The sequence below is a fragment of the Lithobates pipiens genome, unplaced genomic scaffold (genome assembly GCF_037356315.1).
Source record: "Lithobates pipiens isolate NorthernLeopardFrog02 unplaced genomic scaffold, aLitPip1_a1.2 Scaffold_16, whole genome shotgun sequence".
NCBI classification, from domain to species: Eukaryota; Metazoa; Chordata; class Amphibia; order Anura; family Ranidae; genus Lithobates; species Lithobates pipiens.
The window spans coordinates 467,456,490-467,600,668 of NW_027507748.1; positions in this window are offsets into that span (position 1 = coordinate 467,456,490).

Sequence of the window (144,179 nt, forward strand, 5' to 3'; positions counted from 1 at the left end):
ATATCTTCTGATTAATAAATCAGAAATATAGATTTTAAAGGTTAACAGTGGCAACCACGAAGTTGAGTACAGGACTGAAAGTATTTAATATAATACCACAATTTGTTTATTAGAGATTAAGCTTATTAAGGGAATTTAAGCTGAGTCCGCTTATTCAATCTATCTAGATAAAAAGGTTATTAGGGGGAATTTAAGCTGAGTCAGCTTATCCAACCTATATAGGGAAAAATATAGGTAAATGTTTTTTTTTTATATATGTTTTTTTTATTATTAAGTGGGTATTAGATTAACTCTAAGGAGAGAATATACACCACAAGTTATTATTATTGTTTTTTTTTTTTTTTTATTATTATAATTTTTTTTTTGTTTTTCATTAATATCCCAAAATTATAATTGAAAAAGTTCTTTGGATGTACCTTTATATACCGGTCAATGTAAGGGGGAGGAAGTAACTTTGTGGGAAAAGTTTTATTATTTTTTTTTATTATTGCATTCTTTGGTGCTCACCAAGCTTCATTGCTGTCTCTAACAATTGCTTGAGAGTCCTGCATGGTGAGTACATTTATTTTATTGAAAAGACACCAATTGAGTGTGGTCTTGGTGTTGTTGAAAAGGTTCAACAAATGTTTGTTTTAATTTAAATGGTCTATCCACTAAATGCATAATATTTGAGAATAAGACAGTGAAAATAGCTACAAGAAAGTAGTTTGTTTGTCTTTACGGTGGAATTTTACAAGCAGTAATATTCTCATTGTTGTCAGTTAAAGTACAGAGCTGTGGAAGTCTTGTTGCTGAATACTGAAGCTAATCTTTGAGAAAGATTATTATTAGTGTATTAGTGTGAAATAAGGTGCACTGAGCATAGTATAGTAGACCTTCCAAAAGTTTTTGTTGTAGGTTTTTTTTGTTGTATTACTTAATTGAGTTACAAATACTAGTGTAAACACGGCTGTGTTTACCTTACTATGGTCAGCATATAGATCCTTGGGGGCTTACAGTACACATTCTCAAAGCTCTTGGTTCTATTGTCCCCTGGGTCAATTGTTGTATTGAAGGCTCAATGTTATGGTGAGTATAATTAGTGTTTCCCCACTAATATAAAAGAGTGTTTTATTGTGAGCTGAAATATTGTTTTATTTTTACTGTATTTTCTGCATTTTTATTTGAGTTTGTTTATGTTTTTTTTTTTGTTGTTTTCCTTCCCTCCTTCTATACGGTAATCTCAAAGTGACTGTATAGTACAGGGGAACAGTTAACATAATTTAGCTTAAAAATTTTGCATTGTATAGATTGGTAATGGCTGCCATGTCCTGTCTAAAAAGTTTTGTAGCAACTTATACACGTAAACAGAAGAACAATGAATTTGCCTGGGATGCCAAGTTAAAAGCATCTCCTTGGACTTATGTCCAGGAGTTATTTGAGGAACAAGCTAAGACAACCAAAAAAAATAAGCTTAAAAGTCTAGCCTTAGCAGGCATGTATGCAGCTTGCATGGCTATGAATACTAAAATGAAGAAATTAGAAGATATAGTCTATAATAAAAATATTACAATTTCTGAGAAGGAAAAAGAGAATACAGCTTTACAGAACCAGGTACAAACATTAACTACCCTTAATCAATTAGTTAATGCCTCACAGGAGGAAAATGTTAAAAGTGTAAATTTGGCCCAGAAAGAAGTGGTACAATATAAAAGCATGCTAACTAAAGTTGAGACTGAGCTGGACCACATAACTACTGCATACAAAGTAGTCCAAAATCAGTTACATGAAGCTAAGAAAAGAACATTTATAGATCACACACACTGCACGCAAACCGAGTCACAGTTGCTACAAACAATTTCTATCCTTAAAGGACAGGCGGCTGTGGCCAACAGATGCGAACAAGGTAATGCTACGGCACCTACTTGTGCCTATGAAATTGGGGACACAGAGGAATATGAAGAGTTTTGGGGAGAGGAAGATATGGGTTCCGATTCCACATTTCCTGTGGCGATGGGAGAAATCGCAGAGCCACAGGAAAATCGAGAATGCACCATTGTCATAGACCCACCAGACAATGGGGACCAGCTATCTACAAATGAGGAGCATGACAAGTTCCCCATCATGGGTAGGACCCAGATTTCCTCCTCTACTGAAGGAAATCAAACATTTTTGGGCTTTGATAGTGAAGGAAATTAGGTGATTTCCAATGTATATCCAATTCAACCTGTAAAAACCCTTATGAGTGTGGCGGATTTCATTGGCAAAATTAAAACGAATGAACACATTACTTCACATGCAACCAATGTACAACAGAGGTGTGAGCTCTTAGGTGTGAGAAATCCTAGTGACCAAGTTAAGGTGTTACAATTAACCCTTGACGCCCACACCTGGAATGCACTTCCATATTAAATTAAGGAAGGCAAAGGGAGCTACAAAGTAACCGTGGCCGAATTGCAAAAAGTCATAAACCCCTCAGCTATAGGTTTGATGGTGGCCTATCAAATCAAACAAAGTAATGAGGAAAACCCTTTAGTTTATGCCAATAGATTGTGGGCAGCATATAACACTAACAATGGTAAAACCACTAGAGAGGACATGGAATATAAGAACCTACTGATACACAATGCCCATCCCGCTATTCGAATAAAATGTGAGCATTTGATAGATCCTAGAAAACATAGCTATGAGGAGGTGATTGGATTAATACATAGATCATTCCATGCCATCCAAGCATATAAACAGCACAGGCTTAAGGAAAGAGAAGAGAAACAGCTGTTTAGGAAGGTGGCTGCAGTACAATGCAGGACTACCACCGTAGAAGGCCCCCATGCCCCAGGAGAAGCCAATCCTCCATACAACCCTAACTGGGACAAAAGTTTACAAGGGAGGGGGAGGGGATATAGGGGGAAATCAGGTTATAGAGGCAGAGGCAGAGGAAGAGAAAACTCTCATAGCCACCCATCACAGGGCAAGCATGTCAGTGACACAGAAAGAGCTCCTACTTATGCAGAGTTGCGACAACAATTACAGGCCTTTCAAGTAGGCCCTGGAAAGGAAGTACAGGTAGCTTCCCAGACAGAGGCTGATCGTCATCAATGGTGACAACTACAAGGCCCCAAAATTTTAGCACCTATTTCTCTGGATAGGTGTGGGCGCCCTGTAGTGTCAGCGTTGATTAGGGGCCGTCAATGTACCATGTTAATCGACACAGGGGCGGCGATATAAATTATGCATGACAAAGATCCCTTAAACTCAACACTATCTTCAGGAAAGCCACTGAATCTCCAGAGCTTTGCTGGACATAATGTTGAGTCTGCCTTGTCCAAGCCCCTAACAATCCAAATTGGTGAGTTAACCCTAAAACAGCCATTAGCATTAATGTGTTTGCCAAATGATACCAGCCTGCTGGGTTCAGACTTCTTAATTCCCAATGGATGTATGTTGGATCTGACCAACCTGTTACTATTGCAAGGGGTTCCAACTGATCAGAATAGCACCATTGTGATACCTGATTCTCACACAATTGCAGCCATCAAACGCAATGATTTAAAATATGACATACTGGAGATCATTACAGATCACCCAGAACATCAGCTTCTGCAGCCTGTGATTGAAAGACATCAGGGATCCTTTGCAAAACACAAACATGACTGTGGAAAGGTAAATACGGTAATACACATCAGTGGGCCAGACCCAGTTCCGCAAAAACAATACCCCTTTCCAAAGGAAGCTATCAGCTACATACAGGAAACCATAGAGTCACTGCTTGACCAAAAGGTCATCAGACCATGTGTATCAACAACAAATGCGCCAATATGGCCGATTCGCAAAAGTACTGACAATTCGTGGAGATTAACAATTGATTACCGCAAATTGAACAGTATTACAAACAATTGCGCCCCCACCGTTGCATCTGTCCCGGATGTTTTGAGCATGTTAAATCCCAAACACAAATATTTCACAGTGCTGGACATATCAAACGGTTTTTGGTCATTACCGTTGTCAGAAGAATGTCAATACAAATTTGTATTTACGTTTCTGGGAAAACAGTATACTTTCAATTCTGTCCCTCAAGGATTTCATAACTCTCCTACGTTATTTCATGCAACCATGAGAGATATTTTAATTGATTTTTCTTCTCCAAAGAATCTTTTCCAGTACGTGGACGATTTGTTGCTAGCCACATGCGACAAAGAAGAGCATTTGTGGCTATTGGAGGAACTTCTGCAGATCCTAGGAAAGGCGGGACTGAAGTGTAATCCCATTAAGGCACAATTGTTGAAGGAATCTGTGTCTTTTCTTGGGATTACAGTGACAGCAAACAGACGTAAGATAGCAACTGAAAAGGTAAAAGCCATTCTACAATTAGCGCTGCCAGTGAGCATCCCGACTCTGAGATCTTTTCTAGGATTGGTAAATTATTCACGGGCTTTCATCCCTGAATTTGCACAAAAATCTGCACCACTGTATGATTTGTTGAAAAAGGATACCCAATGGCAATGGACTGAGCAACACACCAAGGCAGTGCAGGAGCTTAAAGAAGCTTTAGCGCAAGCGCCAGCATTAGCCAACCCAGAGTACCAACTGCCCTTTCACATTGAGACTGCCATATCAGAGACAGCCATGTCAGCTGTTCTGTCACAGGAAATCCATGGGCAACAGAGACCCATTTCATATGCGTCTAAATTATTATCTCCTGTGGAAATGAAGTACTCTCTATGTGAAAAACACCTCCTAGTTACGTTTTGGGCAGTGAAATACTTCACATACATCATAGGACTTAACCCAGTCATCCTGCACACAACTCACACTCCCACTAAATTTTTACTCACAGACCGAGTGAAGGATGGCAATGTATCCAATGCCAGATTGGCCCATTGGGCTTTGTTGCTTCAAGACCGAGACATTAAAGTTCAACACACAAATAATCCGTCCACTAGAGCCCATGGCCTCCTTTACCAGGGAGTACCACATAAATGTGATATCACCCCACAATCAGCGGCACAACAATTCTTTAGACCTTTGTCAGAAAAGGAAACAGTCCCTGAAAACGCAGGCCAAATTTTCACAGATGGATCATGTTTTTACGTGGAGGGTTCTCCATGTGCAGGATTTGGCATATACTATATCAATCCACAAGCAAAGACCCAAACATCAATCTTTCGGTCATGTCAAGTCAAATCAGCACAATTTGCGGAGATGGCTGCAATCGCTCATGCCCTAGAACTGATGAAAGGGGACCAAGAAATAGTTTTATACTCAGATTCTGCGTGGGTCTGTAATGCTCTTACAGAATTTCTGCCCTTCTGGCACACCCACCAGCACATGTCCTCAGATGGGTCTCCACTTAAACATGCATCCCTGTTGAAATATATTGTATCATTGGTGCAAAAGTTGCCAGTCAAACCATGGGTGTGCAAAGTTAAAGGTCATTCAGGTACTGCCCCATACTGGGAACAAAATGAGGCGGCGGATTGCTTGGCCAAACAAGGAGCACAGGGAGGGGAGATCTGGGAAATTCCGTCGAATTTACCGGACCTAGTCTTGTGCCCCAGTGTTTGTGCCCTCACAAATCCTGCATAGTAGTTCCGGATATTTTGGACATACAATGCCAGGATGACAACATTAAGGAAATAATGCAAAAACTGCAAAATGAGACTGGGGAACTCTCTGAGGGGAATACTTTGGCAAAATATATAAAACACCTCACATTATCAGAAGATAAAAAGGTATTGTTACATCATGGAGATGAAGTAACTTGGGTGGTTCCTGAAAAATACCAAAATGAAATGATTTACTTAGTGCATGACCTGCCTACTGGGGGTCATCAAGGGTCAGAGAAAACAGGTGAGCGGCTCAAGAACATAGGTTGGTGGCCTTCCATGATGACAGATGTGAAGCAGTATTGTGACAATTGTATTGTCTGTGCACAGGTTAACCCCGCACCAAGGAAGATCAATGCCCCTTTACTAATTAGACTGAAAGAAGGGCCATGGAATGCCTTACAAATGGATTACATGGGACCCTTGCCAGTCACTTCTAGAAACAACAGATTCATCTTCGTAGTCACAGATTTATTTTCTAAATGGGCAGAGATCTTCCCAACCAAAAGTAACACTGCACAAAATACGGCTAAGATTTTAGTGGAACAGGTGTTCAGTAGATGGGGGCTCCCAGGATCAATAGAGTCAGATCAGGGGACCCATTTTACTGGAAAGGTGGTAAAAACCTGCCTACAGATGTTAGGGGAGGAGCAAAAATTTCACATTCCATATCACCCAGAATCTTCAGGTCAGGTTGAAAGAGCCAATCGGCAGATTAAGACAATGCTAAAAAAAATTGTACACATCAATGGTAAGAACTGGGATAATCTGCTGCCATTACTGGCCATGGCCATCCGAGCAACCCGCTCATATGCTACCCGGCTGACACCCTTTGAAGTGCTAACAGGTAGACAGATGAGACTCCCTGAAGATCTCTGGCTAGAGATGCATACACCTACCATAGACAGACTTTCAATGGACCAATACCTCCTTAAACTCCAAAAAGCGGTAAAAGAGATCCATGTATTTGCCGCAGCACAAATGGGTAAAAGTCAAAAGAAAGCCAAGGCGTATTTTGACAAAGGGGTTCGAGAATGCACTTGGGCCATAGGAGACCGAGTTATGTTCTTGGAACTACGTCCCCTGGATCACAGTCTAAGTCAAAAATGGAGAGGTCCATTTTCTATTATTGATAAATTAAGTCCTTCTGTATATAAATTTAGAATAGAGGCGGGCAAAAAGACACAAGATAAATGGGTTCATGCGAACCAACTGAAACAGTTCCATGGAGCCAAAGAAATCAACTAAAATGTGCTGCTTTCTTTCCTTTTAGAGCCATGAAGTCGATGTGGATCGTTATCCTGCTCCAGCTGATCACAACTACCAAGGAAGAGGAGACTGGACCACTCATCAGCGTGATCGTTGACAAGAATCCTGTCTACTGCCTAGAGGGGGAATCCATTTTATTACCTGTGGCCATTGTAGGGACTGTGGGGAAGCAAGTATATTGGTGGAGTCCCATTGATAATCATCTCGTCTGGGGTAACGGCGTCGCAGGGAATATCACTGACTACCGGGATAGAGTCATGAGTTTTCAGAATGGATCCTTGTTGATTCAAGAGACACGGTTGAGTGATGCCGGAGAGTGGAAATATTCTTTTGTTATCTCCATCCCCTTGTCCAGCAACACACAGGCATCCACTCTTCAGTACGTCCCAGGAAAAGTCACCTTGCATGTGTCCCCAAAGACTAACACCCCTGCTCCTACAACTTTGCCCAAAAATACAGCTGCAATCCCCTACTATGAACCAACATCCTTGGAATGCCCATCACTGCAAGAGGGACCACCTAGTGGCCTAACGGCAACATCAATCCCTGGAATTCTGTTCAATAACGTTAAGTTCATTCATGTACCCTTGGTACTTAATTTGTCCCAGTGGAACATGGCTGAATTCGGCTCATGTGCCCGGACAAATGTGTCTCTGTTTTACTCCTCCTTGCTGGTAGATTTGATTGCCTCCCATGCAAGCCGAACTCAGGACCCATTTGCAGAACCAAACCTCACTCCCCATAGGGGCATTTTCAGATCCAGAAAGTTAAAGGGGTTGGACAGCATACTTGGGTCCATCCCAGGACTTTTTGGATCGGGCATGTCAATTTGGAACCGAGCCGATTTGTCAGCGATTCGCAGGCATATCGGAAATTTTGAACAGAAAGAGGGTCGGCAAGTGCTGAAACCAGTTCTGCAGGGTGTTGAGGAGCTTGCAGAGGAAGAAAGGTTTACGGTGTATAACATGAAAGATATTGCCCAGTTGTTTGAAAAGACACAACAGAAAATCAATGAAATCATTAATATAAATAATCAGAAAGCTAGAGAGGATGGTATGGGGAAAGAGGTAATATGCACTGCGTATGGAAATTTTGTTTTAACCAAGGTCACTAATATCATCCGAGATATCCAAGCAGGTAAAATCCCTGATATATTAAGAGATACTGTCAGGTACTCACCAAAGCCGAAGTGCTGAGAGCGGCTTCCCTTGCAGCTGGGTGCACAGTACCCCTGAGGATGGAACAGCGGGTACAGGGCACAGAGAGGCACGGGTTGCCAGCAGGTGACTGGAATGCAGCAAGTTCACTGAAGGAAGAGATGCCCGTGCAGAAGATCTTGGAACTGGTAGAGGTAAACGCCTGCCAGGGGTTCCAATACCTGGAGTGAAGGCCGAGGGTCAAACACAGGTACAGTCCGTGAGACAAAGGATATTCCAGAAGCAGGCCGAGGGTCAAGCACAGGTATCAGTCCATGAGACAAGGGATATTCCAGAAACAGGCTGAGGGTCAAGCACAGGTATCAGTCCGTGAGATAAAGGGTATTCCAGAGGCAGGCCGAGGGTCAAGCACAGGTATCAGTCCGTGAGCCAGCAAGGCTAAGTGCAGAAAGTCCGTTTAAACAAGCCAGGGGTCAGATCAGGAGAGAAGCAGAGTGGTCTTCAAACAAGCCGGGTCACAACAGGAAGTGGTCAACAGGAACAGGAAACAGGAACACAGGAACACAGGTGAGCTGAGGAGACAAACCAGCAAAGACACAGAGCACATTGATGCCTTTTATAGGACTGTCAGGCCAATCAGGTAAGGCCCATAGCCGTGTGCATAGGCTTGCACATGCGTGTACGACATTGTGTCGTACGACGCATATGCATGCGTCGTTGTGCAGCTCTTCCCCGCAGGCGCACAGGGAAGCGCCGACGTTGAAGTTTGGTGATTCTCTGACAGTGCCCCCCCCCAAGGGGCAGTCTCCGGATGCCCAATCTGGCTGGTAGCTTGGGGTGTCTCCGGTAAAAATCCCGTATCAGGCGAGGAGCGTGGATGTTGCTGGAGGGTTCCCAAGAACTGTCTTCAGGGGGATACCCTTTCCATTTTACCAGGTATTGGGTCTGTCTTCCCCTTTTTCGACAGTCCATTATGGCTTCAACCTCGAATTCTTCCTCGCCTTCGACTTGGACGGGTGGAGGTGGTGCCACTTGTCTTCCGGTGAAGGAGCTTGGAATCACTGGTTTTAATAGGGATACATGGAACACCGGGTGAATTTTGTACGAACTAGGTAGCGCCAGTTCAAAAGCTACTGGGTTTACCACCCTTTTGATTGCAAAGGGGCCAATGAACTTGGGACCGAGCTTCCGTGACTGGTATGGCAATCTCAGGTTGGCAGAAGATAACCAAACCTTATCCCCGATCTTGAAACTTGGGCAACTTCTTCTTCCTCTATTGTAGTATACCTCATAGTCTCTTTGAGCCTTCTTCATGGCCTCCTGAATCTGTAGGAAATTGTCCTGAATTGACTTTACCCGTTCTTGGACTGCAGGAGCGGAGACTTCAGGGACGGAATCTGGCAAGAAAGAAGGGTGGTAGCCATAGTTCGCCCAAAATGGAGTTTGGTTGGTGGCGGAATGTACAGAGTTATTATACGCAAATTCCGCGCAGGGCAGGAGAGAGGACCAATTGTCTTGAGAGCAGGAGCAGAAGCAACAAAGGTATTGTTCTAGTGTCTGATTTGTTCTTTCTGTTTGCCCGTTGCTTTGCGGGTGGTATGCGGAGGATAGTGAGGACTTGATTTCTAGTGCTTTGCAGAGGTCTTTCCAGAATTTGGAGGTGAATTGGATTCCCCTATCAGACACGATGTTGGAAGGGATGCCATGTAGCCTCACGACTTCCTTGATAAAGATACTTGCTGTAGCTGAAGCAGAGGGGGTGCCATACATAGGTAAAAAATGTGCCATCTTCGAGAGACGATCTACCACTACTAGGATTGTAGTGAACTGGTCAGAAAGTGGTAAGTCAACAATAAAATCCATAGAGATCTCTCTCCAAGGGCGTTCGGGAACAGGTAAGGACCTCAAAAGTCCCCAGGCCTTAGTGTTTGCCCCCTTGTTACGCTGGCAAGTGATACAGGATTGGACATAGTTCTTGCAGTCCCTTCTCCAACCCGGCCACCAGTACGAACGATTGATTAGATCGGCAGTCTTCTGGATCCCAAAATGTCCTGCCATCTTGTGGTCATGAAAGGTTTGCAAAATCTGAGGTCTTACTGAAGGAGGAACGAATACCTTGTTGTGTGCCCATAGCAGACCGTGTTTCCTTTCCAGGGAGGATGCTGTAGTTTTGGAGAGTTGGTTAGTGGCTTGTTTGATGGCAGTTTCTAGATCGGGCTGGATAATTTGGAGAAAGTTGTGTGCGGACAGAATAGTTGTGGGTTCGGGTGGTTCTTCGGCTTCCAGAAACATTCGGGAGAGTGCGTCTGCTTTCCCATTCTTGGAACCGGGACGGAAGGTGATATGGAAATTGAACCTGGAGAAAAAGAGAGCCCAGCGCGCTTGTCGGGGTCGGAGGCGTTTAGCAGCTCTGAGGTACTCCAGGTTCCTGTGATCTGTAAAGATCATGATGGGTTGAGACGCACCCTCCAGCAGGTACCTCCATTCTTCCAGTGCAAACTTTATAGCAAGAAGTTCTCGATCTCCAACATCGTAATTCCTCTCCGGAGGACTGAGTTTCCGAGAGGCGAAGGCAACTGGATGAAGGAGAGCCTTCGGCCCACTTCTTTGGGAGAGGATAGCACCTAATGCGAATTCAGAGGCGTCCACCTCCAACACATAGGGAAGGCTTGGATCTGGATGTAGGAGGATAGGATCTGATATAAAGAGTCTCTTTAATTCATCGAAGGCTTCCTGTGCTTGTGGAGACCATCGAAATTTGACCTGCTGACGGGTTAGTTGGGTGATGGGGGAAATAATCGTGGAGAAGCCCTGGATGAACCTGCGATAGAAATTGGCAAAGCCAACGAATCGCTGTACAAACCTTTTGTCTGAAGGTGCCGGCCATTCTTGAATGGCTTTGATCTTCTTTGGATCCATTGAGATTCCTCCTGTGGAGATGATAAATCCAAGGAACTGGATGGTGTCTCTCTCAAATTCACACTTTTCTCCCTTTAGGTAGAGCCCATGTTCTCTGAGGACAAGGAGGACCTTCCTGACGTGAGTACGGTGCAGTTCTAAAGAATTGGAAAAAATCAGAATATCATCAAGATATACTATCACGAAGTTGTCTAGATACTCACGGAATATATCGTTGACCAGATGCTGGAATGTGGCTGGGGCATTGCAGAGCCCGAAGGGCATCACTAGATATTCAAAATGCCCGAATCTAGACCTGAAAGCCGTCTTCCACTCATCCCCATCACGGATTCAGACTAAGTTATATGCTCCCCGAAGATCTAGTTTAGTAAATATCTTGGCAGTTCTTAGGCGTTGAAAAAGTTCAGGGATGAGTGGAAGCGGGTACCTGTTCTTAATGGTAATTTTATTAAGTTCCCTGTAGTCCACGCAAGGCCTGAGAGAACCGTCCTTTTTTTCGACAAAAAAGATGCCTGCACCAGCTGGAGAAGAGGATGGTCGGATGAATCCCTTTTCCAGGTTTTCATCTATGTTAGAGCGTAGGGCTTCTAGTTCAGTCTCTGATAATGGAAAGATCCGACCAAACGGAATTTCGGAACCGGGTAGCAAGTCTATCGGGCAATCATAGGGCTGATGGGGTGGCAGAGTATCAGCCTTCCTCTTGTCAAAGATGTCCAAAAAATTATGATAGGCTGAAGGGACATGTTGCAGGTTATCAGGAATGGTCTGTATGGTTAGGCAGGAGGTGGACTTGTGGGAGGTCGGCAGGTGACAGTGCTGTGAACAGTAGGCAGATGAAAAGAGTACTTCTTTCTTGTTCCAGTTGATCTGTGGGTCGTGTAACCAAGGGAAACCCAGAATGATTGGGAACATAGGAGAGTGGATAACGTCAAAGCGAAGAAATTCGCAGTGACCAGAGTCTGTGGATGTCAAGATTGGTACTGTTTCCTGGGTCACAGGACCGGAGCAGGGTAGGGAGCCATCGGCCAGATGAATCTGAAGGTGTTGTTTTTTAGAGCAGAGGGGAACGTGCAGGCTCCGAGCTAGGGTTATGTCCATAAAGCAACTGCAGGCCCCGGAGTCAATGATGGCTCCCAGCCGAACCTCCTCTTCCGCCACCTGTAATGAAACCGGGAGGACAAGGTGAGACCGGGTGGAAACCGCAATCTGGGAATTCACAGCAACACGAAGTTGGCACTTACTGGGTCTCACAGGGCAGCTGCGTAGGAAATGGCCCGCTTCACCACAATATAGACAAAGGTTGGCTTGACGCCGACGGAGTCTCTCGTCAGGGGTGAGTGGAGCCCGGACCAAGCCCAGCTGCATGGGTTCGCCATCAGTAGAGGAGGTGGGAGCTGGAACAGGTGCGGGTACCGGGGGTACCCGAGGTAGCATCCAGATGGGTCTAGGTGACTGGAGGCGTTCGGAGCGACGCTCCCGTAGACGTCGATCAAGTTTGGTAGCCAACTGGACCAGATCTTCCAGGGATGTAGGGGTGTCTACTCGGGCTAGTTCATCTTTTAAGGTCTCAGACAGGCCCAGACGGAACTGATACTTAAGGGCAGCCTCATTCCAGTTAGTGTCCCCAGACCATTTCTGAAATTCCACAATGTAGTCCTCTACTGGTCTCTTTCCCTGGGTAAGGGAATGCAGGATGGCTTCAGCCGTAGCGGTGCGCTGGGGATCGTCATATAGTTGTAACATAGCTTCAAAAAAAGTCTCTACTGAGTCAAGAAGGGGGCTCTTCTGTTCTAGGAGGTTATGGGCCCAGGACTGTGGCTCATCGGATAGCAGGGAAATGATGAAACCCACCTTTACCGACTCAGAATGGAAGGTCCTGGGCTGCAAAGCCAAATACAGGAGGCATGCGTTTTTAAATGACCTAAACTTCTTCCGGCTGCCCGAAAAACGCTCAGGAGTAGGGACCCTGGGTTCCGGAAGGGTCATGGCTACCGCAGGTGTAGCATCGCCTTGGGCTTGCGAAGCAGAAGGTCTGCTGGGTGAAGAATCTGGTAGACTGGGAGCGACTGCCAAGTGCTGAAGGCGACCCTCAATCTGGAAGTAGCCATCTTGGAGTCGCTGTACGGCCTGGGTGAGGGTTGCAACCTGCTGGCAGAGAGCCTCTAAAGGTGAGCCAGCCCTGTCGGCTTCTGTCATGGCTGGTTTGTACTGTCAGGTACTCACCAAAGCTGAAGTGCTGAGAGCGGCTTCCCTTGCAGCTGGGTGCACAGTACCCCTGAGGATGGAACAGCGGGTACAGGGCACAGAGAGGCACGGGTTGCCAGCAGTTGACTGGAATGCAGCAAGTCCACTGAAGGAAGAGATGCCCGTGCAGAAGATCTTGGAACTGGTAGAGGTAAACGCCTGCCAGGGGTTCCAATACCTGGAGTGAAGGCCGAGGGTCAAACACAGGTACAGTCTGTGAGACAAAGGATATTCCAGAAGCAGGCCGAGGGTCAAGCACAGGTATCAGTCCGTGAGACAAAGGATAATCCAGAAACAGGCCGAGGGTCAAGCACAGGTATCAGTCCGTGAGATAAAGGGTATTCCAGAGGCAGGCCGAGGGTCAAGCACAGGTATCAGTCCGTGAGCCAGCAAGGCTAAGTGCAGAAAGTCCGTTTAAACAAGCCAGGGGTCAGATCAGGAGAGAAGCAGAGTGGTCTTCAAACAAGCCGGGTCACAACAGGAAGTGGTCAACAGGAACAGGAAACAGGAACACAGGAACACAGGTGAGCTGAGGAGACAAACCAGCAAAGACACAGAGCACATTGATGCCTTTTATAGGACTGTCAGGCCAATCAGGTAAGGCCCATAGCCGTGTGCATAGGCTTGCACATGCGTGTACGACATTGTGTCGTACGACGCATATGCATGCGTCGTTGTGCAGCTCTTCCCCGCAGGCGCACGGGGAAGCGCCGACGTTGAAGTTTGGTGATTCTCTGACAGATACCGACCTTACCCAATGGTATTGTACTCACACTAATAATAGTGGTGGAATGAATGTACATTCTGGAGACAAGTGCAAACCTTTGCCAGTTTCCACAATTCGAAATATAGGGATAGTAACACCACACCCAAATAGAGGGCCATTTGCTTGCAAGAAGAGCCCGTCCCTGTGCGCCTACCGGGACCTAATGTATGTTTCCTTCACCATGTCGCTGCCAGTGTTCCATCCACAAGATGACTACTTTAACACGATGGCGTCCATACACTCCCTCGGGTACCTCGAAAACGACGTGTACAAGGAAAGGTTGCACCTCCACGAAATGCTCATTCAAGTTCAAGGGCGATGGAAAGCAACACACACTGCCTGCTGCACTGTCAAAGACAATAGGTACTTATGCCGTTGTGATGTGTTTGAAATTGACACTCCAGTCTGTGGTCTAAGCAATGACCCGGATCCCACCGCCAAAGTAGTGAGGGACCCCCAACTGGAAAGTCCACGCCAACCACCTCAAGAAACCAGCACAAGTGAGATGGAAGATTACTGCCCAGTGAAGCTGTCAAAATGGAGAACACCTAGCACAAAGGTCACCTACCACATGGATGGACTGTACTGTGTCGTTACCAATCACCAGACATTTCTCTATGGGGGTCAGTCGTGTCCAATACCCTATCCAAATTTTTGCTTCATTCCACACGAGTACACTATTATTGGGGAAACTGTAGTAACCCCCATACCAGTGTTAACAGAAGACTATATCATTGAGAGTCCCCCTGATGTCCCAGATCCTATAACCTATCTACCCCATTTTGATATAAAAATTGATACTCTGTCAGTAAACCTTCACAATCTGCTCGCAAGGAAGGATACCCATATAATTAAAATTAGTAATGATATGGAGAAAACAGGGAAAAGGTTGAATGAACTTTTACATGATGGGGATTTCAGTTTGGTCACCACCAGGACCTGGGTGGAAATGGGAATAAAAGGTCTTCTCATATTGTAGTGTGGGGTACTGTTATTTATGACGGGCATGGTGATATATCTCGGCCGACTTCTAAGATGGAAGAGGGAGAAACTGAACTCACTAATGGAGATTAGACAAACAATTACTCACTTAAGTGTGGCGTCGTTTCATTGGACTCAACTTGCCACAAGGGGTCATCTGTTGCCTTATGAGGAGTTTATGAGTAATCTCCATTAGCAACTGGGAATATTTGTATTATAGATGTATATATTAGGATAAGAAATAAAGAAGGTTTATAATAGTTTTAGCTTAACATGGCCATATGGTTTGACTTACAGGAACAGACTTCTGGTCAGCGTATATAATTCAATTAAAAATACCTTTGTCTTACAGGTATGCTAAGTGTGGGTGTGAGGGAGATGTCCTGCTGTTTACCTAATGTGGTAGTCAAAACCCAGGAACAGATACCATTTGGGTGTGTAGTCGGTACGGAGCCGAATTCATTTGCTAGATAAAGGCTTGTGTATTCTTCCGTGCTAATCAACCATTTATCCATTTCAAAGGGTGGTTGATATGCTTAAAATATTTCTTTGATCTGTTCAGGAATGGACAATTTACCCCGGCTAGGACTATGCATAGTTAAGTGCCCTATTCAAGAGCAAACTTCCTCTTTAATTAAGTGGGCTTCAGACTAATTATCACTAACCAATTAAACCCAAAAGAGGAGGTGCTATTGAGGGGAAATTAAGTTATGAGAAAATGGACCAATCTTGCAAGAAATACGCCCAGGAGAGGAGAGGGCTAACCAATCAGGGTGGTCCTGTGCAAGTCAATGAGAAATGGCCCTTATTAAGGGGACCCAAACCCAGCATAATGGCAGATGAGACTGACCAGAGCTATGGACCAATATTAGGTAAATTATCAGATCATCTCCCAGCACTTAAAAGGTATACCTGCTTGTCATATGTCTTGTTTTGTATTGTAATGAATGTAATCTGTACTCTTGTTGTATTTTAACCTAATATTTTACTCCCTCACTTAGACTATAGATATTTTCTGTGTATTAGATAGACCTGTAACTTACTCTAATAAATGGTGTTATGTTAAACCTTTCTCTTCCTTGTCAATAGAAGTCTCTTTTAAACCCATATCATATCTTCTGATTAATAAATCAGAAATATAGATTTTAAAGGTTAACACCTCCATCCTCCACGGAGGGACAGCTAACTCCCTACATCCCCAAGAGCATGACTCAGGGCAGAACCGACACCCACGGAGCGCGGAAGCTGATCGATTTCTACATGAGGCTCGCCAGGACCCCTGCCCAAGATGGCGCCGACCAGGATGGAGATCCCACACTACAGGCAGCACAAGCAGCACCTGCGCTGTCAGACGATCCCATCTCCGACATGGCAGACTCTTGGGACCAGCAACAGCAGACAACTTCCTTACCAGCAGACAGAGATAAAAGATCTGCTATCTCTCCAGTGCACTCCCCCACAAAGCCACCCCCTGTGAAAAGGCAGCATGGCACTGAGACCTGCAGTGCCACAGCAGCTGATGCATCCACTGCCTCACTGGCTGCATACACTACCACAGACAAATGTGAAAAAAAGTGGCTGATACACAGCAACTAATAAACTCTGCGCCACAAAATATAATAAAAAAGATATCAAATTGACCAATAGTCAGTGGATCAAATATGTTGAATCAAACAACTAATAGCTGCTCCCTAAAAGAACAAAAAAACTTGTCATGCTGGAAATATACTGATGATAGGGGCGCTAGAGCAAATATAAGTATCAGAAAAATGTGAAAATTTGATAATCAAATGGTATCTAAAATAATACACACCATATTATAAAACTGCAATATACAGAAAATCACAACCAAAATATAGTGAAAAACAATAATGAATAAAGTCCCAGTTGGGTGATGACACCAAAAGGAAACAAAAAAAAAACTTAAATAAATATAACTCCAAAGTCCAAAAACAGTGATTTTTTCAGTGAAAGACTCCTTCTGAATCCGTAAATCAAAAGACTGCTGGAATCTTCTATAACGTAATGAAACGTCCCTTCACCCAAAACTTATGGACATAGAAACAACACCCCACTTGTGAAGATAAAGATGTCTTCTTACCAGATGCTGTTGACTACTTTAATTAAAAAGATAGTCAAATAGGCTTATGCAGGTTGATTCCCTGCTCACATGGAATAAGGTGGACCTCATATGGACAGAAGCTTCTCCTCATAGACTCAGATAGGTCATAAAAAAAGCCAAACAAAAATCCATAGCGTAACACCGTTTAATTAATAAAAATAAATTAAAAAAACATAAGGCCAAATGGCTGCTTACATATGTCGGTGCCCAACCTGGCACTGGGGCTGCTTGCTTAAAACAAACGTTTCGTAATGGATACGTAGTTCCTCGTGGTGTAGGCGTGCGTTCCACCAAAGGACAGCCGATAACCAAGGACGACCGGAACTAAACGTAAACGAACGTGACTGGATACCGCCTCGACGTACGTTTCGTTTGACACGTCATCAGGAAGCGTACCCAGTCACAAAGTCAGCGTTCTTTATAGTGTCTCGATTAATCCATAGACCAATCGAGAGGAGCTTAATTTAATACGCAGCCTCAGTCCCACTTAAGGCTAACAGCAATAATGGTACATTAAAACATAACTAGCAAATAAACGTATAAAACGTATTAGCCCAAAAACGAAGGGATGAATTGTATATGCTAGAAATTAAAGAATAAAAAATAAAATTTGAAAAATATGCATATAATAATCCAATGGAAATATCCATTGGAAAAGGAGGGATAAGTTACTTGTAATTTCCAAATTGACCACTAGATGTCAGTCTATAGTCTGGAATTTTTTTTACCACTTATAAGACAAAAAAAGAGGGATTGTTTCCTGATTAGTAATTAAATATTTCTAATAAAGAAATATATTAAATTCTTAAATATATTATTACCATTGCCAAAAACTATGTCCGGCGTTATCTCTGGCTGCTAGATGTGAGAAAAAACCAACAAAGCCCACATCATAGGCCAGAAAAAAACGCTAAATTAATTCGAAAAATGAAGAAATGGCGGAAAAAATACCTAGACACAAGAAATACGAGGGACTTTCAATCATTGGACAAAAAACAATTTAAATCGAGCTCTATGTTCATTCCTAGAGGCTGCATAGTTTGTAAATTGTATATCCACTTCGTTTCGTTTTTTGATATTTCCCTTTTCATGTGAGTTCCTCTCCAATGTTTTGAGATCTTATCGGTCCCGTAAAATTTACAGAGTGAAGGATCGCTATCGTGATGTGTTTTAAAATGCCTTGACACGCTATGGTTGGGAAATCCTTTCTTAATATTTGTAAGATGTTCATTAATTCTAATTCTTAGCTGTCTAGTAGTTCGACCTACATACTGCATGGAGCAGGGGCATTCCAGCACATATGTTACATGATCTGAGTTGCACGTAATTAGTGGTTTGATTTTATACTCCAGCTTCGTGACTTGTGATTGAGTAATCTTCCTTGATGAACCGGGTCCTCTGGTGGTCTTGCAGGCTTTACATCTCATGCAATAATGGAAGCCGGATCCATCAAGGAAGGTTACAAGTTTTTTTGGGGGGTCGGGGACATTGCGGGCTAGTTGATTTCTCAAACTCGGTGCCCTTCTATAGATAAATTTGGGATTCTGTGGAATAATAGAGGCCAAATCTTTATCTCGTTGCAAGATAGGCCAATATTTTTTGAAAATAGTTTCTACTTGTCTATACTGCCTATTGAACCCTGTCACAAAGGCTATAGCTCCTTGATGTTCTGGTTTAGCTTTTGATACCAATAAAGTTTGTCTGTCCATCTGTGACACCTGTGTTACAACTTTCTCTAGAGTTTTTTGTGAGTAGCCTTTTTCACAGAACCTACTAGTTAGAACCTTAGCTTGTGAATGGAAGTCAGACTCTTCCTCACAGTTCCGTTTTAATCGCATATATTGCCCTTTAGGGACAGCTCCTATCCACTGTGGATGATGGCAACTATGTGTGGGCACGTACCCATTTCTGTCTGTGACCTTAAAATAGGTTTTAGTAACAAACTTGTTATGCTTTTTCATAATAGTAAGGTCCAAGAAGTTCACTTCCACCTTACTGAATTCAGCTGTAAACTTCAAGCGATATTGATTAGCATTCATATTGCTCAAGAAGTCTTTAAAACTCTCTAACGTACCTCTCCAAAAAAGAATTACATCATCTATGTATCTTTTATAGAAAACAAGAGATTTGTGCATATTTTTATAGATGGTTTCTGATTCCCATTTATTAAGAACAATATTGGCTACACTGGGAGCATAACGTGCTCCCATGGCCACTCCTGATACTTGGTTGTAATAATCATTGTTGGCCCAAAAAAAGTTATTACTCATAGCAAGATCTAGGCCTCTAATCAGGTAATTTATCTGAGCCTTTTTCAGTTTGGATTCTTTTGTTAGTGCCCACTTTATTGCCGTAAGTGCATCTTTATGTTGGATGTTAGTGTAAAGTGACTCAATATCTACCGTAATCATGATGATATCTTCCGATGCCACCAAATCCTGAAAAAGTACCAGCAGATCTCTGCTGTCTTTTAAATACGAGGGACTCTTTCTCACTAATGGTTTGAAAAAATCATCCAGATATTCTCCCAACCTTGCAAACAAAGACTCCATCCCGCTTATTATAGGTCGGCCTGGTGGTCTTTCGTTATTTTTGTGTATTTTTGGTAAAATATACATAACTGGAATTTTAGGAGCGTGTGGTACAAGGTAATCAGCTTCCTTTTGATTTAAAATATCTTTGTATAGGCCCTCAGTCACCCACTCTATAAGTAATGTTTTTATTTTTGAGGTCGGATCACTATTTAATTTTTTATAAGTGTTGGTGTCATTTAGTAAACGTCCCATCTCCTGATAATAATAGTCTTGGGATAATATCACGAGACCTCCCCCTTTATCTGCCGCTCGTATCACTATCTGTTTGTTTTCCTCTATCATTTTTATACCTTCCCATATAGTTTTATTTTTAGCCTGTCTTTTGATTTCTAAATTCCTCACATCATGTTGTACCATATTTTTAAACACTTCTATGTGATGGTGCGTTCCTTTCTTAGGGTTGAACACAGAATTGTTTTTTAACCCACTATGTACATATAATGACTCAGTGGTGGAGATACTGGTTTTTATAATAGGGTTAATAAAATGTTTTTTAATATTCAGCTTCCTCACGTATTTCTCGATGTCAACAAATAATTCAAACTTGTTCACATCTTTGTTAGGTGCAAATTTTAAACCCTGGTTTAATACTTCTAATTCTTTCTCAGAAATCTCAACGCCTGCTAGGTTAAAAATACCTTCATTTACTTGTCTCTCTTTCTTTTTCTTTCTCCTACCTCCTCTCTTTCCTCGTTTTCTATAGGTTCTTGTGTGGGGTAAGGGGTAGGAGGGATACGATAAGGCCCTTTCCATCCTCTCCCTTCCCCCCCCCGGTGATGGTTTTGATGAGGCCCTGGTCTCCCTCTAAAATTACCTCTAAAGGCACCTCTAGGAGGCCTCGGTGGGAAATGATTTCTTGGTGGTTCATAATAATTGTAATCAGGATATCTATTGTCCAAAGGACCATACCTATTGTAAGTATGTATCGGACGGGGAGAGGAGTGGGGGTAAGAATTAGAGGGTGGGTAATAATGAGTTTTAGAATTACCTCCTTGTTTAATATTAATTTTTTTCGGGGTGCTGGAAACTGGTTTGGCTTTGGTCAATGAGTCTAAAGTCTCATTGCCAGAAGTGGCCAAAAGAGTTTCCTGCCATTTGTATACTTTATTTTGTTCAAAGTCTTTAATATCCCTCTGGTATTTTTTGATCTTTTTGTTTTTAATTTCACTATCATATTTAGCTAAATGACTCTGAAGAGTTTTAGCTCTTTCTGAATATTCATCAGTAGCACTGAATGGCACCATTCTTTCTTTAAGGTCTGCGATTTTGGCGTCCAAAATCGCAGATTTGGCTTTCCTTTTCCTGACCATGAGTTGCATCAATTTTTGCTCACAGGCATTGAAAAACTGGTACCATTCATCCAACATTTGGAGATCTTCAGTCCCCTCGTTGGGACTGATATCCCACCTGAGTCTCCTTGGAGTCAGGCTCTTTTCCATATACATATCAAATGAAGCTACATCCCACCACAGCCTTATTTGTTTTTCCATGTCTGTTTGTAATTGTTTAAAGCCTTTTTCTAGGTCTAAATTAAGACTGGGAGTCTGTTGAAAGACCTCCTCTAAGTTAATGTGTCTTTCTTTCATAAAATTAAACACATCCATGTCTGCGTGAGTTTTATAAAGTGACCAAGAAAAACTTGATACTCGAATAAATGTGAAAAAAAAGTGGCTGATACACAGCAACTAATAAACTCTGCGCCACAAAAAATAATAAAAAAGATATCAAATTGACCAATAGTCAGTGGATCAAATATGTTGAATCAAACAACTAATAGCTGCTCCCTAAAAGAACAAAAAAACTTGTCATGCTGGAAATATACTGATGATAGGGGTGCTAGAGCAAATATAAGTATCAGAAAAATGTGAAAATTTGATAATCAAATGGTATCTAAAATAATACACACCATATTATAAAACTGCAATATACAGAAAATTACAACCAAAATATAGTGAAAAACAATAATGAATAAAGTCCCAGTTGGGTGATGACACCAAAAGGAAACAAAAAAAAAAACTTAAATAAATATAACTCCAAAGTCCAAAAACAGTGATTTTTTCAGTGAAAGACTCCTTCTGAATCCGTAAATCAAAAGACTGCTGGAATCTTCTATAACGTAATGAAACGTCCCTTCACCCAAAACTTATGGACATAGAAACAACACCCCACTTGTGAAGATAAAGATGTCTTCTTACCAGATGCTGTTGACTACTTTAATTAAAAAGATAGTCAAATAGGCTTATGCAGGTTTATTCCCTGCTCACATGGAATAAGGTGGACCTCATATGGACAGAAGCTTCTCCTCATAGACTCAGATAGGTCATAAAAAAAGCCAAACAAAAATCCATAGCATAACACTGTTTAATTAATAAAAATAAATTTAAAAAACATAAGGCCAAATGGCTGCTTACATATGTCGGTGCCCAACCTGGCACTGGGGCTGCTTGCTTAAAACAAACGTTTTGTAATGGATACGTAGTTCCTCGTGGTGTAGGCGTGCATTCCACCAAAGGACAGCCGATAACCAAGGACGACCGGAACTAAACGTAAACGAACGTGACTGGATACCGCCTCGACGTACGTTTCGTTTGACACGTCATCAGGAAGCGTACCCAGTCACAAAGTCAGCGTTCTTTATAGTGTCTCGATTAATCCATAGACCAATCGAGAGGAGCTAAATTTAATACGCAGCCTCAGTCCCACTTAAGGCTAACAGCAATAATGGTACATTAAAACATAACTAGCAAATAAACGTATAAAACGTATTAGCCCAAAAACGAAGGGATGAATTGTATATGCTAGAAATTAAAGAATAAAAAATAAAATTTGAAAAATACGCATATAATAATCCAATGGAAATATCCATTGGAAAAGGAGGGATAAGTTACTTGTAATTTCCAAATTGACCACTAGATGTCAGTCTATAGTCTGGAAATTTTTTTACCACTTATAAGACAAAAAAAGAGGGATTTTTTCCTGATTAGTAATTAAATATTTCTAATAAAGAAATATATAAAATTCTTAAATATATTATTACCATTGCCAAAAACTATGTCCGGCGTTATCTCTGGCTGCTAGATGTGAGGAAAAACCAACAAAGCCCAAATCATAGGCCAGAAAAAAACGCTAAATTTATTCAAAAAATGAAGAAATGGCGGAAAAAATACCTAGACACAAGAAATACGAGGGACTTTTCAATCATTGGACAAAAAACAATTTAAATCGAGCTCTATGTTCATTCCTAGAGGCTGCATAGTTTGTAAATTGTATATCCACTTCGTTTCGTTTTTTGATATTTCCCTTTTCTTTTCAAATATTTTATTGACAACAATCAAGAATAAGTAACAGGCACAGTTACAGATATTATAGACATAAAAGTACATTCCAGCAGAGCATAGGAGTAATAAAAAAGTCACGACCATGCATTGAAGTATAAGTTGTACCTCAGACTCCCCCTTAAAGTGAAACAAAAATCAACCGATAGCATCAGTGGGGGAGGTAAGTGATTGTGAATTTGAAAGCTATAGCCAATACATAAAGCAGGGATACTCTGCCCAAGCAATCCGGGCAACAGTAATGGGTACATAACGTGTATTACATGCCATCATAGGCAGAACAGTTAGTGAAGGAAGAGAGCAAAGCAGGTCGAGGGAAAGGACAGGAGAAAGAGTGAAAAGGGAACTAAAAGAAAAGGGGAATAGAGACTAAGGGGAGAGAAAAAGAGAGAACTAGCATAGTTGGGAAAGAAATAGAACTGGCCAGGCCGTCCACCAACTCCATGAAAAACGGAAAAAAGGGAAAAACTGAAAAAAAAATAAGAAAAACAGAAAGCAGCCCTCCACTCCAAAAAATGGGATCAGGGCTCTAGAAGGCGGCTATCAAAATCTGGAGGAAGAAAGTGATCTGCCCAGGGGCGCCAAATTTTAAGGTGTTGGGGGATCTTATCTAAAATGGTAGCTTCGATTTTACTGTGTATCATTGCCAAAGTGACTCTGTTTTTAACTTCCACAATACTCACAAAAGGGGACCTCCAGGCCTTCGCAATAGTCTGTTTAGCGGCAGTGGTGAGCTGCAGAAAAAGACGCAGCTGTGCCCTAGTAAGATCGTGTGGGGGGAAATTAAGCAGTGCATGGGCTGGGTCCGGACTAAGGGTTTTATTAAACAGAGTGGAGGCCATTCGGAAAATAAGTGCCCAAAAGTGCTCTACCACAGGGCATGTCCACCATATGTGAAGGTGGGTACCCCCAGCATCACATCCACGAAAACAGTTAGGAGATGAGGTTGGAGTGTATTTAGCAATCCTAACGGGGACCAGGTACCACCTCATAAGGACTTTGTAGCTAGCTTCCAATGCCACCACATTCTGCGATGACATTTTAGTGGTTGACCATATCTCTGTCCAGTCCCCCAGGTCCCAATCCTTGGATAAATCTTTAGACCAAGCAGAGGCATAGGATGGTAACGGGGAGGGGGAAGAAATGAGATGCATGTAGAGGCTAGAAATGATACCCGGTGCGTGGGGATCCGAGTCGCAGATATTCTCAAATATAGAAAGGGTGTTCGATACTCTGTGGGAACCCACAATTGATATTTCCCTTTTCATGTGAGTTCCTCTCCAATGTTTTGAGATCTTATCGATCCCGTAAAATTTACAGAGTGAAGGATCGCTATCGTGATGTGTTTTAAAATGCCTTGACACGCTATGGTTGGGAAATCCTTTCTTAATATTTGTAAGATGTTCATTAATTCTAATTCTTAGCTGTCTAGTAGTTCGACCTACATACTGCATGGAGCAGGGGCATTCCAGCACATATGTTACATGATCTGAGTTGCACGTAATTAGTGGTTTGATTTTATACTCCAGCTTCGTGACTTGTGATTGAGTAATCTTCCTTGATGAACCGGGTCCTCTGGTGGTCTTGCAGGCTTTACATCTCATGCAATAATGGAAGCCGGATCCATCAAGGAAGGTTACAAGTTTTTTTGGGGGGTCGGGGACATTGCGGGCTAGTTGATTTCTCAAACTCGGTGCCCTTCTATAGATAAATTTGGGATTCTGTGGAATAATAGAGGCCAAATCTTTATCTCGTTGCAAGATAGGCCAATATTTTTTGAAAATAGTTTCTACTTGTCTATACTGCCTATTGAACCCTGTCACAAAGGCTATAGCTCCTTGATGTTCTGGTTTAGCTTTTGATACCAATAAAGTTTGTCTGTCCATCTGTGACACCTGTGTTACAACTTTCTCTAGAGTTTTTTGTGAGTAGCCTTTTTCACAGAACCTACTAGTTAGAACCTTAGCTTGTGAATGGAAGTCAGACTCTTCCTCACAGTTCCGTTTTAATCGCATATATTGTCCTTTAGGGACAGCTCCTATCCACTGTGGATGATGGCAACTATGTGTGGGCACGTACCCATTTCTGTTTGTGACCTTAAAATAGGTTTTAGTAACAAACTTGTTATGCTTTTTCATAATAGTAAGGTCCAAGAAGTTCACTTCCACCTTACTGAGTCATTATATGTACATAGTGGGTTAAAAAACAATTCTGTGTTCAACCCTAAGAAAGGAACGCACCATCACATAGAAGTGTTTAAAAATATGGTACAACATGATGTGAGGAATTTAGAAATCAAAAGACAGGCTAAAAATAAAACTATATGGGAAGGTATAAAAATGATAGAGGAAAACAAACAGATAGTGATATGAGCGGCAGATAAAGGGGGAGGTCTCGTGATATTATCCCGAGACTATTATTATCAGGAGATGGGACGTTTACTAAATGACACCAACACTTATAAAAAATTAAATAGTGATCCGACCTCAAAAATAAAAACATTACTTATAGAGTGGGTGACTGAGGGCCTATACAAAGATATTTTAAATCAAAAGGAAGCTGATTACCTTGTACCACACGCTCCTAAAATTCCAGTTATGTATATTTTACCAAAAATACACAAAAATAACGAAAGACCACCAGGCCGACCTATAATAAGCAGGATGGAGTCTTTGTTTGCAAGGTTGGGAGAATATCTGGATGATTTTTTCAAACCATTAGTGAGAAAGAGTCCCTCGTATTTAAAAGACAGCAGAGATCTGCTGGTACTTTTGCAGGATTTGGTGGCATCGGAAGATATCATCATGATTACGGTAGATATTGAGTCACTTTACACTAACATCCAACATAAAGATGCACTTACGGCAATAAAGTGGGCACTAACAAAAGAATCCAAACTGAAAAAGGCTCAGATAAATTACCTGATTAGAGGCCTAGATCTTGCTATGAGTAATAACTTTTTTTGGGCCAACAATGATTATTACAACCAAGTATCAGGAGTGGCTATGGGAGCACGTTATGCTCCCAGTGTAGCCAATATTGTTCTTAATAAATGGGAATCAGAAACCATCTATAAAAATATGCACAAATCTCTTGTTTTCTATAAAAGATACATAGATGATGTAATTCTTTTTTGGAGAGGTACGTTAGAGAGTTTTAAAGACTTCTTGAGCAATATGAATGCTAATCAATATCGCTTGAAGTTTACAGCTGAATTCAGTAAGGTGGAAGTGAACTTCTTGGACCTTACTATTATGAAAAAGCATAACAAGTTTGTTACTAAAACCTATTTTAAGGTCACAGACAGAAATGGGTACGTGCCCACACATAGTTGCCATCATCCACAGTGGATAGGAGCTGTCCCTAAAGGACAATATATGCGATTAAAACGGAACTGTGAGGAAGAGTCTGACTTCCATTCACAAGCTAAGGTTCTAACTAGTAGGTTCTGTGAAAAAGGCTACTCATAAAAAACTCTAGAGAAAGTTGTAACACAGGTGTCACAGATGGACAGACAAACTTTATTGGTATCAAAAGCTAAACCAGAACATCAAGGAGCTATAGCCTTTGTGACAGGGTTCAATAGGCAGTATAGACAAGTAGAAACTATTTTCAAAAAATATTGGCCTATCTTGCAACGAGATAAAGATTTGGCCTCTATTATTCCACAGAATCCCAAATTTATCTATAGAAGGGCACCGAGTTTGAGAAATCAACTAGCCCGCAATGTCCCCGACCCCCCAAAAAAACTTGTAACCTTCCTTGATGGATCCGGCTTCCATTATTGCATGAGATGCAAAGCCTGCAAAACCACCAGAGGACCCGGTTCATCAAGGAAGATTACTCAGTTTCAATCACAAGTCACGAAGCTGGAGTATAAAATCAAACCACTAATTACATGCAACTCAGATCATGTAACATATGTGCTGGAATGCCCCTGCTCCATGCAGTATGTAGGTCAAACTACTAGACAGCTAAGAATTACAATTAATGAACATTTTACAAATATTAAGAAAGGATTTCCCAACCATAGCGTGTCAAGGCATTTTAAAACACATCACGATAGCGATCCTTCACTCTGTAAATTTTACGGGATCGATAAGATCTCAAAACATTGGAGAGGAACTCACATGAAAAGGGAAATATCAAAAAACGAAACGAAGTGGATATACAATTTACAAACTATGCAGCCTCTAGGAATGAACATAGAGCTCGATTTAAATTGTTTTTTGTCCAATGATTGAAAAGTCCCTCGTATTTCTTGTGTCTAGGTATTTTTTCCGCCATTTCTTCATTTTTCGAATTAATTTAGCGTTTTTTTCTGGCCTATGATGTGAGCTTTGTTGGTTTTTCCTCACATCTAGCAGCCAGAGATAACGCCGAACATAGTTTTTGGCAATGGTAATAATATATTTAAGAATTTTATATATTTCTTTATTAGAAATATTTAATTACTAATCAGGAAAAAAATCCCTCTTTTTTTGTCTTATAAGTGGTAAAAAAATTTCCAGACTATAGACTGACATCTAGTGGTCAATTTGGAAATTACAAGTAACTTATCCCTCCTTTTCCAATGGATATTTCCATTGGATTATTATATGCGTATTTTTCAAATTTTATTTTTTATTCTTTAATTTCTAGCATATACAATTTATCCCTTCGTTTTTGGGCTAATACGTTTTATACGTTTATTTGCTAGTTATGTTTTAATGTACCATTATTGCTGTTAGCCTTAAGTGGGACTGAGGCTGCGTATTAAATTAAGCTCCTCTCGATTGGTCTATGGATTAATCGAGACACTATAAAGAACGCTGACTTTGTGACTGGGTACGCTTCCTGATGACGTGTCAAACGAAACGTACGTCGAGGCGGTATCCAGTCACGTTCGTTTACGTTTAGTTCCGGTCGTCCTTGGTTATCGGCTGTCCTTTGGTGGAACGCACGCCTACACCACGAGGAACTACGTATCCATTACGAAACGTTTGTTTTAAGCAAGCAGCCCCAGTGCCAGGTTGGGCACCGACATATGTAAGCAGCCATTTGGCCTTATGTTTTTTTAATTTATTTTTATTAATTAAACGGTGTTACGCTATGGATTTTTGTTTGGCTTTTTTTATGACCTATCTGAGTCTATGAGGAGAAGCTTCTGTCCATATGAGGTCCACCTTATTCCATGTGAGCAGGGAATCAACCTGCATAAGCCTATTTGACTATCTTTTTAATTAAAGTAGTCAACAGCATCTGGTAAGAAGACATCTTTATCTTCACAAGTGGGGTGTTGTTTCTATGTCCATAAGTTTTGGGTGAAGGGACGTTTCATTACGTTATAGAAGATTCCAGCAGTCTTTTGATTTACGGATTCAGAAGGAGTCTTTCACTGAAAAAATCACTGTTTTTGGACTTTGGAGTTATATTTATTTAAGTTTTTTTTTTTGTTTCCTTTTGGTGTCATCACCCAACTGGGACTTTATTCATTATTGTTTTTCACTATATTTTGGTTGTGATTTTCTGTATATTGCAGTTTTATAATATGGTGTGTATTATTTTAGATACCATTTGATTATCAAATTTTCACATTTTTCTGATACTTATATTTGCTCTAGCGCCCCTATCATCAGTATATTACTACCAAAGACAACCCTGCCTTAGAACACACACTAAAAGCCATGCTGCTCTCCCTGCAAGTTGACATGCAAAGGGAGTACAGGCGTGCAAAGCCTTTGCACCAGTGACATCGAACCTCATGGAGCACAAAATCACATACAAGTGGGGATTCCCTACCAAACTCATTGTCAATTATCAATGCCAACAAGTCGCAATTCTGACACCTAAAGACGGGATTAAACAGCTACATAATTGGGGTATTGTCCCTAATCTACCTCCAGCGACCCCCTTAAACAGGAGGTCCTCCAGGATCCCCAATAAGTGGGTGTTAAGGCATAAAACCTAATTATCTGAATGCTTTGGAACAACCTTTTAGGTTGTCTCTAAACTCAGCTGGATTTCATTCACCTTAAAATTGTGGACGAGTACCTCCCACACTAGGGATGAGCTTCGTGTTTGAGTCGAACGTACGTTCGACTCGAACATTGGCTGTTCGTCCGTTCGGCGAAATCCGAACATTTTGGCCCGTTCGCGTCAAATTCGTGTGGCACTCACGGCCCACAATGCACTGCGATGGCGCAGTGCATTGCTGGCTCATGATTGGCCAAGCATGCACTGTGACCCCGCATGCTTGGCCAATCGCAGCGCCAGCAGCGAGGAGAGCCATGATTGGCCACAGGCAGGATGCCTGTGGCCAATCATAGCTCAGGCTGTGTAGTGCACGCCCCACACTATATAAGGCCGCCATCGCGGCGGCCTCGTGTAGTGTGTTGGCGTCTGAAGCAGTGGGTGTTCTGTGTACCTTCAACACAGTACACACCGATCGTTTTCGGATGATTTTCTATCTTGCTGTTGTGTAGTGGTTATTGTCTGTGTGCCCTGACCGCAGTATACACCACTATATTCACCTCACCTATATAGCTAGTGATCTATCTTTTATAATAGAGCTTGCAGTCAGTAGTGTTAGGAGTGTGTTAGTGCGTGCTGTCTGCGTGCTCTGTACCCAGTACATACCGCTATATCCACCTACATAGCTGTTCTCTATTTGAGACCACTTGACATCTTCAGGAGTTATTGGAAGTTGTGTGTGCCTCCAGCACAGCACAGTATACATCTGTATATACCCCTTTATCTCTGGTGTTCTCTGGTTATTGTCTGCGTGCCCTGACCGCAGTATACACCGCTATATTCACCTCACCTATATAGCTAGTGATCTATCTTTAATAATAGAGCTTGCAGTCAGTAGTGTTAGGAGATAGTGCGTGCTGTCTGCGTGCTCTGTACCCAGTACATACCGCTATATCCACCTACATAGCTGTTCTCTATTTGAGCCCACTTGCCATCTGCAGGAGTTATTGGAAGTTGTGTGTGCCTCCAGCACAGCACAGTATACATCTGTATATACCCTTTTATCTCTGGTGTTCTATAATAAAGGCATCTGCAGGAGTTAGTGGGTGTTGTGTGCCTCCAGCACAATATAAACTACCCAACTGATGTTTTACCCAACTCCCTTCAGGCCATTACCATGTCTGGAAGGCCAGCAAGGAGAGGCAGACAGGCGCGAGCCGATAAAAGAGGGCAAGCGGGCTCTGTGTCTAGAGACAACAGTGCTGGTTGTGGACGCGGTGCATTGTCATCAGCACGTGGCCATGGGACATGCTTGTCCTTCTTTTCGGCAGCTGGACATGTTGAACCGCAACATGCCAACGACTTGGTAGAGTGGATGACCAAGCCCTCTTCATCCTCCTCATCTTCTCTCACCCAGTCTCAGGGTAGTAGCAAAGCAGCTGCCAACGCATCGTCTTCCCTCCTCTCAATGTCATCATCAGTGACTCCTTCCCTAGACCCACCACATCCTCCTGAGGAGTCTCCTAAACTCTTTGAGCACAGTGTTGGGTACATGCTCCAGGAAGATGCCCAGTGTTTTGTGGGCTCTGATGATGACACTCAGCTAGAGGAAGGCAGTAGCGTGAGCGCAGAGAGAGGGGATGCTCAAGAAGGACAGCAATCTGGCAGTCATGTTCCACAAGCTGCAGCATACTGCCAGGTTTGCTACAGCGATGAAGAGGGAGGGGATGATGAGGGCACTGACTCCACGTGGGTGCCTGGAAGGAGGGAGGAGGAGGAGGGGGAGGAGGAGGAGGCACATGTCCAACGAGGCAGGATGCCCTCGGTGGGCCAGCTTAGGGGCAGCACACCGACTGAATCACACCTCAGAGCTCCGCCTGTGCAGAGCGCTGCCTCTGCGCGTTATTCTAAAAGTTCTTTGGTGTGGGCCTTTTTTGAGACGAGTGCATCAGATCGCACCGCTGCTATTTGCAACATATGTCTCAAGCGTATCTCACGTGGCCAAAACATCAGCCGCTTGGGCACCACATGCTTGACCAGACATATGTTGACCTGCCATGCAGCTCGTTGGCAAGCGTACCTCAAAGACCCACACCAAAGAACAAAGTGGACCTCTCCTTGCTCCTCATCAGCTGGCATCTCCAACCCCACTAGACCTTCAGTCCTCTCTGAAACCTGCTCTGAGAGGAATGAAGGTGTAGAATTAGGTGTGTCACAGCCAAGTGCTTCCGGGAACTCTGCTAGCGGTACACCCACGTCCGATTATAGCAGGAAAATGTCCCTGCCCCAGCTGCTGGACCGGCGGAAGAAGTTCACTCCCAGCCATCCACATGCCCAGCGGTTGAATGCTAGCTTGGCTAAATTGATAGCACTTTAACTGCTGCCTTTTCAGTTGGTAGACTCAGCCCCCTTCCGTGAGTTTGTACAATGTGCGGTTCCACAGTGGCAGGTCCCCAAATGCCACTTTTTCTCACGGAAGGCGATTCCGGCTCTCTACCGGCATGTGGAAGGCAATGTCCTTGCCTCGCTGGATAGGGCGGTCAGCGGTAAGGTGCATATTACCGCTGACTCATGGTCCAGCAGGCATGGACAGGGACGTTACCTGTCTTTCACGGCCCATTGGGTCACTCTTCTGGCAGCTGGGAAGGATGCAGGACAAGGTGCAGTAGTTTTGGAGGTTGTTCCGCCACCACGCCTCCAAAATGCTACTATTGGTTGTGACACACCTCTCTCCTCCACCCCCTCCTCTTCTTCTTCCTCCATGGCCTCTTCCAGTGCTCTGTCCTCAGAACCAGCGGTGCTCCGTAGGCGTTCCAGGGGCTACGCAAGTACGCAGGCAAAACGATGCCATGCCGTGCTTGCGCTGGTTTGTTTGGGGGACAGGAGCCACACTGGGGCGGATGTTTTGTCAGCTCTGCAGGGGCAGGCCAAGAGGTGGTTGACGCAACGCCAGCTTAAGCCAGGAATGGTGGTTTGCGACAATGGCACCAACCTCCTCTCCGCCCTCCGACAGGGACAACTGACCCATGTGCCCTGTGTAGCTCACGTCCTTAACCTGGTGGTGCAGTGGTTCTTGGGCAGGTACTCCGGCTTACAGGATGTCCTGAAGCAGGCCAGGAAAGTCTGTGTGCATTTCCGCCGATCATTTAATGCCTGTGCTCGGCTGGCTGAGCTCCAAAAGGAGTTGAACCTGCCCAAGAACCGTCTTATATGTGACATGCCCACCAGATGGAACTCAACATTGGCCATGCTGCAGCGGCTGCACACGCAGCAGAGGGCCATCAATGAGTACCTGTGCGACTACGGCACCAGGACAGGGTCAGGGGAGCTCGGTTTTTTCTCACCACGCCAGTGGGGCATGATCAGGGATGCATGCACTGTCCTGTCACCGTTTGAGGAGGCCACAAGGATGGTGAGCAGTGACAGTGCATGCATCAGTGACACTGTACCTCTTGTCCACCTCTTGGAGCATACGCTGCGTGGAATAATGGACAGGGAACTTGAGGCAGAACAGAGGCAGGAAGAGGAGGACTTCCTTGCCTCTCAAGGCCCCCTTTATCCAGACAGTGTTCCTGCTGTGCCACCCATCACACAGGAAGAGGATGAGGAGGAGGAAGAGGAGGAGGAGGATGATTGTATCAGCATGGAGGTGGAGGCTGGCACTCAGCATCAGCAGCAGCAGCAGCAGTCTTGTAGGGATGATTTACAGTCCCAAGAAACACGTGGACTTGTACGTGGCTGGGAGGAGGTAGCTGCGGATCATGTTGTCCTTAGTGACCCAGAGGACTCCGGACCGAATGCCTCAGCTAACCTACGCTGCATGGCCTCCCTGATCCTGCAAAGCCTGCGGAAGGATCCTCGTATTCTTCGGATCAAGGAGAGGGACCATTACTGGCTGGCCACTCTCCTTGATCCACGGTACAAGGGTAAGGTTGCCGACCTTATCTTGCCATCGCAGAGGGAGCAGAGGATGAGACATCTCCGGGAGGCCTTGCAGAAAGGTCTGTGCAATGCGTTCCCAGAGACTGGGAGGTTACAAACTCCTGGTCCTGGACAACGTGTTGCTGAGGCATCGGTCAGAAGGAGCGGTGGAGAAGGTGGCCGTCTGACTGATGCTTTCAGACAATTTTTTAGTCCGCAGCCCCAAGGTATGATCGGTTCCAGCACCCATCGCCAGCATCTGATTTACATGGTGCAGGAATACCTAGGGGCAAGGTCAGACTTGGACACCTTTCCCACCGAAAATCCTCTGGCTTACTGGGTCTTGAGGATGGATCACTGGCCAGAGCTTGCACAGTATGCAATTGAGCTACTGGCCTGTCCTGCATCCAGCGTTCTTTCGGAACGCACCTTCAGTGCTGCTGGTGGCTTTGTTACCGATCACAGGGTGCGCCTGTCCACCGAATTAGTTGATCGACTGACCTTCATCAAGATGAATCAGTCTTGGATCACCCACAGCTACCAAGCACCTGAAGCTGATGTAACCGAATCATTTTTTTTGAAATACCACATCCCTTCAAGACTGCCTATGCTGATGCTGAGTGACTGTCCTGTTATGTTGATTGTCTATCCTCTTCCTCCTCCGCTGATATGTTGGAAGAACATTTCTGGTTTTGGTTGATGCCATCAGCCCAATTTTTCTGCCCCTGTTTAACAGGGGCGTTTAAGTACAATTTTTGATGCAATGCTTTGCAGCAGGGCTAATTCCTGCAATCAAACAAGAGTATATGGGAGAGGTTGCAGTGTGGTGGCACCAGCACCAGTGCCTAAGGCCCAATTTTTCTGCCCCTGTTTAACAGGGGCGTTTAATTACAATTTTTGATGCAATGCTTTGCAGCAGGGCTAATTCCTGCATTAAAACTAGAGTATATGGCAGAGGTTGCAATGTGGTGGCACCAGCACCAGTGCCTAAGGCCCAATTTTTCTGCCCCTGTTTAACAGGGGCGTTTAAGTACAATTTTTGATGCAATGCTTTGCAGCAGGGCTAATTCCTGCAATAAAACTAGAGTATATGGCAGAGGTTGCAGTGTGGTGGCACCAGCACCAGTGACTAAGGCCCAATTTTTCTGCCCCTGTTTAACAGGGGCGTTTAAGTACAATTTTTGATGCAATGCTTTGCAGCAGGGCTAATTCCTGCAATAAAACTAGAGTATATGGAAGAGGTTGCAGTGTGGTGGCACCAGCAGCAGTGCCTAAGGCCAAATTTTTCTGCCCCTGTTTAACAGGGACATGTAATTACAATTCTTGATATAATATTTCACAGGAGGGCCCCTTCCTGTGCCCACCCAGAGTAACGGTGAGGACTTATAGTGTTGTGGCACCAGCACCACAACCACCAAAGGTCAATTTTTCTACCGCTGTTCAACAATGGCATGTAATTACAATTCTTGATATAATCGTTTACAGCAGGGCGCTCCAGCGCCCACCAAGAGTCACTTTGAGGGCTTACAATGTTGTGGTAAAACCAATACCTTGTTCCGCCATTTCTGCAGAGCATATAGGGCAGGCCCCTACTTTCAAACATCCAACTTACAAACATCTCCTACTTGCAAACGGAAGGAGACAACAGCAAGTGAGATGAAAAAAGATGGACCACAAAACAAATTATACAGGGGTGATAACCCTTCCCTATGTTTTCCAAAAAGCTTAAAAATAGTTTTTTTGACTGGAGCTACACTTTAAAAATGTACCAGTTGAAAATTACAAACAGATTAAACTTAACACAACAAACCTACACAGTCCCTGTCTTGTTTGCACCGCCTGTATACTGCTGTTCTGAGTATATAGGGCCTGGGGGCCACACGCATTTCCTTTTTTTAATATGGGTACAGGGTTCCCCTTAATATGCGTACAAGACCCAAATAGGCTGGTAATGGGCAGGGAGGGCTACCCATGCCATTTTTCTCAATGATTTTCAACCATATTGCAGGAACCAGATATAACATTAAAACCGCAAGCAGTTTTAAATGGTGTTATTTCCGTTTAATGTCATTTTGTGCAGGGACTGTTCTAAACACGGGAAAGACGTGGCACTTCACAGGCATACTACAGACACCCCCCAGGCACCATATTTAAAGGAATATTTCCCTTTTTTTTTTTCACTTTAATCGTCATTAAAATCAGTGCTCCCGCCAAAACGGCCATTTTAAAAAACATTTTAGGCATTGACCCATGTCCCCTGGGGCAGGAGCCAGGTCCCCAAACCCTTTTTTTTAGGACAGTATCTTGCATATTAGCCGTTAAAATTAGCACTTTTCATTTCGAACGAGTATAGACTTCAATGGGGTTCTAACATTTGTTCGAATTTGGGGTCCGTTCGAAAGTTCTGGTGCGAACCGAACCGGGGGGTGTTCGGCTCATCCCTATCCCACACTAATTGACTCACCACGCCATATTGCTATAGTGTGCAAAGCACACGGCATTTTCTCAGGTTATTACAATACGTTTTAGATTACTATAATTGTTTGCAAGTTTATGTTTGTAACAGATCTACTCAACTACTTGTATAGAGTCTCTATATCAGCCTTGGTTACTGTGTAGAAGTCAAATATTTTACATTCTGTTCAATGCAGCAAATAGTAAACAAATTATAAGCTTTAGAAAGTTTGATTAAATACTGCTTATCTCACTACAGGATAGAACAATCTCAGTACCACCTTGACACCTGCTACCCACCTCTCATGTCGCTCAAAATCACCTCCCTTAGGCTGCGTTCACACTGCTGCGGTGAAGAGATTGGATGTGATTCGCACCGCACTGCAGTGCAAATCACATCTGATCTCTGTGCGATGCGAGTTCAGCCATACAGATAGTATGGCTGAATTCGCATCGCATCGGGCCCAAACTCGCACAGGACCCTTTTTTTGGTCCGCAGCAGAATCGGATCACATATGTGTTCACACCATGCAATCCGATTCCTGTCCGAGTTTACAGCTCACACTGCGATATGCAAACTGATCTGGGGGTGTCATTAACTTCCAGCAGTTCGCATAGGGCATTATGAACTGCCGCCGGGAGGCATGCGATGCGGGAACCCACAGCGGATTTGCAGCGTTCCCGCATTGCAGCAGTGTGAACCCAGCCTTAACATCAAAGGTTTAAATAGCCCATTCAAATGATCCCTGTTATGGAGGGAAGTGATCTCTCAACGCTCCGATATACTATGTGTTCAAGAAATGCATCTTTCCTTAATTAACCCACCACATTGCACCCACAAATCCAACCCACCTGTTTTTCATTCCCAAACGAATAAAAAAGTAAGAGGAGTAATGATAGTGGTGCGTTCTACTGTATCGCTTTCAGTCTCCAACATAGAACATGATCCCGCAGGCAGATACCTAACACTATCAGCACACTTCAATAACAGACCTTTAACAATAGTTAATCTTTACGCTCCAAACACTCACCAAAAATCCTTTTATAAATCCATTATAAACAAAATACAACATTACCCGAGAGACCAAATTATTCTATGTGTCGACTTTAATGATGTACTCGACCACTCACTTGATACCTCCACACTGAAGAGGAGACGATCCACTGCCCTCTCCTCTATGACACTCCTAGAAGAGCTCTACCTTTTAATCCAATGCTCAAAGAACCTATTCCAGGATCAACCTGTTTCTGACATCCAAAGTACTGCTACAATCTATTACCACTTCCTCCATCGGAGTAATATCATGGTCTGACCATGCCCCTATATCAATTACTCTCAACCTAACATCCACCATCACACCGCACAAATTATGGCTGAACGCCTCCCTAATCAGCACCAAGGACAATAGGGAACAAGTCGGATCCGTGATAGATGACTATTTTACTATAAACAAACATTCAGTATCCAGTGCTACCACGCTTTGGAATGCCCACAAATCTGTCGTAAGGGGGACCCTGCTAAAAATGGGAGCCCAGGAGAAGAAAAAACGTAATGCAACCCTTAACACCTTCCTAGACAACATAAGAACCCTAAAAAGATGCAACATGCAAACAACCTCAGAGGCCACCCATGAAGAACTCAGCAAGCTCAGGTCTGAGCTGAGCACCTATCTTCAGAATGAGCATGAGTTTTATATACGGAAACAAAGACTTACCTGGTATTCCCAGGGTAACAAGACAGGGAAAATTCTAGCGCAACAATACAAACGTAAGGCAGCACAATCCACAATTCCATACCTCGAAGACTCTAATGGTCATAGACTAACTAACCCCAAAGACATAGCCAACTGTTTTAGCTCATTCTATTCTAAATTTTACAACCTAAAAGACTCCCCCACAGAGACACAACCTACTGATACAAATATCCAAAACGTCCTTTCTAATTTGAGCCTCCCCTCTTTAACCCCTGCACAAGCCACAGGAACTAGCCCAACCTTTCTCGACTCAGGAAATCCGAAATGCAATTAAGGCACTACCACTACACAAAGCCCCAGGTCCAGATGGCTTTGGGAATGAGTATTACAAAACATACTGTGAACAATTGATCCCACACCTTTGCAACTCATTCAACAGGTTCCTTGCTACTGGAGAAATCCCAGCCGAATCCTTATCTCCACCATCCATAAACCAGGAAAGACCCCCACAACCCAGCTGATTATTGCCCCATTTCTCTCCTTAATACTGGTCTAAAAATGTATACCAAATTATTAGCCATGTGTTTATCACAACACATGACTCACCTCGTATACCCAGATCAGGTGGGATTCGTTCCAACGTCAGGCCTCAGATGGCACCCGCCGATTTGTGGATCTCATTCATTGGGCTGAACATCATTGGACGCCTTCTCTGCTGAGCTACCTAGACGCAGAGAAGGCTTTAATAGAGTCCACTGGGGTTATCTGGAGGGAGTACTAAGGAAATTCGGCATAGAAGGTGAGTTCACGCAAGCCATCTTAGGCCTATACTCCTCATCCACCGCTAAAGTACGGACTTCAGGGATCCTCTCTAACTCCTTTGCAATCACCAATGGCACCCGACAGGGGTGTCCACTCTCGCCCCTGATCTTTGCCTTGGTGATGGAGGCCCTAGCGCATACCATCCACACAAATCCCCTCATCTCAGGGATCCTGGTAGGAGACACCCATCAAAAAATACGCCTCTACGCAGATGACGTCATTATTGCACTCACTGACCCTCTAAATTCGCTCCCCACTCTGTTGCAAATTAGATAACTTTAGTGAAATTTAAATGTATAAATTAAACCATTCCAAATCATCCATGATTGCCATTTCAATATCACCCACACTCAAATCCGAGATTTCAAAGGTTTCACCTTTCTCCTGGGCTCCCAGCTCCTCAATGACGTATCTGGGCATTCAATTAGTATCCCCTTCCTCCACGCTCCTTTGTACTAACTTATCCTCCCTTCATCAGAAATTGATAACTATAACCTCGGCTATGTCACCCATCAAAGCATCATGGGCCGGAAGGATAGTCCTGACCAAAATTTTTCTTCTCCCACATGTCCTTTACTACTTCAGGACACTACCATTACCAATATTTTCAGAAGAACTATCCAAACTTCAACACACTCTCAACTCCTTTATCTGGGCAGCTCGCAAGCCACGTTTAAAAACCTCAACACTGTGTACCCCTACCACCTATGCGGGGATGGGTGCTACAAAGCAGTTGTCTTGGAACAAGTAAAGCAATGGTGGTCTCCGCACCCAAACACAATGTGGCACCAAATAGAGTCAACTGCCATGCCAACCACCCCTCAACTAATATTATCAGCAACCTGGATGAACTACCATGTCCCTTGCTCATACCTTCCCATAGTGAATGCCTGTATGGCACAATGGAAAGCTGTAAGTCACACCCACCAAGGAGTACATAAAGATACCTTGAAACGACTACCAATTCTCGAATTGCAACTTCTATCTCCAAACGTAATCATTCAACACTGGTGTGAAGTCAGAATTAAGACCATTGGAGACCTATACCTTCAATCGAACCTCAAAACTTACCAACAACTTACCACGGAATTTGGCATATCAAGATTTTTTCACATCTATCTCAGGATCCGACATATACTTTCAAAGATACCTACCTCTACAGAAACAACCTCCAAGGGCTTGTTCGCCTACTATACTCATCCCACTAACAAAGTCAAGGGTATCTCTTACATCTACGCTCTCCTCTCTCGATCAGCAACCATGCATAAGCCAACAAATGTAATCTATTGGGAGTCAAAATTAAAATCTTCATTCCCTATAGAGGAGTGACACTGAGCTCTTCGCATCCCACCCACCCTCTCCAAAAATATATCTCATTGGGAAACCCTCATGAAGATGTACCACAAATGGTACTACACAACTGCTAGATTGGCATCCATCTTCCCATCTCAATCCCAAAAATGTTGGAGAAACTGTGAAGAAATAGGGGACATATTCCACATATGGTGGGACTGCCCAATCATAGCTCCATTCTGGAAACAAGTTTCTGCACTAATTATGAACACAACTAACATTTCCCAGCAATTGACTACGCGGATGGCTCTCTTCGGTCCGGATCCCCAACCTTGGCCTACAGCCAGTTTCCCACTTGTACATCATATTTTAATTGCAGCATGCGTGGAAAAACCCACTTCCTCCAACGTCTCTCATTAACACACCTATTGAACACTGTCATATGGAATACCTCTTTTCCAAAATGAATTTGACAGGGCACAGGTTCCGCAAACATTGGTCACCTTGGCTAGCACATCCTAGCAGTACAAAACTCACCTGAGCGATACACTGCTGTTGGTGGATCTGCTTCACACACACAGAACTAACCCATGCCATGATCTAGACCGAACAGAGTCAGAAGTGAAAAACACTCTGTAGTTCTCTATATAATTACTCAACCCAAGGTTTACTACTGACTCATAGAATATACCTGTGAATATCTTATTAGCTCCTCTACAACTGCCTCCACTAAGTATATACACCCCCTAACCCGTATCTGTCTACTGTGATTGCAACCCTCCCCTCTTTTAGGGGCAAGAAGACGAGACCTATGATACTTCTCGAAACCAGTCAGTTTGATATCCTAACTACTCACTGTATAGTACAGTGGTGGCGAACCTTGGCACCCCAGATGTTTTGGAACTACATTTCCCATGATGTTCAACTACACCGCAGAGTGCATGAGCATCATGGGAAATGTAGTTCCAAAACATCTGGGGTGCCAAGGTTCACCATCACTGGTATAGTATATTGCCTTATCAATAAGGGGTTGATGTGAGTGCGGGGTGGATGGTGCTGTAGAAAGCCCTTCACTCATCATCATAAGACCCTCATGCATATGTGATGTGGTACACATCTTCCTGCATTAGGTATCCGCAGTGTGATTGTATTCACAAATCTGATTGTAATCATTATTTTAACTGTTCTTGAACTTATATCACCTTATAGCTGACACTGACACTGTCTATCACTTGTATGTTCTATTGATAAATCTTTATCATTTTTAAATATAAAAAAAGAGAGGGAGAGGCAACGGGAAGGGGGTGACGCATTGGCTTCCTCCAGCATCCAGCGCATGTGTTTTTTAAAGCACCATTACTGCTTAAGCTGGTGGCGGGACACAAGAACCTGGAGGGGCTTGTAAGGGGTTGGTATTACAAGCATTCTTTTTGACACATTTACTATTGCATCAGGCTGAGCATTAATAGCGGCAGCAGTGGCTGACTATTGCTCAAGCAAATGGATGCAATTTCTTCTGTTAGTACCTCTGCTTGTGCATCTAGCTATGTTCAGAAGGGGAGGTTGAAACACTCCCAAAAAAGGAGCTAAAAGGGTCTTCCTCAAGCTCTGGAAATCCTACTCTACAAATGGCAACCTCCCCTGAGAGGGGATGGCTGGTCAAAGTGAGCATTGGGGCCATAAAATGTTTTCAACTTTTTTCAACGCTACAGCCTCTGTTCATTTTACTCTCTTTTTCCTCAGACACGATAGGTTTTAAAAAAAAATGTTTAGAGACTTTAATCGCATCCTAGTGTGGTCAAGATGCGACAGATTCTCTTCCATTTTCCTAGGACCATCAGACAGCAGGTCCAGGAGGCAGCTTTATGTTTGCAATAGTTGCTATGACAGCTCTATCCTTTGGGCCTTGCTCCCTTCACTAAGCATCGTGCAAGAAGCTTCTGCCTAGTTTTTCTACTTTGCAGCTATCTGGGGATATTTAGGATAAATATATCCAAAAAATTTCTAGTAAAAGAACCCCTTTTGCCATTTAAGTGAAGGAGTAAATGTATTTTTCAAAGCGCCTTCTTCTGTACCAGGGGCATCAGCCTCCAGGCTGTCAGGACAGCTTCCGCCATCAGGTTCAAAGGGTAATTATCAGGGTTAACCTCAGGGACAAAAGAGGTCTTGGGGGAGGAAGTCTACAAGATACTGTAGCCTCCTTATGAGGAGGTGCCCCTGCTTGCTCAATAGGGAAAATTCTTCTGCAGCTCTCAGGGTTCTGGCAGAAGGAGTGTCAAGACAAATGGGGGACTTCCTCAATAGCTCCAACGTACAAACTGGAGTTCCAAGAGTTTCTGTCTCCTCATTTTCGCAGATCAAATGTTACTAAGGTTCCAGAGAAAAATAAATCTCTCTCTAGCATTGGACCATCTTTTGGCAAAAAGCGTTTATGGTGGTCCCCATATAAGAGCAGAGGTTGGGGTTTGGTTAAATCCAAATGGACATTCTGTATCTCAAAGGTCTAAAATTAAATTCCTGAATATAATCTCTCTTTTTTGGCATGAAGTCAATCCAATCTATCTCCATCCTACAAGGAGGAGAACTTCTGGCATCAATCGATGTAAAACATGCATATCTCCATATGCCTTTCCTTGCTCACTAGTAATATTTTCTTTCAAAGTGGAAAATCTTAATTTTCAGTGTGTAGCTCTGCTTTCCGATCTAGCTGCTACACCTCAAGTACAAGGTTCTGGCTCCTTTTCTAGCCAGATTGAGGGCCCAAGGTTTAACGATTATGGTTTACTTAGTCGATCTGTTCTTGTTAGACCAGTCAGTAGCCTGCTTAGACCAAAATATGGTCACCACATTCCACTACCTGGAATATCTAGGTCGGATTCTCAACCTAGGAGAAATCTTCTTTAAAACATGAAGAAAATACTTGAGTCTGATCATAGGTACACCCAGAAAAGGGTATTCATATCCCAAGCTAAGATCAGTGCTATAAAGGAGTTGATTTAAGTAGTCAAAGCAAGATGATTTTCTCCTATTCAACTTTGTGTGAGGTTGTCGGAAAAGATGGTGGCTTCATATGAGGCCGTTCCTTATGCTCAATTTTATTCTAGACTGCTGCAAAACAGTATCCTATCAGCTTGAAACAAAAAGTTCAAGCTCTACATTCCCAACGTGTTTGACTCCAAAGCCACATCACCCTGATAGCGCTGAATCTCGTCTGATCTTGGGGGCTAAGCAGGGTCAGGCCTGGTTAGTACCCGGATGAAAGACCACCCAAAATTACCAGGTGCTGTAGGCTGGGTGCGCCAGAGCCTCAGTTTATGGTTAACATCCAAAATTATGCAAAGGGGAAAATCCTTCCTTCAGTTACCTGGGAAATAGTAACAACATATGCCAACCTTTTTTTTTTTAGGTTGAGGGACAGTCCTGGAAAGGGCAGCTGTCCAGGAGAAGTGGCCTAGATCAGAAATGGCTTTGCCCATTAACATTTTAGAAATCCAGGCAAAAGACTTGGTCCTGACTGCCTGAATGTTCAGTTTAAGGTATTGTCCTCCTGGGATTCAATCCGTTTATGCCACAGCAAAGGCTATATTAATCGCCAAGGTGGCACAAGAAGTAGTGCGGCCCAGAGAATGGTGAATCTTATCCTATCTTGGGTAGAAATCAATGTACTTTGCCTATCGGCAGTTTTCATTCGAGGAATAGAAAATTGGCAGGCGGACTACTTGAGTCACCTGTAGTTGTTCCTTGGAGAATGGTTCCTTTCGCCTGATATCTTTCTGTCAATATGTCAAGGATTGGGGATCCCAGAAATAGATCTGTTTGCATCCAGGATCAACAAAAAAGACAACAACTTTGTGTCAAGAACAAAGTATTGTCTAGCATGTGGAACAGATGCCTTGCTATTACTGTGGAGTCGGTTCTCACTGATTTGTGCATTCCCTCCTATTCTCCCTGCATCCACGACTTCTTCACGGACTCAAGCTGAAAGGAAAGGCGTTAATTCTTGTGACCCCCAGCGGGGTCCAGCAAATTTTGGTAGATTTAAAATTTGCAGAGATTGTAGAGATGGCAGTAGGGAACCCATGGACCCTACCTTCATGGCCAGACCTTCTGTTGCATTGTCTGGAGTGCCATCCTACTTTACAAATGCTAAATTTAACGGTTTGGCTATTGAGGCCCGCACTCTGAAGAAGCATGAGCTGTCAGGTATGGTAGTTTTCTACCTTGGTTAATGCAGGGCCAGCCTACATGGTTATATGTTATGGAGTCTGGGAAACATATGTCTCCTTGAGTGAAACCAGGAGCTGCACCCCAGGAAATAAGTCTAGGTAGAGTCCTTGACTTTTCTGCAGATGGGGTGAGAAATGAAGCTGGCCTTGAGTGCTTTCTAAGAACAGGTCTCAGCCTTATCGGTATTATGTCAACGACCACTTGCTTTGCATTCTTTGGTCCATATATTTATTCAGGGGGTAACATGGCTTAATCTCTGGTTAAGTAACCTTTGGGACTTGAATTTAGTTTTGTGGGCATTACAAAACAGCCCTTTTTGGGAAGATATGACATATTCCCTTGGTCCATTTTTGACAAGGAAACTATTTTTTCTGGTAACCATATCTGCTGCAAGAAGGGTATCAGTATTGGCTGCTCTTTCTTGTAAAGAGACATATTTTTATTGTTCACAAGGATAAGTTAGTATTGAATCCTCATCCTAACTTTTTACAAAAGGTAGTATCAAGTTTTTATCTAAACCAGGATATTGTTCTAGTTTTTTTTTCCAGAACCCTGTTCTTTGGAAGAAAAATCACTACATTTTTTTGATGTGAGAGCAGTCAATACCTACTTAACCACTTTCAGACCGGACCAATTTGCTGGTCAAAGACCAGACCACTTTTTGCGATTCGGCACTGCGTCGCTTTAACTGACAATTGCGCGGTCGTGCGACGTGGCTCCCAAACAAAATTGACGTCCTTTTTTTCCCACAAATAGAGCTTTCTTTTGGTGGTATTTGATCACCCCTGCGGTTTTTATTTTTTGCGCTATAAACAAAAATAGAGCGACAATTTTGAAAAAAACGCATTATTTTTTACTTTTTGTTATAATAAATATCCCCCAAAAATATATAAAAAAACATTTTTTTCCCTCAATTTAGGCCGATACGTATTCTTCTACATATTTTTGGTAAAAAAAATCGCAATAAGCGATTATTGATTGGTTTGCGCAAAAGTTATAGCGTTTACAAAATAGGGATAGTTTTATAGCATTTTTATTAATAATTTTTTATTATTTTTTTTTACTTGTAATGGCGGCGATCTGCGATTTTTATTGTGACTGCGACATTGTCGGGGACCCATCGGACATTTTTGACACATTTTTGGGACCATTGTCATTTATACAGTAATCACTGCTATATAAATGCAGTGATTCCTGTGTAAATGACACTGGCAGTGAAAGGGTTAACCAGTGGGTGGCAGTGTAGGGGTTAAGTGTTCCTAGGGGTGTGTTACTAACTGTGGGGGGGTTGGGCTTTCATTTAGTGTACACTGATCTCTGCTCCAATCACATGGAGCAGAGATCAGCGTCACTAGTTGCTAGGCAGAATGGGAAAATGTTGTTTATACAGCATTTCCTCCATTCGGCCGCTCCGTGAGACGATCGCGGGGATGGCCGCGGCGATCGAGTCCGCGGGTCCCGCGACCGGACTCACGGGGGTCCCGACCAGCGCGGGAGCGCGCCGCCGGCGGCGCGCTCCCAATGGCACGGCGGCAACGAATATTGGACGTACATGTACGCCAATATGCCTGCCCGTGCCATTCTGTCGACGTACGTCGTCGTGCGCTGGTCGGGAAGTGGTTAAAGGCGATTGCTCGGATTTGTAAAATTTATGTTTTTTTTGTGTTGCCTGAAGGTCCTAAAAGAGGACAGACAGCATCGAAATCTACTATTCTAAATAGATTCGACAAGTAATCATTCAAGCTTATGGTTTAAAGAGGTGGATTCCGCCCTCTCAAATCAAACGCACTCCTCTAGGGCTGTTAGTGCTTCCTGGATAGTGCATCACCAAGCCTCCATGGCTCAAATCTGCAAGGTACAACTTGGTCTTCAGGCTATACATTGACCAGATTCTATCAAATAGATGTAAAAGGTCATGAAGATATCATATTTGGGCGCAGTGTACTGCAGGCTGCAGTTTAAGTCCTCTAGTCTCTTATTGCTTTACTTTTGTTGTATCTCCCTCCCTTCAGTTGGCATTAAGGGACATCCCACATAGTAACTCCTATGGCTTTGTGTCCCGTGATGTACGATAAGAAAATAGGATTTTTAAAACAGCTTACCTGTAAAATCCTTTTCTTTGAAGTACATCACGGGACAAAGATTTCCCTCCCTTCTTTTGTATACACGTATATTACATTGCTACAAAACGGAGGTACTCCCAGTAGTGGGAGGGGTTAGATAGGGAGTGCACTTTTTGTCTTAGGGTGTGCCAGTGTCTATCACCTGAAGGTGGCCTATAACCCACATAGTAACTACTATGGCTCTGTGTCCCATGATGTACTTCAAAGAAAAGGATTTTACAGGTAAGCTGTTTTAAAAATCCTATTTTTTCCAACCTTGTTCCTGTACCTTGACCTTTGCCTTTGTCTGCACCCCACCCTGCTTGTTTGGATTCCCTTGTTAATGATTTCATTTTGAATAATCTCAGAGCTCATTTTGCCCTGAACCCAGGCTGTCACTTATCACTCTGCCTGTCTGCCAACTGCAAGTACCTGTTCGCTGTGCTCAGCTTGTGCCTGTTGTAGCCAGGCACTATACCATTGTTTTAATACCTTGGGGCAACCGAGTACCAGTAGGCTTGCTTGCCTTATGGGAAAGGGGGCTGCCATAGGTGAAGAAAACTGAATCCAACTATAGTGCCTGACCACCAACATTAGTGGTAGGTGTGATGTTATTTCTGCCTACCTATGACATTCTCTGTGATCTCCAGAACCTCTCCCCTTTCCTCTGACTTATTTTTAATTAAAAAAACATATGGGCTTTAAGTAAAGACAGTTTAAATGATATAGTAAGCATTCTAGACCTTATAGCAACATTAAACAATTTCATTATTGTCCAACATTAATCCATGCAGCTTTACTACTTAATGGCCTTATAATCTATTTTTCATGAAATTGTTTCATTCTCCTTGTAATGTAATGTCCTCCATGACCTCCTGAACCTTTTATTTTCCCACTCACTCCAGTTTGTTTGGAATGAGCAGTGCACATTAGTTTTGGTTATGTGCACTGCTATGTTAACAGTGCAAATCCGATAGTACATAGTCTCTAGTCCATTTTGAGAGCCATCAAGAGAGGGTGGCTACATGCCAACATACAGTGGGGCCATTGTCAATTACTATAACTACCCTCCAAATATCCAGCAGTAATGTGGTTGATATTTGGAGGAGTCTGAAAGCAACTGAAGGTACTGTTTGAGTTAAAAATATATACTTCAATCAATTTTTTTAATGACTTTAACGATTTTATTTTGTCATTTAATTTCAAGATTAAACTTTTTAGCAGTGCAAATCAAAAGATTTTTTTTCAGTGTGTAATTATACAGAACATCACATGTAAGTCTGTTCTTTAATCAGAATAAACATGATATAGATTCCTAAACTTTTCTTGTTCAAAAATTTTTATTTTATGTTAAAATAAATTACATGTACAGAATATAAGACAAATTATGTGATACCAGAAATAAAAAGTAGACATATTGAAGTACGGATGATACAAAGCAAAGAAGAATTTCAAGATATTCTCGTGGGAATGACAATAAATGTTATTATAAATTATTTTATATATTTTAGAATTTGAAAACATTCTTATAGCTGAGTTTTAAACATTTTAATCCCAAGAAAATATAAATATGTCTAAAAGAAAATATATGATTTTAAAGTTTTGACCATAACTTCTAAAGTATGTTTATAGTTAGTATTATATAGTAAGGGAAGAACATAAAAGGTATATAGGAGGGTAAGGGGAGGGAATAATTCTCCGGAGGAGGTTTTATATATCATCTAATGTTGTAATTCTATAAAAAATCTTAACCACTTCAGCTCCAGACCAATAAACACCTTAAGGACCAGAGGTCTTTTTGCAATTTCGCACTGCGCTGCTTTAACTGGTAATTGCGCGGTCATGCAATATTGCACCCAAACGAAATTTGCGTCCTTTTCTTCCCACAAATAGAGCTTTCTTTTGATGGTATTTGATTGCCTCTGCGATTTTTTTTTTTGCGATATAAATGGAAAAAGAGCGAAAATTTTGAAAAAAAAAGATATTTTCTTCTTTTTGTTATAAGAAAAATCGAATAAACTAAATTTTAGTCATACATTGAGGGCAAAATTTATTCAGCCACATATCTTTAGTAAAAAAAATGTCAATAAGCGTATATTTTTTGGTTTGCGCAAAAGTTATAGCGTCTACAAACTAGAGTACATTTTCTGGAATTTACACAGCTTTTAATTTATGACTGCCGATCTCATTTCTTGAGGTGCTAAAATGGCAGGGCAGTACAAATCCCCCCCAAATGACCCCATTTTGGAAAGTAGACACCCCAAGGAAATTGCTGATGGGTATGTTGAGCCCATTGAATATTTTTTTTTTTTGTCCTAAGGGATTGAATAATGACAAAAAAAAAAAAAAAAAAAAATTTTTACAAAAAGTTGTCACTAAATGATATATTGCTCACACATGCCATGGTTATATGTGGAATTGCACCCCAAAATATATTCCGCTACTTCTCCCGAGTATGGGGATACCACATGTGTGGGACTTTTTGGGAGTCTAGTCGCGCACGGCACCCCGAAAACCAATCACCACCTTCAGGATTTCTAAGGGTGCAAATTTTTGATTTAACTCCTCACTACCTATCACAGTTTCGAAGGCCATAAAATGCCCCCATTTTGGAAAGTAGACACCCCAAGCTATTTACTGAGAGGCATGTTGAGTCCATGGAATATTTTATATTTTGCCACAAGTTGCGGGAATATTACAAACTTTTTTTTTTTTGCACCAAGTTGTCACTAAATGATATATTGCTCACACATGCTATGGGCATATGTGAAATGACACCCCAAAATACATTCTGCTGCTTCTCCTGAGTACGGGGATACCACATGTGTGGGACTTTTTGGGAGTCTAATCGCGCACGGCACCCCGAAAACCAATCACCACCTTCAGGATTTCTAAGGGTGCAAATTTTTGATTTAACTCCTCACTACCTATCACAGTTTCGAAGGCCATAAAATGCCAAAATAGCACAAAACCCCCCCAAATGACCCCATTTTGGAAAGTAGACACCCCAAGCTATTTACTGAGAGGCATGTTGAGTCCATGGAATATTTTATATTTTGCCAAAAGTTGCGGGAATATTACAAACTTTTTTTTTTTTGCACAAAGTTGTCACTAAATGATATATTGCTCACACATGCTATGGGCAGAAGTCAAATTACACCCCAAAATAAATTCTGCTGCTTCTCTCGAGTACGGGGATACCACATGTGGGGGACTTTTTGGGAGCCTAGCCACGTACGGGACCCCGAAAACCAAGCACTGCCTTCCGGATTTGAATATAAAATGCTACCAAAAAACCTGTTAGCGATGGCAGGGATCAGGCCTGACTCTGCGATCGCTGCAGTTATGTGTCTAGTGTTTTGTAAGTGACAGTGATCGATCGATACTGCACTTGGGTGAGCTGGGCAGAGGGGCAAAACGCAGGTGCTAGCAGGTATTTGGGCTGATCCCGCTAACAATGCGTTTTTTTGGAACCCTAAACTGCTGGGGACGCTAGTATAGATCTGATCAGATCAGATATTGATCTGTTCAGATTCTATACCACTACGGGAGGTGTATGCTTTGCGTGTGGGTGTTAGCGGTACTGGCACTAACCTAGCGCTGCCTGGGGCGACGCAGACCCTGACCCTAAAACCTAATTGATATCACCCGCCGGGTGATCAGGGGGTCAAACCTTTATTGGGTAATAAATGGTGGGTGCCCTGATGCTATAAAAAACAAACTAACCAGAGTCACCCGTAACACTTATACGGTGATCAGTGGTGAAAGGGTTAACTAGGGGCAATCAGGGGGTTCAAATTTTTATTAGGTAGTATATGGGGGTCCCTGGCGCTATATAAAAACCTGACGGGGAACCTAAATAACTAACTGGCTAACCAGCGTCACCAGTGACACTTATACTGTGATCGCTGGTGAAAGGGGGTGAAAGGGTTAACTAGCAGCAATCAGGGGGTTAAAACCATTATTGGGTAGTATATCGGGGTACCTAGCGCTATAAAAACCTGGCGGTGAACCTAAAAAAATAACTAGCTACCTAGCGACACTAGCGACACTGATGCAGCGTTCAGAAAAATTATCGCTTAGTGACACTGGCAAAAGGGGGTGAAAGGGTTAACTAGCGGAAATCAGGGGGTTAAAACCATTATTGGGTAGTATATCGGGGTACCTAGCGCTATAAAAACCTGGCGGTGAACCTAAAAAAATAACTAGCTACCTAGCGACACATGCAGCGATCAGAAAAATGATCGCTTAGTGACACTGGCAAAAGGGGGTGAAAGGGTTAACTCTAGGGGCAATCAGGGGGTTAAATCTTTATTGGGGGGTGATAGGGGGCTACCCTGGACCTAACACTAACTGTCCTGACAGTTTTTACTGTCACAACTGACACTGAATGCATTGATCAGTAAAGAAATGATCAATGCAATCAGTGACACTGTGACTGGGGGGGAGGGGGGGCGGGGGGGATCGGGGGGCGATCGGGGGGGGGGGGGGGTCGGGGGGGGGGTTTGTGTGCCTGTGTGTACCTACATGTCAGTGTAGTGTTGGTGCACACTTACTATTAGTCTTCTCCTCGTAGTCCGGTCAAAAAGACCGCCCCGAGGAGAATGACATCACTTCCTCCTTCCTGTGTAAACAATACACAGTGGGAGGAAGCTTCTCATTGGCCAGGAGCGATCCAGAGGGGGTGGCCGAAAACCAACGGCCATCCCCTCATCACGGAGCACTCCTGGAGCGAACCGGACCACCGTAACCAGCGGGAGGGGGTCCGATCGGACCCCCCACCCGCTGGAAGGCAGGCACGTACATCTACGTGATTGTGCCTGCCTGTGCCATTGTGTTGACGTACATTGGCAATACGGCGGTCCTGAAGTGGGTAATCACCATAACAATAAAACTCGGTTGTCAATATTATCTGACGTATAATATTTAATCCAGGGTTTCCCTATGATATCAAACTTTGTCATCTGGTTTTTATCTATAGCGTCCATTTTAGCATGGATGAAAGATTGATTCATTCTACGTTTGGTTTCTGCAATATTCACCACATCTGTTTTCCACGCATTGGCTATAGTCTGCTTTGCGGCTATCAGGAGTGTAAGAACTAATTTGAATTGTTTCTGATTCAGAAAGGCTGGTTTTAAATCAAGGAGAGCTATAATTGGGTCTGGAAAAATTGGACGATCAAAAAATTTTGTAATTATCAGAAAGATCTTTTTCCAAAATGATTGTACAATTGAGTAATGCCACCAGGTATGTATATAGGTACCTTTTTTCTGGACAGCCACGAAAGCAGAGGCCAGTGTTGTCTGTTGAGAATTTGGCGATTCTCGCAGGAACCAAATACCAGCGTGTGAGAACTTTATATGATGATTCAGACGCCAATATATTTATAGAGAAAGATTTTGTGAAAGACCATATGTTGGACCAAGACCTATAATCGATCGTACAATCCAAATCTTTTTCCCACTTGGCCACATATTTAGGTATAACAGTATTAGAATTACATATCAATTGTGTATACAATGATGTAATACGACCTTTAGCGTGTGGTTCCTTGAGACAAAATCTTTCAAATTGAGAAATATTATGTAAGTTTACATTTAAATTGAGAAGAGGAGTATAAAAATCTTTGATTTGGAGATATCTGAATATTTCTGATTGTGGAAGCTTATATAATTCACATAGATCTGTAAAAGATTTTATTGATGTAGTTGAAGTTAAATTATATAGACAAGTGATACCAGCCTTAGACCAAGCTTTAAAGGTTTTGGGATATTTCCAGGCTGGGTAAAAGTCGGATTCTTGTGGAAAGATAATAGCGGATTTTGTGGAGATTGCAGACCATGGGAATTTCTATACCTATCCCATATAGATAGAGAGTGCTTAGAAATGGGGTTATTTATAGACTTACGATCCGCAGGTTGTAACCATAATATATTGTTTATAGGAAGAGGATCACAGTCTACAGCTTCAATGAGGACCCATAAAGGAATCTCTGTAGAAGAGTGATATTTTGTTAATTGAGATAATTGAGCTGCCTTATAATATATGTTAAAGTCTGGGAATCCCAAACCACCCAAAGGTTTGGGGAGAACAAGTGTTTTTTTGTGAAGTCTGGGTTTTATTTTCCCCCAAGTAAATTTCGTTACTTTTTGTTGAATCAGCCTAAGAAAATATGCAGGAATATGAATCGGGAGAGTTCTGAATAAATATAAAAATTTCGGAAGAACAGACATTTTTATGATATTGATTTTCCCAAACCATGATATCGGCATTGATGACCAATTAGATAACGACCTTGTAATATTTTTTAATAGAGCTTGGTAATTAGCTGCAAATAAATCGGAGGGGTTAGGAGTAAACTGCCCACCCAGATATGGGAGGCTATGATCTACCCACTTAAAGAGTAGTGAATTTTGTAAAGATTGTTTATCTTTTTCAACAAGTGAAATGTTTAATGCTGAAGATTTTTGAATATTGACCTTAAGGCCCGAAATAAATGAGAATTCTTGTAGTACAACCATAAGATTTGGGGCCGAAACATGTGGAGAAGATAGAAAAAGGAGAATATCGTCTGCGAATAAACAGAGCTTATGATGAAAGCCACCCATTTCAATACCTGTTATAGTGGGTTCCATCCTAATTCTTTGTGCTAAAGGTTCAATGAGTAAAGCAAATAATAATGGTGAAAGTGGACATCCTTGACGAGTCCCCCTCAGTATATTAAACTCGTCCGATTTGTACCCTGCATATCTGATATAAGCTTTGGGATCTTGATACAAATTAGAGATCCATCGTAAAAAATGAGGGCCGAATCCCCATTTGGAAAGGGTATAGTTCATATATGACCATGATACTGTGTCAAAAGCTTTCATAATATCTAAAGAAAGAAAACAAGTGGGAATACGTCTTTTTTTAGCGGCATGTGACAGGAGTGTTGCACGTCTAATATTATCTCCTGCTTGACGTAATGGAATGAAGCCCACTTCATCACGATGTATTAAGCCGCGTACACACAGGCGGATTGTATGGCCTACTTAGTCCGTCATACAATCCGACGGACAGTCCGTCATACTTTCGAATGAACGGACTTGACCACACACGGATGCATAAACAGTCCATCGAAAGCTTGTGCCATGACGTGTACAGCACGTACGACGGGACTAGAAATAGGAAGTCCAATACACAGCAATGCAACCTTCCGCTGTGTAAATCCTTTCTGAGCATGCGCCATTCTTAGTCCATCGAACTAGCCTACTCACGAGCGGATTGTCCGCTGAAACCAAAGTATGACGGACAGTATTACGGAAATTCCGAAATACTTAGTACGCCAGACTGCACGCTGAAAAAGTCCGCTAAAGCCCACACACGAGCGGACTGTCCGCTGAAATGTGTTTCGACGGACTAAGTTGGCCATACAGTCCGCCCGTGTGTACGCGGCCTTAGATTGCATATAATAGTATTTAATCTGTTAGCTAGAATTTTGGCTAAAATTTTTATGTCCAAATTTAATAACGAAATAGGGCGATAATTAGACCATATTGAATCGTCTGTGTGAGGTTTAGGGAGCATACAGATAATTGCAGTTAGGGTTTCTCTTCTAAAAGAATGACCTTCCAAAAGGGAATTAAAAGTGTTTGTCAAGACTGGAGATAGGGTGTCTACAAACGTTTTGTAATACAGCGCAGAAAAACCATCAGGACCTGGCCTTTTATTTAGTTTCAGATTTTTGATAACTTCAGATACCTCTATAATTGACACTGGTTCCTCCATCATCACCATTTGTGTTTTAGATAGTGTCGGTAGAGATATATGAGAGAAAAAATCATTTGCTCTAGAAGGGTCCAACTCATTATTAGAAGAGTATAAATTTTTTAATTGTGTTTTGAATTTTTGTAATATTTTTGTATACCCCCCTAGAGATTTTCAGACGTATCGGTTTCATTGGGTTCTGGCAGGATTTTAATGCCCTGGCTAATAGTGTGTGAGGTTTATTCGCATTGATATAGAAATTGTGATCTCTTGATGGTTTTATCCGCTGCTTCAGTAAGGAATAGATCAAATTCCAATTTAGCTTTGTCAAGATTTATTTTAGATAAAGAAGAAGGGTTATTTTGGAATGCTGTGTGACATTTATTTAAATTTTTTTTTCTAAAGTCTGACAAAGGATTTTCCGCTCTCTGTTGAATATGTTTGCTTGCTGTAGACATATGCCACGGAGAACAGGTTTGTGTGCTTCCCATAATGTAGACGGAGAGACGTCAGGTGTGGAGTTATATTTTATATAATCTTTGAGCGCAATTTCAATATTATTTTTATGAGCTGGATTTTTGAGTAGGAAATCTCTTAATATCCATGTTGGATCTTTTTTTTTGGGAATTATAGAGGCAACAGTAATGTAGCCTGCACTATGATCGGACCATGGGATGGGAATAATTTTTGTAGATATTATTTCTGGAATTAGCCCTATGGACATAAATATATGGTCTATCCTAGAGAATGAGCGATGAGGGAATGAGTAATGTGTGTATTGTCTCTTGGTTGGATTCAATTCTCTCCAAGTATCTACTAGGTTATGTTTTGTAATTAGTTTTGATAAGAGTTGTTTGTCTGCTGTATGTGACTGTGGGATTGGTGATTTATCCAAAAATGGGAATATGGTCTGATTAGAATCTCCACATAGAATTGTAGTACCTATTTTGTGGTGTTCTATAGTTTGAAATAAATGAGAAAGAAAAGAAATAGGATTTTTGTTAGGAGCGTAGTATGATGTAATGGTGATAGCGGTATCAAGTAGGTGCACTTTAAGAATCAAGGAACGACCTTCTGGATCCTTGATTTCCTTCATTAGTGAAAATGGTGTATTGCGATGGAAAGCTATAAGCACGACTCATTTTTTAGAGGAGGCCGAAGCTGTGTATACTTGGGGGTAGTCTTTACTGAAAAATTTGGGAGTGGATTGTGACGCAAAATGAGTCTCTTGGAGGCAAACTATATGTGCTTTCTTGGATGAAAATGTTCGGAAGGCTTTAGTGCGTTTGTGTGGAACGTTTAGTCCCTGAGTATTTAATGATATGATTTTTAATGGGGCCATGGAGTTGGGAAAAGTAAATATGTGTTGGTGTTTACAGTGGTGTGAAAAAGTGTTTGCCCCCTTCCCCATTTCCTGTTCCTTTGCATGTTTGTCACACTTAAGTGTTTCGGAACATCAAACCAATTTAAACAATAGTCAAGGACAACACAAGTAAACACAAAATGCAATTTGTAAATGAAGGTGTTTATTATTAAAGGTGAAAAAAAATCCAAACCATCATGGCCCTGTGTGAAAAAGTGATTGCCCCCCTTGTTAAAACATACTATAACTGTGGTTGTCCACACCTGAGTTCAATTTCTATAGCCACACCCAGGCCTGATTATTGCCACACCTGTTCACAAACAAGGCATCACTTAAATAGGAGCTGCTTGACACAGTAAGGTCCACCAGAAGATCCTTAAAAGCTACACATCATTCCGAGACCCAAAGAAATTCAGGAACAATTGAGAAAGAAAGTAATTGAGATCTATCAGTCTGGAAAGGGTTATAAAGCCATTTCCAAAGCTTTGGGAATCCAGCGAACCACAGTGAGAGCCATTATCCACAAATGGCGAAGACATGGAACAGTGGTGAACCTTCCCAGGAGTGGCCGGCCACCCAAAATTACCCCAAGAGCGCAGCGACGACTCATCCAAGAGGTCACAAAAGACCCCACAACAACGTCCAAGGAACTGCAGGCCTCACTTGCCTCAGTTAAGGTCAGCGTTCATGCCTCCACCATCAGGAAAAGACTGGGCAAAAATGGCCTGCATGGCAGAGTTCCAAGGAGAAAACCACTGCTGAGCAAAAAGAACATCAAAGCTCGTCTCAATTTCTCCACAACACATCTTGATGATCCCCAAGACTTTTGGGACAACATTCTGTGGACCGATGAGACAAAAGTGGAACTCTTTGGAAGGTGTGTGTCCAAGTATATCTGGCGTAGAAGGAACACTGCATTTCATAAAAAGAACATTATACCAACAGTAAAATATGGTGGTGGTAGTGTGATGGTCTGGGGCTGTTTTGCTGCTTCAGGACCTGGAAGACTTGCCGTGATAAAAGGAACTATGAATTCTGCTGTCTACCAAGAGATCCTGAAGGAGAATGTCCGACCATCTGTTCGTGTACTCAAGCTGAAACGAACTTGGGTTCTGCAGCAGGACAATGATCCTAAACACACCAGCAAGTCCACCACCGAATGGCTGAAGAAAAACAAAATGGGTGCGCATGCGCGAGCGCTCCGTAATGGCAGCTTAAGCCGGGAGCTCCGCATCACCCCTGCTCCATAATAGCTTGCGGCACCACAGCACCGGCCCGAATGGCTCCTTTCTACCCCGTTCGCTTCGGGGACCCCGACGGGAACACCCGCAGATGCCCGGTCCGGCGGCCAGACGCGATCTGGGACCGGATTTTAACAAAGAAAAACGGAGAGGGTGTACCAAGATGGCCGCCGTCCAGCTTACCTCACAGCCTCACACAGCCACAGGGGACAAGCCAACTGAACACAGGCAAGTGTTAACCCCTGCAACTTTGTCATATTCACAAGTGGCCCAGGGTAGTCATCACTATCCCCAGACTCCGTCCCCAGCCTCCACAGAATCGCTCCTGAGCCGTCAAATTGAAGATAATGCCCTGTCTCCATTAGGGCCTTTATCTCTGTGCCTCATGGCTACACCTCCCCCACCCAGGCCTACACAGGACTCTGTCTCCCCGCAGGAAGACCTTTTTATCAAACTGTCAGCCCTCCTGGAAAGGGGCCTGGCGAACACCGCAGCACAAATCCCTAATGACATGAGGTCTGATTTTGCTAACCTAGGTTCTAGAATGGAAGCGATTGAAAGTAAACTGGACATTACTGTCTCACGCACGAACCAAAATGCAGCGCATATTCAAACCCTTCAGGAGCAACTAGATATGGCCCTATCTAGGATCGACAACCTCGAAAATAGGTCCAGGCGTTATAATATACGGATCCGGGGCCTTCCTGAATCCTTTTCGGATGTATCAACAGTTGTCCAGGAACTGTTTAAAGAATTGATCCCAAATATTCCCTCACATAGACTGGAACTAGACAGGGCCCACAGAGCCCTTGGACCCCTGAGAAAAGATGGCTCCCCCAGAGACATCATAGTGAAGCCACACTTTTATGCCGTAAAGGAAGAGGTTCTGAAGCAGTCGAGACTGAGGCAACAGGTCTCCTGCCACGGTCACCAATTCCAAATCTTTGCTGACCTGTGCCCTTCAACCATTCAGAAGAGACGAGCCCTGAAACCGCTTCTCGTGGCCCTCTCTAACCAGGAGATCAAATATCGCTGGGCTTTTCCCTTCGCAGTTAAATTTACCCACAAGGAACGCACCTACTCATTTTCCAGTCTGCAGGAAGGTGAAAAGCTTCTCCTCCACCTGAAGATTATCTCCCAGGAGGCTCCCATGGAAGTGTCGGCCAATGCAGCAGCTTCAGCCAAGCGTCCACAACCAACGAGCCCGGTCTCCCCCCTTTGGGCATCCGGAACGAGCAAGAAATCAAGGGATGGAAGACCCCCCTAACAAGGACTTCAGGAACCCCACACTGGTTTCCTCCAAGCTTGGTATCTACTTCGGGACGGGTTTCCCTCTGTTGTTGTGAGCCTTAGGCTCCTACTACACCTTGTCCCCCTACAGGACCTTTTCTGGCTCCTCCGGAATAGGTTTCCCCCCCTTTTTTTTCATTTTTATAATTCACCTGTTTTTAATCTCATTTTTCTCTCGACGGCCATGTCGGTTGATTTTTTCTCCCTTCACAGGGGAGGTGTGGAGGATCTGTTAAACTGCACACAATCGTTTTCTTCCTAGCTACTCCTTCATGGTTCCTCCACTTTATGATCTACCCACCGAACGGTTTCTTCCTTCGGGCAGGACTGAACTGTGACTGATACATTTTGCTAGTTTTGCTTCTTTTATCGCAGGTTGTTCAGGTTTACTTTCTGTTTTATACGACCTCTCATAAGTGGTGCCTTAAGCATATTTGTTTGTTTTTTTTTAATTGATTTTTCAGTCAGGGGCAGGGGTGACCCCCTTGCGCCTCCATCCTTCCCTCGAAGACAAGTTCTTGTATTTGCGGGACGGACAGCCGGCCCTCAGTTAGGGTGCCGGCTCCTTTGGCTGTTTGGTCTATGGGGGGTAATTTCCCCCGAACTTTACTGTACTTATTTGTCGTTGTCTTCTCATGTATGTTTATTTCTCTCTTTACCTTTCTTCCCTTCTTCCTTTTTCCCCGGAGCCAGCCGCCAGGTCAAGCCGGGACCACGGAGCCAATTTTGCATTTGTCTACCTCCTCAACTCCAGCCAGTCCTCAGGGTAGGGGATCATCCTCGGGTAAGAGCAGCCTGCTTACACATCTCACCATCCACAGGGTTCCATGACTGATTCCAGTAGTCCTTCAGGGGCTCTCCGTTTTGCCTCTCACAACACTCAGGGACTAAACTCCCCCAGAAAAAGGAGATTAGCCTTTGACCACTATCGCTCCCTCAAACTCGATATAGTTCTTCTACAAGAAACACACTTCCCAATCCGGTACAGCCCTAACTTCCTCCATCCACACTACCCCAATTTCTTCTTAGCAAATGCGGAGAACAAGACTAAAGGGGTAGCCATCCTCTTTTCTAAAACGTGCAAGTTTGAACACTCTTTTACATATAGCGACCCCGGGGGTAGGTTCATACTGGTCAAGGGATTGATTGAGGGCAACATGTATTCCATAATCTCGTATTACGCCCCTAATACAGGACAATTAAAATTTTTTCAAGACCTTCTCAAAACCTTACTCCCCCTGACGGAGGGAAAGGTGATTTTCGGAGGAGATTCGAATGTTGCCTTTGATCAGGGCCTGGACAGATCCAAACCCCCTAGTTCTCAATTAACGTGCCCCACCAAAATCAGCTTATTCATTGCGAGGTTCCTTCACAGGCACAGCTTAGTTGACATATGGAGGGAATTGAACCCTACCAAACGCGATTTCACACACTACTCTTCACCACACCAATCCTACTCTAGGATAGACCATATATTGGTTCCTCTGGAGTTGATCTCACCCACCCGTAAGGCCTCCATTATCGATGTGCCCTGGTCAGATCATTCGATAGTTAGCATACAAAAAGGTCAGGGACACATTGGAGACTCAACTAATCTCTCCTAAATGATTCTCTGGTTACCAAAGAAATTGAGAGCTCCTTGAAGGAATATTTTAGCCTTAATGAGGTGGGGGGGATCTCTCCGGAGACCCTTTGGGCGGCCCATAAAGCTGTGGTTAGAGGTAAAATTATAGGTATAGCCTCGCGCAACAAGAAAGCAAGGCAGTTCGCCATACAGGAACTTGAAACTAAATTTAGAACCCTAAAGTCCCAGCATAAGAAACATCCCTCTCGGGACCTAGCCGAGCAGGTTGATGCGACCAGATTAGAACTAAACTTGGCCCTAACGGTTAGGACAGAGAAAGAGATCCGTTGGAGCAGCGCAAGATTTTATCACCAGAAAGACAAAATAGGGTCCATGCTAGCGACCAAATTGACCCCTAAGTCTCGTTCTCACTACTTCCCTAAAATTAGGGTGGCAGGACAAACGCTTTCAGCTAATCCTGACAAAATACTGAAGGCCTTCCAAGACTTCTATGCCAAACTTTACAGTTCAAACCATGCAAGAGACCGTCAAGCCTGCAATGCCCTCTTCCGAGACTTGCCCATGCCTAAACTGTCGGTTGACCATAGAGATGTAATGGAAGCGGAATTCTCGACTGAGGAAATAAGGGAGGTAGTGAAATCCCTCAACACGGGTTCGGCTCCGGGGCCTGATGGTCTTTCTGCCATATATTATAAGACATTTGTGGACCCCTTAGCACCTTACATGGCAAAATTCTTCAACTCAATCACTAAAGGTGCCCCGTTAGATCCTCAGCTGAATTCCGCATTCATTACGGTTATCCCAAAGCCGAATAAAAGCCCGGAAGAGGTAGAAAATTATAGACCCATATACTTACAAAGATCCTGGCCAACCGGCTAGCATCCTTTATTGGAAGATATGTCCATAAGGACCAAGTGGGATTTATCCCTGGAAGACAAGGGCCGGATCTAACTAGGAGGGCAGTAGACATCATTTCTGTTCTTCAATCTAACTGGATAGGAGGTCCTAAACAAGAGGGTATGCTGTTGTCCATTGACCTACACAAAGCTTTTGACTCCATCGAATGGTCTTATATCTTTTCGCTCATGGAACATTGGGGATTTGGCAACAGATTTCTGGGCATCCTACATGCCCTCTACTCGAATCCGACCGCATCTATTCGATTATTGGGCCACTACTCCCAACCTCTCACCATAGCCAGAGGCTTTATCCCCCTTAATCTTTGCCCTAGCTATCGAGACTCTAGCCATTGCCATCCGCATGAATCCTGACATACAAGGGGTCTCATGTGGCGCCCAATCTCATAAATGCGGTCTGTTCGCAGACGACCTACTGCTCTTCCTCACCTCACCACTCACCTCGCTGCCTGTCCTCTATAAAACCCTAAAGACCTTTTCAGTAGCCTCAGGCCTCAAGGTCAATTTTGCCAAATCTCATGCCCTCAATATTTCACTCCCAGGGCAGACAGTAAGCAGCTTGCAGAACAACTTTGAATTTGCATGGAGGGACACGTCCCTGGATTATCTAGGGATTAAACTCACTCCTAAAATAGAACAACTATACTCGGCCAACTTCCCTCCCACCTACAAGAAGTTAGAACTAGACTTACGAAATTGGGCAAAGCATGGTCTTTCATGGCTGGGCAGGGTTCATTCCCTTAAAATGACTCTCCTTCCCAGACTTCTCTATCTATTCAGAGCAATGCCAATTGCCATCAGGACTGACCACCTTAAATCTTTTCAGAGGAAGGTGACTCAGTTTATATGGGGGAAGAAGGGTCACAGACTGCCCTGTAGCGCGCTTTTTAGGCTGCGAAAACAAGGTGGGATCGGAGTCCCGCGTCTGCTTTGGTATTACCAAGCGGCCAGAATTGCACAATTATCCACTGTTTACTCCAGGCTTGAAAAACCGGAATGGTTGAATATAGAGCGACAGGCTGCCCCATTACATACCTTAGACTTCCTGCTCTGGGTCCCCGCCAAGGAGAGGCCCCCCATTCTCTCACCCACCCTATCACAATCCCTTTCCCTTTGGGATAAGATTAAAACAAACAAATCCTTAGTGTCAGACTCTCACCCGCTTGCTCATATTTTTAATAATCGGGACTTCCCTCCGGGAATGGATATTAAGTCATTCAAGTGGTGGTTGGATAAGGGGCTGTACCGAATTGGTCATTTCTTTACTCCCTCGGGCCCTATCTCCCTGCAGTTTTGTAAAAAGAAGCTAGAACTCCCCAATACGGAACTATTTAGATTTTCTCAGATTCAACATTACCTTAATGGGATCTGGAGGGAGAAGCCGGGTCCTCCACGCTTTTCTGATTATGAAGTTTGGTGTGGTCAAGCCACAGATCAGAGAGGGGGGATCTTGCCCAGAATGGCAGTAAACCACCCTTCATGATAGCCTGGGAAAAGGATCTTCTCATTCAATGGAAACCGGAGTCCTGGTTCTCCTCCTACTCCAGAGCCTATAAGGGAATTAAGAATGTTTCCCTGATCGAAGCTAACGTTAAAGTTCTGACCAGATGGTATTTGACCCCGAATAAATTGGCCCGAATGTTTCCCTCAACCAGCCCCTTATGCTTTAGAGGTTGTGACATGGTAGGAACGATGGCCCACACTTGGTGGGAATGCATCAAACTCAGGCCATTCTGGCGGAAGATGTTCAACCTAATTTACCAGGTAACAAAAACTCAGATTCCTAGAACCCCTTCAGTGGCCCTCCTGAATGGCCCCATCCCACAAACGGTATACTAACATCTTGATCCACTTTATGCTGCTTGGAGCCAAGGTCACCATAGCCAAATCTTGGAAACAGCCCAGAGTTTCCCTACGGGCAGTCAAACATAAGATATCTTGGATTATGACCCAGGAGAAATTGACTAGCATTTTATTAGACTATAAAGACAAATTCGAATTAGTTTGGGAACCTTGGGCCCAACATGTGGGCATCTCCCTCATCACTGGCATATAACGTATTCTGGATTATAGGGCGCCTAGGTCCTGGCACTGGCTCTGTCGACTGGCTCTCTTCTCCCTCCCCTACCTTGGCTTTACCCCCTCTACCTGATGAACACCTCCTCCAGTCAAATATACTAGGCGATTCTTTTGTGTTGTTACCCACCGGGTGTTTATCAGACATTTCTATCTTTCCTTAGTTGTCTTTTCTACTCTCTTCTGGGTCTCTTCACCCCACTGTTCCCCTGTCTTCGTCTTCTTTCAGACTCAGCATTTTAGCCTCATGATAGATTCTGAAGATAACGGTAATTTTTTTCTTTTTTTGGCTGGTCTCAAGAGTCTATTGGCCTTTTCTCTGTAGGTCTTAATCCGATTTTTTAACCTCACTGATCCCTCGGAACCTTCTGGTTTTATATTGGGTGCGGGGGGGCGGGGGGCCTGGGTTGGGCTTGCCTTGCACAGCAAGTTCCCGTAAGGGGTGCTGGGCTGGCCCCCTAGGGCCTCTGGTCCTCCTAACCTTGATGTAGCCAGGGACTACTATAGCCATACACCATGTACTGTTAATGTTATGTTCCCTCTTTTTATTTATATTGAGTTGGGGCCCCTGGGGTCAAGGCCTTGTTTCATTGTTCATAATATTTGTCTCGCTGAAGGTCGATCAGTCTTTGATGTCTATCTTGAGGTATTGTTTATACTTCTTACTTGATTGTATACTTTTGTAACTAATAAAAACTTTGAAAGAAAAAAAAAAAAAGAAAAACAAAATGAAGACTTTGGAGTGGCCTAGCCAAAGTCCTGACCTGAATCCTATTGAGATGTTGTGGTATGACCTTAAAAAGGCCGTTCATGCTCGAAAACCCTCTAATGTAACTGAATTAGGACAATTCTGCAAAGATGAGTGGGCCAAAATTCCTCCAGGACGCTGTAAAAGCCTCATTGCACGTTATCGCAAACGCTTGGTTGCAGTTGTTGCTGCTAAGGGTGGCCCAACCAGTTATTAGGTTTAGGGGCAATCACTTTTTCACACAGGGCCATGATGGTTTGGATTTTTTTTCACCTTTAATAATAAACACCTTCATTTACAAATTGCATTTTGTGTTTACTTGTGTTGTCCTTGACTATTGTTAGAATGTGTGTCATATAAGAAATTACTTGTCTCCAGAGTATAGGGGTGGAGGGAAAGGAGATAATGACTGAAAAAGAAAATACAATTAATATACAATATTGAAATATATCTTAACATATCTATGTTCTTAATGTGTCCGTTGGGAGGAGAAAATCTCTCCCTCCAAGGGTACATGAGCCACTGTCAACTGCCTGGTGTACACCGAGCTGCTGAGGGTAGCAAGAGAGGGTGCAAGGAACTTCCCTGCAGGACACCAAGAGCCAATCATACAATTTCATTTTTCAAGCAAAAAATTAAAATGTAAGATTAAGGCAACCTCAGAGACAAAGAAGAGAAGAGAGAGAAAAAAAAGTTATAATAAGGTGCCTAAATTATTAGGAACATTTCTTAAATAAGATTATGATAAAAATATTGATTGGAAGTCAGAGAAAAAACTCGGCAGTAGCCATTCTGTTGAAAAGGCAAGATAGTAGCCTCAGTACAAGTGTTTATCAGTCCATAGTGTCAGCCAGATCTGAAGGTGGAGATTGTATGCGACTTCTTTTCTGTGGATTGTAGTCTTCTTCTCTTCTGGAAGCAGAGGAGGGAGTATCAGCATATGAGGATGATTTTTGGCGAGTGTCCGCAGCATCTCTTGATGTGTTTATCATCCCTAGTTTCTGTAAAGTAGTTTGCAGGTCCTAAGCTGTTCGGCACATATATTTGCGACTTTGGAAAGTAAAACGCACTGAGAAAGGAAAGCCCCATTGGTAGATTATGTCATTTTGCTGTAATATTTTCAGTAGTGGTTTCAGGGTTCTTCTTTTGTTGACTGTAATCTGTGAGAGGTCTGTGAATAATTGATATTTATGACCCTGGAAAATTAGGGGATCTTTATTTCTAGCTGTATTTAGCAGTAGTTCCTTAGTGCGGTAGAAATGCAATTTTGCGATAATGTCACGGGGAGGACCATCTATTTTCTTTGGTGCTAGGGCTCTATGAACCCGGTCGATTCCTAAACTTTTCAGTTGGGAAATAGATTATTACCTAATAAAACACAGCACTGCTGTTTAATACTTAATGTTTCAAATACATAATGATTGAAGTATTCATACGATTCTATTAAATTACCATTACCTTTAATTATTGTGTATTTTTGAAATGTATTTCTATTGTTTTTTATGTCTATAGAAATTATAGACACAGGTAGTTCACAGGAGGAAAGTAAGTAATTCTTAGAAACTGTTGACTTTTTGCCTTATGTGGACATAGATTAATGTTCTGACACTAAATGAGACCTCACAAGAGAGACATTGCTAAAATATATCATAGGAAGAAGTCATAGGCATCACATTATGATGAAAAACAGTAAATCATTACAGTAGATCGTATTCTGTAATTTGCTATAGGAAAGAATTGTCAGCAGGATAATCTGTATGATAAGCAGCAAATAAACTGAAACACAAGACAAACATTTTTCAGAATCATAAAAAAATCTCAAGATTGATTTCCCATTGAGGATTAATGTATTATCTCCTACATTAGGAGCATAAAGCAATCTCTATCAGTTTACTAACGAGCAACAACAAAAAATGAAACCTGCACCCATGCAAACAGGTACCAAGGAACAGGTTTACTTGAATCCCCCCTAGCAGGATATAATCACATTTTGTCATTTTCCTTAATACTCTGTTCAGCTGCTGGGAGGAGAAGTCACCCTGTATAAGGTACAATTCCCTCAGGTCATAACTAAGATGGTGGAAAACATTTTACAGCATTGCATTGCAGTTATATTAATTAAATTGATTGTAAAGTCTCATTTTTTTTATTTATAAAAATAACAAACATGTTATACTTACCTCTCTCTGTACAGTGGTTTTGCACAGGCAGCCCCGATCCTCCTCTTCTTGGGTCCTGCTTTGGCTCTCCTAGCCCCTCCCTTCTGTTGAGTGCACCCGAGCTGAGCCACAACTCCATGTGTCCATTCAGACACAAAACTGTAGTTTGGCCCCACCCCATCTGTCTCCTGATTGGCTAACTGACTTTGACTGCAGCAGGAGCTAATGGTACCACTGCAGTGTCTCAGCCAATCAGGAGGGAGAGTCCCGGATAGTCGAGGCACTCATTGACATCACTGGATAGAAAGAAGGCTCAGGTAAGTAGGAGGGGGGGCTGTTGCACACAGAAGGCTTTTTATCTTAATAAATAGAATGCATTAGGATAAAAAGCCTTCTGACTTTATAGCAGGGGTCTCAAACTGGCGGCTCTCCAGCTTTTGCACAACATGACTCCAACAGGCAGAGGCATGATGGCACTTGTAGTTCCGCAACAGCTGGAGGGCCACCAGTTTGAGACCCCTGCTTTTGCAACATTTTTAAGTCACATGCTTCTTCAAGCCTGCAAGTACAGACTTATTTCTTCACTGCTGGGAGCTAAATAGAGCAGGGAAGGAGCAAAAAAAAAAAAAAAAAAAAAAAAAAAGAGTATGCTGCAAGGGAGTTGGAATAAAGCAAAACTGTTGCTTTACCCTTCACAGAATGGTTTTAAAATGACTCACGCAATGCCTATTGCTTTCCTGTGAATAGATACTGCTACAAGGTATTAATAACTCCTAATCTAATGTAACAGTTTTTTGGCAATCCATATTAACAGTTTTGGCAAAAATGTGCTTTCCCTTCATTTATCCCTCCTTTTTCCATTGGTTGGATATATTTTAGGGTTTTTTTTTTTTGCTAGAAAATAATAATTCCAGCTATAATGGAAATGAGGGCTGTTGTCACTGTATTTAGGCACACTATAAATCAAGCTTTGTTGGTAATTAGGGATGGGCGAACTGTTCTCCTGGCGGTCGGTTCGCGGCAAATTTTGTGTGTTCGCGATTCGCCAAACCGGCGGACTATTGCCGCTGTTCGCCCGGTGGACATATGTGTTTACAGTGTGAAAGAACTTTGACAAATTCATCATAGGGTACAGGACAGCCAATTGAGACATTTCAGCACATGGACAATTGGACATGCCCCCTACCTTATAAATAGACCTTATCTGGCGGCCATTTTACATTCTGTCTTATGTCAGTGTAGAGAGAGGTTGCTGTGTGGAGCAAGGACAGACTGTAGCGAGACGAATTTCTAGCCATTAGGTCCACAAAAGTCCTTTTAAGGACTGGTATAGGTGTAGTACAGTATATAGGGTCCAGTGCACCGCTGTGCTGGTGATTGCAGCTGTCTTTTGTCAGTGTAGGGACAGGACGCTGTGTGCAGCAGGGAGAGACTGTAGTGACACAAATCACTAGCTATTAGGTCCACAAAAGTCCTTTAAGGACTGGTATAGGTGTAGTAAAGTATATAGGGTTCAGTGCACTGCTGTGGTGGTGATTGCAGCTGTGTTTTGTCAGTGTAGGGACAGGACGCTGTGTGCAGCAGGGACAGTAAGTTTAATCACTAGCTAGCTATTACTATTAGGTCCACAAAGGTCCTTTTAAGGACTGGTATAAGTGTACAATATATAGGGTGCTGGTGCATTGCTGTGCTGCAGATTACTGCTAGTTTCTGCAGCGGTCTTTTATCAGTGTAGGGACTGAGGGACAGTCTGCAAATCACTAGCTACTAGGTCCACAAAGGTCCTTTTAAGGACTGGTATAGGTGTACAATATATAGGGTGCTGGTACAGGGCTGTGCTGCAGATTACTGCTGGTTTCTGCAGTAGTCTTTAATCAGTGTAGGGACGGAGGGACAGTCTGCAAATCACTAGCTACTAGGTCCACAAGGTCTTTTTAAGGACTGGTATAGGTGTACTATTCGGTGTGCAGTATATAGGTGTGTAATACACGTATAAAATACTTGCACATATAGAAAGCATAGTATAGTGCGTTCCCACTGTGCAGCATTGTGACTGCTGAGAGGTTCTGGAGCAATACTACAAAGAGTGACAAAGGCAATAAAAAAAAAAGTATTATAACTGGTGTGATAGACCAGTGGCCTCCAAAAATGACAGATTGAAGCGGGGTATTATATACCTTCTTCCACTTACATACTGCACTTCTCTAGAGACATTTGTCACAGGGTCATTTAAAAAATGACAGGCAGAGGAAGAGGCAGGCCCTTCCGCAGGGGTGGTAGGGGTAGGGCAGGAGCAACAGGCTTGAGCCAATGTGGCAAATTGCAGAAGGTGCGTGCGATTACGTCAAAGGATGCACCAGACTTGGTTGAGTGGCTCACTCACCTTACTCTTCTGAACCCTCCTCATCCTCTTGATCTGCACCCTCTTCTTCACTCTCTGCTATGTGCACCTCCATAGACACTACTACCAACACCACCAACACCACCACCACCACCATATACCTTCCGCTTGAGTCACAGGAATTATTTTCCGATCAATATCAAGACATTTCGAATGCGCAACCACTCTTGGCATTGGATCAGGAAGAGGAGGTAGCAACAATCACCACTCAGCAGTCTGACGACAGTACCCAGATCAGCCCAAGGAGGAGGTTGGTCCCCGCTGTTGCTGCCTACTCCGAGATCTCTAATTATAGCGGTGGGGAAGGTGACGTCAATGATGACGTGTCTAGTGAAGTGACGTGGGTGCCCACAAGAGAGGAAGAGGAGGGGAGTTCAGAGGGAGATATGGACCAGCAGATAGGGAGGAGAAGCATGAAGCAATTACATTGCACAGGAGGGACAAAGCAGACTGCTAATGTATCAGGAGCGAGGCATCAACCATGTACGGTCACATCTGACGCTCCCAGGACGCCGGCAGATGGCTCCGCAGTGTGGGCTTTTTTTAACGTGTCCGCTGCTGACAATAGTGTTGCCATCTGCAATCTTTGCAGTCAACGCATAAGTCGCGGTAAGCCCAACACTCACCTAGGGACGACAAGCTTAACGGTTGATGGCTGGCTTGTCAGAACTGATAGCCCGCCAATTACTGCCATATAAACTGGTGGACTCGGAGGCCTTTCGAAAATTTGTGGCCATTGGAACACCACAATGGAAGATCCTAGGAAGGAAGTATTTCTCACAGAAGGGCATCCCAGAGCTATATGGCCATGTTCAGCGGCAAGTGAATGTATCTCTGGCACACAGTGTCGGTGCCAAGATACATCTGAACACAGACACGTGATCTAGCAAACACGGGCAGGGAAGGTATATCACTTTTACTGCCCACTGGGTGAACCTTCTGACGGCCGTCAAGCATGTAACCCGTGGCACCCTTGTAGATTTGTTTTTACCGCCACAGTTTGCATGCAGGCCTGGCTCTTCTTCTCCTCCTCCTACTCCATCCTCCTCCCTCTCCTCCTCGGCTGACTCCTCCTTTTCCGCTGCTAGCTTCTCTTCCGCTGCGCCGCCCAAGATCCCCAGAACTTATTCGACATGCCAGGTGAGACGTTGCCATGCTGTGCTGCTTCTGTTGTGCCTGGAAGCCAAGAGCCACACTAGCCCTGCACTCCTTTCAGCTTTGTGTTCACAGGCAGATCAGTGGCTAACACTGCTCAATTTGACAGTTGGTAAAGTGGTGTGGGACAACGGTGCCAATCTGCTTAGCACATTGAAACAAAATTACGCACGTGCCATGCATGGCACACATCTTAAACTTGGTCATGCAGCGATTCGTTGTCAAATACCTTGGGGTCCAGGACATCTTGCAGCAGGCAAGGAAAATCTCGGCCCATTTCAGAAGATCTTACATGGCCATGGCTAGCCTTGCTGACATTCAGCGGCGACACAATCTGCCGGTCAGACGTCTTATTTGTGATTGCCCGACGCGATGGAACTCAACCTTCTATATGCTTGATAGGTTGCTCCAGCAGAAATGTGCAGTTAACGTCTACCTGTACTAACTCTGCGGCACAACAGGTTCTGGGGAGCTTGGTTTTTTTTCACCGCGCCAGTGGCTGCTCATGCGCGACGCATGCAGACTTCTGCAGCCATTTGATGAGATCACCAAACTGGTCAGTCGCAGCCATGGCGCCATCAGTGACATGGTACCTTATGCCTACTTTATGGAGCGTGCATTGCGTCATGTCATTGATCAAGCCGTGGAGGAGCAGGAAGATGTGGAAGTCGCAATGCTGGATGAATTCACGGGGGGGGCTACTCTATCTGAGACAAGTCAACAACGGGAGTCTGAAGAGGAGTCAGAGGAGGATGGTGCCAGGGCGGATGAGGAGGAGCAAGAAGAGCATGCTTTAAACTTTTCTGGGATCCCTGTTGTTGTGCATGGATGGGGAGAGGAGAACGAGGAGGACGACATTATCCTGGATGATGAGCAGGACCCAGGCCACCACACCGCTTCCAGTTTAGTGCAAATGGGGGCCTTCATGCTCCAGTGTTTTAACAGGGACCCCCGTATAAAAAGTATAAGGGTCAAGGACCAGTACTGGGTGGCAACGTACTTAGACCCCCGGTACAAACACAAAATGGTGGAAATGTTACCACCGTCACAGAGGGCTGTCAGAATGGAGAACTTCTAGGCCTTGCTTCAAGAAATGCTGCATTCTGCTTTTGCGTGCACTGGCAGAGGAGGAATTCCCACTCCCAGAGAAAGAGTTGCATGTACCAATCCAACAGCGCCTGCAAGAAGCGGGTGGTTTGAAGATGTGTTGGTGACTTCTGATATGAGGTCATTCTTTCAGCTGACCCATCGACAGGTCTCATCTGCATCCAGCATCAGGGAACACCAAGACCGTCAGGTGTCCGACTACATTGGGTTAACGGCCGATGTGGACGCTCTTAGGAGTGATGAACCCCTGGACTACTGGGTGGGCAGGCTTGACCTCTGGCCAGAGCTTGCCCAATTTGCAATGGAACTGTTGGCTTGCCCCTTGTCCAGTGTCCTGTCCGAAAGGATGTTCAGCGCAGCAGGGGGGATCGTGACCGATAAGCGTACTCGCCTAGCTCACAGTGTTAACAGTGTTGACTACCTCTCATTTATAAAAATGAATGAGGCATGGATCTCGGAGGAATTCAACACATGTGACCAGTAGACCATGTATATCTCTATAAACTATTTATTTAATCGAGCACACAGACCTTTTTTCTACATTTGGCTCACTTCCTTGTACAAAAAAGCACACCGTACTATATGCCCGTACCCTCCTGTTTGAAGAGGTTGAGCGGTGTCATATTTTTGATGCCCAGCAGCGAGTTGCTGGTATCAGTACTGCTGTCAGTGCTCTCTATCTTGGTGCTGGTGTGGTGTCAGTGCTCTCGATCTCGGTGCTGGTGTGGTCTCAGTGCTCTCTATCTCGGTGCTGGTGTCAGTGCTCTATATCACGGTGCTGGTGTCAGTGCTCTATATCACGGTGCTGGTGTCATTGCTCTATATCACGGTGCTGGTGTCAGTGCTCTATATCACGGTGCTGGTGTCAGTGCACTATATCACGGTGCTGGTGTCAGTGCACTATATCACGGTGCTGGTGTCAGTGCTCTCTATCTTGGTGCTGTTGTCAGTGCTCTATATCACTGTGCTGGTGTCAGTGCTCTCTATCACGGTGCTGGTGTCAGTGCTCTCTATCATGGTGCCGGTGATCATCTCCTGCACCCTCTTCATAGCCTACCCTAACCTTTCCTCTCCTCCATTGCCTTCATGCGCTCCTGAGTCCTGAATTGTCAAAATTTCACAGATAAAAAAAGAATGCTTGTAGTTGGCGATCCCAGATTCACTTCATACATGTGTTATGTCAGTGGCCATGTGGTGGGACTATGTGTGCCCAGCTAGTAAGTATTTTGTGGCTGAAAATATGACCTGTAGGTTTTTAAGGTTCGCCTGCCATTGAAGTCAATGGGGCCCGCTGCGAACTTTGCGGTTCGCAAACTTTTGGCCGCATTCGCGGTTCTCGTTCACCAAACATCCCGTCGGAAGTTCGTCCATCTTTAGTGGCAATGCTGAATTTTCACATCTGCTTTCTAACAACTTGTCACATAAATGGTTAGAGGCTGAAGTGCTGAGAGGGCTTTCCTTGTGGCTAAATTCAGAGCGCCCCTGAAGGTGGTAACAGGGAGTGCTATACTCAAAGAAGCAGGGGTTGCCAGTTGCGCCAGGCTGAGGTGATGAAGAGCTGTCTGCTGGAAGGCAGCTGATGAGCAGAGTGCACTGCTGGGTAGGAGCCCCTCAGGAGTACAGTGTGGGTCTTGGCAGAAGGGAGAGCCAGAAGCAGGAGTTAGGAGCCAGAAGTCATACACAGAGGATAAGCCGGGAGTAAGGGAGCAAGCAGTCAGGAGTAAGCCGGAGTCATACACAGATCAGCAGGCAGAAACTGAGTCACTGAAACAAGCCAAGGGTCAAAGCCAGGAATTGATATAAGATAGGTCAAAGGCAAGCCGGGTTGGTAATAGGAAATCAAATGATAACTGGAACAAGAACTAGGGAACACACAGGAGAGTTGAAGATCATCCAGAACTTAGTTTTTGCTGCTGCAGACCACTGGGCACCAGAGTCTGTTACGCATTGCGTGTGCTTTGGCATACGTGTATGCGCACTGGTGAATATAACTTCTTGATCGTTCTTGCCCTAGTGCGCATGCGCATTAGCATTAACAAATTTCTGTTTCCCAATTCTGCTGGCCATTGATAGATATGCCAGTTCTTCTACAGATTGTTCTCTGACACAACTGCTATTGTCATGGGAGAGGGGTTAATAAATACAGCCTGCATGAACAGATAGAGGTGAATGGCAAAAAAAGGAATGGTAAAATTTTATTAAAAACAAACCTATGTGTTGCCTGTGCATAGTGAAGCAACCAGTTTGCTTTAATAGACCCCCCAGCATATAATAACCTTTGTTCCTTACCCCCACAAAGGAACTTATAACAGCTCTTGGGACCTTGTTGGCTCCCAAGAGCTGTTATAAGTTCATCTTTGTGGGGGTACAGAAAAAAGGTTATTACAACATATTAGCCCATGCCTTTTGTTCTTTGGATCAAAAGGGAACATGTATTATCTGCTTCATCTCCAAGCTGGCATCTTATACAGTATATAATGGTTAGAAGCTTGCACTTACCAATTAGCCACTGGTGGTGTTGATTAGGTTTAAAATAGTTTGATATTGTTTTAAAATAATTAATTAGTTCTAACAGAACTAATGTGTTGCATATATCCAGCTACATGACCAATAACATCACTTTTGGTTTAGTTGATTGTAGATCCTCTCCTGTTGAAAACTGATTCTCGGAAATAATTTTTTATGGATTTTTATTTCGCGCAAAAATCTCCAAGAAACAATGTAATTTAAAGAGATTGTAAAGTGAATTTTTTTTTTAAGAAAATAACAAACATGTTATACTTACCTCCACTGTGCAGCTAGTTTTGCACAGAGTGGCCCCGAACCTGCTCTTCTGGGGTCCCTCAGCGGCTGTCTCGGCTTCCTCCCGCAGGTGCTTCTCATGTTCATGCGAGCTCCCTCGCCTGGTTAGAAGCATCTTCGGGCACGCTCCCATGATACAGCCGGCGGCTATAGCCACTCGCTGTATCACACGGCCCCGCCCCCTGGCGTTCCGTGTCAGTGGATGTGATTGACAGCAGCGCGAGCCAATGGCTGCGCTGCTTTCCATCCATCCACTCCAGCCAATCAGCGGCCAGGCTGAACGGTGAAAAGGACGTCGGGGGACGAGCATGGGACTTTCGAGGGGTGAGGTAGGTAAAACGGGGGGGCTGGGGGAGCAGGCACTGTCAGATGTTTTTTCACCTTAATGCATAGAATGCATTAAGGTGAAAAAACATTTACCTTTACAACCCCTTTAAGTAAGCCTATTATCCTGTACATAGTTACCACTTGACCTCTGATTTTACCACTTTAATGACCAGACTTTTTTGCTCAGTCATATACCACTGTACTCAAAATAAATCTATATAATGTAAATATAATGTAAATAGAGCTTCCATTTGGAGGTATTTGATCACCACTGTGTTTTTAATTTTTATTAAATAAAAAAGATCAAACATTAAAAAAAAAACTCAATATTTTCTAATTCTGCTATAAAACATATCCAATAAAATCAAATTGCATCATAAGGCTAAAATATATTCTGCTACACGACTTTAATAAAAAAAAATGCTAATAAGTGTATATTAATTTTATAGTTATAGTGTCTACAAACTAAATCCCAGGACAGTACAAACACCTCCAAAATGTCCCCTTTTTTAGACATCACAAGGTATTTTGTGAGAGGCATGTTGAGTCCGTGGAAAAATTTGGTTATGCACCTTATAGCAGAGCCTGATGTGTACAGGGGGGCCTCTCTTATGGCCCCAGGTCAGGGACCACTGAAACTGAGACAATGCCTGCAAGTCCATGGCAATGTTTGAGTAACTGTAAGTTGTCCAGCCAACAGTAGCTGTGAGTAGGTGATGTTTTGCCAGAATAGGTCAGATGGTCAGAACAGCAGATGGCAGCAGGAACTATACCCAGGGGACAGTTGATTAGATTAAGACGCAATTGTTCGAATGAGTCAATATTTCTTGAACAAGCAAAACGAATTGGTGAGAGATTTGTCCAGAAAGGATACCACACTGACCTCATTGAAGAACAAATAAAAAGCGTGGCACTACTAGATAGGGAGAAATTAATACAGGATAATACCACTATCTCAGAAAAACTGGATAGGGTATCCATCATCATGGACTATAACATACAATATAAACAGATAGAAAAGATTATAAAAAAACATTGGGGTATTATTAAAATGGATCGTCATCTTCGAGACATTTTACCAGAGATACCGAAGTTTGTCTATAGGAGAGCTCCCACTTTGAGGGATAGCTTGGCCAAAAATGTCCTAGATCCCCCTAAAAAACCGTTTTCGTTTTTTGAAGGAAAAGGTTTCTTTCCATGCAAGAGGTGTTATGCATGTAGACATATAAAAGAAAAAAATAGAAAGAAGTCTTTTATATCTTCAGTAACTAAAAAAGAATATCTAATTGATGATCTTATCACCTGCTACAGTGAAGGGGTGATTTATGTTTTAGAATGCCCATGCCATATCCAGTATGTGGGAAGGACAAAAAGACAGCTATGGAAAAGACTTAGGGAACATGTTCAGAATATCAAAAAAGGTTTCGACAAACATAGCTTGTCTAGACATTATGCCAAATTTCACCAAAAAGATCCTTCATCATTAATTATTTGTGGCATTCAGAAGTACAAGCCACACTGGAGGGGTGACAATAAGATAATCAAAATCAGCCAGGCTGAATCTCGTTGGATACACGAACTACGCACTTTGACACCTTTAGGCCATAATGTCGAATTTGATCTTAATTGTTTTATCTCGAATTTTTAATTTTTAAATTTTAATTTTTTTTTACATATTTTAGATTCATGTGAGTTTGAATTTTGCGGTTGATATGTATTTCTTAGTGACACCGCATCCATTTTTACAACATTTCATATTTTAGATATTTTTATAGATTTTTATATACGGGGTACTGTATAGGTCTTCATGAATTTCAGTAGAGATGGTAGTGAAAAAAGGGGGATACATTAGAAAACATCACGATTCCCTTCTCTAGATCGTTTTAAGATTAAGTTTCAACTATTTCTTCCTTTTTTATTTTTAAGCTTATTTCTAAGCTTTTTTATGTATTTTAATATTTTTTCACATTTTATATTAAAAGGATATCTGTTTATATATTTTTTTCAATGATGTATAGATTATTTTATTTACTTATTATTTTGAAGGTTGAATTGCATTATAGGAAGTCATTTGCTAATCTACCACTAGATGTCGCTCTATATGTATATATATGTATTAGATGTTCTATATTTATTTATACACATTAACATCTGTGAGTATAAGGTATAGGTTATATTTACATTATCCTCTATATGCCTGATATGGTATAGATATACCTTAGACTACCGCTATTGTATGTTACATCCCACATTTACTGTGTATCTGTGGCGGCGCCGTCGTGGTTACCATGGCAACGGCGCTGACTACATATAAGCTCCATCTAGCACCACAACTCCCATAACCCTTTGAGAAAGTCACGAGGGAGTGACGCAACGCGTCAGGGAAAGGAGCTGTGGTGCTACACGTGTCACTTCCGGTCGCGGCCGAGACCGGAAGTTCGAATGATTCGACGTTATTCGCTGTTCTTATCCTTTATGTAAGTGATTACTTATTTTATTAAAACTGTTTTGTGAATTACTACACATGAGAGCCCCCCCTGTCCTTTATTTCATACTCTCCATACCGCACACTGTACTGAGAGATAACGGAGGAGTCTGGGAAAGGAATGTGCAGCTGTGTATTACCTGCTGGATGGAAGAGAAAGGAATAGCTTTTGGGCTGTATTCAGAGTCTGCTTACTAAGCTTTTGAGGTGAGAGGCTGGGGGAAACGTTTTGGTGCACCTGTTTTGGCACTGAAGTTGTTTGCTGGAGTATCACGGGCTTGGAAATCACGTTACTTGCATGGACTTGATTGTATATTCACAAAGTAATTCTATGGACTTCTAATTAAGTCGGCACGTTACATTGTTTTTTGTATTTATGTGCACTTTTTATTCTTTGATTTTTAGTCACGTTCTAATATTTTCTGATTATTCATTTATTTATTCATGATGTTTCTATATATGCACTAGTTCTAGTGTTTTGTAGTATATTGTTTTTATTGCACACTGGATCACTGAGTGAGGTGGATTCACTTCTGGCACCTGTTATGTATTTAGTGTTTTTGTAATATTATATTATAGTTTGCTGGCAGCGCCGCATTAATTATTCACACCCAGTTGCTTGGAATGCAGCTGGGGGTAAAAGATGCTGGAGAATCTGGGAGCACACAGCAGGTGAGTAATCAGCAGGGACCAGAGTGCCGAGCAGAAGAGACAGATAACTGGATGTGTGGTCAAATGAGCCAGGTCAGCAAAATACGGTGTGGAGAGTCAGCCTGGGAATGGTTAATAAAACAGGGCAAGTACTTTACTTTCAGGCCTGCTTATTAGGGACCTGGTCATAGAGGCTGAGGGGAATGGCTGTTGAGATATCAGAGCTGAGAAGATCTTGAAGCTGGAAGACCCCTGTTGCCTATGATTTGATCCTGCTGGGTGAGCTTGCCTGAATTGGGACTGTACTATGTTATATGTTGTGGCATTGTTTCAAATGGACTGTCTTGTACAACTAAGAAGAGTTGTTTTGTTGTTTTGTTGTTTTGAAGTGACTATGAAGACAAAGACTGTACATTTTCTGTTGTTTTTGCTGAATAAAGCCTTTTAAGTTGGCTAAACTGTCTCACAGCTGCCTGTTAACCCCTCGGATCCTGACAATTGGTGGGGGATATAGGCAGTTTGAGGAGTGAAGGCGAATACCATGTTCTGAGTTAAAGCTGCACAGACGGTGAAGTCTTCTGAACACGCCATGGAGGATGTGGTTAAGCAGCTGGTACTGGCTAGTACACAGGCACAGGCCCACTTGAGGAGCCCCAGCAAGCCCAGATACAAGCACAGGCCCGGCAGGAGCAGATCCTGGTGCAGACAGTCGCTGTACAACAGGAAACAAACCGCTTACTGAGTGAACAGATATTGAAATTACAAATGGCGGTGACCTAGCAGGCTGAAATAAAAGGTGATGCTGCTGTCAAGAGTGATCTGCGAAAGGCAGTGCAGCGGACCCTGCAAAAGATGGAGGTCACATACAATGTCAAATCATACCTTATGACATTTGCACGGATTGCAGCAAGGACAGATCTGCCTGACAAAGACTGGGCAGATGTGCTGGCTCCTTTCCTGACCACAGATCTCCAACAGGCATACTGTGACTTGGCCCCTGAATCAGCACAGGACTATAAGCTGCTGAGAGCAGAAATCTTAGCAAGACTGGTAGTGACTCTTGATTTAAGGGAGAACCGAGTCCATGGCTGGTTCTTTGACAAGGCTAAGCCTGACCATGTGCAGCTGTACCACCTGATGCACTTGTTCCAGAACTGGCTAAAACATGAGGAAAAGACACCCACTCAGATTGTGGGAAGAGTTTCACTGGAGCATTTTCTGCAGGGGCTGCCTAGGGAGCTCCATCGGTGGGTATCTCAGTATGAGCCGCAGTCCTTAGATGAGATGGTTGTTGCTGTTGAGAGCTACAGTTGTGCATAAAGTGTTCAGGACAGTCCCTCTATTACCAGAGAGCTGGCCTGTTCCAAAGAGGTGCATTCCAGCACCAAGATGGCATCTGTTGAACACATGGTGACTGCTCGGATATCTGACAGTGGTGCCAGGAACACCCCAATGCCAAATCCTCCTGAGGGTGGGCCGGGAGAATGAGGTTTGCTGTTGGTCCTGCCAACAACATGGTCATATGGTGGCCCAGGTGGAACGAACCAATGAAATGTGACATGGCTCAACATGACTCAATGTTTGCTTTTTCCCCTGGTTCCATTCAAAATCTAAGCCCACTTGAGAGTGTGGTGCGGGTTAATGGACAAAAGGTTGTAGACCTTCTGGATTCGGGGAATGAGTTACCGTGCTCCAATTAGACAGGTTTTGGGGAAAGTTAATACCCAGGGAAAAAGATTGCAGTAGTCTCTGTACAAGGGCTATCCAATGGCCCGTGTAGCCCTCTCCACAACAGCAGGAACTGCTACACTAAAAGTTAGGGTGACCCCGGGGGTTACCTCATAATTTGCTAATTGGGCAAGACTGTCCCCTATTTTGGGACTTATGTGAACAAAAGTTCAAAGGTTCAGGGTCTTTTCTAAAAAGGAGAACTCCCCATGTGAAGTGTTTAATACTATGTTTCAGATGTGTGAACCTGCCAGAGCTGACCAACACCTGGAGATGTTTGCAGGATTGGAGAAGGAGAGTTCTGTCTCTGGGCATGACTTGTCATGTCTTGGTGGCTCCCGAGGTGATTTCTTTGGTGCTCAGAAGAATGACTCCACTTTGATTCCTGCCAGGGAACAGGTGAGTGGAGAGCCTCAGCATCCTGGGTAAGATATGCGCACTCCCTGATTTGCTGTGCATCATACTCTATGCTACAGGGTAACCAAGAATCGCAAAGTGTTTAAACGTGGGCATAAATTATTAGTGAGGACCCAGAGGGGGGTTGCCAAGTGGTCTGGCAGGGTAGAGAGCCTAAACCTGGGGATCAAGTGCTGGTAGTTGGGCCTACTTTGGAGAGTAGGTGTTTCATGGAGGGACAGGAACCCTCTATGATAGTAGAAAAGGTTGGGGCTGTTCTCAGTGGTAATGATGGTAGAATTTGTGCTGGAGACTTCTTACCGCCGATTCTACAGGATGACCACATTGAGGACTGCCTTGCTGAGTTTGAAAACATGGCATAGTTTAAAAGGTGGCCCAGAAACCGCTGGGCTGAATTAGTACAACCGCTCCTCACAAAGGAGTACCAAGAAGTGCACCGCCAAATGTAACCGGATAGAAATAACAATAGGTTTACAGAAGCAATCCGGTCTAGAGATGCTGTGGATTCAGAGTAGGAACAGGTATGGACCTGGGAGAGTGAATTGGAAAAAGGGATGCCCTTTATAGCCCTGGGCCTGGAAGCGGGGGGGGGGGGGGGGGGGGTTATGTGGAAGTCAGCCTGGTTTAATAAAACAGGGCAAGTACTTCCCTTTTAGGCCTGCTTATTAGGCACCTGGTCAGAGCGGCTGAGGAGAATGGCTGTTGACTGTTGAGCTATCAGAGCTGAGAGGAGCTTGAAGCTGGAAGGACCCCTGTTGCCTATGACTTAATCTGGCTGGGTGAGCTTGCCTGAATTGGGACTGTACTATGTTATATGTCGTGGCTGGGACGCTGAGCATTGTTTAAAATGGACTGTCTTATCCAGCTAAGAAGAGTTGTTTTTCTGTTTTGAACTGCCTACGAAGACAAAGACTGTCAATTTTTCTGTCATTTTTGCTGAATAAAGTCTTTTAAGTTGACTAAACTGTCTCACCGCTGCATGTCAACCCCTCGGATCCTGACAACGGTCAGATGCAGGCATGGACCGCATATAGAGGTCTGCAACACTAAGCAGGCAGATTAGCAGAAACCAGAGACAAGGTCAGGGTAGCGTTTAACAGCAAAAAAACACTCTTGCACATTAGTGTGATGTGATGTCCGGGTGGCCTATAACTCAAGAGATAGTGTCTCCGGCCTTGCTGCTCTCCAGGATAGGGGATATCCTAACATTCATAGAAATAAGAGGGCACACCAGCCTCATGCATTATCCCAGGGGAATTTATTAATAAAAAGCAACAGGTGATGGCTAGTGCTTTCCTGACAATTTTATTTTTTGCCACAAGTTTTTGGAAAATTACGAAAGCATTTTTTCTTTTTTTTTTCCCACACAGTTGTCATTTCTCACACATGCCATGGGTATATGTGGAATTACACCCCAAAGCACATGCTACCTCTCCCAAGTATGGGAATGCCACATGTGAATGACTTTTTGACAGCTTACCATGCGCAGGGGCCCAAAATCCAATAAGCACTTTCAGGCTTTCAAAGGGCGTTAATTACACACTAGATTTCCTGACTACTGATTACATTTTTGGAGACCCTAAAATGCCAGGCCAGTATAAACACTCCCCAAATTACCACTTTTTGGAAAATAAACACCACAGGGTATTTGATAAGAGGTGTAGTGAGAATTTTGAAGACCTCACTTTTTGTCACAAGGTTTTGACAAATGAAAATAAAAATTACATTTTTGTTTTCTATCTTAATTTTCCAAAAACTTTTGGCAGTGAATGTGGCTTGTGAAGTGTTTGTTTGGCCCCTGAAATGCAATGGATTCTTTCTTCTATAAATCAATTTCATCGTGAAAAACCTTGAAAACCTTGGATGTTTGCTTGGCACTCTCATTGAATCGTATATATGTGAATTCTCAACTTCGGACGCATTCTCTGTTCTTTAAAGGAGTCCCAATTTTGCAGAGAACTGCTGAACCAGAACCAGTGTGCCCAGTGACAATCTCCGTAACTCTTAGAAAGTTTGAATCCAGCACCCCTTTTTCTGTTTGTATTAAAGGGGTTGTATAGGCTTTTTATCCTAATGCATTCTATACATTAAGACAGGGGCGGTGCGTTCATTAAGGGAGCACGGGTGCCGCCCCTTCTTTCCATCTGCCCGCTCTGTGCTGCTACCCCCTATTCAGGCCCCTTTTTGGATGCCTGACCACCTGAATTCCAGAGGCGCATGCCTGAATTCCAGCAGCGGGTGTGTATTTTTGAAGCACCTGATTAGAGACCTAGCCTCTAATAGGCTTCAAAAAAGATGAACTGCGAAACATCTGTCCTGTTTCCCCAATGTAAGATTCTTTGCTACATATTTTGCATTGGATGAGGTAGATAACATTACTGGAGGTGCAGTTGTATGATCCTGGGAAATTGAAGGTCCGTTTTGTGTATGTGACACATTTAGATAGCTTGATTTGGTTTTGTGACCTTTGCAACCAAAGGGTGTGAAGCATCTTCAGCTGCACTAATACAGTGTTCTACATTGGAGACCCAAAGTCTAAACAATGTCTAAATGTGCAAGGTAAGGGAGGCTTGACAGTGTTATATGGCCTCAATGATTTGGGAGAGCATCAGCTCTGGGACAAGCCCCAGTTCATCTGGAGTCAAGTCAAGGGGGGACTTAGTGTCCAGGAAGAACATGGGGTCCACAGCAGGTGTGCATGCAGGTGTGATAGCCATTTTGGTTGCATTTGCAGCTGAACTTGGTGAGTATTTCATGCGGGCCTTTTTTGGAATCTTACACTTCACTTTTTGCCAAGAAAAAGCTTAAAGCGGAGTTCCACCCAAAAGTGGACACTTCCACTTTAAGATCTCCTTCCCATCTCCTGATGGTGAAATGGAGCTTTTGGGGAGGGGGGGCGGGTCCCTATTTTGGCAGGTAGCCGTAGGCACTTCCGTTCCAGTCGCCTTAGGTGATCGGAAGCACAAGTTCTTCTACCCCCTCCCTCCCGAAGTCTTCGGGGACACAGGACAGGTCCTAAAAGACTTTGGGGCCAATCACAGATCACAGCACCGCTCACACATGCACAGTGGTCACCCGGTTGTGAAGTCGCAAGCTGTCACAGTCGGATGACCATACCCAGATAGCAAAGATAACTTGCCACAGATTTGTGGCAGTGTTGAATTGTAAGTTTGTTAACTTGCTGCACATTTTCACTAGCAAGTTGTATAACAGCAGAGCACTTGAAGCACAAGTTCTAGTTGACACTTCTCCAACTTGTAGCAAATTTGCATGACAAGTCTCTAGCAAGAACAAAGTTGCAGTGGTGAGTCTGCAGCAAGAGCTCTGCAAGTCACAGTGACCCCAGTGGTGGGATGACTATTATACAACATAACTGAACCAGAACTTGCAGCAGACTTGCAGAATATTTGCAAATAAAGTTGATATGTCATGCAATGCGGACTTGCTGCAATTGTGCAACAAACTTGTGAAGCCTTGCAAATCATTTTAAAACTTGCAGCTCAATTGTTTTCTATCTGGGTAGTACAGATGCTGGTGCCGCCGAGGTAGGAAAGAGGAAGAAAATCACTGGAGTGAGTGCACCGCTGGACTGTGGGACAGGTAAGTGTGCATTTATTAACCACTTGCCGACCAGCCGCTGCAGTTGTACTGCAGCAGAATGGCATGGCTGGGCGAAAGGACGTTATGTAATGTCAATTTTCCCTGTGGCCACTAGGGGCACGCGCACACCACCTGCTCTCCCACGGAGCTGATGCAAGTACGGTGGTCGTGATTACCATCGGGCTCCCGCAATTGCTCGGGGCACACGGAGAACTGGCATCTGTGTGTGTAAACACACAGTTTCCGGTTCTCTAAGGGGAGAAGTGACAGATCGTCTGTTCATACAGAGTATGAACAGCGATCCATCTCTTTCCCTACAGGGTCCACTCCCCCCTTCAGTTAGAACACACACTAGGGAACACATTACCCCTTGATCACCCCCTAGTGTTAACCCCTTCCCTGTCAGTGACATTTTTACAGTAATCAATGCATTTTTATAGCACTGATCTCTGTAAAAATGCCAATGGTCCCAAAAATGTGTCAAAATGAAATGTTATTAAATGCCATAATGTTGCAGTCCCTATAAAAATTGCAGATTGCCACCATTACTAGTAAAAAAAAAGAATAATACAAATGCCATAAAACATTCCCCTATTTTGTATAGCATTATAACCTTTGCGCAAACCAAACAATATAGGCTTATTGTGATTTTTTTTTTTTACCAAAAATATGTAGAAGAATACATATCGGCCTAAACTGAGGAAAAAAAGTAGTTTTTTTCTATATTTTTGGGAGATATTTATTATAGCAAAAAGTAAAAAATAATACATTTTTTTCAAAATTGCCACTCTTTTTTTGTTCATAGTGCAAAAAAATAAATACTGCAGAGGTGTTCAAATATCACCAAAAGAAAGCTCTATTTGTGGTAAAAAAAAAAGGAATCAATTTTGTATGGGTGCAAAGTGATGCAGTGCCGAATAAGTGCTCTGGTCAGGAAGGGGGTAAAATCTTCCAGTTTTTATAGCTGCTGACTTTTAATAAACACGCAAATGACTGGAACGATGCTTTAATATATTGATAAAACAGTTGCTGCACAAATGGTCGGCACTATATAAATCATGCAAAGTACTAATAATTTGTTTATGAGATGTAATGGAGTCTTAAAGATGAGGAGATTCTTCTATTCCGAACCAGCAAAAAAAATAAAAAAAACCTTGGTTGCTCAGCTACTCTAAAATAACAATTTGATTTTATTAAATTTACTATACAACACATATTGTGAGAAAGATGGTTGGAAGGTTTAACAATAGCTAATGCCATAACAGAAGAAAGTGACAGAATGAAGAATAATGTTGTCAGAAGCCTGGCTTGATGAAAATAAGTAGCAGTCAGAAAATAGGTTAAAATGCAGTATAAAGTTGGGATATTCTAAATCTCTTTTAGACCACCTCCTGTGTATATATACACAATGACAAGAGGTCTCTACAACAATGTATAATTTATAAATTACTGCAGCAACTCGTCAGTCTATTTGGCTTTATCCAATACATTATGTGTGTATTCTATTTGTTTACAACCTAAACATAAGAAAATTAAATCTGAAAATAAAAATGTGGATGAATAACCTGATTCTCACTCATCAGATGACATAATTTCAGGGACTTTCTTTTTAGAGCCCCTTAAGCTAGCTAAACCTAAATAGGCCAACCAAAAACAGGTTCAGGGCCATATGTAATGGGGCTCATAGCAAATCCATTCATCACCCTGCCCTTCTCTCTAATCTTCACATCAAAGGCAATTTTTCTAGTAATAATGAATATAAATCGACAGAGCTGTGATCCTATATAGGTTCACAAAATATATACAATACTTTGCAAACTGTTTTATGCAGGTGTGAAGAAATGCTGTAAAGTAAGAATGCTTTCAAAAATATATATTTGAATTGTTTATTTTTTATCAATTTACAAAATGCAAAGTGAGCGAACCGAGGAAAGTTCGAAATCAAATCAACATTTGGTGTGACTTGCCTTTGGCTTCAAATCAGCTTACACTTACACTTGCACACTTTGATCACTAGCATAAAGTCATGTATTTTGTAGATTAGAGTCAGGTATATGATTAACCATTTATATGAAGCAGGTGCTTATGATCATCAATTTCATATGCAGGTTGAAACACAGTCATTAGAGTGTTGGAAAGGCAGAAGGTTTTTTACCTTCACGCATTCTATGTGTGAAGATAAAAAACCTTCAGTGTGCAGCACCCCCCCCCCCCCAGCCCCTCTAATACTTACCTAAACACCCTCTCTTGATCCAGCGATGTCCAGGAAAGCCTTGCCTCTCTTGGGACTTGCACTCCTGATTGGCTCACTGACTGTGAGTGACAATCAGGAAACGGTGCGGACAGGGCTAAGCCTCGGCTCCATGTGTGAATAGACACACAGAGCAGCGGCTCAGCTCAGGTGCCCCCATAGCAAGCTGCTTGCTGTGGGGGCACTCTGCAGGAGGGAGAGGCCAGGAATGCCAATGTGGGACCCCAAGAAGAGGAGGATATGGACTGCTCTTTGCAAAACCATTGCACAGAGCAGGTGAGTATAACATGTTTGTTATTTTTTAAAATAAAAAAACAAGACTTTAATATCACGTTAACTGAAACAGAAACAGCTGTGTAGGAGGCTTAAAATTGGGTAGGAACAGCTAAATTCTGTTACTAAGGTGAGGTTGTGAAAGGTAGTTTCATGTCACAGGCCATGCAAAATGGCAAGACTGAACACAGCAACAACACATAATGTAGTTATATGGCATCTGCAAGGTCTCTCCCAGGCAACGATTTCAGGGGACTGAAGTTTGAAGATGTGCTGTTAAAGCTCTTTTGAAGAAGCACAAAGAAACAGGCAGTGTTGTGGATCATTCAGTGGTTGGCCAAGTAAACATTGGAAGATGTCCAGCAGTGACATCAGCACAGAACTGGAGGAACCAGTGGGACCCAGGTACTCCTAGCTACTGTACAGAGAAGTCGGGCCAAAAGTGGTCTTCATGGAAGAATTGTGGCCAAAAGGCCATACCTCCAAGGTTAATGACAAAACTATGCATGAAAAGATGGGGTACAAAAAAATGGCAGCATATTCTCTGGACTGATGAATCAAACTTTGAAATATTTGGCTGTAGCAGGGGGCAGTTTGTTCACCGAATGAGCATCTGCAGGCAACAGGGAAGCATAGTGGAGGTCCCTTGCAATTGGTTGCATTTCTGCAAATAGAATGGGCAGGACATGTAGCTTGGCAGGAAAGGCTGGGACAAGTGAGCACATTGTCTTCTTGAACTATATCAGGCACATGGTATAGACGTGGTGTATCTTGATATTGCAAAAGCATTTGACACAGGTCCCCATAAACGTTTACTGTACACAGTAAGGTCTGTTAGCATGGACCATATGGTGAGTACATGGATTGAAAACTGGCTACAAGGTCGAGTTCAGATAGGAAAAATTAATAGCTGTATATCAAAGCATCGAAAATGGGTACAGACTAACTGTACAGCCACGGTGCTTAGTCATAGCTATACAGAGTCTGCACCCTGCTTGATTGTGGAGACAGCTAAATCTAGGAGAGGTATTTACCAGTGAGTGGTGAAATTTCTCACTCTATTGTCTGGACAAGGGTGAGTTCAGAGGGTGGTGATAAATGGGGAATACCCAGAATGGTCAGGGATGGGAAGCGGGGTCCCCCAAGGTTCTGTGCTGAGACCAATCCTGTTTAATTTGTTCATAAACAGTTCAATCTCTGTATTTGTGGATAACACTAAGCTAAGCAGGGCAATAACTTCTCCGCAGGATGTGGAAACGTTACAAGAGGATTTGAACAAATGAATGGAGTGAGGAACTACATGGCAAATGAGGTGTAATGTAGAAAAATGTAAAATAATGTGTTTGGGTGGCAAAAATATGAATGCAATCTACTCACTGGGGGGAGAACCTCGGGGGAATCAAGGATGGAAAAGAACCTGGGGGTTCTAGTAGATGATAGGCTCAGCAATGGCATGCAAGCTGCTGCAAACAGAATGTTGGCATGCATTAAAAAAGGAGATTAACTCCAGGGATAAAGCGATAATTCTCCCATTCTACAAGGTCCGGCCTCAGCTGGAGTATGCTGTCTAGTTCTGGACATCAGTCCTCAGGAAGGATGTACTGGAAATGGGGCGAGTACAAAGAAGGGCAACAAAGCTAATAAAGGGTCTGGAAAATATTAGTTATGAAGAAATGTTGCGAGCACTGAACTTATTCTCTCTGGAGAAGAAACGCTTGAGAGGGGATATGATTTCAATTTACAAATACCGTACTTGGGGCCCCACAATAGGGATAAAACTTTTTTTGTGGAAGTGAGTTTAATAAGACACCTGGCCACCCACTAAAACTAGAAAAAAAAGAGGTTTAACCTTAAACTGCATAGAGGGTAGAGCGGCAAGGATGTGGAATTCCCTTCCACAGCCAGTGGTTTCAGCAGGGGGCATCAATAGTTTAAAAAAACGATTAGATAAGCACCTGAATGACCACAACATACAGGGATATACAATGTAATACTGACATATAATCACACACATAGGTTGGACTTGATGAACTTGTGCAATTTTTCAACCTCACCTACTATGTAACTATGTAACATGCTCTCAACATGGAGGGGTACATTACCGGTGGTGACTCCTGGCAAAGCATCTTGTGCCCATGTTTAAGTGGACAAGAGCCTGTTCCCCACAACCTTGGTCCAATGGCTTTGGGGGTCCTTGGGCTTATCCGAATCCAGAATCACCCTGGTAATCCCCCTTACATGAAATGCAAGAGGTAACTATTATTATTATTATTATAATACAGGATTTATATAGCGCCAACAGTTTGTGCAGCTCTTTACAAAATTAGGGCAGACAGTACAATTAAAATGCAATTCAACACTGGAGGAATCAGAGAGCCCTGCTCATTAGAGCTTACAATCTAGGAGGGAGTGTCAAGTTATACAAAAGGGTAATAGTTGTGGGGGATGAGCTAATGGAGAAAATAATTCAGTTGTTAGGTGGAGGCAGGATTGGCTTCTCTGAAGAGGAAAGTTTTCAGGGATCGCCTAAAAGTGGATATATTTGGAGACAGTCTGACAGTTTGGGGCAGAGAATTCTAGAGGATGGGTGGAGCTTGGGAGAAGTCCTAGAGGCGGATATGGGAGGAGATGATGAGGGAGCTAGAGAGCATGAAGTCTAGGGAGGATCGAAGAGGGTGATTAGGTTGGTATTTTGAGACTAGGCTAATGATGTAGCTGGGGGAAGGGTTGTGGATGGCTTTGTAACTTATTGTTAGTATTTTTAATTTCATTTGTTGGGCTAGTGGCAGCCAATGGAGGGATTGATAGAGAGGGGTATCAGACACTCAGCGGTTTGTAAGGTGGATGAGTCTGGCAGTGTAAGGGCTTACCTAGATTGGAGTCCATGTTGCAGAGATGTAGGCTCACCCTTGCAAATAAACACAGCCCACAGTAACAAACAGATAAGCTACCTGGGCTGTGAATCTGTGCACGGGGGCTTGACAGGAATTTGCCAAAGGATTGTCCAGGTAAAGCCGTAGTCAGGGATTCCAGAAGACAGAATAAACGATATACAAGCCAGGGTCGGTAGCCGGGGTCAGTCTTGGAACTCAGGAACCTTTGGCAACAAGAGACAATGAACTGACAAAGCCCTCAGAGTGAGGCAGTGTTTTATATCCTAGCTGATTAGGTAACCTGCCACAGCTGATCCAAGAGTGAAAGGTACAAACAGAATTGCCCACAGTACTAATGCAAAACTAGACATGGCTGGAAAGCAGGCAGAATAGAACTGAGGTGTGGCTCAGAGGTAAGGTAACGGGAACAACTACTGGCAGTCATGAGTTCAATACCACCCAGAGCCACTTGAGGCGTGACTACACCTGGCTGTCCAAAATACACGGTAGGGACCGTGACAGGCAGCAGCATTCGTGATTGACTGAAGAGGGAATAGTCTATTTAAAGGTCAGCCAATGAGGTGAGAGTTGCAGTAGTCAGTACCCAGTACCCCTAATCATTGACAAAAAAAGGTAAATAGTAAATAAACACACCACACTTGCGTACTAGTCCTTTTTTCCCCAAAGAAAACTAAAAAGTCCAACAATGCCAATTCATTCTTAATCCCGTTGTCCAGTGTTGCAGATCCTCGGCAATCACTATGAACAAAGCCCTCTGACTTACCAAATGGAAAAACCCTTCAACCAACATGTCTGATTCCATTGATACACTCTTCTTGAATGACAGCTTTGTTTCCTGAAACTAAATGTGAACAAAGCGGCAGGGTATATCTGTTATACCTGGTAATGCAATTGTGTCACTGCCCAAATATGGTCATGTGGCCATATTTGCCAATAATGGCAGCCACTATCTCTGCTGCTTTGTTTACATGGCAGGAATTTCTGGTCAACAAATGAATGGGAATAGGTGACATCACTGGCTACTAAGGACACTCAAAAATTATCAAAGGCAGAATAAGGAAGCTGTCATATATAGTGGCAGTAGAAAAACTGGTACTCTATATGATGTTTTGACTCCCTGAAGCCTCAATAAAATAATCTTGCCACATATGTACACACAGACACGATCAGAGAATGAGGAACACTAATAACAAACATTGATTGTAAATAGGGGTGTTGCTAGGTCTACAAAAGATCGGGGGCTAGAGCCAATAGCAGCAAATTAAAGAAAGGCATACGCTTGGGCGGGCATACACATGTACAGTGGATATATCAGGTGTCTGTGATGTAAAAAAAATAGACAAAGATAAACCGTTTCAGAACATTTTCCACCTTAAATGTAACCTATAAACTATACAACTCAGTTGAACAACAAACTGAAATCTTTTAGGTGGGGAAAGTAGAAAAATAAATAAATAAATAATATGGTTGCATAAGTGTACACACCTTAAACTGATACTCTGTTAAAGCACCTTTTGATTTTATTACAGCACTCAGTCATTTTGGGTATGAGTGTTTCAACATGGCACATCTTGACTTGGCAATATTTTCCCACTCTTCTTTGCAAAAACACTCCACATCTGCAGACTTGGTGCAGGAGGAGATGGTCAGAGGCTGCGGACATGGTATAGGAGGAGATGTCAGAGGCTGCAGGCATGGGGAAGGAGGAGATAGTTAGAGGCTGCGGACATGGTGCAGGAGGGGATAGTAAGAGGCGGCCCCAGGGCAGGCGACCTTGCCGGCCCACTGGGAAATTTCCCGGTATCCCAGTAGGCCAGTCTGGCTCTGAGCGGACCACTGCACCCGGTAAGAGACTCAGGCCTATGGGATCCAGGGCTATAGCCCCCGAAGCCACTCCCTAGCGATGCCACTGGGTGTAAAGCTATATTCCCTTCCTTGTGTGTGTCCCAGTATTTTGTTTCTTCCCCAGTTCTCCACCCTTCCATCCGGATCACAGGGTCCTGAGCTTAGTCTGCAGCTGTGCTTCTGTTAATCTGTCTTTGCATCTTGTTTCTATTCTGAAGCTCTGGAACTGCAGCCTATCAGGAAAGAGCTAGCACACTGTTATACAGAATCTTCTGAATGTCTTCTGTTTCAGAAGGTATGAATGGTTAAACAATACAATGACTGAGTACAATTAGTCTGGTAATAAATGGTTTGAATCTCAGGCTAGTTAAGCAGGAACTGGCTGATATTGGAACCATGCATGGGCAGGCTGAATGTACCAAGTTGATCAATCAACCACAACCAGCCTGCCAGATTATCGCTAGTGGCTACTATAGCCGCTAGCAATATTCCCTGCCCCCACAGGGAGCAGACAATTACTCGGCAGGAGGGAATTCCCTCTCCACACTGTCTATGTCGATGGGGGATTTGTGCAAATTTCTTTCCTGCAAATAAATTTACATAGTTACATAGTAGGTAAGGCTAAAAAAAGACAATAATCCACCCAGTTCAACCTGTATCGGTGCACATGTGTATCAGTGTCTATAGTTTTTCCCCATATCCCATATTAAGAAGTACATCCAAAAGTCTTTTAAATATATCCATACTCCCTGCATTAATATCTTTATTAATTTTCATATAAATCAATATACAAAAAATAAACTTTGGTTATTCACGGTACTGCATAAACATGGAATACCTTTAAACATTCAACAAACAAATATCAATTCACATGTCTTCTGTGATTATTAAGTGCAGGGTACAAAACTGACTAACATACAATACTCCCGTTGAAGATGCAACTACATATATAAACAGAGAGTATTGTATGGCATGGCCAAAGGTAATGTACAGCCACACGTCTACCACGGGTAAGGGTTAAAGGGCTAGCCAGCCATCTACCCCAAATTTTATGAAAAGTTTTGGTTCTCTTCCGGATCTCAAATGTGAGTTTATACAATGGTAAGGAGTCATTGATCAATTTTAACCAGATGGACTTTAAAGGTGTTTGTGATCCCTTTCCAGGATAGCAATATGGGCTTTTTCTCATAGAAGTACAGAATGCAGGGACATTTTTTGGCATGAGAAGGTATAGGCAGGTCACCAAAGATGCCCAAGAGGCAGATATTGGTGTGTAAAATATTCAGGAGACACATTGCTGAGGAAATGAAGGAACCTATCTCCACCCAAAAGTTCTGGACTATAGGACAGGACCAAAAGCAACGTAAGTCTGCAATTTGACCACATCCTCTAAAACAATTGGCTGTGTAAGACAATCCCATTCTATGCAAACTGGCAGGGGTAAGATGAGATAAATTGAATATTTTAACGTGTATTATATGGTCCCTGGAGGCAATCACGGAAGATTTGTATGTGTCACTGAATTCTGACTAGTTGCCTTCTGTAAATGGAATGTTCATAGATGTCTATTTGGTCTGGGCCATTCGAAATCTAGGATTGCAGTCAGTCATCAGGACAGCATAGTAAGTGGAGACAAGTTTAGTAGGGCCTTAGTGTCATAGTACTTTCGCCAATGGAGGTATGGTGATAGGGTTAGCTAGAGAGCCAACCTGAGCATGAACAGCATGACAGAGTTGATAATAAGAAAACAAGTAGGAGCATGGCAGGTCAAAGCCAGTGCGCAGCTGTTGAAAAGATTTAAAACTTTGTGCGTCATATAGGTGACATAGGTATTTAATTCCCCTGGATCATCAGCGTTGTGGATCAGGTTAAATTGCATTTTGGTAAGTTGGTATTAAACCACTGAGGGTTTTTAGAGGATGCCGACCACGATTTCTTAGAAATTTTTGAGACGATCGATTGAAACAGAGAGAGGGATGTCTCTAACAGAGCCATGCCTGGACAAGCCAGTGCACAACCTCTGTATAGTATATTATGAATCGTCTCAAAAGAGGAGTCAATAGCTCCCTCAGTGATGGTACAGGCATTCGCCGCAGCCGGGTGCAGCCAGCCATGAATATGGACCAATTGGGAAGCAGCAGAAGTAGTACAAATAGAAGTTAGGAAACGCCAAACCTGCCAAATTAGTTGGCAGCCTTAAAGCGGAGTTCCACCCATTTAAAAGTCAGCAACAAAAAGTGTAGCTATTGACTTTTAATAATCAGACACTCACCTGTCCCATGGTCCAGCAATGCGGGCTCACAAAGCCTCTCTCCTCTCCCCCTCCTCTCTGCGACGCCCACATTCTAACTGTGGGTGCCCGGCTGTGGCTTCACAGCTGGGCGTGCACTGTGCATGCGCAATATGCACTGTAATCGATTGGGCAATCTTCTGGGACCTGTAACATGTCCCAGAAGATTGCAGGGAGGGAGAGGTGAACTTCTTTCTGGTGCCGCTGAGCTCGGGGAGGAAGTGGAAGCTGGGTGCCCATAAAAACTGGGTTTCCGCCCCCCCCCCAAAAACAACATGCCAAATGGCATGTCAGGGAGTCGCCATCACTTAAAGCAGAAGTTCAATTTTTGGGTGTAACGCCGCTTTAAAGTTTCAAGTGCCACTCTAGGGGGCCTAACATGCCATAGGAACACTGTACAGATGGCATCAATCAGCTTAAAGATGGATTTGGGGATTTTTCAAGGGGAGTTGGATAAAACCTACAACAGTTTAGGTAAATAAATAATTTTAAGGGTATTAGCCCATCCCATAAGGTCCAGAGCTAAGTCCATTCATTGCTTGGTTTTAATTTGTAGCTGGGTTAAGAGGGGATACAAATTATTGGCAATATAGGAAGATAAGGGTAGCTGTACTTTAACCCCCAGGTATCTAAAAGAGGACACAAACTGCAATCTGGTGTCCGGATGGACCTGCAGAATCGCATTGGGATCTAAAGGAAAGAGTTTGGATTTATCCTAGTTCACCCGGAATCCAGAGAAGTCGCCAAAAGTGCCTATCTCAGATAGCAGCGTTTTTAATCATGAGTGTCTGCCATGTATAACAAGGTATCATCCGCGTATAGCGAGATTTGCTCTTCTATAGTGGCAATAGGTAGGCAATTAATTAATGGGGAAGAGCCAATGTGCACGGCAAGGGATTCCATAGCTAGAGCGAATAGGAGGGGTGACAACAGACACCCCTGCATAGTTCCCCTAGCAATGGGAAAGGTGTCAGTAATATGAGAGTTAACTCGTATATGAGCCAGTGGAGAGGTGTAAAGAAGCCTGATCCACTCGATAATCCAGGGGTCAAATCCATAGCACCGCAACACCTTCAAAAGATAGGGCCATGCTACACTGTCAAAAGCCTTGCATGTACCTAGAGATACAATGGCACGGGTAGAGGGACAGTCATGAGGATATTGTAAATAAATATTGACTGATATTCATTATTGTAGACCTACCAAGGATAAAGCCTCCTTGATCACTCTTGACCAAGTTCACAACCACAGCATTCAGACGATTGGCCAAAACTTTGGCTAGGATTTTAACATCCATATCAATGAGGGAAATCTGCCGATATGAATCACATTTAAGAGAGTCCTTATGTGGCTTTAATAATAGGATAACCAAAGCTTCATGCATAGATATATATATATATATATTCAGTTGGGAATCAGTGTCGTCTACTCGGGAGGAGTATAGGTCCTTGTAGAAGTCGAGGAAGGTCTCCATAATATCTCTAGGAGTGTCGTTAATCAGGCCCTGGGTAGGCAGGATGTGTGGAATAGAGATAGGGGAGTGTTCAGGCCTAGTCACCCAAGCTAAGAATCACCCGCCTTGTTACCTTGTTCAAATGATTTTTGGGGTGATGTGTAGCATAGCTTTTTTATATGAGGTCTAATAAACAGAGCTCATAATCCCTGCGACATTGAAGCCAGGTATCTCGGGTATCAAGGCTAGGGATATTAGCATAGGCAGATTCCGCCAATACCATAGTTGTCTCGAATTGCCCAGTACATTGTTAAGTATTTTTACGCAAAACACCATGGACATAAAAGTACCCCTCAATGTAGTTTTAGACCCCTTTCACACTGGGGCATTTTTCAAGCGTTTTTAATGCACTTTAGCATTAAAAAAAAGCGCCTGAAAGAAGCCGCAACTGCAATCCCAATGTAAAAGCCCGAGTGCTTTCACACCGAGATCCCTTTCACACTGGGGCTTTTTTCAGGCGATTTAGCGTTAAACAAAAGCGCCTGAAAGAAGCTGCAACTGCAATCCCAATGTAAAATCCCAAGCGCTTTCACACCGAGGCGCTGCGCTGGCAGGGCGTCAAAAAAAGTCCTGCAAGCAGCTTCTTTGCAGCGCTTTTGGAGCGGTGAATACAACGCTCCTAAAGTGCCCCTTCCCATTGAAATCAATGGAAAGCGCCTGTAAAACGCCTGAAAAACGCCTGAAAAACGCTACTGGCAGCAGCGTTTTGTGGGCCCTTTTAACCCTTTATTTGGCCACTAGCGGTTGTTAAAAGCACCCCAATAATGCTCGAAAAACGCTCGTAAAGCGCTGCCAGTTTAAGCGGCGCTTTACGAGCGTTTTTTGGACGCTGACATTGTGAAAGGGCTCTTAAAGCACTTGGGCTTTCACATTGGGCTGCAGATGAGGCTTCTTTCAAGCGCTTTACAGGCGATTTTTTTAACGCTAAAGCACCTGAAAAACGACTGAAAACGCTGCAGTGTGAAAGGGGTCTTAAAGGCCTCCCATTCTGTCATTGGGTCAACTGTGCTTAAGTGTGCTTAAGTTCGTGTTCCCATAGTCAACAATGCCTTTCCTACACTCCCCCTGCACCATCTCCTCCTCCAGCCAGTTCGAATTCAGGCACCAAACAGTAGGGCCCAAACCTGGAAGGAGTAGGAGATTCACTAGGAAGGAAAAGGAGAACGCTAGTTCTATACCAGACATGGTGTGGAAAGAATCCGAATGGCAGAAGTATTGGTATACAGCTGGATGTTTCCAATGCCATAGACCTAAGCCCAGTCAGTAAAGGATCTACCTCCACCCCCTAAGCGGTCCATGGTCGAGTCCATCACAGCATTGAAGTCTCCCACATAGAGCATGGGGCCTGGAGAATAAGTGATTATCTAGTTAACACTTCTACAGAGAAAGGGGGAGGGATATAAATGTTAACCAACGTGAGTGTCACAGAGGCAATTTGTATCATAATCACAATAAACCTTCCATCAGGATCTAACTTGACTTGTAAAATCTCTGCAGAGAGGGATTTGGCCAATAAAATAGAGACCCCTCTAGAGTAGGTCGTATGGGTAGCATGATAGATCTGTGTCAGCCATGGCCGCTAAAGGGCCCTCACCTTGGAAATGTGTTTACTGGAGACAGATTATATGGGGACATGTACTGAGAACAACAGGGACCGCTTTTGAGGCAAATTCAATTTCCTAGTGTTCTATGAAATTATCTTTAATGGTCGTGCCATAGCAAGTCAAACAGCATTTAATTAGCAGTATACGAACAAGTAACATAAATGGAACATTGTAGGTCATGCTACACAACACACATAAGAGCATAAATGTATGAGATCAAGTTCAAAGCAAAGGTCAAGGTAGTGGAAGCACATGTAGATATGAACAACCAAAGAATAAAAAAAACCTTCCAAAAATATCAATCAGGGCCGTATCAATCATTTAGCCACACCATAGCTTTTTTAGGGTTGATGTAGAAATTAGCTTTGCCATCGTAAATAACTTGCAGCTTAGCAGGGAAGAGCATAGCATACAGTAGGTTTTCAGTACGCAGGCAGGTTTTCACACCCTCAAAGGAGATGTGTTGGTGCTGGACATCAGCCAAGAAGTCAGGATAGACTGAAATGGTATTGCCATTGTATTTGAGAGGCCCCTTCTCCCGTGCAAGACGTAGGGTGGCAACTTTGTCTTGGAAGTTTAGGATTCATGCCATAAGGGAGTGTGTTGGGGCTCCAACTGTGGGGGGGGGGGGGCGTGAAGGGGTACAGTGTGCACGTTCAATAACAGAAGACAGAAGAAAGAAGGCGCATCAGTACCAGTATCAGATATCCCGCAGCCAGGAGTATAGGAAATTCTCAGGACGGGAGCCCTCTTGGCGTTCCGGGAACCCCACAAAACAGGGGTTGTCCCTACGTGAGCGGTTCTACATGTCATCAAGCTTAGCAAGCATAGCCACCATTGCACTTGTATGCTCCAGCACTGTGGTAGACAAGGGATGCACAGCATCTTCCAATAAAATGATACATTCCTCAGTGGCCCCGGTTCTTAGAGGCAAATTATGAACATCCTGCTTTAGCAGTGAAAAATCCATGCGGATGGAAGATACCTGTGTGGAGAGTGAAGCCTTGCAGTCTTGTATGGCCAGCATAATATTAGCCAGAGTAGGCTCAACAAGGGTCTGGTAACCCACAAACCTGCAGTGTCCTGTAGGGAGTAGCAGCAGGGAGTCTGATTGGGTAGCAAAAATAACAGGAGCCATGTCACTCACCAAGGCAGCAGATTCACTGAAGTAGGAGGAGGACAGCTGCAGCTTAGCGTGTCCCAGTGCTATCTTGTCTCCTAAAACTAGTGAGTTGGTTCGCCGTGGATATCGGGGCGGGGGCCTGTATTTCACTATGTTCGCCAGCCTGAATCTGGTGCTGTTTTGAAGAAAATCGGACCCAGGATCACTGCAGGATGCTAGTTGGAAGCTGGGGCGATGTTACTACACAGCTGCTCGCTCCACCATTAGTTTTGCTGCCCTTCTTTGGACTCTCTCCAGCTCCAGCACATCCCTTCAGAGACCTGGTGACCAGAACTGGACTGAAAACTCCAGATGGGGCCTAACCAGAGCTTTATAAAGTGGCAGAATTATTGTTTTGTCCCTAGAGTATATCCACTTTTTTATGCATGCCAATATTCTGCAGGCTTTGGCAGCTGCAGCTTGGCACTGCATACTGTTGCACAACCTGTCATCTACTAGTATGCCTAGATCCTTCTCCATCCTTGATTCCCCCCAGCTGTACTCCACCTAGTAAATATTTTACATTTATATTTTTTGACCCCAAGTGCATTACTTTACATTTCTCCACATTAAACCTCATTTGCCATTTGTCTGCCCACTTTATTTTATTCAGGTCAGTCTGCAAAATGTCAATGTTCTAATGAGAGTTTATTACTCTGCTTAACTTTGTGTCATCCACAAAAACTGAGACTGAACTATTTATCCCATCCTCTATGTTGTTTATGAATGTGTTGAGTAGAATTGGTCCCAAGACAGAACCTTGGTGTACCCCCACTCACTATTCCAAACCAGTCTGGGTATGTGTTATTTATCACTAGCCTTTGGACCCTTCTCTGTAACCAGTTTTTTACCCAAGCACAAACCCTATGGTCTAAGCCTGCAGACCTTAGCTTGTAAATTACGCGTTTATTGGGGACTGTATCAAATGCTTTTGCAAAGTCCATGTACACCACATCCACAGCTAACACTATATGTAGATGGTTGTTCACATCCTCATAGAATGTTAGCTGGCTAGTCTGGCAGGACTGTTCCCTCATAAACCCATGCTGATTTCCACTAATGGTATTTTTCTCCTCAGTAAAATTTTGGGTATAATCCCTAATTTTCCCCTCCAATAATTTACCCACTTCTGATGTTAGGCTGGCTGTCCTATAATTCCCCGGAATATGTCTCTGTCCTTTTTTTGAATATTGGTGCCACATTGGCTATTCTCCAATTAGCTGGTACAAATCCTGTCATTATGCTGTCTGAGGACTCACAGATGTAAGCCATCTTGGTCCCAGTGATTTATTTGTGTTGCGCTCACTAAGTCTATCTTACTAAGACTCCAGCCTTTGTTAGCCACAAGGGTATGTCTTGTATTGTGCCACTAACACTACAGACGCTGTTGGTAAACCTTTATTTTTCTTGCATAAAAACTGTGGAGAAGAGGACATTTAGTACAGCTGCCTTCTTTGTGTCATCTGTAACCATCCTACCATCCTCATTTTTTAAGTGTGCAATGTGCACTGTTTTTGTCTTTTTACTGTTACTATATCTAAAAAACTTTTTTGGGGTTATTTTTACTTTCTTCCGCTTGTAGTGAATGAATGCTTGTGTTGACCCATTCCCTTTATATTTTTTTAAAGGCCATATTTTTCTCCTTGATGAGACTACTCACATTACAGTTTTACCACTCAGGTTTAATTTTTGCTATCTATATTTATTGCCCATTGGAATGCAATGCTTGATACCTTTATTTAATATGCTTCTAAAGCATTCCCATTGCTCTTCTGTGTTCAATGATTCCAGAATTTGCTCTCAATTAATGTCATGTAGCAATGACCAAAGTTCAGGAAAATTTGCTCGTCTGAAATTTAGTGTTTCTGTACCTCCTTTTCCTGTGATTTATGGTAAACGCTATGATCGCTAAATCCCAAGCTTAGATCATTCGTAATAAATAGATCTAATAGGGTATTCTTTCTAGTTGGTGAGTCCACCATTTGGGACATGAAGTTGTCCTGTAAAACATTCATGAAATGTTGCGTGGCCTAAAGCATACCCCCACTAATAATTTCCCACTCACCTCCTCTCTTTGAAGTTCTACCCATACGGATTCCACCTCCCCCTAGACCCATACATAATGTCGCTCCTCTATACTAGTGATGGCCGAACGGTTCGCCCGGCGGTCGTTTCGCAGCGAATTTCGGCTGTTCGTGGTCTGCAAGTTCGGCAGACTATTGGCGCCGTTTGCCCGGTGGACTTCCGTGTTTACTGTGTAACAGAACTTTGACCTATGATGACACATCCATCATGGGGTACAGGACAGCCAATTGAGACATTACAGCACATGGACACTTGGACATTCCCCCTAACTTATAAATACACCCGATCCAGCGGCCATTTTACATTCTTTCTTCTGTCACTATAGGGAGAGGTTGCTGTGTGGAGCAGGGGGAGATTACAGTGACCCAAAGCGCTAGCTATTTGGTACACAAAAGTTCTTTTCAGGACTGGTATAGGTGTTAGGTATAGTTCAGGATAAGCAGTGCTGTGCTAGTGATTGTTGCAGCAGCCTGAGTGTCTTTTGTCAGTTTAGAGAAAGGGACAGGACGGTGTGTGCTGCAGGGACAGCCAGTTTAGTCATTAGCTGTTACTATCAGGTCCACAAAAGTGCTATTTCAATTATTGTTCCAGTAGCCTCTGTTTTGTTAGTTTATATAGGGACAGGCAGGAAGCAATGTGTGAGGCAGTGAGGGTCAGTTTAATCAGTAGCTGTTACTATTAGTTCCACAAAAGTTCTTTTCAGGACTGGTATCAGTGGTATGGTAATAGGCTTGTACACGTATAATATTCTTTCTTCCAAATATAGAAAGAATATTATACTTGACTGCTGCCCTTCTGCTGCAGTCTGCTAATCATTCACAACCCACTTGTTCCACAAAGCTCCTTATAAGGACTGGTAACTTGGTCTGTCTAGGGTGCTACAGTACATAGGGTTGAGTGAGGTACAGTCTGCCATTCTATAAGGACTGGTATCGGTCCACAGTACATAGGGTTGAGGTGCACTACTGCTGACCGCTGCCCTATACTGCAGCAGTCCTTCATTGGTATAGGGACTGACGTACAGTCTGGTAATCACTCACACACAACCTACTTGGTCCACAAAAGTCCTTATAAGGACTGGTAAGGTGTAGGGTGCTACAGTACATAGGGTTGAGTGAGGTACAGTCTGCTACTCTATAAGGACTGGTATAGGTCCACAATACATAGGGTTGAGGTGCACTACTGCTGACCGCTGCCCTATACTGCAGCAGTCCTTCATCGGTATAGGGACTGACGTACAGTCTGCTAATCACTCACACACAACCTACTTGGTCCACAAAGGTCCTTATAAGGACTGGTAAGGTATAGGGTACTACAGTACATAGGGTTGAGTGAGGTACAGTCTGCCATTCTATAAGGGCTGGTATCGGTCCACAATACATAGGGTTGAGGTGCACTACTGCTGACTGACCGCTGCCCTATACTGCAGCAGTCCTTCATCGGTATAGGGACTGAGAGTTTTGTCACAGGGTCATTTAAAAAATGACAGGCAGAGGAAGAGGCAGGCCCTTCCGCAGGGGTGGTAGGGGTAGGGCAGGAGCAACAGGCTTGAGCCAAAGTGGGAAGTTGCAGAAGGTGCATTCAATTACTTTAAAGGACGCACCAGACTTGGTTGAGTGGCTCGCTCAGCCTTACTCTTCTGCACCCTCCTCATCCTCTCGATCTGCACCATCTTCTTCACTCTCTGCTATGTGCACCCCCAAAGACACTACCACCAACAACACCACCAACACCACCACCACCACCACCACCACATACCTTCCGCTTGAGTCACAGGAATTTTTTTCCGATCCATATCAAGAGGACATTTCTGATGCGCAGCCAGTCTTGGTATTGGATCAGGAAGAGGAGGTAGCAACAACTGCTACTCAGCAGTCTGACGACAGTACCCAGATCAGCCCAAGGAGGAGGTTGGTCCCCGGTGTTGCTACCTACTCCGAGATCTCTACTTATAGCGGTGGGGAAGGTGACGTTGATGATGATGTGTCTAGTGATGTCACGTGGGTGCCCACAAGAGAGGAAGAGGAGGGGAGTTCAGAGGGAGATATGGACCAGCAGATAGGGAGGAGAAGCAGGAATAACTTATATTGCACAGGAGGGACAAAGCAGACTGCAAATGTATCAGGAGCGAGTCATCGACCATGTACGGTCACATCTGGCGCTCTCAGGACACCGGCACATGGCTCCGCAGTGTGGGCTTTTTTTAACGTGTCCGCTGCTGACAATAGCTTTGCCATCTGCAATCTTTGCAGTCAACGCATTAGTCGCAGTAAGCCCAACACTCACCTAGGGATGACCGCCTTAAGAAGGCACATGAGCAGCCATCACCGAGCCGAGTGGGAGCAACGGAACACTCAACGCCACACTGCAGGCTCTCACCATCCAGACTCGTCTTCTACTTCTCCTTCTCCTCTCTCCTCACAATTGTCCTCCACTCCACCTTCCATCATGCCAAGCTCACGTTTTTCTGCAAAAAGGCAGGCTTCCGTGGGCCTAATGTTCGAGCGTCAAAAAATGATGACGCCGGATAACCCTCTTGCCCAACGGTTTACGGCTGGCTTGTCAGAACTCATAGCCCGCCAACTACTGCCATATAAACTGGTGGACTCGGAGGCCTTTCGCAAATTTGTGGCCATTGGAACACCACAATGGAAGGTCCCAGGAAGGAAGTATTTCTCAGAGAAGGGCATCCCAGAGCTTTATGGCCATGTTCAGCGGCAAGTGAATGTATCTCTGGCACACAGTGTCGGTGTCAAGATACATCTGACCACAGACACGTGGTCTAGCAAACACGGGCAGGGAAGGTATATCACTTTTACTGCCCACTGGGTGAACCTTCTCACGGCCGTCAAGCATGTAACCCGTGGCACCCGTGTAGATTTGGTTTTACCGCCACGGATTGCATGCAGGCCTGACTCTTCTTCTCCCCCTCCTCCTACTCCATCCTCCTCCCTCTCCTCCTCGGCTGACTCCTCCTTTTCCACTGCTAGCGTCTCTTCCGCTGCCCAAGCTCCCCAGAACCTATTCGACATGCCAGGTGAGACGTTGCCATGCCGTGCTGCGTCTGTTGTGCCTGGAAGCCAAGAGCCACACTGGCCCGGCACTCCTTTCAGCTTTGCGTTTACAGGCAGATCAGTGGCTAACACCGCTCAATTTGACAGTTGGTGGTGTGTGACAACGGTGCCAATCTGCTTAGCGCATTGAAACAGGGCAAAATCACGCACGTGCCATGCATGGCACATGTCTTAAACTTGGTCGTGCAGCGATTCCTTGTCAAATACCCTGGGGTCCAGGACATCTTTTGGCAGGCAAGGAAAATCTCGGCCCATTTCAGAAGATCTTACACGGCCATGGCTCGCCTTGCTGACATTCAGCGGCGACACAATCTGCCGGTCAGACGTCTTATTTGCGATTGCTCGACGCGATGGAACTCAACCTTCTATAAGCTTGATAGGCTGCTCCAGCAGAAACGTGCAGTTAACATCTACCTGTATGAACTCTGTGGCAGAACAGGTTCTGGGGAGCTGGGGTTTTTTCACCGCGCCAGTGGCTGCTCATGCTCGACGCATGCAGACTTCTGTGCCCATTTGAGGAGATCACCAAACTGGTCAGTCGCAGCCATGGCGCCATCAGTGACATGGTACCTTATGCCTTCTTTATGGAGCGTGCATTGCGTCGTGTCATTGATCAAGCTGTGGAGGAGCAGGAGCGGGAAGATGAGGAAGTCGCAATGCTGGATGAATTCCCGGGGGGGCTACTCTATCTGAGACAAGTCAACAACAGAAGTCTGAAGAGGAGTCAGAGGAGGATGGTGCCGGGGCGGATGAGGAGGAGCAAGAAGAGCATGCTTTAAACCTTTCTGGGATCCCTGTTGTGCGTGGATGGGGAGAGGAGAATGAAGAGGACGACATTATCCTGGATGATGAGCAGGAGCCAGGCCACCACACCGCTTCCACTTTAGTGAAAATGGGGGCCTTCATGCGCCAGTGTTTTAATAGGGACCCCCATATAAAAAGCATAAGGGTCAAGGACCAGTACTGGGTGGCAACGTACTTAGACCCCCGGTACAAGCACAAAATGGCGGAAATGTTACCGCCGTCACAGAGGGCTGTCAGAATGCAGCCTTGCTTCGAGAAATGCTACATTCTGCTTTTGCGTGCGCTGGCAGAGGAGCAATTCCCAGAGAAGGAGTTGCGGGTACCAATCCAACAGCGCCTGCAAGAAGAGGCCGGTTTGAAGATGTATAATAATTGAAAAAGGGGTCCTGCGCAAATCGTGACCCGAACGGAGATCGCAATTAGAAAAAGCCTGAATTTAAAAAATATATATATATCCCAAAAATTCGCAAATAAAAAAATCTTTAATTTAGTATTAAAAACAACAAATAACTAGCATATCACAGATGAAGCTAAGATGAAAATACAAAGTAAAAAACGCCAGTTAGAAATTGGGGAATTCATCATATAGATGGCATCATATAGAATATAAACATAGTCTGGGGGATGGCTGAAAAAATAAAAAATGCTAAAAATAGCATATCAACCAATGTGACATGGAATAGAAAATAATCAATACTGTATAAAATATACAACAATATCCGCAAATAATGAAAAAATAATCAAAAAATATATAAAGGATCAATTTAATAAAAAATATAATAATCGATAAAAAAATTAATTATTTAAATTACCATTCTCAAAGCAGATAATTAAAATCACGTACCGGAAATAAAGCAGGACTTTACATCAAAGTATAACTATCCACAATATCTCCAACATAAAATCACAAGAGAATAAAATCTAACTAATAGTAGAAATAATAATAGAATTATTCATGATATTAAAAATTATTTAAAAAACAGTTAAGATCAAAATCTACATTTAGACCATCAGGATAAAAAGATCTCATAGTAAAAATCCATCTAGATTCCTTTTGACTAATAGTCCTGATTTTATGGCTACCCCTCCATGATGGGTTATATCTTTCGATACCCCAAAATTGTAAGTGGGAGGGATCCCTATTATGCACCTGGTCAAAACCCCTAGACACACTATGTTTGGGAAAGCCCTTTAGGATATTTTGTATGTGCTCTTTAAGTCTGACTTTTAGCGCTCTTTTTGTTCTTCCAATATATTGCAACTTGCAACTGTATTGTAAGCAATATACAACACCTTCCGTATGGCATCCTATAAAGTCTCGTATATTATGTGTTTGTCCAGTGGTGGTACTAACAAAATCACTTCTTTTATTCTGAAATTTTTTGGCGTGTCGACATGCAAAGCAATTTTTACAAGGATAAAAACCTTTCCCCGTAAAAAAGGTAAAATCCCTTTTGGGGGGTGGCTCAACCACAGATTTGGCAATAATATCTCTCAAGGTGGGAGCCCTCTTATAAACAACATTCGGTTTCTCGGGTAGAATTTTACCTAAATCCCTATCTTTTTTGAGGACATGCCAATGTCGACTCAACAGCCTGGAGATCTCTTTGTGTTGTACATTATAATCCAGTATAATGGAGGGAACCTCGTAATTAAATTTATTTTTATCTTTGTTATTATATTGAAGCATCATATGTCTATCCATACATTTAACATGTTCGATTTCTCTTTTTATTTGGGAATCTTCATAACCCTTTTCTTTAAATCTGGTCGCAATTAAATTTGCCTGTTCTAAATAGTCCTCAGTCTTGGTAAAATTTCTTCTTATTCGAACCAGTTGTCCTTTGGGTATGTTGTACAGCCATGGCTTAAAGTGGCAACTATTAATAGAAATATAGCTATTGGCATCGACACTTTTAAAATGCGTTTTAGTAATGATTGTGTTCTTATCCAGGGAGATATTTACATCGAGAAAATCAATACTTTTTTCATCTATTTTCCATTCTAAATGAATATTTTTTTCATTAACATTCAAATTAGTAAGATATTTTTCCAATGCTTCAAAACTACCGTTCCAGACTATAATAATATCATCGATATATCTTTTATAAAGAGTTAGCTCTGCAGGTGTATTTTTATATATTGCCTCCTCCTTTTTATATAACGCCATAAAGGCATTAGCCACACTAGGCGCAAATTTAGCGCCTATAGCTATCCCAATAGCTTGTCTGTAGTAGGTTTGGTTATGCCAGAAAAAGTTATGTTTCAAGCAAAAATCAAGGCACTTTATCAGGAACTTCCTTTGTTGGCACCCCAGTGTGGTAAAAGTTCTTAAAAGCCATTTTATAGCAGAACATGCTTCATGTTGTGCCACAATTGTGTATAAGGAAGATACATCTGCAATAGCGAGAAATGTTCTTCCTTCTAAAACTGTCACTGTTTCCAATAGTTGTAATGTATGCTTCGTGTCTTTTAAATATGCATTGGTTTTCTGTATTGCTGGTTGGATGAAAAAGTCTAAGTATTCTCCCAATCTCAATGTAAGTGATTCGATGCTATTGACAATAGGCCTACCAGGTGGATTAATTCTATTTTTGTGAATCTTCGGAATAGTATAGATGATGGGTATTCTACACGATTCAGGGATAAGATATCTGCTTTCTTTCTTATTTAGAATCGCTTTCTTATTCCCTAAATGTATTAATTGCTCCAATTCCTTCTTATACTTCATGGTAGGATTACCTAAAAGTTTGATATACGTATTGCCATCTTGTAATTGTCGGTCAAGTTCACCCAAATATGCTTCTTTGGATTGTACGACGACAGCACCTCCCTTATCGGCCGGTCGAATTACAATATCTTTTCTTTGCGTTAATAATTTGATGCCCTTTCTAATATGACCTGGATCAAACACTTTTTTAATTTGCATGGCTTCCAGATCGTCCAACACCAGTTTTTTGAAAACTTCAACATGTTGGTTGCTGGCCAGTTGCGGATTAAATACTGAATTGTTACGTAATGTACTATATTGTACAGGATTTTGTTCATTCGATGTCCTAATACTGGATTTGATAGGATTATTCATTATGTACTTTTTAATATTGATCTTCCTAATATATTTTTGGATGCCTATGTAAGTGTCAAACTTATTCAGATTTTTGACAGGGGCATATTTCAGACCCTTATCAAGGACAGCTAGCTCTTCAGGGGAAATAGGGGTATCGCTCAAATTGACAACACCTTCCCCAATCACTCTCTTTTGCGCTTGGATTCTCTTTCCCGCTCTACAACCTCTCTTCTTTCGGGGCTGTTTCGTGTTCTGTCGTTCTCCATCCTTCTTGTGGGGGAGTGATATGGTTCCTGTGGTGGTCTTCTTCCGGGCGATTCTCTCCTCCAATGTGTCTCCTGAGGTCTTCTCGGGGAGTAGTCTCTTCTGTCTCGGTCTAAAAAATGATCTTGTGTGTCTCGTGGATATTGATGGTAGGGATGTTCATAATAGTTCTGTTCCGGATAATTTCTGATGGGTTCATATCTATTGGACGTCGGTATGGGACTTCTATCCCTCCTTCCTTGGTGATCATACTGATATACAGGTCTTCTATTATCTCTTTGATGCCAGTTATTATTGTACGGTTTCTTAAACTTTTTGAAAGGCTTCTTCCCACCCCATGAAGAAGTCACGTGGTATGACGTAACGCGTAGGGAGTGGCCGTAGAACGAACCGGAAGTAGAGTAAGACTGGCGGAAGACGCCAGACAACCATTTTCCTTACTGTGATATTTACTCTGTTTTAAATGTGAGAGTCTTTGATACTATTTTAATAAATCAATCTGCTTATCTCAAATACTACACCATTGGAGTCCTCTCTCTCTCTCTCTCTCTCCTTCCCCTCTCCCTCTTGTTTTTGAGCCATACACTACGGAATAGATTGGAGAATCTACAGTGCAAAGCCTATATGTTGGGATTGGCCCTCTAGTGGCGGAAGTTTATTATTACATCCCTCATCTGCATTTCCTTGAGGGCTTAATATAGTGAATCAAATGAGAGATTCCTGGGGTTATCTTTGATCTGCTTGCTTATTCCATCTTAAGGTGAGAGTTCTGAGAGCCCGGACTAGTGGACTTTTGCATCATTGGTCCCTTTTCCATATTTTATCTTCACCCGTTTTTGTGCTTTTTTATGGACATTTTTTTCTTCTATTTTATATGTTGATTTTTTTCACGATTTATCATTTCGAGTTCCTTGTTTACATTATATGAGTGGCACGATTTGGGCAGGACCCCTTTTTCAATTATTATTCATTTGATAGTTTGTGTTCACTATTTTTTTTTGCTGCATTTTTGTGCACTATTGATTAGCATATGCACTTTATATCACTCAGTGGTTCACATTTCATTTATTTACTGATTTTATCTTTTTATATATTTCTTTCCATTTATTTATGATTACTAGTTTAGATATTGATTCACTTTAGTCACTTTTGTCACCGAGTGGCGCGAGGGCTTATTTTCTTTACGGTTTGAAGATGTGTTGGTGACTTTGGATATGAGGTCATTCTTTCAGCCGACCCATCGACAGGTGTCATCCGGATCCAGCATCAGGGAACGCCTAGACCGTCAGGTGTCCGACTACATCGGGTTAACGGCCGATGTGGATGCTCTGAGGAGTGATGAACCCCTGGACTACTGGGTGGGCAGGCTTGACCTCTGGCCAGAGCTTGCCCAATTTGCAATCAAACTGTTGGCTTGCCCCTCATCCAGTGTTCTGTCCGAAAGGACGTTCAGCGCAGCAGGGGGGATCGTGACCGATAAGCGCACTCGCCTAGCTCACAACAGTGTTAACTACCTCACATTTCTAAAAATTAATGAGGCATGGATCTCGGAGGAATTCAACACATGTGACCAGTAGACCATGTATATGTCTATAAACAATTTTTTTAATCGAGCACAGAGACCTTTCTTCATTTGGCTCACTTCCTTGTCCAAAAAAAGCACACCGTACTATATGCCCGTACCCTCCTCTTTGAAGAGGTTGAGCGGTGTCATATTTCTACTGGGGCTGCTTATTATGAGGAGCTCCCACCATCCCTGTGCTGTGCTGACTTCCTCCTGGGGCTGTACCTCTGTTGTGCAAATTTTGAGGTGCTCCCACCATCCCTGTGCTATGCTCAATATGAGGGGCTCCCACCATCCCTGTGCTGTGCTGACTTACTCCTGGGGCTGCTTATTATAAGGGGCTCCTCCCATCCTTTTGCTATGCTGACATCCTCCTGGGGCTGCTTAATATGAGGGGCTCCCACCATCCCTGTGCTATGCTGACATCCTCCCGGGGCTGCTTACGGTGCAGGTGTCAGTGCTGTATATCACGGTGCTGATGTCAGTGCTCTCGGTTACGGTGCTGCTGTCAGTGCTGTATATCACGGTGCTGGTGTGAGTGCTTTATGTCATGCTGTTGATGTCAGTGCTCTCTATCACGGTGCTGCTGTCAGTGCTGTATATCACAGTGCTGGTGTGAGTGCTTTATGTCACGCTGCTGATGTCAGTGCTCTCTATCATGGTGCTGTTGTCAGATCACTCTATCACGGTGCAGGTGTCATTGCTGTATGTCACGCTGCTGATGTCAGTGCTCTCTATCACGGTGCTGCTGTCAGATGACTCTATCACGGGCGCAGGTGTCATTGCTGTATGTCACGCTGCTGGTGATCATCTCCTGCACCCTCTTCTTTGCCTACCCTGGTCCCTGACCTTCCCTCTCCTCCATTGCCTTCATGCGCTCCACAGTCCTGAATTGTCACAACAATTTTCCATATAAAAAAAAGAATGCTTGTAGTTGTCGATCCCAGATTCACCTCATACATGTTATGTCATTGGCCATGTGGTGGGACTATGTTTGCACAGCTATTAATTATTTTGTGGCTGCAAATTTGACCTGTAGGTTTGCGAAGTTCGCCTCCCATTAAAGTCAATGGGGCCTGCCGCGAACATTCTGGTTCGCAAACTATCGGCCGCGTTCGCGGTTCTCATTCGCGAAACGTGCCGTCGGAAGTTTGTCCATCACTACTCTATACCACTCTTATGCCACTTTTGACATATAAACACAATATAAGTCCTCCTCGTGTAATAGCAGCTACAGATCCACTATTTTGTTAGCTAGGCTCCTAGGATTTGCACCGTCTGTGGTCTGCCTTACTTAACGGCCAACTCAGGTGCCAGTCTAAGCCCTTGTACACACGATCGGAGATTCCGACAACCAAATCCGTTGGATTTTGTCCGTCGGATTTTGTCCAACGAATTTTGTCCGAAACTGTTGCATACACACAGTCGGACAAAGTTGTCGGAAAATCCGACGTGATGACGTTATTTCGTTACAACGGGACTACGTTCACGCTAGTAGCCAATAGCTTTGGTGTAGGAATTTGATCTGAGCATGCGTGGCACTTTGTCGGATCGGAATTCTCTACACATGATCGGAGTATGTCCGATCGGAGCATTTTGTCTGAAAATTTTTCCAACAAGTTGGAAAATTTAGTCCGACTGATATTCCGACGGAAACAGTCCAATGCAGACCACACACAGTCAGAATATCCAACAAAACGGTCCTATCGGACACATTCCGTCGGAATCTCCGACCGTGTGTACAAGGGCTTATATTATCTCAATGATTAAGCGGGAAGGGTTGAAATATGTCAGAGAGGGGTGAGCTCCAGGTGGGGTTAAGCTGTGTTGCTTGTATGGCTGAATAAAAATTTGCTAAATCGAGATCAAGGTGTAATATCAAAATGAATAACTGTTATGTCATTGGTGTGTGACCTCTCCTTTTCTGTCAAGGCTGACTGATGCTGATTGACTCATACCATCAGTTGTTTCTCCTACTTTGCTGCACCACTGTGCAGATAAGCAATACTGGGCAGGGGATTTGCAGACCAGTGCTCAGATCTGCAGGACTGTGAGACCTGTATGAAAATCTGGGACAGTCCTGCAGAATCAGGGACTTTTGGGAAGCATGCACATACAAGACACCATACCTAGAGTACTAGACAGAGTATACAGCAGCACACACTTCCCCCAAAAATGGTATGCAGTAAAAAAGATACATACCATTTACAACACAAGGAATATAGCATAAAGCTGCACACATCACATCCACACCGAATCAGAGCCCATGGAAAACAACACAAAACAGCACACTCCATACCCTGCACACTGGAAACAACACAAAGCTGCACACTCCATTCTCACCATAGCAGTGGTAACACACTGTACAGTAGACACAGAATTTAGCAGCAAGCATAAAACTAGGAAACTGTACAAGATGCACAACAACACATACCATTCCCAGCAGAGTGAAAATAGAGCACACAGCAGTACCTATTCTTTTTTTTTTTTTTTTTTTTTTTTTTTTTTTAAAACATTTTATTGGGGGAAACAAGGGAAGTAACATAGGTATACAGGAAAGTACAGGACATTCCATCATATCTTACGGGAACACATATCTAGAGGCCGTAAAGCAACAAAAAAACATGAACAGTTACCAAAGTTAACAAATGAACACTTACATGCACAATCGAAACAAAAAAGAACAGACCTCAATTACCTAGTAGGTGCGGTGTAGCAAGATCATGTGTAGTACTCGGTGAGGGGAGAGTCTAATCTCCTTACGTAGTTGGAATATCTTCCCCAGACAGCTTTCAAAGAACCCCGGGCTAATGGTGACGGGTAAAGAGTACATAGTATCATGGTATAGAGTACACTACCTAAACTACACCTGATAGGCTATCACCTTAGATTTCTTCAGACGTACTTAATATAGAAATGTATCCAGTTTCCGTATTTTCCACGGTAAGATGTACGTTTCCATATTCTCAGGAACGACCAAGTGTGGGATAGGTGAAGGGAGGGGGTAAGCCAGGGATTGGAGGTAGAAGAGGGGAGAAAAGAGAAGAGGGGGAAAAAAAAAAAAAAAAAGGGAAGGGGGAGGGAGGAGGCCTGCACACACTCAGGGGTAAACATAAAAAAGTAGGATGTTACAACCTTAAATTGTGGAGGAGAATGTCGCTTTCTGCTACACCATCAATTCTGCCACTTCCCCCATCCCAGAGGCTGCTTTGATAAGTTCGTGGAATAAACCAAGAAATGGAACCTAATTATAATCTTATTGGTGCCATAACTTCAGTGTATCTTGGGGTGGAAGTGAAATGTTTCCAGCAGGACCAGATCATGTTAAATTTTGGAGTTGTATCTCTGGAGATGTGAATCAGTTCTTCCATATCGGCAATTTTGTTGATCTTATTAAACCAGTCTTTCAGTGTGGGAACCCTAGGGGAGCCCCATAGTATGGGAATGCATTGTTTCGCAGCATTAAGCATAAACATTGCCAGTGATTTATGGTATGTGCGATGTGATAGGGGTGTCAGGTGAAGCAAACATTGGGCTGGAGTAGCGTCTATCTGGTATGTCGTCACCTGGGAAGTAATTTGACAAATATCTTTCCAGAAAGCCTGAATCAACGGACACTCCCACCAAATGTGCAGAAAGGTTCCAATGTCGTTCCGGCATCTCCAGCAGGTGTCAGAGGCCGAAGGGTAAAATTTTTTAATGAGAGCGGGCGTGCGATACCACCGAACCTGAATCTTGAACCCGTTTTCTTGCGTGTTCACATTGAGTGAACCTGAGTGTATATGCTTAAATATGTGTTCCCATTGATCATCCGTCACCGTTATAGAAAGATCCTCTTCCCATTTCCGACAGGGCTTACTCGAACTGGGACGTATATCTTCGAATAGGAGATTGTGTGTGACGGCGATAAGGTGCCGCTGTGGGGTGTTTTGAGTGCATAGTTTTTCGAATGTAGTAAGAGGTCTAGAGCAAACCGAATCTTTGTCAATCGATTTCAGGAAGTGAACAATCAGCAAATAAGACCAGGGAGGTATGGGCCCTTTATCCATTTGAGTCGCAATGTCTTGGGTCGTACGTAGTTTACCCGCGTCGAAGAAGTGAAAGGCCTGAACAAAATTTTTCGACCAGCTGTCTGCGAGGAATTGGGAAGACATCCCCGGAGGAAAGTTAGGGTTGAGCCTAAGAGGTGTAAGGGGGCCTGTCACCGACGATAGCTTTGTTTGGGAGCAAATTTGCTTGAAGCACAGTAGGGTAGGACCTATTAGTGGATGTTGGTATAGTTCCGGCGGGATGTGGGTCTGCTCCATCCACGGGATAGTGGCTAGAGAAAGACTAGTAAAGGAGGCTTCCAATGGGATCCAGTCCTTGTATTGACTATGAAGATTCCAATCCGCTATTCTAGTTAAATGGATCGCCCTATAGTAATTGTGAATATCGGGGAGGCTGATCCCCCCTAAGTGTTTCGGATAGGTGAGATGTCTAAAGTTTATTCTTGAGTTTTTTCCCCCCCACAAGAATTTGGTGCATATATTCCTATAGGACTTAAAAAAGGAGCTAGGCAGTTGTATAGGGATAGCTTGAAGCACATATAGCAATCTAGGTAGCACATTCATCTTTAGAATGGCGGCCCTGCCGAACCATGAGAACGTGGGCCTATTCCATCTGACAAGGTCGTCTGTTAGTTTACACAGTAGGGGTAGGTGGTTTTTAGTATATAATTCGGACAGGTCCGATGGGAGATTAATTCCCAGATAAGGGATACAATCACTTTTCCAGTGAAAGGGGAAGTTAAGTTCGCATTGGTCTTTCGTCTTTTTATGTAGAGAGATGTTCAAAGCATAAGACTTATTGTAGTTGATTTTAAGATTCGCTATCGACTGAAAATACTCGAATTCTTTGAGGACCACTGGTATGGATGTCACGGGTTCAGAAATGAAAAGAAGAATATCATCTGCAAAAGCAGCATATTTAAATTCTCTATAAGGGGATCGTACTCCTTTAATATCTGGATTGAGTCTAAGTTTTTGTAAGAGGGGCTCCAATGTCAATATGTATAAAATTGGGGAAAGAGGGCAGCCCTGTCTCGTGCCATTCAGGATGGAGAAGGCGTCTGACAGAGTATTATTGACCCTGACCCTAGCAGTTGGGGCTGAGTACAGAGACATAATCAGATTGAGCATGTGGGGACCCAAACCCAAGTTCAATAGCACCGCTTCCATGTAGTCCCATGCAACTCTGTCAAACGCCTTCTCCGCATCCAAGGAAAGAAACATGGCTTTCTGCCCTGATTTAGTAATTAAATGGTGTAGGTTAATAGCCTTAATTGTATTGTCCCTCGCCTCACGGCCAGGGACGAAACCCACTTGGTCAGTGGAAATTAAAGAGGGAAGAAGTGGAAGGAGCCTGTTAGCTAAAATTTTTGAAAAAATCTTGATGTCTACATTTAGGAGGGATATGGGTCTATAACTGCTCACGTTAGTAGTATCTTTGTCCGGCTTAGGTATGACCGTAATATGTGCTTCAAGAAGCCCTTTCGAGAGAGATCTAGAGAGATGGGGGGTATTGAATGCCTTTAAAAAAGGGGTCTGGAGAGTTTCCATAAAAATTTTATAGTAGGCTGCCGTCAGACCGTCCGGTCCAGGACTTTTACCCGGCTTCAATTGTTTCACTGCCTTTACCCATTCTGCGGGGGAAATCGGGGCTTCTAGAGCCTCAGAAGCGTCTTTCGAGATTTTTCCTACTGGTAAATTTTCTAGGTATTTTTTAAAATTTTGCTGTCTCTGTTGTGTATCTTGAGTATGTGAGAAATGCCCGTGTAAGTTATAAAGGGACGCGTAATATTTTTCGAATTCACGCGCAATTGCGGGGTTTGATTCATGTATATCACCTGTTGGAGATCGGATTTGGTGTACTGTGTTCTTGACTCTTTGAGCCCGCAAAGCTTGTGCCAGTAGGTGGCCTGGTTTATTGCCCGATTCATAAAAGAGCTTCTGTGTTAAGATGTATTTCTTTTTAGTGTGGCGAGTTAGCTCTTCCTGGATGTATGTACGGGTTTCTGTCAATTCAGCCAGAGTGTCTAGGGCAAGGGAACGTTTGTGTCGTGCCTCTAATTTTCTAAGTTTGGCCAATAGAGCTGTCATTCTAGCTTGCTTCTCCTTACGTATTGCGGCAGTAATAGCAATCATTTTTCCCCTCACTACGCATTTGTGGGCCTCCCATTGCAGTTGGGAAGACGTGTCGGGTGTATCGTTCTCGTGAAAGAAATGTCTTAAGCAATCTCTAATTTCCATCTCCCTAATCTTATCCGTCAGGATGCTTGCGTCCAGTCGCCATATACTAGAGCGAGTCAGCTTGTCGGGAAATGAGAGGGTTGTGGTGACAGGGTGATGGTCCGAGATTGTCATGGGTTCTATGGTAGCTCTCGATAGGTGATGGAGATCTTGTTGAGAAACCATAATGTAGTCTAGGCGCGAATATCGATTATGGGGAATAGAGAAAAACGTAAAATCTTTTTCTTTTGGGAAGAGTATGCGCCAAGTGTCATGAAGAAACGCCTCTTGAAAACATTTCTTAATTTGCTTAATTGCTCTGAAAGGGATGCTGGAGGTGCCGGAAGACGTATCAATGAGAGGATCAAGTGGAACATTAAAATCCCCGCCTAGAATCAACAGGCCTGCTTGAAAGTCGGATAGTCTGTTTATCGTCTCACGGAAGAAAGACACTTGTGCAGAGTTAGGACTGTAAAGATTAGCAAGTGTAATATTTCTATTTCTAAATGTACCCTTGATGAAGATGAATCGACCTTGTTCATCAGCTAGTGTGTCTGATATTTGAATGGGGGAATCCTTAGCAAGGAGAATGGATACCCCCTTACATTTCGAGGTGGGGGAAGTGGCATGGTAGCAAATGGGGAATCTAGGACTGAATAATTTCGGGATCGACTTAGAGCAAAAATGAGTTTCTTGCAGGAAGACGACGTCTGCCTGCAAGGATCGCATAAGGGAGAGCACTTGAGTGCGTTTCTCCGGGACATTAAGCCCTTTCACATTCAGAGAAACTAGCTTTAGTCTATTGCACTGTTGGCGTGGAGTGGGAGCAGGCATTGTCAGTAGGGGAACTAAGAATAAGATAGATAACAACAAACACCCAAGCAAAGCCACACAAAAAAAAAAAAAAAGAGGGGGAAGAAGGAAAGGCAGAAAAGAAAGGGAGGGGGGGGGAAGGGTGTTGGCCTGGATAGATGGGTCTCTACAGAATGGGGAGAGGGGAGACAAGGATCAAGCCGAAGAGTAGGTTGAGCTCGTCAACCTTCTCAAAGAGTCCAAATTCGGCGTGGTCAACAGTGACTACCAGCGTCCGTTGTGTGGGGGTGGCGGACGGAGTAACTCGAGGGGAGACCAGCTCTAGGTCCTAACAAGGCCGGTAGTGATATATGGGAGGCGGGGAAACATACATAACTTATGGAAAGTCAAGATGGGGGGAGAGGGGCCGCTAGCAACTCTATCACCCTATCATGTGCAGTCCCTACAGACTAGTTAGAAGGAAGACTACTTTATTAGAAGCAACAGCTAGAGGGGAGTAGTAGCCCACCCTAGGTTAGACTAGATATTATAGGGCATGTGCATCCATAAGCGCGCACATAAACAAACGGTGTGCTTAGGGAAGAACATGGAAGGGTGTCATCTGGTGGAAGGTAAAAAAATTCCTAAGATATACAAAATGCCTGGGATTCAGAGTTTGCACCCTTCACCTGGAAAGGCCCAATGCAGGAGCGCAATCACCTATTACCTGGTTGAGTGAGACTATCACGCAAAAGGGATAGCCAGATGAAGGGTAATGCAAAGTCATGGTACTTGGCATAACAGCTGAAACAACATATATTAAGACATCACTAGGGTATAGCAAGATTTTGAATTGAGCAAACAATCACCTTGTCGGTACCAATGAGTTTTTCAAAAAGAAAGATACAATTTACATTAAAAAAAAATATAATAAAAACACAAAACAGAGTAATGAAACCATAACGTTGGAACCAGTGTTCTAGTGCCTACACCACAGGGCAAAATGAGAGACGAAAGAAACCAACAGACGTGAGGGGAAGGAATCTGTGCAAGTTGTCTATCTCACAACCCATGTTGGAACCTATGAAACCAAATTGCCTGATATGTCAGGTGTAGCACGGGCTTGGGCCCACATGTGTAGCATAGAGGATAAAATACCTGGGAAATGTTCTCCACAATTTTGGAAACCTCCGAGCAGGGGGGAGGGGGGGGAGACCACCCTCAGGCATACTGAGCTAGATTCCTTCCCCCCAAGTGCTATCTAGCGAACAAATTCTTCATTGTGAGTTGGGCTGCAATAGAAAACAGAACCAATGGTGTATAATATAACAGTTTGGTTACGGCTCAAGCTGCCAAGAACTATCAACCAAGGACAGAGGAAACAAGCAAGAGGTTGAAAGAGGAGGGAAACGTAGGTAGAGGTTTAAGAGACACGATGAGGAGAGGGTATAGGCAAAGGATACAGGAGAGGTGAGCAAGAAGAGAATAACATAGTGGAGGAGGGAAAGAGCTGTGGTATCTAGGGAGCACAGAATCCTCCTTCATCTCCCTCTAATGGAGAGTCTTTGTGTGAAGTGGTTTCTACAGCAGTCAATCTGTGCCATGGAGGGGGGGACCTCTGCAAAGGTGTCTGTGGAAGTCAAATTGACATATGGACACAGAGTCAGCTTGAAAAGGGACCAGAGGTTTGCGTTAGTAGACGCTAGCCTATATGGGGAAGCCAGGTCTATCATAAAAAGAGAGGGTCACAAAGTGGGGTTGAGATACACCAAACATGGGGTCTCCAGACCCGCCTAGACCAACGTGGCCAAGTGGTAAGTAAATTTCTTCTGAGGCAGCACATATGGTGTCAAAGAAATCGATGAATAAACTCAAGTCACATAGAACATGTTATGTGGGTAGGAACACGCCGAGTACCTGATCAATTATGTCTAGGCCTTCGGTGAACAGGAGAATCGGTGGGACTACCATTCCGTGGGGCATCCGAGACCCTCCGTGGCGAACGAGGATGGGGAGGCTGTTGGAAATCTCTGCGTCGACGTCCCAGGTGGAAATTACCAGCTACCTCCAGACCTTCCATGGAAGAAACTCTCATCAAAGAAGGGAGCTTGAAATCGCTGTACCAATCCGGAAGTTCCACAACAGGGATATCCAGGGCTGCACAGAAGTGGTCCAGATCCTCAGGTACCTTAAGGGTTGCGCTACGGCCCTGGTGAGAGGCTGACAGGCCAAAAGGGAATTTCCAACGGTACTGAATTTCTCTACGCCGGAGAACCTCCAGGAGGGGCCTTAGCTCCCTTCTGCGTTGCAATGTGATACCGGAGAGGTCCTGAAAAATTTTAATGGCGGCTCCTCTGTACATGAGCTGGTTTCTCTCACGGGCTTTGCGGAGAATCTCTTCTTTAAGCTGAAAATCTATCAGACAGCATACTGCGTCTCTCGGGGGGTCTACATCTCTTCCCCTCGGACGAAGCGCTCGGTGAATGCGTTCAAAAACCACAGGAGTCTCTAGGGGTCTTTCCAGCAAGTCATTGAAAATGTGGGTGACAGCTTGAGTGAGGCGGTCAGGTTCGACAGATTCGGGGAGACCTCTCACCCTCAGGTTCCGACGTCTCCCCCTATTGTCCAGATCCTCCATGTGCCTGTTGATATCCCGTAGATGGATAGCGTGGGACTCAGTAATCTGCTGCACATGGCACAAGGAGGCATCATGGCGGGCCTGGACCGATTCAATTTCTTCCACCCTGACAGACATGGAGTGGATGTCCTCCCTTAGATCCGCAATGGCAGCGGATAGCGTGCCCTTGATGTCGGCAGCTACCTGCCTTAGGTCTTCAATCGTCAGCATTTGCGGTTCCCGGGCTTCAGGATCTGCCCTCGCGCGTAACGGGCTCCTACTGTGGGAGCGCGATCTACTCGAGGCCGCGGCTTGCGAGCCGCCTCTAGGCCTCGCGCGGAAGAGGTCCGGGATCTGCCTGTTCGGCTGGGTATGCTGCTCCGGAGGGGAGCGGGATCTAGTTGCCGACATCCCCTGTGGTGGCCCCTGCTTACCGCTGTGTTTTTGGCGTTTTTTCCCCGCCGTGGTTACAGTGTGCTGGGCCTCGAGGACAGGAGCTCCAGAACTACGCCGCCATCTCGGAACGCCGCCGAGCCACGCCCCCCAGCAGTACCTATTCTATCCATAACAATGAACTCAGCAGCACACATCATATGAAGCACAATGGGCATAGCAGAAACCATACTATTCAGCATAGTGGATAAACATTGCAGCTGTAAACACCATTCCCAACACAATGGACTGAGAATACAGCGGCACACACCATGTCTAGTGCAGGAGACAGCAGTAGACACCATATACCACAGGGGTGGGCAGGGTACACAGCAGTGCACAGTAAAACCCAACACACAGTACAAGGACAGCACACAGCATATCTTGCAGTCAGTAACAGAGCAAGCAGCAACAGAATAAGATGAATATTTCCAATCTTAATGGAGCTTGGATGCTGCTTAAATAATTAATTTACCATTTACTTTAAGGGATAAGTGCACTTTTAACTCTTCCCTGATATCACTTCCTGAAATCTGTACTGGCAGTTTTATGTCTGTCATTGTGGACCTTCTTCAGAAAATGCTAGTTAGCCTCAATATTTTGTCACTGAACCAGAAAATCAAACAGGTAGTGAAGTCAGTTAAAAGTATGAACTCCTTATTTTTGAACAGGCCGGTGTCTCCAAACATTTGGCCTGCATGTGCAGGGCTTAATTCTAGTCAGACACTACGCAATGTAACTGTGCATTCTCTATACAATGACATTTGGTGGCTATTTTGAGGAGCATATAACTTCATGTTTGGTAGGTTTCTAGCCTTTGATGCAGCAAGTGCTAACTGGCAAAACCAGTGTAGCACTAACCCCCGAAAGAGCTGCTGGTTTGATTGGGCTTACCGTTACCTTCTTCACCTCGATTTGCATCTAGGGGTTTCCTGTGGTAGATGGCCCAGAAACTTTAGAGACTGATGACAGATCCACTTAAAGGGCTTTTTATTTGCAAAAAACGTAGTTAACGAACAATCTCTTAGTATAGGATCAGAGGGTTAGGAGGAAAAGTCCAGGTACTCTTAGTGTCAAAGTCAATAATAAAAAAACTCTCTTACTTTGACTAAATCCAGAGAATAGCCATTCCCAACTGGATGTTCACTGAAGTTGGATAGTCCCTCTCTCACAAGGCCTAGCAACCAACAAGGTGCTTAAATCAGGAACAAGTCTCTGCCACAGACGTTGTTGTAGAACATGTAGAAATAAGTCAGTGCCACAGATGTTGTTGTAGAACATGTAGGAAACTAGAACTTGTAGAACATTTGTGTGGTACAAGTATCTATCAGCCGGTTCGGCGATACCCACAAGGTTGGATTCACTTAGGTCCCTCAGCATCACCAGGCTCTTGCTAAGAAGTCAATCCGTATGTGGCCTTCTTCTGAAGAGTCCACCCCTGGATAGCTACGAAGTTGCTGGGCCTCTCCACAACCGAAGACAGAGCCGGACCACCTCGAAATCCTTTCTCTAGTTTCCTTGTCTCAGGCTAGCCAGCCCTGAGACATAAAGTCGGGTGGATCTGCACCCCAGGCCATAGCCTTCCTGCGGGTTGGTCAGGAGGACCAGGACCATGGAGTCAGAACATACTTCTGGACTGGAACCCCGAACCACGTGACATCGCACATCTTAAGTACTCTCTCCTAGAAAACACAGCAAGAGTGACACTCCCACTGGGTGGGCTCTGAGAGAAAGTAACCTTAAAGCACCCAACCAGACTGTGGTTCCATGCCTGCCAGAAGAGACAGTGCCCCCAGTGGTCAGGCTGAACACCTTATAGTCCAGTCAGACTGATGCTGAGGTCAAAATTTGGAATAATTATACCCAAACCAAACTGAAGTTCAGGTGTAACATTAAATTTCAAAAACATAGCGGCGCTACACCAGTCAGGAATCTTTACATCTTTATCACTTATCTTTTGTCACTGCCATAGCAAAAGATTCTTAAAGTGCTAGTAGAAAGAACTTCCTGAATTTGCAACATGTGTTGGTCATTTTACTGACACTGACACAAATGCTTGCCTAAATTTGGTGCAGGCAGCTTTTGAGGGAATTATCTCCAAAAAAGGGCCATCAATAGTTATATTGAATTCCCCTGTAGAACTTTCCGATAAAGTCATTTTGATATTACACCTTGATCTAAATTTCTGGAGAACTTTTTTAAGAAAAAATGTTTTTTACCAACTTTTTTTTTATATTTTTCTTTTTTTTTTTTTAAAACAGTGCTGAATAAATACCCCCCCAAAAAATCTATCTTTCATAAAAAATTCAATTGGGTACAGTGTAGCATGAACGAGTAATTGTCAATGTCTGAGAGTGTGTCAACTATTTAAGCAGGATGTTACATGTCTTGAGATGTTCTGTGTGTTGTGTACAGCACACAACCAGGTTGCCATATTGTGCTGAATTTTTTGATCCTTTTAGAAAATTCCAGTGGCTTCAGATTGAAATTGGAAGAATCATTTTTTATTAACATTATTCTACAAAATGGCTTGTATGCCAATTTTACATGGTATATTATTTTAGGTGACATCCCCCTTTAAATGGACTTTCTGATTCTAAAGTATAAACACATGGTTATACAAAAATATAAGAAAATAAAAATAAACTGTATAACATACGGCTGCCAAAAAGATTGAAGACAAAATAGCAAGGTAAAGTCATCTGTATTTAGATCATTTTAATTTCCTTTGCTAGGAAAAATTCAGGGGCTCATGTTGCTTGCCTCTTTTGGGAAATTGCAGCTTCTTGTCAGTTTCTGGCTACAATGCTTTACAGTCATTGACCTGGAATAAACAAGAAAGTTAGAATTATGTCATAATATACACTTTTTTAAATAATAGCCAAGCAACCAGCATTCTCGGAAAAAAAGGTCAACAATGGTACCCTCCATATTTTCTCAGTATAAGTTTCCTTAAAATGAGTTGCACAACAGTAAGTTTGAAACCAATATTTTGTTGCGACAAACAACAAATCTCAAAGAAAAGAGGAAGAAAAACTTAAAGGAAAGCAATTTGGTCATTGGCCTTTCTTTATGTGCATTTGACAAGTACTCTTGCAGAAATAAAGCAAAGTGACAGTGAGAGCACAATAATTCTTCCAAAGTTGCTTATGTGACAATCTTCTCCATGTTACTTTTTTATATATCCGTAATGTAAGTCAGAAGTAGAGCACTAAATTATACATAAAGTGCTATCCTTGTGGGCTTCATGGATGCCTATGTTAAGATCATTAAATTCATTCCATTTAAGAGTCAGACAGAGGTTAGAACTGTGGTTATGTTGTTGATAGCATTAAGCCTGTACTTTTATTTAGTTCCCCCCTTTAAAAGCACTGTACAATTTGAATTGATAAAGTATAATCTTCAGACTAAAAAATGTAAACTTAACCATGTGTCTACATGGGCCTTTTTTTTTTTTTTTTTGCATGCATGTTAAAATGCACATTTTGGGCCTGAAGATTAGTTAACCACTAGAGATCCGCGCTATAGCCAAATGACGGCTACAGCGCGGACCTCCTTTGCCGGGACGACGTCTATTGACGTCGTCCCGTGCACGAGCGGCCTGCACGCCCCCTGAGGGGCGCGCGCGGCGTGCTCTGTGATCGGCGAGTCTATGAGACTCGCCTGATCATGGATCCGAGCAAGGGGTCGATCCCGACCCCTTACCACGTGATCAGCTGTCAGCCAATGACAGCTGATCATGTGATACAACGGAGCCGGTAATCGTCTATTTTTCCTCCTCGTGCTGACAGCGCGAGGAGAAAAAAAAAGAGCCGATCACCGGCGGCCGTGATCGGGACATAAGTCCCGATCATGGCCAGCTTACCAGTGCCCACCTGCCCCCTGCCAGTGCCACCTCAGGAATAAATAAGTGCCCGCCATCAGTGCCACCCAGCAGTGCCCATAGTGCCACCCATCAGTGCCCACAGTGCCACCCATCGGTGCCCACAGTGCCACCCATCAGTGTCCACAATCTGCCTCAACAACGTTGCTACACCCCAGTGCCACATATCCGTGCCCATCAGTGTCATCTACCAGTGCCCATCAGTACCCATCAGTCCCGCCCTTTTGTGCCCAGCAGTGCCACCTATCAGTGCCACCTATCAGTGCCCATCAGTCCCATCTATCAGTGGTACCTATCAGTGCCCCTTGGTGCCACCCATCCGTGCCACCCATCCGTGCCATCTTATCTGTGCCCATCTTTGCCCATCAGTGCCACCTTATCTGTGCCCATCAGTACTGCCTTATCTGTGCCTATCGGTGCCACCTTATCTGTGCCTATTAGTGCCACCTTAACTATGCCTATCAGTGCCCACCAGTGCAGCCTATCAGTGCCGCCTCATCAGCGCACTTCAATGAAGGAGAAAAATGACCTGTTTGCAAAATTTTATAACAAACTATTAAACATGATTTTTTTTTTGCATCTTTTTTTGTTTGTTTAGCAAAAAATAAAACTCCCAGCTGTAATTAAATACCACCAAAAGAAAGCTCTATTTGTGGGAAAAAAATGATAAAAATTTCATTTGGGTACGGTGTTGTATGCCAGCGCAATTGTCAATCAAAGTGCATCAGCGCTGAAAGCTAAAAATTGGTCTGGGCAGGAGGGGGGTTTAAGTGCCCAGTAAGCAAGTGGTTAAACCCCAAGGGTTTTTCGAAAGCAAAGACCCTAGAAAATAAAATGGGAGTAGTTTCAGTTTTTTTTTTTTTTTTTAATCTCACATGATATTAGTGCTGATTTTTATTAAAAATACACTAAAGTTAAACTTTGTGTACACATACACAATGTATTATCCATATTTTTGTATAATATAAAAGGTTAGGTTATAAAATGTAAAAAGACAACTAACGTGTCAGGCCTTAAAAACAGGCATCACTTTTAAAGCCTTTACAGGTTATCAGTTTAGAGTTGACCATAAACGGTGGCCCTAAAATTATTTTTCTTCTCCAATTTTTACAGCACTATGCAACATGTGTAGAGCAGTCTTCATTTTTGTTTGTAGGTTCACCTATCAAATGTGTTTATGCTCTTTTGCGAGAGTACCTGGGGGACTTTATATATATATATATATATATATATATATATATATATAATTTTTAAAATGTTACTTTATTATTTAATGTCATTTTTGTTTTACAACTAACATTATTGCAATTACAAATCGGCCAAAAGCCACTGATGTGACCTCTGCCTTCCAATGAAGCGAATAAAGCAAAAATCATGCTCCATAATCTTCTTCCTGGGCCAGAGCAGCTGAGGAAAGTGACAGCCAAACCTAGGAGTGACACAATACATGCCATTTTGTGTTCATTCCCGGAGGGGAGATCAGAGAATGGACATTCTTCGGCCCCCCTCTTTTCCACCTCTCAACACACACATGAGTCCTGGGCCCGCAGGGGATGGTGGGGCCATGGCTACATGAATAGGGCAGTTGGAAAGGTGTGGCAATACTTCTGGCAGGCTGTGGAAGTGATCAGGATGATTTACAGAAATTATAACACCCTTGAGTTGTCTGCTGAGTTTCACTCCTTACTTCAGAAAACGTCCATCGAAAACATTATTATTATTATTAATAATAATAATAATAATACTAATAATAATAGTAATAATAATAATAATAGAGAGTAGGAGGTTCTGGGAGGAGCGGAGGGCACAATTTGGGCGACATCTGCAGATGAGGTTGGTGATGTAGCTGGGGGCGATGTTGTGGATGGCCTTGTATGTTGTGATCAGCATTTTGAATTTTATACGGTGGGGTAGGGGAAGCCAGTGAAGGGATTGACAGAGAGGGACAGCAGTCACAGATCGATTAGTGAGGTGTATTAGTCAGCATTCATAATAGACTGAAGGGGGATAGCCTGCGTAAGGATATGCCATTAAGGAGAGAGTTTCAGTAGTCAAGGCGGGAAATAATCAAGGAATGAATAAGTTGCTTTGTGGTGTCATTAGTCAGGAAAGGTCGAATTAAGGAAATGTTGCAGAGGTTAAGGAGGCAGGATTTAGCCAGTGATTGTATGTGGGGGCTGAAGGATAGGTCAGAGTCAAGGATTACACCCAGCACTCTGGCTTGTGTGAAGGGACCAATGGTTGTGCTGTTGATCTTAATGGTTAAGTCATGGGGGGGGGGGACCGGGAAGGAGGAAATATTATAAGCTCGGTTTTAGAAAGATTGAGTTTGAGAAAGTGGTGTGACATCCATACCGAGATGTAATTCAAAAAGTTTGGGATCCGTGAGGAGATCGAGGGGGTGAGTGGAGGAGTGGAGAGATAGATCTGGGTGTCATCCGTGTAGAGGTGGTATTGGAAGCCATGGGAGGTTATCAACTGGTCCAGAAAAGAAGTATAGAGCGAGAATAGGAAGGGCCCAAGGACAGAACCTTAAGGGACCCCAACAGAGAGAGGAAGAGGAGTAGAGGAGATGGAGTTGTAAGTGACACTGAATGTGCACCGACATAGGTTGGAGGAGAACCAGGATAAAGCAGAATCACAGAGGCCAAGTGAGTGTAGTTTGCTGAGGAGGAGCAGGTGGTAAAATGTGTCGAAGGCAGCAGAGAGGTCTAAGAGTATGAGTATGAAGTAATGGCCATTGGTTTTAACAGTTAGTAGGTCATTGGTGAGTTTTAGTAGGGCAGTTTCAGTATAATGTTGTGGACAGAAGCCAGACTGTAGAGGGTCAATAAGGTTCTTTTTCAGTGGGTTAGCGGCTCATTTGGTCATGGACAAGGCGTCCGATGAGCTTGGAGGAAAACAGGAGCAGGGTCTTAATTTATTCATACAGGTGGGGTCTAGTGAAGGTTTTTTAAAGTATGGGGGTAATGAGTGCATGTTTGAGCAGGGAAGGAAAGGTGCCAGAGGAGAGGGAGAAGTTGAAGATGTGGGTTAGGGAGTTTAGGATAGAGTGGGAAGTTGGGGACAGGGTCAAGGGTAGGGGGGAGGGGTAGGCCAAAGAGAGGAGTTTATCAACTTCATCTGTGGTAACTGGGCAAGAAGGAGGAGAGTATGAAATGTGGTGTTGGACCTGATATGTTAGGTAGGGGAGGAAGTTGAATGCTGGATATCCCCTTGCGAATGGTGTCGATTTTGCTTTTGAAAAGGTTGGCAATCTGTTGAGTGGTAAGCAAGTTGGTGGTGAGGGCAGTGGGACTTGAAGTAAGGAATTAAGGGTAGAAAAGAGTTGATGAGGTTTGCATGAGAGGGTTTTGATGAGAGTGTTGTAGTTGGCTTGTTTAGCAGTGTGGCGGCAGGAGTTGTATTTGAGAGAGGCAGATTTGTAGAGAGTAAAGTCTTGCAGGGACTTAGATTTACACCATGCTCGCTCAAGAGCACGGCTGTGTTTCTTGAGACTTCTGGTGTCATCTGTTTGCCAGGGTTGTGACAAATGGGGCCTGGTTCTGTGTGTAGAAAGAGGAGCAAGTATGTCTAGGGAGGATGACAGCGTGTAGATGAAAGTGGTTAGGTCTGGGCAGGACAGGGGTGCAATTTTGTCATAAAGGCCATCAGTAGCAGCATGAAGAAGGTAAGGGTTGAGGTTGCGAAGGTTTCTGTGGGTAGAGGTTTGTGGGTTGGCAGCAAGGAAGGTAGGAGACAAGGAAAGTGTGAAATGGATAAGGTTGTGATCAGAGAAAGGAAAGGGAGTGCAGTGATGGGAAAATACGAGGTCGAGAATATTGGCTTTGGAGTGAGCGGTGGTTTGTATCCATTGTGTTAGGTTAAAAAAGGATGTTAGGTTGAGCAGTTGAGAAGTGGTTGTAGTATTAACATTGATTGGAATGTTAAAATCACCTAGGATGATGGCAGGTACTTCAGAGAAGAGAAAGTAGGGTAGACATGCAGAGAAGTCATCCAGAAATCGTGACACTGGTCCAGGAGGCCAATAAATGACTGCAACCCTCAGACAAGCTGGAGAGAAATGACGAATGCTGTGCACTTCATAAGAGCAGGGGGAAAGAGAGGAAGGTGTGAGAAGAACTTGAAAGGTGCATTGTGGGGAGAAGAGAAGTCTGACACCACCACCTTTTCATCCACTATGTCTGGTGGAGTGAGTCCAGAGGAGGCCACTGTGGGACAGGGCAGCTGGAGAGGTAGTGTCCAATTCCTGGCGCCAGGTTTCAGTAATAGCAAATTGATTAAGGGATTTGGAGAGGAAAAGGTCATTAACAAAAGCTAGTTTGTTGAAGACCAAGCGATCATTCCTGAGGACACATGAAAGAGGGGGGCTGACTTGTGCAATCAGGGGAATTGGAATGAAAAGGTGGGAGTTATGACTACTGTTGGAGGAAGTAGATAGCCAATTTTGGGGGTGAGAATTGGGTGTGGGAGGGCCAGGGTTTGGTGCTGAAATGGATATTTTGATGATAGGCAACTCCTATCCTCATATTGATTAGTGGTTCCAAATTAATAACTACTGCAGTAGGGAACAGACACAAAAGATACGCTCAGCATCTTTCCAAATAACCGTTCTCCTTTATTATGACGCATTTGAAGGCTTTTATACACATGATTACGTAGGTATCACATTAATATTACAATTGTACGTTTATGGTAACAAGGGGCGTTACATAGGCAGGCTTATTCTAATCAGAACTCGAAAGAATGCAAAACATGTACTGAAAACATTATTAGTGCTGTGTGCACAGTGAGTGCATTGTGCAATACATATGAAATAGAATACAATTATATACAGAACCTACAAATTTCCATTACAGTCTCCTCTCTTTTGATCAATATTTTGATCACTAACCATACCTGCTATCACCTTTAACCTGGAACCTCCACACCCTTAGGTGGAGGTAGTCCTGGCCAAAGAGGCAAAAACTCCATTGTGGAGAAAATAATAGCTGAGCAGCTTTTTTCATTACAAAATTACTTTTCACTGTGAAAAACAAATGATTGATAAGACATATTTACAGAGTACTGGCTGTACACTCCTGTGGCCAGAATGGCCTTCTAGCTTAATTGCTGGTATGCTGACTTATCAGCACATGTAAACACAGACAATTCTACATACAATGGAAGAGGTACAAAAGACAAATATGACTTCAACATGGCTAAACTACTTTTCAAATATATGTATCCCTTACAATTAAAGTAATTGAATCAAAAAATACCCTAGACTGTTATCGCAAGAGGGAAACAAATCAAACACAGAGATTGCTTTCATTTAGTCATTTTTTTTCAGTGTCTGGTGTGGATCCAGGTGACTTTTCCTTCAAGTTTTGCAAAACTGTACATGAAATAGATGCTGTATTGAGTCTCCAAACATTTCCTTATATATAAATGTCTCTTAACAATCCACAAGTCAACTGGCTTTAGTTTTAGATCCTTCCAAACTTTTAGGATCTGGAATTGGGGAGAAAACACATAAATGAGTTTGTCAAAAACCTTAAAAGATCAGCAACATTCTCTGTGAGATCCGAATGGAGGACTTCAGCTGCTAAGACCAAATATAAGCAAGTGAGTAACACACTCCCCAACCAAATCCCATAGGGAGAGAGTCCAACATCCCCCTACGGGCTTGATAAAATATAATAAAACATTCAGGCAAAAGTTTCTAGTGTCTTACTCTACTTTGTCCACTACATTGTAGACAGTAGGGGGTGTAAAAATAAAACCTCAAAACTTCTAGTAAGGACTCTCCTATAAAAATGATTTCCTCTGTTACTCTCTGTAGATTCTGCACTCTGTACTTACAAACTACTTCTGATAACACTTTTTTACTGTGGCCGTTGCAGTAGCATTTGCCACTGGACATCCAGAAAACATGTCCATACAAACAAAATACATACTCGTAACATCCTGACTTGGGCATCTGGATATATCTTTTTGTTATCTCTGGAAGGGATGTTCAGCTTTTGGTAACACCTTTGGTAACAGGTAAAACAAGAAGTGGTATGTTATAAAAACAACTGTGGAGAACCCTGGCTCTATCCCATGCTCATTTACTAAGGCAGCCATAACTACTTGTGACTGATGACACGGTCCATGTGTCAAGCTGAAGGGAAAAGAGTGTCTGGAAAACATAAATGATCACCTTTTCCAAAGTCCTGTTTTGTAAGAAGTTGCCCTCTGTGGACCACTTGTGCTTCTCGTTCTGGGGTCCTTAAAGTTGAATTATTAATCCCAGCTATACTGGGCCAGAACTAGTTGTGGAATCTGTGAGTTGCACAGACCCAGCAAGTGTCCGGGGCTGTAAATGCAGCATCCTTAGAGTCGCCTGGTCTGCTTCCATATGTGAGTTTTACTGTTAGTATGGCTACCTCAGCAAGAACCTGGAAGGCTGAAAACAGCCAATCAAATTAACTTGGCGTGCTTGATTGGTTTACCTGCCGAAGTAAAAACAAACTTCTGGCCCTTCAAATGGAACCAAAAGCTCTCTATATCTTGACTATCTATATAAATATATACTCTTTTTATAGCTCACAGGTTTTTCTAAAACATGGAGCTCTGCTTCTTGAGATGGGGAAAAAGGATCCAATGACTCTGAATACAGGGAATCCTTCTGGGTGATAAACTTCATCCTCGGTATAAAACCAGGAATAACACTACAAAAAAGTAAATACTCGGGTCTTCTGGGAGTGTGTCCTGCACTGGGCTCACAGCAGCTGATTCCTATGTCATCAATTTAACACATGTGGTTTTTCTTTGTCTCCAGCCTCCTCCAATAGAGGCAATAAGGTGGCTGGATTCAAATGTACTCATTTTTCATTGTTAGATTTGTACATAAACACACAAAACAAATTCATATTTTGAACCTTTCATTAGACAAACACTTAGCTATATATTTGCTGTGCAGAATGTCGGACTATTAAAAATTAAATATTCAACCAAAATAATGTCTGTAACTTTGTCTAATAGCAACTTTCCATAAAGTTACAGCTCTGATATATCGTGGTGAACCCTTCATTACTGGGTCCAGCTTGCATAAATATAACAATGGCTTGTTTTCTATCATGCTGTTTGTGTAAGAACTCCAGTTTCATGTTTCAAAAAGACAACTTTTTCCTGGCAATATTATAATAAATGATAAGAATACCCTGCAGTCATGCAGAGATGTCCATAAATCCAAAATATTCTTCTACTTATACCCACTGCACTTACAAGGAAAAGGGGCACATCATTTCACAATCCACACATTCTGCTTTGGATTTAAAAAATAAAAAAATACATAAAAACAAAAGGACCAACAATATGTATGACGGACCAGAAAGCACTTGGCCATCAAAAACTATAAACCAACTGGCTGCAGGCAGCAGCTATCCTAACAGGGTGTGTGGACTTGATGTGATGGGTCTGTTATATTTACATGTTATTATTACTCTCACATCATGGACCACACATTAAGTTATTATCAGACTTTAAGATTTCATTTTTGTAGAAAAACTTCCTATGTATCCCATCCATCTTGGCTTTGTTAAACATTATTGCAGCTGTATTCAAATCAACAACCTCATCTTAATATTTTTTCTTTCCACTCAATAAATGTAAAATTACAAAATTGTTATCTTAATCTAAACTAATTCCATTTTTACCAATTTTCCCATTAACCTGTATTTCATTTCCAACCAAAGGTTGTCTAAACCAGTTTCAATATATCTATATTTATTAATAAAATTGTTAAACTCATATTAGAAATTAATACTCATATGATCATTTCAATATCACACACTAATATATATGCACAGATAAATGTCCTTAAAGGGGGACATGTTACTTAATTTTACTCAATTTCTCTCTTTTTTTTTTTAAATGCACTGTTTCCACTATCAAAAGATATTCAATTAGTGTAAGACATGGTTAAATGTAACCTTGATTTTACCATGTTTGGAAAACAGATTCAAAAATAATTGTGATCACATTGTTTATCATTAGATTCGTTAACCCGGCACATTTTGTTATAAATGTTTTGTCTAAAAAACTGAAATTGGCATGGTGTCCTCCCAGCCTATCACCAACTCTCATCCCAGCTACATTCTTTGAGGAGAGCACAAAGGTGGGGGTCACATCTGCGTACATGACACAAGCGAGCGAACTAAAGGTTCCAGCATTCACAAACATACACAAGTATCGCTCTAAAATTGCTTACATTATTTCCATTTGTACACAACACATGCATATCATTCTCTCACTTTCTTTTAACGCTTTTTTAATACTTCCTTGCTTAAACTTCTGCTTTCTTTATTTTGTTCTGATATCCTTTGCATCCAATGTATTGTAATACCATACTTCACATACTGTACCTTCTATGATCAGACGGGCAGCCATAGTGCTCATCCCATCTTCCCTCTCTGACAACATATAAAGCATTCTGTTTTAACTCTCATTACTGTTTCTTGACTTTACTAGTTGTAGTGCCTGACCCCAAATTCAGCCCACAACTTAACATCAAAATGTCCCTTTCTGTCTAGTGTTAATGTCACTCTTGATCCATCCTGCTCACATAAATAGCTGTTTCTCTAGCTGTATACTCTGCATGATTCTTTGTCCCTGTGGACTTTGGTGGTAACCCAGTTACCCTTTGTGGATCCCTGTCCACTTTACCATTAATCTAGGGGCTCAGTATAGGCGGAACCGCACCTTCGGTTCATATATAGCGCTCCTCTTGCGCTGGGCATTTTTGAGGGTCTCTTACCCTTCATTCCCTTACTTAATTTAATGCCCATAATGACTGGCCAGTCTTCTCTACGTGTGCCTATACCCTCTTGCCTCTAGACTACTTTATCTAGCAGATGTACTACATATACCTGTGAACAGCACTATTCTTCCCTTTCTCTATAACACTCTGATGGACAGTAGACAGTGACAACATAACATATAACCACTAATCAATACAGTTCGATTAAGGGGTGTAAAATAGGTACCCTTTGTCCCGAAAATGCCTTACCGATCAAGGAAGTCTGATAACTCAAAATGTAAGCAAAAGGCTTACCTCAGCCGGCTGATTATCAGAAATTCCCGGATCGTCTCAAGCTCCTCGTTTCGGATACTCAGGGTCACCTGATAACCCCTGCTGGGCTGGCTTCGCCACCTGAAATGGATATTTTGATGATAGGCAACTCCTATCCTCATATTGATTAGTGGTTCCAAATTAATAACTACTGCAGTAGGGAACAGACACAAAAGATACGCTCAGCATCTTTCCAAATAACCATTCTCCTTTATTATGACGCATTTGAAGGCTTTTATACACATGATTACGTAGGTATCACATTAATATTACAATTGTACGTTTATGGTAACAAGGGGCGTTACATAGGCAGGCTTATTCTAATCAGAACTCGAAAGAATGCAAAACATGTACTGAAAACATTATTAGTGCTGTGTGCACAGTGAGTGCATTGTGCAATACATATGAAATAGAATACAATTATATACAGAACCTACAAATTTCCATTACAGTGCAATGCCCCCAGACATTAGGAGTAGTAGGAGGGTGAAGGTGGTAAGGCGGTTGTGGGATTTATAGGAGGGAAGTGTAGTGGAAGTGGTGATACTGTGTGGGCTTAGAATGAGCAGGAGGTGATAAGTGCAGTAATATTGAGTGGACAGAAGAGAGGGAGATATGTACATGTTAGGGGCTGGAGGGGGGTAAAGATATAAGAGTTTGAGGAGAGAGGACGTTCTAGCAATGATTAATGTGAGCATGTTGGAGGGTGGGGAGATGGGAATAGAAGGAAGGCTGAAGAAAGTTAAAGGATGAAGGGGAACTTCCTGTAAAATGGGTGTGGAACACTAAAACATTGTTTACTTTTGACATGGAAGGAAGATGAATTAAAGATTTAAATCCCTAATCTGAAGAACCATACATGTTAATCAACTGAGACCAGCATTGTTCTGTATTATTGCATTATATCAATGTTATGGTTGTGTAACGTTGGGGGATGTTTAACTCAGTGGCAGATGTCTTTTCAGTAAGTTCACAGCGAACAGGAACTTTCGTTTAAGGGCATGGTAGCCCACTTTTATTAAAAAGGAACAACATAAAGTTCATACATGCACTTGGTTGCCCACACAGGGGTTCTTCTGCCAAAAAAACAATACTTGAAAAATGCCAAGCCACCTGGCTCTCTTCATCAGCACTGCCACCTAGGCTTTACAATTCAGCCCTCTTGGCCTTATAACAGGGTTCCCGTACAACTACTGTACCTCTTTTCAGCTTCCTTGCTGCTTAGGCCTTCCACTTCAGGCTCTCATTTGTCTCAGATGCTCACAGCTTTAACACACACACAGTGTCTCTAGAAAGCAGCCCCTCACTGCTCTGATCCTCAGACTTGTGTCTCTGGCTTTCTCTAGTGCACACCTGCACTCTCTGGACTCCTGGAGACCTCCTGTCCCTCTGGGTGGAGCCCAGAACCCTCATCCTGACTCTGCTATAAGCCCAGGACCCACCTGCTCAATCAGCCAGCCAGACTCCTGGCTGTTCCAAAAACCCGGTCCCAGGATTGGAGATTCCATCCCACCCATAACGCTATGGAATCTCCGGGCTCCAGGTCCCCAAGTGGATTTTACAAACTTTGGAGGAAACTGATAAAACAGATTCCTCCACATTAAATACTCCTGGAGCCCCTCAACCTGCCTATTTGAGAACCCTGGGCGACAATTACTAGGACAGGGAACTGTACTGTCACAGTTGACATTAAAATGTTTTTTTGTTGCCAGTGGAGGTGACTGAAAATCAATATCACTTTCTTTTTTAAAATCTTTTCACAAAGTTTTAAAAATATAAAGTATAAACCATGTAATCAAAATTTAAAGTGTCAAAGTGTCACACAACAACTGCAATCATAAGCATATGTACCTCAGAAAAAAAAAAAAACCCGATTACACATTTTTGCTACATACACATAAGGCAATGTAGCTGGCTTGTTTCCAGTAAACTAGCACCAAAGTATCGGCTGCGTTACGCAGGTGGGATAGCACACAACATTTATAGTGGCTAATTGGGTATTATGGGAACTCGTAGGAGAAAATGGAGTGGTGAAAAAGACATTTCAATGTCAAGTATAATTTTAATTTGGTCTGTGATATTTATCCAAAACGTATTATTTTTTGTGTCTTAGCCCTTGTACACACAGTCGGAGAATCCGTTGGAATGTGTCCTATCGGACCGTGTTGTCGGATAATCCGACTGTGTGTGGTATGCATCGGACTGATTCTGTCGGAATATCCGTCAGACCCAATTTTCCAACTTGTTGGAAATATTTCCCAACCAACTGGGCCGATCGGACATACTCCGATCATGTGTAGAGAATTTTGATCAGACCAAGTGCCATGCATGCTCAGATCAAATTCCTACATCAAAGCTATTGGCTACTAGCCTGAATGTAGTCCCATCGTAACTAAATTACGTCATCCCGTTCTGAAAGATCGGATTTTTTGACAACTTTGTCCGACCTTGTGTATGCAACAGTTTCGGACAAGATCCGACGGACAAAATCCGACGGATTTGGTTGTCGGAATCTCTGACCATGTGTACAGGGGCTTAGATTCAATTAAACTCTAATGAATTTGGTGATGCAGGCTGCTCAAATGGGAATCAGAAAATTCACATTAAATATCAAGTTTGCACTCTTAAATAGATACTAGATTTGTAGGAGAGAGCTCAGTCATCAAAAGTTTATACAACACAGAAATCATGTGCTTAACTTGGACATGAGCAGTGTAGAGTTTCTAGAACTGAGTCATTGGAGATTCAGGATGAATAATATGCAGCTCCATCTGAAAAAAATTTAGAGCTTTCTGTGTTATCATAGGGAATCTCCCAAGCCTATTTCATAAAGTCTCTACAGCAACAATTTAGTCTGTGTGAGGCACTTGTCACATCTCACATCCCCATCCCAAGCCCAGGTGCCACAAAGTATATGTGTTCTCCACATAGAAACCAAGGGAACTCTCCAACTGGTTGTAGAGGGGACATGGGGGGATACATGTTGCTCAATTTGTCCCATAAATTGAGAGTGTGGACCGGGAGGAGCAAAGTATCCTGTCATGGATCTGCAGTAATGTTCATGTCTGCTTACCTGTGTTCAACTGTGTTTACCTGTCTGCTTAAGTAATGTTCCCTCAAGCATGGCTCCATCCCAGCCCCTAGCTGAGAACACTATATTAACCTGTGCACTGCAAGCCAGCCTTGCTGATCAATAGTGTGTGTTTGGCTTCCTGTGTGCTTCTTGCCGTGGGCTCTACATCTGATCCTGTTTACTGACCTTGGCATATTCTTGACTGTCTCTGTCTGCTTTATATCCCAACCTTTGACATGTGCTTTGACTATCCCTGCCTACTTGTTGTCCGACTATCCCTTGTTGTCCTGACCTGCTCCTTCCTCTATATCCTTCAGTAGCCTACCGTGAGCATGATCTTGGAGACCCGGCTGCCATGACCTGGAGCCAGTTGCAACAAAGTCCATCTTTATCATCAGGGGCTCAGGTGAACACCTGTTGGCTCTTAGATTCCACGCCCTGGGGAATCTCATGTTCTAGCTTTCAGTGTGATCCTCGTTGGTGCTCCAGGGGACCCGCTTTCCTGAACCACCCAGAGCTCCATCTGCAGCAGTCAGACATAGGGTCCACTACCTTAGCAGTGCACTCCTGACCCCAACGGGGTGCATCTGCCATCTGGCTTCAAGTGACCTGACATATCCATTGCAAGCCCACAAACTGAGGATTCAAGGAGAAAATGACAAGTTCTGCATTCTATAACTTTTTCCACAAATTAGTAGAGGCATGGAAACACCAATTAAGAATTTGTTTAAGTGCATTGGCAATATAGTACTACTTATGCCTCGTACACACGTCAAGTCCGCCGGACAATCCCGCCGTGTGTGGGCTCCGGCGGACTTTTTTTACCCAAAAGTTCGGCACACTAAGAAAGTATTTTTGCACTCCAATCTGTCCACCGGACTCGCATTTCGGCGGACAATCCAGCCGTGTGTGTGCCAGTCCGTCGCACTTTTGAAAAGAACAAACTTTTCCCGCCAGGAGAAAAGTCCTCTCATTTTGAGCACGTCTCCAGGTAGCCAGGGCCAGTGAAGGAGGCGTTGCTGGCCCCGTCACCTGGTATGGACTTAAAGGGGAACCCCTACGCCGAAAAATCAGCATGGGGGTCCCCTTCAGGTCCATATCAGACCCTTATCCGAGCATGCTACCCGGCCGGCCAGGAAAGGGGGTGGGGACGAGCGAGAGCCCCCCTCCTGAGCCGTACCAGGCCCCCACCCCAAAGCACCTTGTCCCAAAGCACCCGCCGCCCTCTTCTTCCGACTTCGGGGTTCTTGTCCCCCTCTTCGGGGGTCTTGTCCCCCTCTTCGGTTCTTCTTGCCGGGCCACCGCACCTTCTTCTAGCTCTTTTACAGGCAGTGGCCTGGTCTTCTGTCGCCGCTGTCTTCTTCTCTTCTATTCTTCTGTTCTTCTCTTCTGGAGATGTTGCCTCGTCGCGGTCTCTGGTCACAATGACAGAGAAGCGGCGTACGGCGACTTATATAGGGATATCCCCGGATGATGTCCCCGCCCATTATGATGTCACAGTCCCAGAGGATGCTGGGACTGTGACATCATAATGGGCGGGGACATCATCCAGCGATGTCCCTATATAAGTCGCTGTGCGCCGTGCCCCTGCCATTGTGACCGGAGACCGCGGCGAGGCAACATCTCCAGAAGAGAAGTACAGAAGAGAAGAACAGAAGGCCAGAAGACAGCGGTGACAGAAGACCGGGCCACCGCCTGTAAAAGAGCTAGAAAAAGGTGTGGTGGCCCGGTAAGAAGAACCGAAGAGGGGGACAAGACCCCCGAAGTCAGAAGAAGAGGGCGATGGCGAAGAAGAAAGCTGGGCTCCTCCGTTAGTAAAAGAGCTAGCAAAAGAGCAGAAGATAGCGGAGGAGTCCGGCGAGAAGACCCCCGAAGACGGAAGAAGACCCCTGGAGCTGTGCAATAAACTATTTTAACCCTTGTTTGTTGTGGTTTTTTTTTTTACTTTTTTTCACAGGTGAATGAGTAGGGGTACATCGTACCCCATACTCATTCACATAGGGTGGGGGGCCAGGATCCAGGGGCTCCCAGATTCCGATAAGCCCCCCGCCCGCAGACCCCGACAACCAACGGCCAGGGTTGTTAGGAAGAGGCCCTTGTCCTCATCAACATGGGGACAAGGTGCTTTGGGGTGGGGGGCCGGGTAGCGTGCTGGGATAAGGGTCTGATATGGACCTGGGGGGACCCCCCCACGCCGATTTTTCAGCGTAGGAGTTCCCCTTTAAGTCCATACCAGGTGACGGGGACAGCGACGCCTCATTCGCTGGTCCCGGCTACCTGGAGCGCGCTCAAAATGAGCGGACTTTCCTCCACGTGTGTGGGCGAGTCCGTTCATTTCAAAAGTACGGCGAATAGTCCGGCGGACTTAGTACACCGTATTAGTCCACTGAAAAAGGGCCGTGTGTAGGCAAGTAGCTCGTTTGGAAAGTCCGGCGGACAGTCCGGCGGAAAGTCCGCAGACTAAGTCCGTCGGATAGTCTGCTACGTGTGTACATAAGACAGCTGGCACATGCAGGCCAAGAGATTTCTTTTATTTCCTAAGGACCACCATGTCAATTCTTGGTCTCCTATTGTTCCACACAAAAGCAGTGAATAGACTCATAAGAAGTTGAGCAAAATAGCTACCAGTAGCCTCTGTAAAAAACAAAACAAAAAAAAACACATCAAATAAACAAAACCCAAGGCATAATAATCATCTTTATGAGGTTTGTGCATTCTATCCACGTGAAGGAGGTGCTAGTCCAATTCTTGAGGTCTGCCCGTATTGAATTCCTAGATATTGGAGAGCTGAATCCCTAAATATTTTAACGATTAATTAATACAGGTAAAAGGATACACTCGCTTTAAATTAGACAAAAGTATTGGAGGCACTGTAATAAGGAGTATTTCAGATTTATTATAGTTAATTTTGAAATTGGATACCTGGCCTGAAATTGGATACCAAATATGTCAATTCTTGTAGTATGTTAGGTAAAGAGATACAGTGAGAGGATCCATGACATGAAAAAAGAATGTGGTTGGTCAAGGCAGACAGCTTTGATGTAAGGATTCACATGGATTCTTCATAGAAAGGGTTCCAATGTAAGCGTAAACAGCAATGAGGAAAATGGGCACCCTTGTCTCGTGCCATTCAAGATTGGAAATGGGTGAGAGAGCATGCCATTAGTTAATTTTCACTTGAGCCTTGGTGTTCCAGGAGTAATTTCATGAAGATGCAATCCACTCTATTTCAGCTTCGGTGGAAAGCACTATTAAGGGAGGAAGATCACTGAGTGTATCTGATGTAAGGCTCTGAAAGAATTGTCCTATGCTTTGTGACACTTCATAAAGCCCATCTAATTGGGGCGGATTACATCAGGTAGATAATGTTTTAGCAATAGGCCAACATTTTATACAAGATTTTTATGTCGGTGTTATTAAAAACATGTGCAGTAATTTTGGGAAAAAGATTCTACCCTTATTTGGACAGGACTTTTGTGGGAGCGAATAGGGCTTCCTTGGGGATAAGGGAGCTTTTATGTATGAAAGTAAAAAACAAAAATTTTGCATTATAGGCCTTCAACTGGATCCAAGCTTTTTTGTTCAGGAGTTCTTTGACAATGGCTTCTATTTCTGCGATTGTAATAAGACGTTCTAGATTAGTTTGAGTGTCAGGTGGAAATGTGGGGGAAGTAGCCACATTCAGGTAAGTCCTAATCTGAACTTGCTTCATTGATTTTAAGCCTAAAGATCATACAGGGTTAAATAGATTATAATTTGTCGGACGTATGCAACACTATAGCACCAGATCAAGATTGGAGCTTGTGCACATGCATAGAGGATCTCTGCTTCTGAATTGCTCTCATTAGCATCCTGTCACATTTGTTACCATACTCATAGTACCTATGCAAGACATATTGCAATTAGTTGCAGATGTAGTGGCACTTCAGGTTGTCTGGGGTGCTGTTATTTTTGTGCCTGTGCCTAGGCCACCTGTAAGAAGGTTATAACCAATTTAAATTCTTCCTGTTCTCTTTTTTGCTTAGAGCCCAAGGAGATCAACCCCCCCCCCCCCCCCATTACAGCCTTGTGGCCTTCCCAGAGAACCCTCTCACATATACTGTTCATAGCATTCTCAGGAAAATAATCTTAAATAGCCTCTGCCAGCTTCTCTACTATAGAAATATCATTCAGCAGATTTTCGTTATGTCACCAGGAACATGGCCTAGGCGTAGAGTGGGGGATAATAAAGGAAGCTGTTAGATAAGGTTATCTGTTCTATAGCGGAATCAGTTAGGGTTTCCAAGATATGGTGGTTGACAAATAAGAGGTTGATCCTATATATACCCCGTGAACTGTGGCGTAATAGCTAGTTATAGTTACTGTTTAAGAAAAGCATATGAATTAAGTGCTTCTGGGATCTATCTTCCCTAAAGTCCACTAAGTGAGCAAAGACCAAATCTAGAAAAGTAAGTTGCTGTATCTTTGAGGAACACTAATCTGCCATTGGTATCAGCATATTGGTGTTGTGGTAGGAATGGGCATCATGGTACCCCAAGATTTAGATATGGGCAAATTGATCAGGAATCATTGGTTAAACAGGTGAGTGGGGAGTTTAGGTACTAAGGAATGTTTAAAGTGTGTCTCCTGTAAGAAGACCACATAAGTCTATAACCTCTTCAGTTCCAACCATAATCTACTGCATTTATTAGAAGAACAGAGACAATGAGTGTTGTAAGAAACTATTTTAGAAGAGAGAGCAAGATTGGGACTTTAAATGAAGCACACATCAGTAAAAAAGTAAGTCAAGTGACTATAATATTTATTATATAAAGTCCATGATATGTTATACAAACATTTCGGGTATCAACCTCAAAAATGCCTAGGGCATACAGCCTCCACACGATAACTCATGGACTGGTATTACACAATAATTTACAATCGAATACAAATTCATATAAAACATAAAAAGCAATAAATACATGTATAAACATATCCTACTGTAGTTGAACCCAAAATGGCCAAGATAACCATGGTAAGTGAATAATAGATTAAAAAAAGTTTTTTGAATAACCATGCCTAAGTAATGAATTATAAGACGGAGAAGATCAAATAAGTCTTGATATTCCATGGTTGAGACAAAGGATAATGGCCAACGGCTCTACGCGTTTCGCGGTATTCCAACCGCTCATCAGGAGCATGCAACATGGAATAATTCTGAAAATTATATATAAAATAAAATGAAAATTTTAATTAATTGATAAAAAATTAACGGAGTAATTTAATTATTATAATTAATTTCAAGGCTGGGCGTCAAACTCACATCTGCATCAGCGGCCCAGTAAAACAGCATCTGGGTCCGCAAAAAGAACCGCAGTGCATAGCCACCAGGCACCGAGGCAGCCCGCGGGAAAGGTAACCACCAACGCAGAAACTTCCAGGGTGGGAGGATGCAATACCTGTGAAGTGAATGCAAATATCTATCTGAAAAATCTATGTGTGACAGACCAGATAAGGATCTGTCTTTGTGTGAAAATATATTTGTATAAGAAAATAGGGTGAAGAAATGAGGGAGCAAGAAAAAAGGGGGAGCACCAAAACATGAAGATAAAGAATGTGAGCAAGAAAATACCAGACTAAGATGATTAGATAAGTGAGCTAAATATCGTGAGAGTAAGTGAAAGTTCAGGGAGGAAAAGAGAGATGAATGTATGTAGCCCAACCTGTGAAGCGCCCACAATGGAGAACCATCCTGGTCCCAAACACCGGCGCCATGCTGGCGAACACACTACCGGAGAGTAGGACTGCCTTCACCTGGGTGGCTCAGCCGTCAGGCGATTAGCGCCAATCCATCTCCCCAGTGTGATTGCGGAAGAATGACTATCCGACGGCACCAGAGCGCCATGAGGACGCCTAATGCCCGGCACATATAACATGACGTCAGTGAAAAGGGACCAAGTATCCACCCCCTCAACATGGCCAGAAGGCGGGGAGAGGGGAGGAGCACCGCATAGCACACCGCGTGCGTGGAGGTCAGCAGTAACGGTCAAATCAGCGAAGCCCAAGCCGCTGTCAAGGGCCCACGGATGCAGTACAAGCGGGACGCATTAGCCAATATATCAATAAATTAATAATAACTATTGGGCCATTTTTGACAACAGCCTATACATGCTAGCAAGAGTATTCTACAGACTACTGATGTGTGCTTCCATCCCGGGTATTTGATAATAAAAAAGAGAAAACGTTTTTGGGACTTTAAATGAGGCTGGCACTAAAGGAATGCCTGTCTCCATCCCTATCAAAAATATATTAGAAGAGAGAGCAAGATTGGGACTTTAAATGAAGCACACATCAGTAAAAAAGTAAGTCAAGTGACTATAATATTTATTATATAAAGTCCATGATATATTATACAAACATTTTCGGGTATCAACCTCAAAAATGCCTAGGGCATACAGCCTCCACACGATAACTCATGGACTGGTATTACACAATAATTTACAATCGAATACAAATTCATAGAAAACATAAAAAGCAATAAATACATGTATAAACATATCCTACTGTAGTTGAACCCAAAATGGCCAAGATAACCATGGTAAGTGAATAATAGATTAAAAAAAGTTTTTTGAATAACCATGCCTAAGTAATGAATTATAAGACGGAGAAGATCAAATAAGTCTTGATATTCCATGGTTGAGACAAAGGATAATGGCCAACGGCTCTACGCGTTTTGCGGTATTCCAACCGCTCATCAGGAGCATGCAACATGGAATAATTCTGAAAATGATATATAAAATAAAATGAAAATTTTAATTAATTGATAAAAAATTAACGGAGTAATTTAATTATTATAATTAATTTCAAGGCTGGGCGTCAAACTCACATCTGCATCAGCGGGCCAGTAAAACAGCATCTGGGTCCGCAAAAAGAACCGCAGTGCATAGCCACCAGGCACCGAGGCAGCCCGCGGGAAAGGTAACCACCAACACAGACACTTCCAGGGTGGGAGGATGCAATACCTGTGAAGTGAATGCAAATATCTATCTGAAAAATCTATGTGTGACAGACCAGATAAGGATCTGTCTTTGTGTGAAAATATATTTGTATAAGAAAATAGGGTGAAGAAATGAGGGAGCAAGAAAAAAGGGGGAGCACCAAAACATGAAGATAAAGAATGTGAGCAAGAAAATACCAGACTAAGATGATTAGATAAGTGAGCTAAATATCGTGAGAGTAAGTGAAAGTTCAGGGAGGAAAAGAGAGATGAATGTATGTAGCCCAACCTGTGAAGCGCCCACAATGGAGAACCATCCTGGTCCCAAACACCAGCGCCATGCTGGCGAACACACTACCGGAGAGTAGGACTGCCTTCACCTGGGCGGCTCAGCCGTCAGGCGATTAGCGCCAATCCATCTCCCCAGTGTGATTGCGGAAGAATGACTATCCGACGGCACCAGAGCGCCATGAGGACGCCTAATGCCCGGCACATATAACATGACGTCAGTGAAAAGGGACCAAGTATCCACCCCCTCAACATGGCCAGAAGGCGGGGAGAGGGGAGGAGCACCGCATAGCACACCGCGTGCGTGGAGGTCAGCAGTAACGGTCAAATCAGCAAAGCCCAAGCCGCTGTCAAGGGCCCACGGATGCAGTACAAGCGGGACGCATTAGCCAATATATCAATAAATAAATAATAACTATTGGGCCATTTTTGACAACAGCCTATACATGCTAGCAAGAGTATTCTACAGACTACTGATGTGTGCTTCCATCCCGGGTATTTGATAATAAAAAAGGGAACGCACGCGGTGTGCTATGCGGTGCTCCTCCCCTCTCCCCGCCTTCTGGCCATGTTGAGGGGGTGGATACTTGGTCCCTTTTCACTGACGTCATGTTATATTTGCCGGGCATTAGGCGTCCTCATGGCGCTCTGGTGCCGTCGGATAGTCATTCTTCCGCAATCACACTGGGGAGATGGATTGGCGCTAATCTCCTGACGGCTGAGCCGCCCAGGTGAAGGCAGTCCTACTCTCCGGTAGTGTGTTCGCCAGCATGGCGCCGGTGTTTGGGACCAGGATGGTTCTCCATTGTGGGCGCTTCACAGGTTAGGCTACATACATTCATCTCTCTTTTCCTCCCTGAACTTTCACTTACTCTCACGATATTTAGCTCACTTATCTAATCATCTTAGTCTGGTATTTTCTTGCTCACATTCTTTATCTTCATGTTTTGGTGCTCCCCCTTTTTTCTTGCTCCCTCATTTCTTCACCCTATTTTCTTATACAAATATATTTTCACACAAAGACAGATCCTTATCTGGTCTGTCACACTTAGATTTTTCAGATAGATATTTGCATTCACTTCACAGGTATTGCATCCTCCCACCCTGGAAGTGTCTGCGTTGGTGGTTACCTTTCCCGCGGGCTGCCTCGGTGCCTGGTGGCTATGCACTGCGGTTCTTTTTGCGGACCCAGATGCTGTTTTACTGGCCCGCTGATGCAGATGTGAGTTTGACGCCCAGCCTTGCAATTAATTATAATAATTAAATTACTCCGTTAATTTTTTATCAATTAATTCAAATTTTCATTTTATTTTATATATCATTTTCAGAATTATTCCATGTTGCATGCTCCTGATGAGCGGTTGGAATACCGCGAAACGCGTAGAGCCGTTGGCCATTATCCTTTGTCTCAACCATGGAATATCAAGACTTATTTGATCTTCTCCGTCTTATAATTCATTACTTAGGCATGGTTATTCAAAAAACTTTTTTTAATCTATTATTCACTTACCATGGTTATCTTGGCCATTTTGGGTTCAACTACAGTAGGATATGTTTATACATGTATTTATTGCTTTTTATGTTTTATATGAATTTGTATTCGATTGTAAATTATTGTGTAATACCAGTCCATGAGTTATCGTGTGGAGGCTGTATGCCCTAGGCATTTTTGAGGTTGATACCCGAAATGTTTGTATAACATATCATGGACTTTATATAATAAATATTATAGTCACTTGACTTACTTTTTTACTGATGTGTGCTTCATTTAAAGTCCCAATCTTGCTCTCTCTTCTAATATATTTTTGCTAGGGATGGAGACAGGCATTCCTTTAGTGCCAGCCTCATTTAAAGTCCCAAAAACTTTTTCCCTTTTTTATTATCAAATACCCGGGATGGAAGCACACATCAGTAGTCTGTAGAATACTCTTGCTAGCATGTATAGGCTGTTGTCAAAAATGGCCCAATAGTTATTATTTATTTATTGATATATTGGCTAATGCATCCCGCTTGTACTGCATCAGTGGGCCCTTGACAGCGGCTTGGGCTTCGCTGATTTGACCGTTACTGCTGACCTCCACGCACGCGGTGTGCTATGCGGTGCTCCTCCCCTCTCCCCGCCTTCTGGCCATGTTGAGGGGGTGGATACTTGGTCCCTTTTCACTGACGTCATGTTATATGTGCCGGGCATTAGGCGTCCTCATGGCGCTCTGGTGCCGTCGGATAGTCATTCTTCCGCAATCACACTGGGGAGATGGATTGGCGCTAATCGCCTGACGGCTGAGCTGCCCAGGTGAAGGCAGTCCTACTCTCCGGTAGTGTGTTCGCCAGCATGGCGCCAGTGTTTGGGACCAGGATGGTTCTCCATTGTGGGCGCTTCACAGGTTGGGCTACATACATTCATCTCTCTTTTCCTCCCTGAACTTTCACTTACTCTCACGATATTTAGCTCACTTATCTAATCATCTTAGTTTGGTATTTTCTTGCTCACATTCTTTATCTTCATGTTTTGGTGCTCCCCCTTTTTTCTTGCTCCCTCATTTCTTCACCCTATTTTCTTATACAAATATATTTTCACACAAAGACAGATCCTTATCTGGTTTGTCACACATAGATTTTTCAGATAGATATTTGCATTCACTTCACAGGTATTGCATCCTCCCACCCTGGAAGTGTCTGCGTTGGTGGTTACCTTTCCCGCGGGCTGCCTCGGTGCCTGGTGGCTATGCACTGCGGTTCTTTTTGCGGACCCAGATGCTGTTTTACTGGCCCGCTGATGCAGATGTGAGTTTGACGCCCAGCCTTGAAATTAATTATAATAATTAAATTACTCCGTTAATTTTTTATCAATTAATTCAAATTTTCATTTTATTTTATATATCATTTTCAGAATTATTCCATGTTGCATGCTCCTGATGAGCGGTTGGAATACCGCGAAACGCGTAGAGCCGTTGGCCATTATCCTTTGTCTCAACCATGGAATATCAAGACTTATTTGATCTTCTCCGTCTTATAATTCATTACTTAGGCATGGTTATTCAAAAAACTTTTTTTAATCTATTATTCACTTACCATGGTTATCTTGGCCATTTTGGGTTCAACTACAGTAGGATATGTTTATACATGTATTTATTGCTTTTTATGTTTTATATGAATTTGTATTCGATTGTAAATTATTGTGTAATACCAGTCCATGAGTTATCGTGTGGAGGCTGTATGCCCTAGGCATTTTTGAGGTTGATACCCGAAATGTTTGTATAACATATCATGGACTTTATATAATAAATATTATAGTCACTTGACTTACTTTTTTACTGATGTGTGCTTCATTTAAAGTCCCAATCTTGCTCTCTCTTCTAATATATTTTTGATAGGGATGGAGACAGGCATTCCTTTAGTGCCAGCCTCATTTAAAGTCCCAAAAACTTTTTCCCTTTTTTATGTTGTAAGAAACTACTTTAAATGGGGTTGAGCAGCAAGGGGAATGGGGGAAAAATAACCACTACGTCTGCATACTGAAAAGGTAAAAAAGCAACAATAATTTACAATACAAAGAAACAGTGAAGAAAAAACATCAAACACATGGGAGACTGTACAAAAATCTAACATCTAAAGCACCAGCGTGGATCCCTGCTCCACTATTGAACAGGATTCAGGCAGGGGCATAAAAACAAGCTTTAACCACTTGACCACAGGGCACTTAAACACCCTTAATAACCAGACCAATTTTCAGCTTTCGGTGCTCTCACATTTTGAATGACAATTACTCAGTCATGCAACACTGGACCTATATGACTTTTTTGTCCTTTTTTTCACACAAATGGAGCTTTCTTTTGGTGGTATTTAACCACTTCCCACCCGGCCAATGCACATATACGGCCGGGTGGGAGCCGTCTACTCCTGATAGGACGTTCAGGAACGTCCATCAGGAGGAGCGGGATCGCGCGCGCGCGTGCCCGCGCAGCGGCGCGATCCCGATGCGCCTGTGTCACCGGGACATGGCGCATCTCAGATCGGCAGGAGGGCTCTGTGATTGGCCCTCCTGATCACATGACGGCCGTGTCCAATCACGGCCGTCATGTGATGTAAACAAACAGCCGGTTGCTAGGCAATCGGCTCCTCCTCTCCTCACACAGAAGTCATCGCTGAGGAGAGGTGAGCAGATTGCTGCAGCCGGCTGATGATCAGTGAGTATGAGCTGTTTTTTACAGCTTTTTACTCACTGATCTTCAGTCTAGTGTAAACACACAACACACCACACAGTGTAAACACAGTACCCACATATGTCCCCATAACACACATGTCCCCAAAACATACATGTCCCCAAAAAATAAAAACACATGTCCCTAATAATAAAAACATGTCCCCCACATATGTCCCACTAAAATCACTTGTCCCAATGATTATGTGCACACATATGTACGTGATCACCTGCACACATATGTACATGATCATTTGCGTACACATGTCCGTGATCACACAAACCAATTATTATACATTTAACGGAATTTTTTTTACCAAAAACATGTAGCAGAATACATTTTGGCTTAAATTTATGACAACATTTGATTTTATTGGATTTCTTTTAAAATAGAAAAAAGAAAATATTGTTTTTTTTCCAAATTTCCGCTTTTTTTGCGCTTATATCGCAAAAAATAAAAAACGGAGTCGTGAATAAATACCACCAAAATAAAGCTCTATTTGTGCGAACAAAATGATAAAAATTTCATTTGACACCCCCCCCCCCCCGGACTTGACTGATGGCTAAGATTCTATCTATGAATGTTCATGGCCTAAATTCAAACAGGAAACGGCATCTGG